We start from the raw sequence: 140,341 nt of genomic DNA on the forward strand, positions 1-140,341 counted from the left end.
CACAAATATTCCAAGACAAAACTTCCACGTTTAGTTTCCGAACAAATGAGCGTTGACCACTCCCCTAGTCTATAACATTAGCTGTTCCTGCGTCTGTCTGGATCTCCATGTCATCCTGCTGAGGTGGCTGTACCTGCTGATCTTGACGCGTGGTTGCTCGCCTGAATACTCGGGGTTGAACGTTATTGTCAAGCACAACTAAAGTACCATTCTTAAAGTAACCCTTTTACCAGACCTTTTAAGATCATCTAATTGTAACTTTTCAAAGCTTGTAAGATCGTTGGCTATTCTGACACCCTGCAGCCTTAATTTATCTCTAGACTTAAACAGTTCAAATTTGTTATTATGATTTTTAAACTTTACAAGAATCATTCTAGGGGAGTCCTGTGAATATATTCCAAAACGTTTGGCAAAAGTTAAAACATCATCAAAGTTTATATCATCAGGGAGGGAACCTTTCAACACAGAATTTATAACTTTGGACTTGGTATCATCAGATGATTCGTGTGGTTAAGCCTATATTACAGTTGATCAAAGCTGTACATCTTATACATGTAGATGTATATCTTTAGTGATATTTCTAAACCTTTAAAGACTCTAAGTAATATATGACTCGATTAATATAGATTTGTGTTTTATTTCATTCAGCTATGAATATTTTTAAAACCAGATGTGTATAAATATGTTCATATTGTCAAAGAAAACCTGTTTTAATATCTATAATGAATTTTTTTTTTTTTTGCCATCTAACAAAGATAGAGGACAACAAAAATTCTATGGCCATGATGATTCACCTCATTTTATTTGCTTTGAAAAAATCGTGCATGTGGAAAAACATAATTATTTGATAATACGGAAACAAAGAATGATCAGAGCTGTTTATGACTTACTGTTCATTACTAGTTGGCCATATTAGTGTCAGTTAATAATTTGTAGCCAATATCAGCTACAATTAGCCATGGAAATGAGTCAATGACTTCATATCGTGCAGACCCATCCCTTCCATATCACAGCCCTGGGTGTCATTAGTTTAAATGAGCAGATAAGGCTGCGTCATATGCCACAGATGTCACTTTTTGCTCCCATATTTCACCAGCGCAAGCACCAGCACACATGATTGTATCATTCCATTTCCCAACCCCACTCATCAGCTGTTTGGATTTTTTTTCTCGATGCTCATGCAGGTGAATTCTGCAAGAAGTGAGCCAACTTCATCAACTTGTTCCCGGGTTGAAGTGCTGGAAAGTCTTGTACACAACTCTTCCAGCTGGTCTGCCTCAGCCTCACTTCCAGTCAACCGCAGATATGTACCCATCATGTCTGAGATCTGCAGTAGGAAACCAGAGTCAAGTGGTTTATTGTACAGTAAATGAATTGTGCTTGTTGCATCTGTTTTCAACCTGAACTTTCAAGAGCACCTTCACAACATGAATTTATGATTTTCCAAAAGATTTTTTAGAAGAAGAATATCTATTTATTTTATTATTATTTATCATTACTATCATTTTGGGACAAGTATATGTAAAATAGAGGAAATGCCAATATCCATCTGTTCTTCTTTTCAGTCAAATAAGGGGCATAATTATTAAAGGTATTGCTATAGGCCTTTATTTTGTTATATATGTTCAAATTGTCAGTAGTATTATGTATGCAAAGGTACGTGTATTTGTTTTCCATGGTTCAAATTATGTCCAAGTCAAATAAAAGTTATTTGCATGACTACTTCCAACTATCAAGGGAAATAGATTGAAAATTATTAAAACCAGTGGTATGGGCTTACTACAATGTTTATAGTGTCATCACATGTGGTTACATGCGATCAAAGTATTTTGTGAATATTTTATTGGCAAGTTGATTTCTTGCACTTTATCCCCAAACTATCAATGGGCACAACTTGAAAATTAATACAGTCAGAGTTAGTGGCCTTGCTATGCATATGCATACTGTCATTAGTAGCATGTGTATACAATAGTTTATGTAAATATCTCACAGTTTTTAATTAATAGCAAAGTTTAATTTTTGCACTACTTTTTCAAACTATCAAAGTCCACAACTTGACAATTTTCAAAGCCAGAGTTATTCTGAAGACCCAAGAACACTCCCTGTAAATATTCATCCCTATATTTTGATCCTTCTGAATCATCATGATTAAATTAAAAGCATGTGGAATATGTTCTCAGATAATTAGACACATGAGGTAAATTGTCAAAATTATCAATTATTCAAGTAAACAACCAATACCTGTACAACTTCTGTTTTCATCTTGTCATTAGTGAAACTTTTATTTTCAGCAAGGAAGCTTAGCCGTGACTTTGCAAGGGTAAGTGGCGTTCGCCCATACTGGTCAACAGAGCTGAGATTTGTCCCTGGAAAAAAAAGCTCATGGAAACTAGAATTCAGCAGAACTGGATATGCTGCCTGTCTGGAGAGCCGAACGGAACCAATTATAATACAAATATAAATGTAAAACGAGCAAAGCATTGTAGTAATTTGAGTGACTGAGGTGATTTATCACTAGGTTAGAACTAATAAGTATGTCACAGCCTTAAATATTGCAGATATCATTTAGATTGCTTAGTCGTAAATATCTTCTTGAGCTTTTGTTAAATCTTTCTGCTTTACATTTCCAAAGAGTTAATTAATATGAACAAAAGCCCCCTCAAAATTAAATTAAGGAATTTGAAAACAAATGTGTTCTTCATTTCATGATATAAATTGTATTACATTCATATAAACCATGAAATAACTCACATCTGTCTGAAAGATAAATGTTTTACTATCGTGGTCCAATTCTCACTATTCATCTTATTTAGTAAGCTAGACCATATATTTCCTTCGGTTTTGATAAAAAAACACTTTCAAATTGGCTAGGTGTCATTTCAGTCCACCAGCAATGTGCAAAATCTGACTAGGTATATTAATTCTTTGTCACTTGTCAATAACTAAGTCAATATTCCAGAAATTTCACCCAGGCATTAAATGGATATCATCTTAACACAAAGCTGTTAGGATATATGATTTACAGTGACACCTTCCTATTAAGTGATATTCATATGTGACAAGGGTGTGTTATTATAGCAAACACCCAGTATGATGAAATATCAGGTTAGTTACCACTTACAACTGAATTCAAGGGCAAGGGCAATAAGGCATATAACCTATACAAGTACTTATTTTTTGTCATGATTATTTGATTCTTTTGTAAGTGCTCATTTGCAATACGGTAAGTTTCTTTTCACACTACAATTGGACTTGTTGAATGTGTATCCTTCCATGTGCATTTAGGTCTTTGAAGCAAGTATAGAGCTGAATTTATCAAAGAGACTATTGTGGAGTGAGACACTGAACATTTTGATTTGTGTGAAATGTAAATAATGTACTTTTCAGTTGTCACAGTGGTAAAATGCGATCAGAGTTTCAAAAGTAAACCATTTCCCAAAGTTGGCATCAAGTGATATACCAGTATCATCGGCGTCTCACAAGAACATCGATGATATCCATGAGCAGATTCCGAGATACATGACTACAAAACTTGTTCAATGTTCCGTAAGTCAATAAGACATGCACCCCTCGCAGATGCCAACGCCAGTCTGTTCTTATTACTGTCAGTCAAAAATGGTCAGGACAATCATTTAAGACAAGAGTTCGGAATTTGCGACAAATCGTGTTCCAAGTTTCATGTGAGAATCATGAAACATTCTTTTATTTATGCCCAAGGTAAAAAGTTTGGAACAAAGATGCCAACAAAACCAAGTCTATCACAATAACATAATATTTTTCCCTCTCCGAAACAAACTAGACATAACAATTATTTTTAATCAACTCAATCAAGAGTCACATAACTTAAATCTTAAATCTCTATGAGAATACTTGCCATATATAGGAATGGTTACTGAGGTATAAAGATGCTATAATCTGAAAATACAATTTTGAAAATATCAGCTTACCTGCCTTCAGGAGCAATGTTACTATGGGAACTTGACATGTGCATGCAGCTGAAAAGAAAACATAGATATAATAAAGACATAAACACATTAATAGACCAACTGAGATAATCATGTACAACCAAGAGGCTGGGACTCAGACTGAGATAATCATGTACAACCAAGAGACTGGGACTCAGACTGAGATAATCATGTACAACCAAGAGGCTGGGACTCAGACTGAGATATTCATGTACAACCAAGAGGCCGGGACTCAGACTGAGATAATCATGTACAACCAAGAGGCTGGGACTCAGACTGAGATAATCATGTACAACCAAGAGGCCGGGACTCAGAGTGAGATAATCATGTACAACCAAGAGGCTGGGACTCAGACTGAGATAATCATGTACAACCAAAAGACTGGGACTCAGACTGAGATAATCATGTACAACCAAGAGGCCGGGACTCAGACTGAGATAATCATGTACAACCAAGAGACTGGGACTCAGACTGAGATAATCATGTACAACCAAGAGACTGACCTATTGACTAAGATAATAATAAACAACCATGTGACTGGGACTATTGACTGAGATTAGCATGTACAGCAAAGAGGTTGGGACTCAGACTGAGATGATCACATACATCCAACAGGCACGAGCATAGACCCACAAAGGAGTTTTATTCCTAAGAATACCCCAAAATACTCTTATGCATTTTTTTACATATAAACAGTGACTGGGGAGCATAATGATGATGTATCAATCACCTCTAGTCTAGCTTTGACCCTAAATAGTTTTGTTACCGTAGCTGAAAGATTATTAGAATACCGCGGATAACAAATGTGTTCCAAACTTGACAGCTAACAATGATGACATAAATGTTTTATTGCTACAGCTGTCGTAAGACAGCGCGCTCGACTACACCGATTTGACTTAAAAGTGAATACAATAACGATGTAATATGTGCCTGTCAAAAGCAATAAAACAAAAGCAATAAAACAATCAAATTGAAAAGTGAACAAGAAACGCAATGGGACAAAACCAGGTTTTTAATGATTGGCAAAAGAGATTCAGTTTCAACTGTTTCTTCTATTTTTTGTAATAGTGACCTTGATTCTAAGGGCCCAAAACACAATCCCATGGAAGACCTCCATAAACTCTTCCTACATATCAATTTTGGTCACAGTATGTCAACCATAACTGAAACAGTAATCTATTTTTAGTAAAAGTGACCTTGACCCTAGGGGGCCAAAAGGCAATCCATGAAAGCTCTGCATAAACTTGTCCTATATACCAAGTTTGGTCACACTATGTCAACCCTTACTTGAGCTATTCAGTACTAACCATATTTCTGTTTTGACCTTAACCTAGACCATAACTCTCGGGGCCAAAAACACAATCTCAGGAAAGGTGCGGTATCTAAAAACTCTTCCTATATACCAAATTTGGTACCAATATGAAGACCCTTACTTAAGTTATTCAATACCAACCCTTTTTCTATTAATAGTAACCTTGACCTTGATCCTAGGGGCCTCAAATGCATCCCCATAAAAGGTCTACATAAACTCTTTGTATATACCAAGTTTGGTCTCTTTATGTCAAACCTAGCTAAAATTACTCAATACATAAGGCGACTTTGACGCTGCCCTTACACCAGCCCGCCCGAACAATGACTCAAGTCATTCAAATAACTTGTTTTCCCTTTATGAAAATGTGGTTAGGAGTATAAAAATGTGCCTTTCAAAAGAAATTAAAAGAAAAGTAATAAAGAAAAAAAACATTCAAGGGCAATAATTTGTATTTAGAGCTAAAATGGAGTTATGTTCCTTGTTGTAAGATGGACGTCAATAATTCTGCGAAGTATTAAGTGCATTGAATGAAGGGTATAGAAGTTTTTTATTAAAATCCCAACTTGCCCTAAAACTTTAACCTAAGTCAATCACTAAGTAACATAATTGTACCAAGGTGAAGCGGGGTGTTGCCGATGAAGTCCTTTCTGTTTGGGTCAGCTCCCTTGTCCAGCAAAAGTTTCACTGAAAATATGTGTAATCTCATCAGACAATGACATTTGTAGATATCGTTTCATATCATAAAATGTTAGATTGAACTAAAAATCTGGAATTTCCATCGCCGTTGTTGTCACCTCTATCAATCAAGAAAAAAACATTCATGACTAATTAAATGTCAAAAGTTAAACATGGAATACTAGTAGGACACATACCACACTACACTTAACAATACTTCTAAATACATTTGTCTGTGGTTTCTTAATGCATACCTAAAAAAATATTGATCATAATATCTCATATTTCTCAAGTGCAGTTATAATTTCACAAGTCATGACTGAATGTTTTCAATTTCTATACACAGGAGTATTTTTCCTAGATCTTAACAGGATTTGTGGTGATTTCCAACATGCAATCTTCATTATTTTGGAACATTGTTTTATGTAAACTGTTAAATAAGAAAATTATCTTATATTATCTCAATAAATAAATTAATATGTAAAAATAATTATAATGGTCTTATTTCTATCAAAGATGCAGCAAAAAGAGTACTGTTAAATTTGTTAGTTTTAAAAGTTTTTAACTCTTGTAATTCTTACAGTAGTCTTTTTATATAGATTATGATCGAAAAGGCAGCAATATACTCATTTATAGCCACGATATTGCTAAATTTATAAATCGTGTTCCAGGTTCAATGATAAGTGAACGTGCACCTGAAGTCAGTTATATCCTCCCTCTCTAACCACAGGAACATAAATCACACATACAGAATTTAAAAAAAAAACACAGAAAGCCATGGAATAATGAATGGATGGCATGGTGTTTGTGTTTATAAAATATTTAAAAACAAAGTTAATGGCCCCAGTAATGCTAAATGGGGTACAATCAGTGTATAAGACCTAACCTGCAGGTAATGATTCCTACCAATGACCTCATACTTGTGAGGTGGACAGGCCAAGCCGGGTTCAATACAACTTGTTTATGAGTAAACAAGTACATAAGGGTCTCCTACCTATGGCCATAATGCTCCTGTGAGGCTTACAGGTATAGCAGGGATTGAAACGGTGTATAAGAGTAAAATCAAGTACCATAGGAAAAGGTCTCCTACTTATTGCCTCATACCCCTGAGATGTAGACAGGTCAAACAGGGTGCAAAACAGTCTATAAGAGTAAAATCGAGTAGGTAAAGGTCTCCTACCTATGGTCTCATACCCCTGTGAGGCAGACAGGTGTAGCGGGGTTCGATTCTTCTCATCAGCACAGGATGGATCTGCACCACCCTCGAGCAGTTCCACAACTCATAGAAAGAAACAAATGTACCAAATTATTTTAAAAGACCAAATCATAAAATTCACATTTAATGCTTTCTCTTCTACAAAAGATCAAAAGTTTTTACTTACTTCTGATACAATAATACTACAGGCATGACTTTCAACTTAATATCCAGTAAATTTCAAATACTTTGTATTTTCAATCAGTTCTGCTAAATATATTCATATAATCATTGAACCCATTTTTCAAACCAATGGGATTTTTCAAAACATGTGACTTTTAAATTCGATGTTGGTTGATGTTTTACATGCCATACATGTGTACTTAATTGTGGAATTTGCCATTCCTTTATTGTTCAAACATAAGTTACCTGCAATACAATCATTATTTGAGCAGGCAAGTCTCAATCTTCTTTCATCTGAAAAGAAATAAACCAATTTACATAAAGTCTCAACTTCTAGTAAAAAGATTTTATTAAGCTGAGCTTACATTACAATTCAAACTAATATTATAACAGATTTGAAAGGAAAAATCTACATAAATTTTGTTTAATTTCACAACTAAATCACAGTTAGGAAATTTAGACCCTGAATCTCACACCCAGCAATTATAACTGTAACTTATATGTAATTGGCTGATTGGTTCAATTCAATTACCAACAACATTCCTGCAGGATGTCCGTCCAGTCTTGTAAGCTTTCATCCTCTGTTTTCGTTTGGTACGGGAACGACTTGACTTGCCTACAAGGCTTTCTGTACCCCCAGCCGGAAAGTTTCCCATGGGCACAAGGGACAGAAGATGGATACCAACATTGGCCCGTGGGTTCCATCCTGATATCTCAAACTGAGGAACTTGAAACCCTGAGGCCTGAAATCACAACAAACTGCTACATGACCCTTTTTACACTATTCTCCTTATCATGATTTGAATCTTGAAATGTTTCAATTATTCCAATCACTGAAGTATCAAAAACAATTCAATGGATATGACAAAGTGGAACCATTCAACAGTCAAGAAACTGAAACCATACTTTTACCTGAGAGTGCAACTGTGCCTGATCGCTTACATCGTCTGAATCAGATTCGGAACTATCGGTTTCCATGTCTGTTTTAAAAGCAGAAGGGAAAAATATAGATACTTAATGCGGAGACTGATAATTATATTCTTGCGGAAAAAAACAACAAATCATCATGTGTTTTCAGACGCTCTTTAAATTACAGAAGACATTTTAATGAGCGTCTAATAATCAAGCGCAATTGTGGGAAAGCGGAAGTGATTCGTTGACACTTGTCAGTTGTACTTTCAGTTTAGATATAGTTGTTTACTTCAGTATGTTTTATTTGTAGAGACTGGAACACAACTAATACTTAATATGTTGATAGTTGGCACAATATTTATGGCACTACCGCCAGTTGTTTTTCTGCTGTACGTGTGTTTTAACTACTATGTGGCGGGCAGAAGGAGTGTTTGCATTGTTGTTTTGGGAGACATAGGACGAAGCCCAAGGATGCAGTACCACGCTATATCTTTCCTCAAGTCAGGCTTCACTGTGGATATGGTGGGCTACTCTGGTATGTTTAAGTAAAATACATCAATGTATTTTCCTCAGGATGCAGTCAAAAAGTGCAAAGTATCTTATGCATATTTTGGAATTGCTTATAACAGATATTAAAACTTATCATTTTAGATGATAAAACAAATCACTAGCAGATCGAGGGGGTGGGGACCTGGAACCCAGTTATCTATGCACCAGTGAAATGTAACCACGGCCCCCATGGTCCAAGGGTATACTGTGGATAAACGGGAAATGGGCTGTGTTTTTACCTTCCAGGTGGCCCTGCAGTGCCGGGTGAATGCGGTGGTTTTGTCTTCCCCCCAAATATAGCGGGGAATGGGCCTTACCTAGGGTCCCTGGGATGCGGGGGCATTTGGTAGCGATTAAACCATCAGTTCTTCTCTGCAGGGCGGGAATATTACCTGGGCTTGGCACTGCCAAAAGTCAAAGTTCCCGCTATTCCCCAGACTTGGTGGGGGTGGGGGAGGGGGGGGGGAGGGCAGTAGCACTTAGTATTTTCCATTACAAAAGAGCTATCACACTGGTTGTTCTGGTGTGGTCCCTCTTCAGCCCTAAAAGACCTACGTGTAAGTAATGTATTAGTAGGTAGTAGTATTTGATAGTAGTATTTTTAAATGGTTTATCCTTATTCACAGGACTTTGTGGCTTTTTAACATGCCTATATAGTGTATTATTGCACCCATTTGGAGACTGTTGCTTGAGATTTTCAACAGTAAAGCGTACTCCCAAGTTGAACCATATATTTTATGCACCAGGAGAGCAAGTCAATTATGTATTATCAACATTTTAGATTAACATTTCAGGGTCGGAAGTCCAAGCTGAACTGAAGAATAATGATAATATGACTCTCCACTATATGAAAGAGCTTCCCTCTTGTTTGAAAGGTGAGTTTTAAAAAAGTCAATTATAAAGTCAGCTGAGCAGGTAGTTTTCAAGAGTAAGCTACAGTAACTGTGTTGGTTCACTGTCTGTTGTCAGTTATGGACATTTTCCTTTAAACAATATCTCCTTTTAAGCCACTTGGGGCTAATTTCAATCAAACTTTACAGGAATGATCATTGGTTTGAAAAAAATATTTTCTCAGAAATTCCTGGTCTGATTCCAATAAAATTCCACAGAAAAGTTCCTTAATAAGTGAAACTCTATCAAATTTCCTCAAGCCAAGTTGGTGCATTATAAACTTAGTTCATTTTTAGCTTGACTATTCAAAGAATAGGCTATACTACTCGCCCCGGCGTCGGCGTCCGGTTAAAGTTTTAGGGCAAGTTGGGATTTTCACTTATGAGTCCAATACCCTTCATTCAATTGACTTAATACTTCACACAGATGTTCAGGGCCATCACATGCTGAGGTTAGATAACTCCATATTATTCTTTACACAGATTATGGCCCCTGATTGACTATGGAACTTAGGTTAAAGTTTTAGGGCAGGTTGGGTTATTGATTAATAACTTCTATACCCTTTGTTCAATTGACTTTATACTTCACACAGTTGTTCAGGACCATCACACAATGAGGTTACATAACTCCATATTATCCTTAATACAAGTTATGGCCCCTGATTGACTTAGGTTAAAGTTTTAGGGCAGGTTAAAGTTTTAGGGCAAGTTGGGATTTTCACTTAAAACTCCAATACCATTCATACAATTGACTTAATTCTTCACACGGTTGTTCAGGACCATCACATAATGAGGTTACATAACTCCATATTATTCTTAATACAAGTTATGGCCCCTGATTGACTTAGGTTAAAGTTTTAGAGCAAGTTGGGATTTTAATAAAAAAAATGCTATACCCTTCATGCACTTAATACTTCGCAGAATTACTGACGACCATCTTACAACAAGGAACATAACTCCATTTTAGCCCTAAATACAAATTATTGCCCTTGAATGTTTGTTTTTTCTTTATTACTTTTCTTTTAATTTTCTGAAAGGCACATTTTTATATTCCTACCCACATTTTCATAAAGGGAAAACAAGTTATTTGAATGACTTGTGTCATTTTTCGGGCGGGCTGGTGTAAGGGCAGCGTCAAAGTCGCCTTATGTATTGAATAATTTTAACTAGGTTTGACATAAAGAGACCAAACTTGGTATATACGAAGAGTTTATGTAGACCTTTTATGAGGATGCGTTTGAGGATCAAGGTCAAGGTTACTATTAATAGAAAAAGGGTTGGTATTGAATAACTTAAGTAAGGGTCTTCATATTGGTACCAAATTTGGTATATAGGAAGAGTATATAGGAAGAGTTTATAGATACCTTTCCTGAGATTGTGTTTTTGGCCACAAGAGTTATGGTCTAGGTTAATGTCAAAACAGAAATATGGTTAGTACTGAATAGCTCAAGTAAGGGTTGACATAGTGTGACCAAACTTGCTATATAGGACAAGTTTATGTAGAGCTTTCATGGATTGCCTTTATAAAAATAGATTACTGTTTCAGTTATGGTTGACATACTGTGACCAAACTTGATATGTAGGAAGAGTTTATGGAGGTTCCTCATGGGATTGTGTTTTGGGCCCTTAGGATCAAGGTCACTATTACAAAAAATAAAAGAAACAGTTGAAACTGAATCTCTTTTGCCAATCATTAAAAACCTGGTTTTGTCACATTGCGATTCTTGTTCACTTTTTAATTTGATTGTTTTATTGCTTTTGACAGGCACATAATACATTGTTATTGTATTCACTTCTAAGTCAAAGCGACGTTGTCGAGCGCGCTGTCTTACAACAGCTCTAGCAATAAAACATTAATGTCATCATTGTTAGCTGTCAAGTTTGGAACACATTTGTTTTCCACGGTATTCTAATAATCTTTCAGCTAACCGGTAACTGTTTCAGCTGTAAGCCTGTAATTGTTTTATTTAAACATATTTTATAAGCACATTATAAATTATTTCCATATTTAAAGTTAACAAAATTCTGAACAGTTGGCCCAATATATACTTTTAAGGTCACAGAATTTTGATGTCAAATGATAATTTACAATAGTATTTCAATGGTATTTTCTGTGTGTTGTGTTTGGCAGGCTGTCCACGGCTGGTCAGTTACATGGTGAAGGTGGTGTGGCAGTGTGTCACCATGGCAGCAGCTCTACTCCTCATGCCCAAGTGTGGACACATTCTCGTACAGGTATCACGGCATAATCCCACTTCATATCTGGTGTTCAATTTTGGTGTTTATAATGCGCATTTTGGTTGTTAGTCATTCTGCGGTCACTCTGCCAACATGTAAGCTTACTCCATTTACGAAATCATTAAAAATGAGTATTCAAAAGGATGGGACTAAGCGGCAAGGCCTCATCCCAAATTCAATAATAGGACTCTTATTTTCTAAAATAAGTATTGAATCTTACAGCTCCACTGTCTGCTCTCTATCTATCTATGATTTTTTATATCACAGGTAACCTCTCCCTCAATTTTTTTCATAGTAGAGTCGCTTTGCAAGGAAATGACTGAATTACTTCCAGCAATTCTAACAAACTTAGAACAAGCCGGTAAACATGTGGAGTTTTGTCAGTTTCTTTGACTGATAGCCGTAAACAAGTTTCCGCTAAACAACATATCATTCTTACTTTTGCTTAAAAAAATTGAGAGAGAGGTTACCTGTGATGTAAAAAATCAATAGCAAAGAGGTTACCCGTGCCCCTGTGAAACTGAAAGTAGGGTGTTTTATTGAATTTTACATATGTTTTTGACAAATTATATGCAATTTGTATGAATATGATATATAAATAAATACATGTAATATGTATGGTGTATACATAATCAAACCAGTGATTCATTTAAGCCCGCAGAATATGAAGAGGCAGTGGGCGAGTGAAGACATATTGATATTGTGTAGCTTAGTGTGGAGTTGCAATAATTGAAAAATGGGCACATTACAAAAAAAGACATAGCTATAACATTCTAGTGTTCCGTGGTTTACTTCTTTTGCACATGACATACCTCCTTTCATCAGTAGAATGAACATTAACTGGATTGTTGTCCATTGCCGATTTTTTTCCAGCAGAGAATGACCGGTGCATGTGCAAAAAGGGTACCATTTCAGTAGATTTCACCGTGTGATTGTGTGGTACTAGGCTATCTCTTGCATATGTAGGAATCACTATGGCCCTTCAAAAGTGTTTTGCCAATAAAAAGAAATTTAGTTTTGAATAAATATTACTCATTCTTAAATAATGTGAAGGTTATATTTTTAATTGGGAATCACACAGCCACACTCATTATAACTTGATTCTTATTTCTACTGATAGCATATTCCATAAGAAAAAAACATGATCTTAATCTTTGCTGCTTTTATGCTGATGTTGGCACACAAAAGTTTCCATAAAGCCAAACAAATTGAAGGTGAACATAGGCACAAAACTAAGGGAAATATTTATTGTATAGGATGGGGCCATAATTTGCGCCCTGAAATCACCTGGAAAGTTGTTAATTAAATATTTACATTTTGAAAGAAGACAGATGTATATAGGCCATACAGACATCAGACCCACAATAAGATACTCATTTATATACACAGAATACACCAAATGTTTTCATTCAAGAATATTATTTGATTATAAAAAAAATGATTGACTTCAGGATAATTTTCTAGTTATTTCTCTAATTAAATTCATTATGATGTTTTTCATTCTTTGATATAAAGACATGTTATTTACTCCAGAGAAAAAATAAGCTCTTTACATCTATCTAAATTTGTGACCGTAAGTTTGTTGTCCAGGAGAGGACCAAATACTAACCTTTTGTTGACCTCTATGTAAGGGCACTGGTTGAGTTCATTTTTTTTCTGTTAATGACAATAATGGACTCTACAACCAAAAAGGTCATTACCCAAACACCAGGTCAACAAGAGTATAACCCCTGTAGTGAATGTCAGGCCGAATGTCAGCAGTACTGTACAAATATTAGCAGTACAGTATGAAGAGTTGAAGCAGAGGTGAAAGGATGGAGGGAATTAGGTTCACAAAGGTCACCGAAGGTCATGGGATTGAGGTCACTGGCACAGCTAGTGTTGTTGAACCATTTAGGGTCATTAAGTGTTCTTCTTTCGGACTGTTCATGTAAGCTGCTGATTGTATTGGTGACTTGTAAAAGTTGTCTCACAGTGGCCCTTTGGTTGTCTAAGGCAAAGAACATTTCTGACTTTGTTTAAATAAATCATAATGCTTGTTATTCTATATAAAATGTTTTTCAAGGAAGAAATATGTTGTGATCGTGACAAAGAAACAGTCATAAAAGGTTAATGAATTGTATAAGAACGTAATTGGAATATCTGATACCGCTGATAAAATATCAGGTTTTGTTCATTAATTTTCTTTTTCAAGATTTTGATGCCTTTTGCTTCATTACGATTATATATAGTATCATTTATAGTTCAAAACTGTCATGTTGTTCGTCATCATAAGACTGGAAATAGGTATTGTCTTCTAAGAAGGCAGCTCAGTGAGTGAGTGTGTTAATTTAATGTTTATTTTCAACTTAACATTTTGAAACATAGCTACAAACAATATGAACAAACGATAGAAAAACATTTATGATTTAAGGGAATATAAAAATAACCAAAGAAGGATGTTAAAAAGATGAATTCTTCTTTTGAAAAATAAAAATAAATTCATTTTAAAAAGTAAAACATAAAAAACCCTGTAGATTTTAACCTTTATACATATTTTGCTGCTGGAACTGGCTTCCAATGCCCTAGGTCAAACATCACGTAAAACATGGGAATATAGGCTTAAGTTTTCCTTGCAAACACCTTAAATCCGAGGTGCTTAGATAAGGAAGATAAACATAAAAATGAAATAGTTTGGCCTAATGTATAATACTAATGTTGTGATTTTCAGAATCCTCCCTGTATCCCAACATTTCTGGTTGCTGTAGTTACATGCTGGCTGCGAGGGGCACGGTTGGTGATTGACTGGCACAATTATGGATACACCATTATGGGGCTTAGTCTTGGTTACACACAACCAATAGTTAGACTTGCAAAGTGGTGGGTTAGCTATCAATGATTTCCATTTCCAGCCAATCATGAATGAAATCACCAATTAGTCTTGAATAAGCAACACATCAATTATCATTAAGAATTGCAGTTTCACAACTTTATATCATTATTAAAAGGTTCAGAGTCTGCTGAAAATATCAAATTTATGTCAATTAGATCGTATCATGTAAATGGCAGACATATGGGGTTCACTTTGTCATCCGGCATTGTTGTTCACATCTGCACAGTCACTTTCATTTCTGTTATTTGACTTTTGTATTTGGTATCCAAACTTTACCAAACTTGGTCACAATGTCACAACTCAAGTGTTATGGTCATTTAATCTTCAAAATTTGACCAAATAAGTTTGTCTGCCCTTTTACTTGAATATTTCTGTTCCAATCTTCACCAAACTTGGTTACAATGTTTATGATCAATACATCTCGATGGTAATCAAAAAACAGTCACAATAAAATATTACCTCTTGAGGTGTGGTCCTTCAATTGCCCAAATTTGACCAAATTCACTTTGAGTGATTTTCTATTTGAGCATTTGTTACCCAGCTTTTAGTACAGTGACAAATCAACACTAAGTTCACAATATTGCCTCTACAGTTATGGCCCTTCAATTTTCCAAATTTGAAAATATTCATTTTGACTTTCCTATTACCCAAGCCTTTCTTATCTAATCCTTCTTATCAAGTGGATTGACCATGATTATGGGGATAATATCTCATTATTAATTTCAGTAGGCAACACAATGCAATCAGAACCATGATTTGATTACATCCATTGACCAAGCAATGCTTGGTTTGCACATATGATCAAGGCATAAAAACAATATTTCATGTTTTACTTTTTCAGTCTTCTATTCTTTTCTCAAAAAATGCGAGGAAAAGATACAGGCATTGATTTGTAATGATATCTTACAATCTTTACTCTGTCTGATAAAAAGATATTGTTCTTCAAAAAATATATTATTATTATTATTATATCTGCATTGGCTATGGTATTCAAATTATTACTTCTAATTTTGCTACAACAATGATGGTCGATTCCAACAGGCAACATATTCAATTCAAGCAATGCTAGTTATTCATTCAAACCTAGCTACAATAATGGGTGATCAGAGAAGCTTTTTTATCATCTGGAATTTATTATGTTTGAAACTCCCTCGTCTTTTTAAATGAAATACTTCCAATTCCCGATATTTAACATGTTATGCGCTTTCCAACTAAGAATACCTACATGTATGTGCATCATGAAATACCCTCAATCAATCCCTGTTAACAGGAAACTTAAACAGTTGACTATTCTGCTCTTGAAAGTTTGAACAATGATTGAAATGTTACAGGTATGAGAGGCTATTTGGTCGTTTTTCTTCGGAAAACATCTGTGTAACCCGGGCAATGCAGGAAGACTTGCAAACCAACTGGGGCATCAGGTGACCAAAATCTTTTTAACATATATATAATATAGTGAATGTGAAAAAAAGAAATTACTTTGAAATAGCATGGTATTTACACTTTGTTACGCAAATCAATGATCAGGACCATCACACTATCAGGTTCCATAACTCCATTTCATCCTTAATACAAATTATAGCCCCTGTTTGACTTAGGAACATAGGTCAAAGTTTTAGGACCCATTCTGTCTGGTAAAATTTTAAGGGCAAGTTTTTCACTTATAACTTCTATGCCCTTCATTCAATTGACTTCACCTGACAATCCGACAGCCATCAAACAATTAGATTACATACCTCCATGTTATCCAAAATACAAATGATGGCCCTTGATCAAGTTACACAGTTTGGTGAAAGTTAAAGTGCAACTTTGGGCATTAACTCAGATCTCCATTACCTTTCATTCAAAGGTCAGGATGTCATAATTCACACTGTTTTTCAAGGCCATCACACAATTAGTTTACATAAGTCAATATTTTATTAACAGAAATACAATTATGGCCCTTGAATGCAAATGATGGCCCTTGATCAAGTTACACAGTTTGGTGAAAGTTAATGTGCAACTTTGGGCTTTAACTCAGATCTCCATTACCTTTCATTCAAAGGATGTCATAATTCACACAGTTTTTCAAGGCCATCACACAATTAGTTTACATAAGTCAATATTTAATATAACAGAAATATTTTTTTTATTTCCAGGTCACTGTTATGTTATGTGTGTTTGATATCCATGTCGGATAATAGGTCATTGAGCTAATGTTTCTTGTTATCATATACCCGTCTTTAAATCAAGATTCTAGTATCCTGCATCTTGCTATACTACCCTAGCATTTGTGTCCACATCACACCTTGGTTAAGGTTTTCAAGTAAGCAGCTTAAAGTCATTAAATCAGCAGATACATCATGTATTGCATTAAATCTTCAGATATGTTGTCCCAACTATACAACCCAAAAATTCTTGAATATAGATGACAATATTTTAAATATACCGGGTAATGCCAATTATGGGCCTTTATTATTCATCATAGAAATTATGTTAAGGTTTTGCACTTAAGCACACAAAGGTTAATATCTCAGTAACTACCTGATGTATTGCTTTGAGACGTGTAAAGTCTTTACACAGTGGTACTCAAACATCCAACCTACTCAAATAACTCTAGTTAGATAACTCTATTTTGCATATAATGCCAATTATGGCCCTTCATTATTTGACGTCAATTTTTTTGTGAAGGTTTAGCATGTTATCTTATTTTACAGTGATCCATGCATGGTTCACCAATCTTTGCAATCCCTAAACTTAAAAGCAGCGTTTTAGTCGAGCAGGCTGCACTGTCCATGTGACAGCTCTTGTTATTTTTATTTTTTGTTTTCAACAACCACATATTACATCATTAATGCATTCATTTCTAAGACATGGTGGCCTATACTTGCGCTTGCTGTCATAAGACAGCTCTTGTTTATGCTCTTGTAACATTGTGTCCATTTATGAATGTACAAATAATTTAAGCTTTTAAAGCCTATAATATCTACCTAATAAATGTTGAAAATAATCATGATCTCTCTGATACCTGTTATTCAACAGAATATTACTTGTACATGATTTACTTGAGAAAACTGGCACTTAACTGCTGAAATAGGGCTGAGGTGCTATTTACATCTGATATTCTGTTATGTTTAGAATTGGATAGTCTTCTAGCCTTTGTATTGATATTAACAATATATTTTGTTTTGCTAAGTGTTGAAATTATTTCTCTGAAGCTGGGGAAATCTCATATTACTATCAGTTTTTCCGTTGATATACGTGTGTGTTAGAGACATGAATATGGCAAGGTTTTATTCCTGTTTCAGATCTAGTGTGATGTATGATAGACCTCCCGAGATGTTTCACACCACGCCTCTCAATGACAGACATCAACTTTTTGTTTGTCTATCTCAACAGTATCCGGCATTCAGACCCTTGTAATATTATATGTTATTAGTGATAATTTATTTTCTTACATAACGTACATCATTGAGTGTTTATGCACATCATTTGTTGTTGTTTCTTGCTTTTCTGAATAGTATAAAAACCTCACAATCATTTAATGCTATACTGAACTGTTTATTTGTTTTTTTATTGTATTTTAGAATACATTAAGACATCTTATACATACAACACCTGCAGCCAAGTGTATAAAACCTTGATCAGATGTCCACATGTAATATTTTGGCTTGTTTGCACATTTGAATGATTTGATTGGTTAGTAGCAATTAGTGGATATTGTATTGTCCAATAAATAAACATTTTGGCCAACGTTGATCTAAGAATTAGCCAGTGTTATGTTATACAAATGATCAAAGGTGACAATATTTTCAGCTATACTGCTTTGACAATCTTTATAAACATTCAGATAAAAATTGAGATCAATTGTTCATGATCTTATTTTAAATTGTTTTCATCTTTACAGGTCAGGGGAGATAAGCAATGATGAAACAGCCTTTACTGTTGCTAATGGTAACGGAGACAGTGGTTCAGACTCATATTATATTCAGACACGGCCAGCACTTCTCGTCAGTAGCACAAGCTGGACAGGTAAGGTTACATACATATATTTCTAACATAGTAACTGAATTACTTCTGGGGTCAGTTAGTCAAACGCCGGCAAGTGCAAGGGGGGGGGACCATCAAGGATAGTGGGTCTCTCCTTCCCTAATTCTAATTCACAGATTATGACTATTACGGCTGTCAGTAAGGACATACAATGATGATATATATTTTCAGAGGATGAAGACTTCGGTGTTCTGCTATCGGCCTTAGAAGGTAAATGTTGCAGTGTCATGTGTTTTTTGAAATATCCATACACTTATTACAATCATTGCAGTTCTCATTCCAAAAATTATTTTACTATTACATTTGTATTATGTTGCAATAAATTGATCTCATAACAATCATATAACGTCATATAGTAAACATAAACAAAAAAAAGACTATTTGCAACAGGTCATAGCTTCCTAAAGCATGTGCAGGTCACAACTTTTTTCAGCAGAAAGGTGCCAAAATGAGTGATAACTATTTGTTCGTAAAAGAAATTTAAATTGAAAGAATGTAAGGATATTGATGTCTTAGTTTAATATAGAACAATACGAAATATACGCCCAAACTCATCAAGGACATGCAGTCATCCCCTTCTAAAACTAGGCCTACACACTATTTTCACCCCCAAATATCACAACAATACCCAACCAAATCTCAATCTCAACTCATTTGACCACATAATATCACAATGTGCTTTTGGCTCTTTTTAAAGTGCATTTGTTGTTAAAATCATTTTTTGGTTCGACTATTCGAAGAATAAGGAGAGCTATACTACTCACCCAAGGGTCGGCGTCGGTGTCACCCCTTGGTTAAGGTTTTGCGTGCAAGCACACATTAAATATTAGGTTAATATCTCAGCAACTACTTGAGGTATTGCATTGAGACTTGATACAATGGTACTCAACCATCCAACCTACTCAATTAACCAAGTTAGATAACTCTAGTTTGCATTTAATGCAAATAATAGGCCTTTATTATTTGACTTAGAAATTCTGGTTAAGGTTTTGCGTGCAAGCACACATAGGTTAATATCTCAGCAACTACTTGAGGTATTGCATTGAGACTTGATACAATGGTACTCAACCATCCAACCTACTTAATGAACCAAGTAAGATAACTCTAGTGTGCATTTAATGCAAATAATAGGCCTTTATTATTTGACTTAGAAATTCTGGTTAAGGTTTTGCGTGCAAGAACACATAGGTTAGGTTAATATCTCAGCAACTGCTGGAGGTATTGCATTGAGACTTGATACAATGGTACTCAACCATCCAACCTACTTAACTTACCAAGTTAGATAACTCTAGTTTGAATTTAATTCAAATAATTGCCCTTTATTATTCAACTCAGAAATTCTGTTTAAGGTTTTGCATGTAAGCACACATAGGTTAATACCTCAGCAACTACTAGATGAATTGCATTGAGACTTTATAAAATGGTACTCAACCATCCAATCTACTTAAATAACCAAGTAAGATAACTCTAGTTTGCATTAAATTAAAAAAATGGCCCCTTTTTTATTCAACATAGAAATTCTGGTTAAGTATTTGCATGTAACCACTGTTAAGTCAATGCTTCAGCAAATACATCATGTATTGCATTGAAACTTTACACACAGGCTACCAACCATTTAACCTTTTTGTTTAATCAAGTAAGATAACTCTATCTTTCATATTATATAATTTTTGTCCCTTTATTATGCGACTTAAAAATTCTGGTTAAGGTCTTGCATGTTAGCACACATAGGATAATATCTCAGCAACTACTTGATGTATTGCATTGAGACTTTATACAACAGTATATTGCATTGAAATCTAATCTAACAGTGATCCATGCATGTTTCGCCAAAACTTTTCAATCCTTACACTGAAAAGCGGCGGAATAGTCGAGCGCGCTGTCTCTGTGACAGCTCTTTCTCTTTGGAATCTTGACCAAAGATTTCAATCAACATGTTCTATGAGAGAGTGCGCTTTTAAAAAGAGTAACATTAACACATACAATTTTCAATAACTGGATGTTCCGTTTTAAAATAAAGTAAGATTGATATTAACTTAAAAGTACTAGATACTAGATGATTGGAAAATCGGCAAATAATGTATCGTCTCAAAACAAGCCTAGTATTTTCAATACAAACTAACGGTAGGTCGATAATACATGATTAAAATATATGGTAGCTGTCTCGGTGGAGTTTTAAAAATAGCACATGAAGGTTTTCCAGTTTATTGTGTGTAATATCAATACAATAATTTAAAAAGATCACTTGAATGAATGATTCATTTTTTTAAAAATATTTAAAACTAATATTTCTATATGAAATAGTTTTTGTACCAGACATTTGTCAGGCAATATCAAAGGATCAGACCAGCACTAGTCCCTAGCTGTCAGGATGACTTTAAAACAGTTGCCACACAAAGGATTGACATGGGGCAACAGTTAATATATGAATTTGTCAAGGGTGTTAGATTGCCTGTTTCACACAACACCCATGATCTGACTGGGTTGTTTTTCAAACAAATTTTCAGTAGTTAATTATAAATGAAACTTCAACCTTTTATTTGCTGAGGTAAAATTTTCTAAAACTGATTTATATCTGTTACATCTACTCCTAAATAATTTTTCACAATTTACTTACAGATTATGAAGCAACTTTATCTGATGGCCAATCACCTGACCTACCAAAACTTGTGTGTGTTATTACAGGTATGACCTACCAAAACTTGTGTGTGTAATATTACAGGTATGACCTACCAAAACTTGTGTGTGTTATTACAGGTATGTTAAGTGATTTAACCGTAGAGGTTAGGAATAACTGTTCTGACTTGGTTAGCACCAACATAAGGTTGTTCTGTTTAAACAATCATAAAGCTACTTGTTCACTGTTTAAAGCATTTATTGATGTATTTGTGCTGTTTCGTTTGACTTTTAAAATCTCATTAAATCACAAAATGCATGCAATTTACAAAGCAATCCGGTAATGCTGTATATAGAAGTCAGTGAGTAATGTGTTGCCTTTCAAATGAATTGTGGTGTTGATGGTGGTATTAGAAGTCTATTGATTGGCTGCGTTTAGACTTCTAAATAAGAATTAGGGAATTTTCCTTGATTAATGTAATTGGTGTAAAACTGAAGAGAAAAATCATTTAGGACTCAAAATAGAGGTTGTGTAATTTGATGAATGACATCTCAAGTTATAGAACCACAATAAGGGGCCTCCATTGAGAGCCAACCTTTTATGAAACATGCTGAATTGTGGTTCACTGGCATTAATAGGATGAGTGAAGTCATTTACCCTTAATTAGTAAGTAGATTATGTGTGGTTTTCACATTACAGGCAAAGGACCATTGAAAGAGTTCTACAGGGAGGCAATCGAATCTCGGAGCTGGAAACACATCGCTTTTTGTCTCCCTTGGTTGACGCCTGAAGACTATCCTCTACTATTGGGTAAGTCAAAATCTGTGTAGTTAGTGTTTTACTTTTATGCATAAGTTAGTAACTGTGTTGATAAGTGCCAACCTAAAAGTTATTGAGTCAGTATACAGTAGATGGGGGAAGACTTGATGCTGACTAATTCTTTAGTAAAAGAAAATGTCAAATAAATACTCACTTTGTGATGGGTAAATTTGAACAACTAAGCCTTTGACTAACCCACATGATCAAATCCATTAATAACTAAATGGATAATATTGAGATTGAACTACAAAATAAAACAAAACAATGAAAACCACATTTTCTCCAAATTAAAGTGTTTTTGTGCCTTAATAACTGAGGTGATTATAGAAGGATTAAACCAGTTAAAGTAAAGCACATGTTCAGCTTTAAAAGTTAAAGGTTATATTTCAGGGTCGGCAGACCTGGGCATCTGTCTGCACAAGTCTTCCAGTGGCCTTGACCTTCCCATGAAGGTCGTCGACATGTTTGGTTGTGGCCTGCCTGTGTGTGCTATACATTTCAACTGGTACACATACATCCATTTATTCATATCAAATAACATTGTAGTAAATAATATTAGTTGATATTTATTGGTATTAATGTTTGGTACTACCCACAATTCATCCTAAATGAATGATTTTCTTTTTATATATGTTGACAAAGAGTGATGCATATAATTTTTAGATGTTGTGTCATTTTCACTTTATTTCAAAGATTTCTAATTGTGTTTTTATTTATTTCAGTTTAAATGAACTAGTCCAACACAATGAAAATGGCTTGGTTTTCAAGGACAGCTCAGATCTCTCAAAATGTTTCAAGGTAAGGATGTGTAAGAATTCAAAACTAAACATCTTCAGTTTATAGTATACAATTGGATAATTTAACCAAATGTTAGCTTTTGGCTAGTTTGCAGTTAACATAATATGATTGGTCAAATGTTAGTATCGGATTAATACTGACCAATCAATAAACATTTGGCTTACTTAAACCAAACCAAAATCTTCATTAGCAAACAATTGTATACAGATGGATAGCTCTTTGGTTTGTTCAAAGGAAGCTGAAATGTTTAATAATTGGTCAAAACTTATCCAATGATAACTATCTCCCAATCAAATAATTTAAAAATGCAAGCTAGCCTAAAGGTAACCTGTGGACAAGGTTTTATACATTATACTGCAGGTTAACTTTTCCTGCTTAAAGCATTTTCAATGTGTTATTGCACTCAAATTTTGAAACATTTTGTACAAATATATTGGATGACTTCAGTTCTAAACCATATTATCTCAAAAAAGACTTGTTATATTTTCATCTGATTTGCTACAACTTCTGCACAAAATGATCTGTACATGTAAATGATTTACATGGTGATATTAGCGGCACTGTTTGTTAAACAATAGTATTCATTCTTAGATGCACAAGTTTCATGATCATAATTTCTACGTATTTTAAGGCCCCAATAAAAGTATTTTTTGATACATGGTAAACTCATTTCAACAACAAAGTATTAATTGCATTTATCCATTGGCAATTAGAATAATTCTGGATAAGACAAATCATAGGGCCACAAATGTGAATGTCAGTGAATGGAAAAATGCAGCTTATCCATGAGGACAATCAAACATAATTGTAAAACATGCAGTTTGTCTTTATGAAGAAAACATAAGTCTTCACATCATGCTTAATTGCTGGTATTAAAAGGTTTGTTTGGCCATTTAGTTCAGCCATCTTTTCCAGGATTTATTGCACGGTTTTCCCAACCATTGCAAACAGCTGGACAAGTTTCGTGAGAATCTCGCCACCTTCAAATCCTCACGCTGGCATGAGAACTGGTCACGGACGGTCCTGCCATTGTTTGATGATACCGTCACACACAAGAGGGACTGACTTTGTTTGACAATACCGTCACACACAGGAGCGACTGACATTGTAATACCATCACACACAAGAGAGACTGACATTGTAATACCATCACACACAAGAGCGACTGACATTGTAATACCATCACACACAAGAGCGACTGACATTGTAATACCATCACACACAAGAGCGACTGACATTGTAATACCATCACACACAGGAGCGACTGACATTGTAATACCGTCACACACAATAGAGACAACATTGTTTGATGATACCATATCACACAAGAGAGCCTGCCATGATCTGATATATCGCTCACATCAACACAAGTCTATGCATTTAGGATTTAACCTTGGAATAACACAAATATATGATGTGATATTTGTGGTAGATATAATGTGATATTCAACATTCATTTACAATAATGTATGACAAAGAGCTATGCCATTCTTTCTAAAGCTGAAAAGGATGTATTTATTACATTTTTGTGACCTAAATAAATTTATTTTAGTTAAGAAGACAGGACAAAATACATTTTTTGTTTATATATTTTAATAAATATTATTTAATAGTTCAATATAATTGTGGACTGGCTACAATAAGATAAGAATACACTTGGCATATGCTATACTCAGTTTTTTATATGACTGTGCAATTTTAGTCGATTCATTGGCATGTCATTTGTTTTAATGCTTACCGGTTCTGACAAATATACTGGAATACTAGTAGTTTTTTTTTAATGTTTACATTATGCTTTTGTTGAAATTTTTACAGTGATTTCTGAATAAATGACATTATGACTAAGACTTATATCTTTTGTGGAACACCTATAGTTTATTTCAGTTGATCAAGAATATTTTCTAATTTATTGAGATTTAGGTACTTGTAATAATGGAAGGCATATCATATGAATGGTTTACCTAGTCAACACTTTCTCCTCCTCTGAAAATGTGGTCTTACTTTTGCAGATATTTTAGGTTAAGTCGATATGTATTGAGTACACACTTCTATATTTGGGAGTAAAGAGAGTATAAACTTATGAATAAGTTATGATTGTTTGCAGTGCTTTTTTAAAAACGATCAGTGTATGTTGCAAATGAAACATTTCAATGTGATGGCCTTGTTCATTGTAATGGATGGCCTTGTTCATTGTAATGGATGGCCTTGTTCATTGTAATGGATGGCCTTGTTCATTGTAATGGATGGCCTTGTTCATTGTAATGGATGGCCTTGTTCATTGTAATGGATGGCCTTGTTCATTGTAATGGATGGCCTTGTTCATTGTAATGGATGGCCTTGTTCATTGTAATGGATGGCCTTGTTCATTGTAATGGATGGCCTTGTTCATTGTAATGGACAATTTTCAATTGATTGATACTACTCAAAATTATAAGTTTGTGTCATATTTATTTTTTTCAGACAAAAATCAATTTATATTTGTAAAACAATGCTAAACTAAAAATTCGAAAAGTTCATCGGAAGCTAGGTAAACACAAAGGCTGTTTCTGCAATATATCACCGATATAATTCACGTTTGCTGAGACTTGATTATATAATTTCTGCTATCGTGTTGTCCCACATTTGGTCACTTTTCATGATGTTATATTCATTGGCCTGCCACTTCTTGAATCGTTCTACCTAATTCAATATTTAACAAGGTAGAAATATGATAATTGATAGGCCAATGAATATGTTGAAGGTTATGGACATACAGTCACCACGAGTTGGATTGTCTGTCCATGATCAATTGTGACTTGTCAGCCAAAAACATTCTTGTAGTGTCGAAAGTCTGTCTAAAAATCTGCTTTTTCCTTGTTGATTTCAAGTTTGCCATTTTCTATAAAGACCTCTCATGAACAAAAAATAAAAATAAATTATGATTTTCCGAAATACATTTATACACTTTGGTAAAAAGTGGGCTAAAATATAGAGCACAATTTGCGAGAGCAAAAAAAAAGCAGATAACAATGCTATTTTTGTTTTGCATACCTTATACGACCGCAAGCTGGCGTCGAACAATGGTTTCCACCCAATGACAAGCATTGATGGATATTAATGAAAGTTTGTGTGTATGTAGCTTATGTGAAGGGCTACATGTAGCTTGGGACTGCTTTTGAGATAGGTGAGGTCAAGGTCACTGTAACTTAAAATACAAAAATGGTTTCCGCGCAAGAACTTAAGAAAGAAATGATGGATAGTGATGAAAGTTTATTTGTAGACTTGGTAGCTTATGTGAAGAGCTAATGTGAAGTGCAAGCTTGGGATCGCTTTTGAGGAGTGTTGGTCAAGGTTACTGTAACTTTGGACCAATAAAAAACCCTAATACAAATCTCAAATTTAATCTTACTCCTTCTCATAACCGAAAATAGAAAAAAATGTTTCAGCACAAAAAAGGTTTCAGCACAATAACTTAAGTAAGAATTTATGGACAGTGATAAAAGTTGGTGTGTAGGTAGCCGATGTAAAGAGCCAGCTTGGGATAACTTTTTGAGGGGTGAAAACATTTGAAAAAATTGTTTACACCGAATAACTTAAGTTCCAATTGATGGATAGTAATGGAAGTTTGTGTGTAGGTATTTTATGTGAAGAACTAGCTTAGGTTTGCTTTTAAGTGGGGGTGGGGTGGGGGTTAAATTACGGTCAAGGTTACTAATAAGCCTGACAAAATAATGATGGGTTATTGTTGAATTTGATTTAAAATATGTTGAGGCGTTTTCTCAAATATTGCTCAACAAACAGTGAATTTGTATTAAAAATTAAATTTGCATTGTATGAAAGTGTTTATATTCAAATTAAACAGTCTGCTTTGTAAAAAAATGTTTCATTGGCATTCAAGTCATGTCGTAATGCAAGAAGTGTAACTTTTGTTATATGCCAACAATATTCACATGAGACTTAGTTGAATGTTGCAGCGAAACTAAACGAGTTATTTGGGAATAAGATAATTTTCAGTTACGTCTTTTTTGACCCGCAGGACACCGTGAATAAACCTGACCCATATCAAGACGATTTTTAAACCAATGATGACATGATATTCAATATTTTGCATTGTAAACAAAGATATATAAAGGTATATTCACGACGGTACCGTCGGACCACCCATCGTCAAGCCGCTGTCTGGGGCCTATTCGTGCCGCTTAACAACACGCCGGTGAACGACGAGACCTAAGGTAGGTTGAGTGACATGGTCCTTCTGGAACGGGTCGTTGGGCCGTTCAGTGTGCGGGTATGGAGGACCATGACGTTGGCCTTCTGATTTCGGCGTTTACCGGCGAATGAGAGCGCGATTTCTCGACGTTATAGCGTACAGACCTGCTAACGGAGTCGACCAGGCAACGACACACAGGATTTCCATGGAGGTTTTACCCATGAAGAAGTTTGAGCATGCATTAAAGATTGGATAATTAATAAAAAAAGGAAGTTTAGGCAGTCTTAACTCGCGAGGCCATACCCATACGCTTAGCTAGATAATTCACGGTAATAGCATGGCGAAAACCGGTCGAGTAGGGATATGTTTGAATGTCGTTAACACACTATCGTTTTCCATGTCTTACACACATTTGTTATCCCATCTTCATAAATCATTGTACGAATAATTGTCAGCATGATAGCGTGAATATGGGCCATATCAGAAACCAGGTCAGTATGTCGAATATTTTGTGTTAACATTTTATTCAATTCCGTTCACAAACTCAGAAGTGTTAATCCCATCATAAAGAGACCCTGTCAAACTAGTTTTCACCATCACATTTAGGACCCGAGTAAATCTGGGTCATCTCGGGTTCTTAACTAGATCGAGACAGTGTAAATGTGGGTCATCTCGGGTTCTAAACTCGGTCGAGACAGTGTAAATATGGGTCATCTCGGGTTCTAAACTCGGTCGAGACAGTGTAAATATGGGTCATCTCGGGTTCTTAACTAGGTCGAGACAGTGTAAATGAGGGTCATCTCGGGTTCTAAACTCGGTCGAGAAAGTGTAAATGTGGGTCATCTCGGGTTCTAAACTCGGTCGAGACAGTGTAAATATGGGTCATCTCGGGTTCTTAACTAGATCGAGACAGTGTAAATGTGGGTCATCTCGGGTTCTAAACTCGGTCGAGAAAGTGTAAATGTGGGTCATCTCGGGTTCTAAACTCGGTCGAGACAGTGTAAATATGGGTCATCTCGGGTTCTAAACTCGGTCGAGAAAGTGTAAATGTGGGTCATCTCGGGTTCTTAACTAGGTCGAGACAGTGTAAATGAGGGTCATCTCGGGTTCTAAACTCGGTCGAGACAGTGTAAATGTGGGTCATCTCGGGTTCTTAACTAGGTCGAGACAGTGTAAATGAGGGTCATCTCGGGTTCTAAACTAGGTGGAGACAGTGTCAATGTGGGTCATCTCGGGTTCTAAACTAAGTGGAGACAGTGTGAATGTGGGTCATCTCGGGTTCTTAACTAGGTGGAGACAGTTTAAATGTGGGTCATCTCGGGTTCTAAACTAGGTAGAGACAGTGTGAATGTGGGTCATCTCGGGTTCTAAATTAGGTGGAGACAGTGTAAATGTGAGTCAGCAGCATTGCCACTGTAAACAGTCATCCTGCTGCAGTCACATTTGTCAAAGTTAGTAATGTCCGTATTAACCCTTGCATGCCCTAGTTTCTTGAAGTATTCGATTAATTTAGATGTACTTTAAAAACTATAATTTGTTCCTGTTACGTTGTAGGCAAATGTTCATGTGTGTTCTTGATCTAACGACTTTACGCAATGCGCTAGTGGGTAAGATGTTTATCATGAACTAGCGGATTAAGAGGGGGGGGGGGGGGGGGGGCACGACGGGCGCGCGCATCTCTAAATCATCCAAGCTTACTTTTTATGTTAATATAGGCCAAAAAAGTAATAAAATACGCCCATAATGCATCATTTCCGACTTCAAATTATTTGCAAGGAAATCGGACCTGCGGTTTGGAAGTTATGGCCGTTTAAATGTTTGTAGTCTGAATTGAACACGCGTTGTGTTTATTTCTCCTGCAGCTTCACGCCCTGGCGTTTTCAATGAATCGTTATGAAACTTTAAATATGTATACAAAACAAAGCTAAGCAATAATGCTTATTGTTTTTGCAAGTTATATAGTCATGTTTGAAGTTATAACTCAGATCGTTGGTGTCGGCCTAGTCAACCAATTGTAAACTGCATATCGAAAAAAAAATCGTGTTCAAAGCCGAATAGTTTTATAAAACAAGAGGGCCAAGATGGACAAAGGGTTCTTAAGTTATTGATCGGACAATATATACTGGACACCGCCCGCCCGTACAACACAGGTGAAGATATAATACGTCCCGTTTTTGAACGGCCATATAAAACATGAATAATATGTGTTTGTTTTAAAAGATACGAAGGGCCATAACTCTTACAGCACATTGTTACTGTGAATACATTTATGAAGTTTGCGTTTGAAAGCTTCAATGTGTGTAAAACTATAATATAATTATTTAAAAAAATGAATAAGAAATGTTTTGGTAAAAGGTTCATCTAAGGAACATTCCTGTTAAATATTTTGAAATTCTGTTTAATGGTTAGACGTTTTCCATACAGATATATAGTGAAGAGTAGCCCGTCCCTGACATCCATGTTTTTTATAATCAACAAGGTAAAGCAATGTGATGAGGCTCACATTAGGAACAATTTCGTGAAATTATTTTAATTAGAGAAGATTTTCAAAGTTTTCCATATAGACATTTAGTAAAATTTAGCCCACCCCTGGCGACAAAGTTTTTTATGAATCAACATGGGGTGAATTAATTTCGTAGAGGGTCACTATAGGAATATTTCTGTGATTATGTTTTGAAATCGGGCCAATAGTTTTGGAAGAGAAGGTTTTCAAAGTTTTCCATACAGACATTTCTGTTGGAGGCAAGCTCACCCGCGAATTAGGTGCATTTCCCACTTTATTTTGGATCTATTGCAATGCTTGACTTACTCTGGAGCGTACTCGTTACATGCAAATACAACTATAGTTTAAAGCTAATCAAATCCATGATTTCTCTCATGAATTATTTAATAAAGGCATCCACGGTCTGGGCGGTAGCGAAGTGCTCGAGGATTTGATTCCACAACCTATTTAGTGCTAGCAGGCAAGGAGTATCGGTACATAGGCGGCCCCAGCCGGCTAGTTCCAGCCGCGGAGGTGATTGCATTTATATCTATAGAGCTTTATGTATCAAACTGCTTTTTCTTTGAAATCATGAAAACTAGAAGACAGTAAGCAACACATAAGCACAATTCCGTGTTTGTAAAACTATCATACATGCTCTTGGACCATTGACAATTAATAATTGAAAAACGATCCCGCATTTCTGTAAAGCCATTTATGATTTCGTTGATTGGACGCTTGATTTATCGCTGACACTTTAAACAATACATCGTCAACAGCATTCAACTTCTTCTAAATGTTGGAAAAATATCGAATGCTTTTGTATTCCAGTTGACAATGGGAATGTTTGTATTTAATTGCTTTACATGAAGAAGATTCATTATTAATGATGCGTCGTTCCGCTAGTGGCGTCGGTTTTTGAAATTCCAATATTCATTTTGTACCCGGGGATTTATTTCATGTCAAGCGTTTATGGTGTAAATATTGAAAACTGCTGCCATCCTTTATAGTTCGGCATTTGCGTAGGACAGCCTTGATGCACGTAGGACTTCTTATGGCGATAGTTTGAGAGGTACGATTAATCTTTCTTTCTTTGCTATACTGGCAACTACTCCATGTCATTCTAACTCCTCATCCTCTACTTTTCAAACATTCATGGTCATGTGTCCAATTATCGTGGTATCTTGTCACTACGTTTTACTAGCTTGTCAAACTATTTTGTTGTCTTTTAAGTTAAGCAGTTTTGTCGAATCATCGTGCTTTATTGTCTTATAAGTTTGTAAGTAAAAAAAAAACTTTTTTAGCTTCATTTCGCGTGATATACTGCCACTTTGCAATATTATCCTTCTCAAATTTAGTGCATGCCAAATGACGCAACGCAATCTATTTAAAATGACATAAACTATCACGAAAACATCGTTTAAGAATCTTGACAACACAACATAGCAATGAATCGAGACAGAACATGACACACCATTGTTGGACAACAAAGAACGACAGAGTGTGCATGAAAATGTCACGGGCAGGTTCACGTGACACACCATTGTTGGACAAGAAAGAATGACAGAGTGTGCATGAAAATATCACGGGCAGGTTCACGTGACAGACCATTGTTTGGACAAGAAAGAATGACAGAATGTGCATGAACATGTCACGGGCAGGTTCACGTGATACACCATTGTTTGGACAAGAAAGAATGACAGAATGTGCATGAAAATGTCACGGGCAGGTTCACGTGACACACCATTGTTTGGACAAGAAAGAATGACAGAATGTGCATGAAAATATCACGGGCAGGTTCACATGACACACCATTGTTTGGACAAGAAAGAACGACATATTGAGCATGAACATATCGCGGGCAGGTTCACATGACACACATTGGCATAAAAACATGTTTATTGGACACCATAACATTGATATTTTGACATTCGATCATTTCAATATTTAACTCAATACTCTTTATTTCCACCAGAAGCTGATGAACACAAACTGCAAGAAAAAATAAATAAAAGAAAATACAGACAAACATAAACTATGGATTAAGCATCTAGCTCTCTAAACATTCAGAAATATGAATAAATATTTAAATATTGCTTTGTATTAACATTAATGGATATTTACACGCCTGCATTCAATTGTAAAAGACCGGTAAAGTTTTTGGTTAGGCCTTAGTTATCCGCAATGTCAATATTTATCAACTGATAACTACTAACCAATTAAATCGTTTTAATGAGTCAACTAGCTAAAAGATAACCTGTGGGCAACTTATAAAAGCTTTGTACAATTCGCTGCTGCAAGTGACAAACACGCTCTCCGAAATCAGCTAATGTGCATATTGATTACAATATATTAATATAGATATACGAGTTCTGAGGAATGTTGATGCATGGCATCAAAGACACAGCGGAATGGGTTTCATTGAATATTAATAAATGCATTTATTGATGTTCACATGCGGGTACTCACGAGTTGAATAAATAACGGTAAAGCCTTTGTAAATTTGTTACATAGCAACCTTATTTTGTTGACATTCCGAATAAACACGAAAATATCCGAACTATGGCGGAATTATATCATGACAAAATAGCGATACTTTATTGGTGCTGACAAATATTTCACAGCGTCCTCATTCATTTCCGGCATGGACTCTTAAATATATAATTATATATAATAGTACCTTTAATCATTGATAAAATTCAGTGGTGTAGCAGGCTGGACTATTTTTGTATTTCAGAAAGTATTGTTAATAGTGTAAGTAAATGTACAATTACCTCTGGTTTTAGAACCGACCATTCAGCAGTTGTGATGTACGGAAATTTTAACAAACTACAAAAGGGACCTGGCTATTTCAAATTCAACAATAAGCTTTTAATAGAGACCTGTAAGTTTATTAAACGTTGATTACAAAATAGCCACAAAGGCAATTGCAAACAGACTTAAAAAAGTTCTCCCAAACATAATACCAAATACTCAATCCGTTTTTTTAAAACCCCCAGATATATTGGTGAAAATATCAGACTTATCCATGAGGTCATAAATTTCTTGAACGTAAAAAATAACCCTGGCTTGTTATTTTTTGCCGATTTCGAAAAGGCGTTTGATAGTATTAATCATGAGTTCATGGTACACTGTTTAAAACACTTGAATTTTGGTCCAACTGTTATAAAATGGGTTACAACTTTTTATTTTGGTGTAACAAGCTTGATACTAAACAACGGTTACCTATCACCACCTGCTATTATTCAACGAGGTGTAAGACAGGGCTGTCCTTTGTCGTCGTATCTCTTCATAATATGCATACAATTATTAGCAAACTATATTGATCATAATCCAGACATCAAGGGACTAACAATCAACGGCAAAGAGATAAAGCAGACACTGTTTGCTGATGACGCAACATATATACAGAATGGGTCAAAGGAATTATTTACATATTTAGTCAATTCTTTAATACGTTTTTTTCAGAAATATCAGGTCTAAATCTTAATATTGCTAAATCCATTGTTCTAAGAGTTGGCAGTCTAAAACGCACAACTTTGACACACTGCGATGAACTTCGTTTCCAATGGACATCTGCAAATGCAAAAACTTTAGGAACAGTATTCTCTAACTACAACTCATATATGTTTAACCTCAATTTCCTACCAAAGTTACAATCATTTAAAAACTGTCTAAAGCAATGGGAACATAGAAAACTAACACTCCTAGGAAAAGTGACTGTGATAAACACATTTGCACTACTAAAACTGATTATGCCTTTATCTCTTCTGCCAAATCCACCAAATGAAATATTACAAGAAATTAAAAAGGAAATATTTAATTTTATATGGGATAAGAAACCAGAAAAAATCAAAAGAGATACATTAATTCAACCTATAATAAAAGGCGGTATAAAAGTTCCAAACATAGAGAGTTTGTCCTACTCACTAAAATCTTGCTGGATAAGGCGTTATATTGACGAATCAAACACAAGTCTTTGGAAAGAATTATATAGAAAAAGGTTCATAAAAAATGGAGGGAGTTTAATTTTTGAATGCAACTTGGACAACACTTTAATAAAAAGAATTTCAAAAAATAACACTTTTTTATTCGATATATTAAATGCATGGAAGCAAATTACAAAAACTGATCAGGAATCTATAGAACGAAATGTCATAATCTGGAATAACGAGTCCATTAAACTTAATAATGAAAGCCTATTTTATGAAGCTTGGTATGAAAGAGGGATTCAATTTATATGGCAACTATTTGATTTTCGGTCAAAAACATGGTATGATTTTGAAACATTTCAATCAATATATCAAGTAAATCAACACGACTATCTAAAATATTTGTCCCTAATACATAGCATTCCAAATGAAATAAAGATATACTTATCTACAGACAATTATCAAATCCATACCAATGACTCAAAATCAATATTGTACAAATTAAAGTGTTGTAATATACCTCATAAGTTTCTATATGCAAAGACTATCCCATCAACTGACACATGTATATTAATTAAACAGAAGTGGGTACAAAAACTAGGTTGAAATGAAATAACAGATAAAGAGTGGGAAAATATAAATATGAACACGTACAGATGTTCCAATGACACAAACATAAGAAGTTTTCAATATAAGTATTTACACAGAATCGTTCCTTGTAATGACTTCCTTTATAAATGCAAAATAAATGAAACAAGTGTGTGCGACTTTTGTCAATCCAATATTGAAACACTGGAACACCTTTAATGGGAGTGCCTGAAAATACAACCGCTATGGAGTAGACTAAACCAATTCTTAAAAGATAATCATATTAATATAAATTTAACATTAAAAAATATCAGCTTCGGAATAGTCAGCGATGAAAAACACACAGCGATTACTAATTTCTTAATTGTGCTGATGAAATTTTACATCTTTGGTTCAAAGTATAGAAAAACAACGCCTCAATTCACTCAGTACAGGAAATACATGATAATAAGACATAATATAGAGAAAGAAGTTGTCTTGATAAATGATAAAATGAAGCAACATGATAATAAATGGTTTTACGTCCGTTCTAATATTAATCAGTCTTAATCATCACCTGCCCAAATCCCCCTTTTTTGTGTTCATAATTCTCTTTTTTTATATAAAAAAAAATAAAAAATATAATAAACTATGATAAACTATGTTTTACATATTACATATTTTTTCATATTATTTAGTTATCCAATCATTATGAAAAAATTTATTGTGAAATGCTCAAATGCCCTTTTTTGATAAATGTATAGCTAATAAGTTTTCGAATATCCACCTAATCAATTATCTTTTTCTTCAAGAAATGTACATATTGATGTTCTTCTACACAACATATTACTGTAATATAAATTTGAATAAAAACAAAAGGAAAAAACAAAACAAAAAAAACACACAATATTTTCCGCCTTTTAACAGATGGCATTTACAAATGACCGTGGTGATTCTCAATCTGTCATCAGTTCACTTTCGTGTACCTCATATCATGCGTGTAACATGATCTAGATGACAAAACCTTAGAACGTCTTGTTGACAGTTTCAAAAGATACAGGAATAGGAAGTTGTAAATCAAGAATCTACAAAGCTGTTATCTGTAACTCTTTGCATTTAATAAATATGCAACTATCAAAAAAAAAAAAAAAAAAAAAAAAATCAGTGGTGTACTGTATTGTCGATTCTGCCTTGTTATCATTTCAGCCTGGTCATTTCGGGCTTTTTTTTAAATCATTTATGTTGTTGTGTTTTTAAATCGTGTGAACTAAGCTTTGAATTTTCATTTAAAAAAGCTAAATTTAAATTTGTAAATTATTTTCGCGATTTTGGCACTTCTTTCTAACGTATTAAAACTCATAACCGGCGACCAGCCCAACTGAAAACACAGGGAATAGTTTGATTTAATTTCTCGTTTGAAAAGTTGAAAAGCGAATTCATGTTATAGGCTGTTTTTCGAAGTTTTTACACACATCCACACGGTTCTTGGCCACAAAGCAGAAGTAAAGTTGAACGAGAGGTGTTGTAATTAAGAAATATTTTTTCTAGCATTAATAAAATGTATACATGAACATCTCCCCTTTGATAATTGCAAACATGTTTCTCCCATCTCAGATAAGTAGATCAAAAAATTAACCATGCTGGAAATTATTTTCTCCCACCTCAGATAAGTAGATCCAAATATTTAACCATGCTAGAAATTCTTATCTTGCCCACGGGCGAAGATAAAATGCCCGTATGGAACTGTTGTCTTTTTAATGGTCACCACATTGTAATTACCTCCCTTGTTGAAGACTGTCGTCTGTAGCATCATGGAAACCAAGTCTTGTAGCAATATTTAGAATGCTAATTAACTATTTCTCGCTTCAAATGTCGCCATAAAAAAGTTTTCACACACCTTTCAAGAAATAATGCTCCACTCCGATCAGGACTATTTTAAGACCGAGTTGACTATTAACATAATCCGAATCAATGCGCGCATATCCATGACAACCACGAATTATCAAATATCCATACGCATTATTTTTACTACGCAGAAAAGAGTTCCAGCAAAAAATACATTTTTAATTAATTCTGTTTAACTGAGGTGGGAGAAAAAACATCTACCATAGCCGCTCGTGTAAGATAGGTTCATCCCGACCCTCGCACAGTGTGTTTTGCGGAAACTCAGTAAACACCCTACGCTCGGGTCGGGATGAACCTATCTTACACTATCGGCCATGGAAGATACTTATAATCTTGTCTACGGGCAAAGATAAAACCCGTACCCGTATGGAACTCCTTTTAATGTTCATCACATTGTAATTACCTCCCTTGTTTAAGACTGTCACGTGTAGCATCATGGAAACATTGTCTTGTGGTATTATTTAGAATGCTTATTAATTATTTCTCGCTTCAAATGTCACCATAAAATAGTTTTCACACACCTTTCAAGAAAAAATGCTGCACTCTCCTCAGAACTATTTAAAGACCGAATTGACTAGCTGCACTCTCACAGATTTACCATTTTTACAACTTGTTTTATTTTGTCTTGGAAAGAGCAAATTTTTGCGTAAATATCTTCAAACCAATGATATAAGATTGCTGACTAAAAATCAGATCGTAAATTTTCATATTTCCGTTCGAAAATTATTGTTTTTTGGCCTAAACCGTTTTAAGAAAATGCATAAAACATCATTTTTTGAACTTAAATACAAATACCTGCGATCTAATTTTTGTCAGCAGTCGAGTTTAACTGGTTTCCATGGATTTTCGCAAAAACTCGTTCCAAGACAAAAAATAAAAAAGTTGTCAAAACGTTCAATCTGTGAGAGTGCAGCTTTAACATAATCTGAATCACTGTGCGCATACCCGTGACAACCACGAATTATCACATATCCATACACATTTATTTTCTCTTCGCACAAAAGAGTTCCAGCAAAAATACAATTTTACTTAATTTTGTTTAACCGAGGTGGGAGCAAAAGCATCTACCATAGCCGCTTGTGTAAGAAAAAGGTTCATCATAACCCTCGCGCATGATGTTTTGCGGAAACGCGGTAAACCTCGTTTCCGCAAAACACCCTACGCTCGGGATGAACCTATCTATCTTACACTCTCGGCCATGAAAAATACTTATAATCTCCGGGCCGCGTCTAGTGCTACACATGTCAGCGTAAATGTGTCCTGTAGAGGAACCAGTGGCATTTTTCATTATTGAGCCACATAAGCAGTTAATCGTTTTTAGTTTATAATATTTAAAAAAAAAAACACACACATTTTTAACACATTATTTAAAGACATTTCTTGAAAGATGCGTAAGGTTAGTTAAAAAAAAGGAAAGAACGATTGAAACTAAGGTATAAGAATATGTAATCAACTTTAACTCATATATCTACCCTTGAATACTCTTTAACCGGGATATATAGAGAACAGTTATATTTCAAAATGTTGGCTTGTTTGGGTGAAGCCAATGTTTGTTGTATATTTATTTGCATTTAAACAAAGAAGTATGAAAGGAACATATGATTCACTGAACATGCCGAAATTCAAGCATGGCATTTGAAGTTTTTTGCTTCCGGGGACTTAATCTCCCGCATAAAGTGTAATTCAATTCGTGTGTAATTTCAATTACTCGGGTTGTTGATGCGGTTACTATTTTTTCTTATATTCTAAACAAATTAAAGTTTTGCATTTCTATTTTCAGCTGCTGCAAAATGATTTTGTTGTGGAGTTGCCTCTTGTCATCTTTCACCGTGTTGAGTAAGTAAAACCAGGGATATTATTATTGTTATACAATGTGGATTATTACCGGCACAACTACTGCAGACGTTAAACAAATCTTTCATTCAGTCATCTTTTCCCCCTGTTTTTGATTGCTTTCAGATTTGCGGGTTGTAAGAATAAGCATGTTGCATAACATTCGAATAAAAACGGCTAGTCTTGGTCGCAATCAATCAATCAATCAATCAATCAATCAATCAATCAATCAATCAATCAATCAATCAATCAATCAATCAATAAATCAATAAATAAATAAAATAATTAATTAATAAATTAATCAATCAATCAATCAATCAAATCTTCATTTCCTTCTAAAAAAGATATGCAATACATCCAAACAGCAAGGAAATGGGTTCTATATAAGCTTTTCCTCAATCCATTACTTGTATAATTATGTTCTATAATTAGTTTGTGTTACAAAATGATATCTGTTTAAAACAAAGAGCAGGTTTATAAGTTTCACACACAACCGTAAGATAATATGCATTTATGTTTATATTTTCGTAATATATATATATATATATATATATATATATATATATATATATATATATATATATATATATATATAGACAACAGTTACAAAACAATGAAAAACATGACGTCTTTATGTACATAATTGGTTATTTGAGTGTGTTCATGTATTGTGTTATGTCTTAGGTCATCGTCGGATACCACCGAAACATTGCTGCTGTGCTTCGTTGTATACCGTTGGGGATTTTGCTATGAAAACGTCGTAATCATGATTAAGCATTGGTTCCGCAAGGAAATCTGTCCTGAAATTTTCATATGCACAGATACTCGTATTTATGTTTTCCTGTAGAAAAAGTATTCAGGCCAACGCTCGAATTTAACTTTGTCCACCTGATCACTTCAAATTTTAAACCAGCAACTTAGACCACTCACCTGCGAGGAGAACTGATATTATACTTTACATGATTATTGAAGAGTATTTAATTGTAAAATGCAATTTCACAGGAAGATGAGTTGTCTCCCCTGCCTCATGCATATTCATATACACGAGAATTCCCACGAAATGTATGAAGTGTATTTGAAGAAAGTACCGTGGTTGCCGACGATGGTCTCAAAATATGTTTAACCAATATTATAAACAATGCGATCGATAATGAATTTAAATGTACTGGAAAATGATAATATATCGTACTATTATGTAGTTTTAGAACTGTATCATAAAACAATTTAGATATTTTACTCTTTTTTTCGTTCACAGTCTTGTTCCAGTAACATAAAACTTTTAATTTAATTTGTATAGCTATGGGTTTATTCCAAGAACACCATTTATCATGTAGGAGTGGATGCTTTGAGATTGAGTATTCATTTGCAATATCTCAGTTGATGGGAATATTAAGTTTTCGTGAACTTAATTAACTGAAAACAAAGCTCTTATAGCTTGCTGAAATTGTATCTTCTTTTCTTTACAAAAAAATTAATAAGAGAATTCTTCAACACACTTAAGTATTCTATTGTTATAGAAAAAAACTACAATATTTTTTAATTTTTGATTTATCTTTGTCTTATCCTCATTGACTTGCAAGTCCCATAACGTACAATAATCACACATGGCAAGTATGTCATAATTACTTTCCGCAAATTATAGCGTGTCGTCTGCATACAACAATATAAACATTCTAAGGTAAACTTCAACATCATCATCGCTAATGCATTCAAAAGTAGCCTTAGACATAGTGGCTAATCTTTCAAACTTTTTACTCATGAATCTGGATAAATCATTCAAAAATAAAGAGAACACAGTTGGAGTAACATTCTCACCTTGACGTACTCCAGAGTAGTAAAAAATTGACAAGTTTTGTTCACCTCAACATTGATTTTGCCTTAGCATACACATCATGTATGATTCTGATACATTTACCATCAATATTATGTGACAGAACTTTTTTTGTCACAAATGTATGCGATTATCAGAATCGAAGCCGCGCGAGGAAAACTGAATATAAGTCAAAACACATGTTCTAAACTTTACATAATTGATGTATGTCGCCATTATTTCCTGTTTCCAGGCGGTCAACAGACATATCACGTGACGTTCCTACACTCGCCGGGCACTGCATCCATCACTGACGTCAACTTAGGCAATATAAAATTGTCGAAGCAAAACTACTTGAATGCAAATGACGGTACATACACTTTATCTGCAAATGCATGTGAAGTAAACGCAACTGTCTCAGTTGGGTCAAGTTTGCATACCAAAGTACTGACAATGATGGCTCCAAATTGCAGTGGAGTGATTCCTGCGGCAGTGGGTGTCAGCCCGAGCGGAATGAGGCTGACCGTGGAAGACAACGTTGTGGTTCACGTAAACCAGTACTCACATGATGATTCCGACTGGGAGACCTACCTTGCCATCCCGGACAAGCACCTGGGCTCCGAGTACTACGTGCTCACCTACTGTGCGATGGGCGGTTTTTGCCAAATGGCTATCACGCCGGTGGAGGACCAGACCTCTGTCACCATCTTCTTCCGTAATGGCGTCGAAAACATGCCAAACTGCGCCAGCGGCTCGACTGTCTTGGATCCCGTTCACGGCACCGGCATTCCTCTAACTCTTAACGAAGGGGAAGTGTTTCACCTTGAATCCACTGTAGACCTCAGTGGTACATACATTGTTTCCGACAAAAACATCACTGTCATTGTTGGGGGAAGAAAAATACCAGCAAAAGTAAATGGTGACAATGGAATTATGACGACACAGTTGCCGCCTGTAAACAGGTGGGGAACTGACTTCATTGTTATTCCAAACACCATGAACAACGCCGGAGACCTCGTAAAAATCATAACACAGGCAAACCATACGGAGGTTTATATTTCAGGGTTCTCACCTTTCGTAATTCCCAAGGCTGGTTCCGCCATAGTGCGGCGGCTTGATTGGGGAATGTCTAGTGTGATTCAGACCAGTAGCCCCGTCATGATCCTTCAGGTGATGTCAATTGACCTGTACAACGATTCAACGGCCGTGGTTGGATCCCCGTCTATGTTGATCATACCCTCAAGAAAGCACTGGAAACCGGCATCGAGCTTGATTTTCCCATGTAACAGTGGAACTGAGCTTGATTCCTTTGTGTTAACTGTAACGAAAGGAAATATAACTCCAGGCTCAACAACGACGATACAGGAGTATCAAATGTTGGATTTCAATATACAAAACAATATGCGAGTCTCCTCCGATCCAGAAGGGCCGTATCAGCTTATTTCCAACGATTCAGTCCTGGCGTATGGATATTGCCGCCATACTTCCGCTTATCTCCTGGATGTCGACTGGACACACGTAACACAGGTTAAGTGTTAATATGTTATTTTATATCATGATTAGTGATTGATTTATATTATACGAGCATATTCTAAATAACTTTTTTTCATGCTCAACAAGTTAAAATCGAGATTTGACAGTTTTGCTTAATAAATTAAGGAGTTCAGTCCCGTTGCTAATAAATACACAGAAATAGAGCTCTCAGCAGATAAGCTGAAGGTGCAAAACTAACAGTCTTTTTACAATTTATTTCCAAAAACATGAAGACAAAAATGCCCATGCGTATACATAATATATTTAAGAAACACGTTTCTAAATATAGTCAAGGTACAATACATTCATATAAGCAACTGACCAAAATTATGAATGATAACGGGTAAGTAGGAGAAAAGATATTCTGAGGTAACTGGTAAAGTGGGGAAAAAACGCAAATTAAGTATTAGTAGCAGAAACGATAATCGAAATAACTGGTAAAAGAGTAGAAACAATAAATTTGGGTGACTGGTGAAGTAGAGAAACGATAAATGGGGGTGACAGGTAATGTAGAAACAATAATTGCAGATGACTGGTAAAGTAGTTGAAACGATAATTGCAGATGACTGGTAAAGTAGTGGAAACGATAAAAGGAGGTGACTGGTAATGTAGAAACAATAATTGCAGATGACTGGTAAATTAGTAGAAACAATAATTGCAGATGACTGGTAAAGAAGTAGAAACGATAATTGCAGATGACTGGTAAAGTAGTAGAAACGATAATTGCAGATGACTGGTAAAGTAGTAGAAGCGATAATTGCAGATGACTGGTAAAGTGGTAGAAACGATAATTGCAGATGACTGGTAAAGTGGTAGAAACGATAATTGCAGATGACTGGTAAAGTAGTAGAAACGATAATTGCAGATGACTGGTAAAGTAGTAGAAACGATAATTGCAGATGACTGGTAAAGTAGTAGAAACGATAATTGTAGATGACTGTTAAAGTATTAGAAACGATAATTGCAGATGACTGGTAAAGTATTTGAAACGATTAATATAGGTGACTTGCAGTATAGTAGTAAACTGATAATTGCAGGTAAAGTAGTGAAAAACGAGAAATGGAGGTGACTGGTAAAGTAGTAGATACGAGAAATGAAGATGACTAATAAAGCAGTAGAAACGATTATTGCAGATGACTGGTAAAGTAGAAGCAGCGAGAAATGAATGCGACTGGTAAAGTAGTAGAAACGATATAGCAAGGTGACTGGTAAAGCAGTAGAAACGATACTTGCATATGACTGGTAAAGTAGTAGAAACGGGAAATCAAGGTGACTGGTAAAGTAGAAGAAACGAGAAATGAATGTGACTGGTAAAGTAGTAGAAACGGGAAATGAAGTTGACTGGTAAAGCAGTAGAAACGATAATTGCATGTGGCTGGTAAAGTAGTAGAATAGATAATTGCATATGAATGGCAAAGTGGTAGAAACGGGAAATGAAGGTGATTGGTAAAGTAGTAGAAACGATTATGCAGATATTTGGTACAGAAGTAGCAACGATAGAACACTATTAGCAAGATAATTGTAGTACATTGTATACATCACGGGTCAATATGAACTACAGAAAAGAAGCAGAGCATATATCTGGATATGAAATAACCATGAAGAAAGGGTGTATAGCGGGTATCATTTAAATAGGCAAACAAAAGAAGTGCAACAATACTCAGCATGCGAGTTGTTATGAACCTCTCCTATATTTCAGAACTGCAAGAGGAGCAGGTCGTTGCCAGGCGACCAGGTGGACAACGATTGTGACGGCGCGGTGGACGAGGACACGTGTACACCTGATGACCTTTGTAAGATTATACTCGTTGTAACTAACCTCTTGCATGTGTAATCTCATCGGATTCGTAGATTTCTTTCAGGATCATTTCTTGGAATTACCCAAACTGACCCAAGATGGTGCACTATAAAACAAACTGACCCAAGATGGTGCACTATAAAACAAACTGACCCAAGATGGTGCACTATAAAACAAACTGACCCAAGATGGTGCACTATAAAACAAACTGACCCAAGATGGTGCACTATAAAACAAACTGACCCAACGTTGGTGCGCTTTAAGGCCTTACCAAATTTTTTTTTATTTCAAGCGTCAACCCTAAGGACGAAAATTTATCAAGCTATCATGAAATAACGAACCGAAAAAAATCCGTATACTAAAAGAGTGACAACCTATGTAGATCATAGACACCAGAGTCTTCTTGGTCCATCCTGGGGCATTCCAAATTGTTTAGATTTCCACTGAAAGATGACTTCAAAAATAACTTGTCTTCGAGTGTGTTGATCACGGGAATCACACAGAATGCATCATTTCTGATATCAAATGCTAAGAATTCAAGTACAAAGTATAAAATACTTGCGATCTGAGGTTGGGAATTTTAGTAAAAGGAAATAAAAAATAATCGGCAAGATTTTTGGTCACCTAAAATGCGTTATTGTTTTCGATCGGGAAGCCCAAAAATTATCCGTCTTGGGACGTAAAACATAGAAACGATTTGGTAAAGGCTAATACTAACTGACCCAAGATGCTTCGCAAAGAATCAAATTGACCCAAGATGGTGCGCTTTAATACAAAACGACCCAAGATAGTGCGCTTTAATACAAAATGACCCAAGATGGTGCACTATAATACAAAATGACCCTAGATGGTCCACTATAATACAAAAGGACCCTATATGGTAGGCAAAACTACAAACTGACACACGATGGTGGGTCCAGGGCTGTGCGAAAGTGTGCAATATTACTAACCTACCTAAAAGTGTGCTCAAAAATACATACTGACCCAAGATTGTGCGCAGTAATACAAACTGACCCAAGATTGTGCCCAATAATACTTGCTGACCCAAGATGATGCGCTACAATACAAACTGACCCAAGATTGTACGCAATAATACAAACTGACCCAATATTGTGCGCAATAATACTAGCTGACCAAAGATTATGCGCTATAATACAAACTGACCAAAGCTTGTGCGCCATAATACAAACTGACCCAAGATTGTGCGCCATAATTTAAAACTGACCCAAGATTGTGCGCTATAATACAAACTGACCCATGGTTATGCGCAGTAATACAAACTGACCCAAGATAGTGCGCAATAATACTAGGTGGCCAAAGATAATGCGCTATAATGCAAACTGACCCAAGCTTGTGCGCAATAATACAAACTGACCCATGATTGTGCGCAATAATACAAACTGACCCAAGGTTGTGCGCAATAATACATGCTGATCCAAGATTGTGCGCAATAATACATGCTGATCCAAGATTGTGCGCAATAATATATACTGACCCAAGATTGTGCGCAATAATACAAACTGACCGAAGATTGTGCGCAATAATACATGCTGATCCAAGATTGTGCGCAATAATACATACTGACCCAAGATAGTGCGCAATAATACAAACTGACCCAAGATTGTGCGCAATAATACATGCTGATCCAAGATTGTGCGCAATAATACATACTGACCCATGATAGTGCGCAATAATACAAACTGACCCATACTTGTGCGCAATAATACAAACTGACCCAAGACTGTGCGCAATAATACATACTGACCTATCACAGTGCACAGTGATACAAACTGGCAAAAGTGGGTGCATAATCATACAAACCGACTAAACATGGTGCGCAATAAAACAATTTGACCAATGTTGGTGCGCCTTAAAACAAACCGAAGTTTGAGCGCAATGATACAAAGCTGGTGCGCTAATGTTCAAAGTAACACAAGATGGTGCGCAAAAACACTAGCTGAACCAAGGTGAAACACAATAAGACTAGCTGAACCCAGGTGGAGCACAATAATACTAGCTGAACCAAGGTGGAACACAATAATACTATCTGAACCAAGGTGAAACACAATAAGACTAGCTGAACCAAGGTGAAACACAATAATACTAGCTGACCCAAGGTGGAGCACAATAATACTAGCTGAACCAAGGTGAAACACAATAATACTAGCTGACCCAAGATGAAGCACAATAATACTAGCTGACCCAAGATGAAGCACAATAATACTAGCTGACCCAAGGTGAAACACAATAATACTAGCTGAACCAAGGTGAAACACAATAAGATTAGCTGAACCAAGGTGGAGCACAATAATACTAGCTGAACCAAGATGAAGCACAACCATACTAGCTGACCCAAGGTGGAACACAATAATACTAGCTGACCCAAGATGGAGCACAATAAGACTAGCTGACCCAAGGTGGAACACAATAATACTAGCTGACCCAAGATGGAGCACATTAATACTAGCTGACACAAGGTGAAGCACAATAATACTAGCTGACCCAAGGTGGAACACAATAATACTAGCTGAACCAAGGTGAAGCTCAATAATACTAGCTGACCCAAGGTGGAGCACAATAATACTAGCTGAACCAAGGTGAAACACAATAATACTAGCTGAACCAAGATGAAGCACAATAATACTAGCTGACCCAAGGTAAAACACAATAAGACTAGCTGAACCAAGGTGGAGCACAATAATACTAGCTGAACCAAGGTGGAGCACAATAATACAAGCTGAAACAAGGTGGAGCACAATATTACTAGCTGAACCAAGGTGAAACACAATAATACTAGCTGAACCAAGGTGGAGCACAATAATACTAGCTGAACCAAGATGAAGCACAATAATACTAGCTGAACCAAGATGAAGCACAATAATACTAGCTGACCGGAAGTAAAACACAATAAGACTAGCTGAACCAAGGTGGAGCACAATAATACTAACTGAACCAAGGTGGAGCACAATAATACTAGCTGAACCAAGGTGGAGCACAATAATACTAGCTGAACCAAGGTGAAACACAATAATACTAGCTGAACCAAGATGGAGCACAATAATACTAGCTGAACCAAGATGAAACACAATAAGACTAGCTAACCCAAGGTGGAACACAATAATACTAGCTGACCCAAGGTGAAACACAATAATACTAGCTGAACAAAGGTGAAGCACAATAATACTAGCTGAACCAAGGTGGAGAACCATAATACTAGCTGAACCAAGATGGAGCACAATACTACTAGCTGAACCAAGGAGAAACACAATAAGACAAGCTGAACCAAGTTGGAGCTCAATAATACTAGCTGACCCAAGATGGAGCACAATAATACTAGCTGACCCAAGGTGGAGCAAAATAATACTAGCTGATCCAAGGTGAAACACAATAAGACTAGCTGAACCAAGGTGGAGCACAATAATACTAACTGAACCAAGGTGGAGCACAATAATACTAGCTGAACCAAGGTGGAGCACAATAATACTAGCTGAACCAAGGTGAAACACAATAATACTAGCTGAACCAAGATGGAGCACAATAATACTAGCTGAACCAAGATGAAACACAATAAGACTAGCTAACCCAAGGTGGAACACAATAATACTAGCTGACCCAAGGTGAAACACAATAATACTAGCTGAACAAAGGTGAAGCACAATAATACTAGCTGAACCAAGGTGGAGCACAATAATACTAGCTGAACCAAGATGGAGCACAATACTACTAGCTGAACCAAGGAGAAACACAATAAGACTAGCTGAACCAAGTTGGAGCACAATAATACTAGCTGACCCAAGATGGAGCACAATAATACTAGCTGACCCAAGGTGGAGCAAAATAATACTAGCTGACCCAAGGTGAAACACAATAAGACTAGCTGAACCAAGGTGGTGCGCAATAATACTAGCTGACCCAAGGTGGAGCACAATAATACTTGCTGACCCAAGGTGGAACACAATAATACTAGCTGAACCAAGATGGAGCACCATAATACTAGCTGACCCAAGGTGGAGCCCAATAATACTAGCTGACCCAAGGTGGAGCACAATAATACTAGCTGACCCAAGGTGGAGCGCAATAATACTAGCTGAACCAAGGTGGAGCACAATAGTACTAGCTGACCCAAAATGGAGCACAATAAGACTAGCTGACCCAAGGTGGAGCACAATAATACTAGCTGAACCAAGGTGGAGCACCATAATACTAGCTGACCCAAGGTGGAGCACCATAATACTAGCTGACCCAAGGTGGAACACCATAATACTAGCTGACCCAAGGTGGAACACTATAATACTAGCTGACCCAAGTTGAAGCACAATAATACTTGCTGACCCAAGGTGGAACACAATAATACTAGCTGACCCGAGATGGAGCACATTAATACTAGCTGACACAAGGTGGAGCACAATAATACTAGCTGACCCAAGGTGGAACACAATAATACTAGCTGAACCAAGGTGAAGCTCAATAATACTAGCTGACCCAAGATGGAGCACAATAATACTAGCTGAACCAAGGTGAAACACAATAATACTAGCTGAACCAAGATGGGGCACAATAAGACTAGCTGACCCAAGGTGGAGCGCATTAATACTAGCTGAACCAAGATGAAGCACCATAATACTAGCTGAACCAAGACGAAACACAATAATACTAGCTGAACCAAGGTGAAACACAATAAGATTAGCTGAACCAAGATGGAGCACCATAATACTAGCTGAACCAAGATGAAGCACCATACTACTAGCTGACCCAAGGTGAAACACAATAATACTAGCTGAACCAAGGTGAAACACAATAAGACTAGCTGAACCAAGATGGAGCACAATAAGACTAGCTGACCCAAGGTGGAACACAATAATACTAGCTGAACCAAATTGGAGCACAATAATACTAGCTGAACCAAGATGGAACACCATAATACTAGCTGACCCAAGGTGGAACACAATAAGACTAGCTGAACCAAGGTGGAGCACAATTATACTAGCTGACCCAAGGTGAAACACAATAATACTAGCTGAACCAATGTGAAACACAATAAGACTAGCTGAACCAAGGTGGAGCACAATAAGACTAACTGACCCAAGATGGAGTACAATAAGACCAGCTGACCCAAGATGGTAAGCAATAATACTAGCTGACCCAAGGTGAAACACAATAAGACTAGCTGAACCAAGGTGGAGCACCATAATACTAGCTGACCCAAGATGGAGCACAATAATACTAGCTGACCCAAGGTGGAGCACAATAAGACTAGCTGACCCCAGGTGGAGCACAATAAAACTAGCTGAACCAAGGTGAAACACAATAATTCTAGCTGACCCAAGGTGGAGCACAATAATACTAGCTGACCCAAGGTCGAGCACAATAATACTAGCTGAACCAAGGTGAAACACAATAAGACTAGCTGAACCAAGGTGAAACCCAATATTTCTAGCTGACCCAAGGTGGAGCACAATAATACTAACTGAACCAAGGTGAAACACAATAATTCTAGCTGACCCAAGATGAAGCACAATAATACTAGCTGAACCAAGGTGAAACACAATAATTCTAGCTGACCCAAGGTGGAGCACAATAATACTAGCTGACCCAAGGTCGAGCACAATAATACTAGCTGAACCAAGGTGAAACACAATAAGACTAGCTGACCCAAGGTGGAGCACCATAATACTAGCTGAACCAAGGTGGAGCACCATAATACTAGCTGACCCAAGGTCGAGCACAATAATACAAGCTGAACCAAGGCGGAGTACAATAAGACTAGCTGACCCAAGGTGGAGCACAATAAGACTACCTGACCCAAGATGGAGCACAATAATACTAGCTGACCCAAGGTGGAGCACAATAATACTAGCTGACCCAAGGTGGAGCACAATAAGACTAGCTGACCCAAGATGGAGCACAATAAGACTAGCTAAACCAAGGTGAAACACAATAAGACTAGCTGAACCAAGGTGAAGCACAATAAGAGTAGCTGAACCAAGGTGAAACACAATAAGACTAGGTGACCCAAGGTGGAGCACAATAAGACTAGCTGACCCAAGATGGTGCGCAATAATACTAGCTGACCCAAGGTGGAGCGCAATAATACTAGCTGACTCTAGGTGAAACAAAATAAGACTAGCTGAACCAAGGTGGAGCACAATCATACTAGCTGACCCAAGATGGTGCGCAATAATACTAGCTGACCCAAGGTGAAACAAAATAAGACTAGCTGAACCAAGGTGGAGCACAATCATACTAGCTGACCCAAGATGGTGCGCAATAATACTAGCTGACCCAAGGTGAAACACAATAGGACTAGCTGAACCAAGGTGGGGCACAATCATACTAGCTGATCCAAGATGGAGCACAATAAGACTAGCTGAACCAAGGTGAAACACAATTCGACTAGCTGACCCAAGATGGAGCACAATGATACTAGCTGAACCAAGGTGAAACACAATAAGACTAGCTGACCCAAGGTGAAACACAATAAGACTAGCTGACCCAAAATGGAGCACAATAAGACTAGCTGAACCAAGGTGAAACACGATAAGACTAGCTGACCCAAGGTTAAACACAAAAATACTATCTGACCCAAGGTGAAACACAATAATACTAGCTGACCCAAGGTGAAACACAATAATACTAGCTGAACCAAGGTGGAACACAATAAGACTAGCTGACCCAAGGTGAAACACAATAATACTAGCTGACCCAAGGTGAAACACAATAATACTAGCTGACCCAAGGTGAAACACAATAATACTAGCTGAACCAAGGTGAAACACAATAATACTAGCTGAACCAAGGTGAAACACAATAAGACTAGCTGACCCAAGATGAAACACAATAATACTAGCTGACCCAAGGTGAAACACAATAAGAATAGCTGACTCAATGTGAAACACAATAATACTAGCTGACCCAAGGTGAAAAACAATAATACTAGCTGACCCAAGGTGAAACACAATAATACTAGCTGAACCAAGGTTAAACACAATAATACCAGCTGAGCCAAGGTGAAACACAATAATACTAGCTGAACCAAGGTGGAACACAATAAGACTATGTGACCCAATGTGGTGCACAATAAGACTAGCTGACCCAAGGTGGTGCACAATAAGACTAGCTGACCCAAGGTGGAGCACAATAATATTAGCTGGCCCAAGGTGGAACACAATAAGACTAGCTGACCCAATGTGGAACACAATAATATTAGCTGACCCAAGGTGGAGGGCAATATTACTAGCTGGCCCAAGGTGGTGCACATTAAGACTAGCTGACCCAAGGTGGTGCACAATAAGACTAGCTGACCCAAGGTGGAGCACAATAATATTAGCTGGCCCAAGGTGGAACACAATAAGACTAGCTGACCCAATGTGGAACACAATAATATTAGCTGACCCAAGGTGGAGGGCAATAATACTAGCTGGCCCAAGGTGGTATTTCCTGACTCATGGTGGAGCACAATAATATTAGCTGACCCAAGGTGGAGCGCAATAATACTAGCTGACCCAAGATGGAGCGCAATACTACTAGCTGACTTTAGGTGGAGCGCAATAATACTAGCTGACCATAGATGGAACGCTACTATACTAGCTGACCCAAGGTGAAACACAATAATACTAGCTGACTCAAAATGGAGGGCTTCCTTATTAGCTGACCCAAGGTGGAGCGCTTCCTTATTAGCTGACCCAAGGTTTAGCGCTTCCTTATTAGCTGACCCAAGATGGAGCGCTTTCTTATTAGCTGACCCAAGGTGGAGCGCAATAATACTAGCTAATCCAAGGTCGAGCCCAAAAATATTAACTGACCCAAGGTGGAGCACAATAATACTAGCTGACCCAAGATGGAGCGCAATTATACTAGCTGACCCAAGATGGAGCGCAATAATACTAGCTGACCAAAGGTGGAGCGCACTAATACTAGCTGACCCAAGGTGGAGCGCACAAATATTTACTGACCCTAGGTGGAGCGCAATAATACTTGCTAACGCAATGTCGAGCGCAATAATACTGACTCAAGATTGAGCGCAATTCTATTTCTAGACTCTTGATATGGCGCAATTATACTAGCTGACTGAAGGTTGAGCGCATAGAAACTAACCTATGTTAGGACGCTGTTATACTTTCTCAAGTTTTAGCGCTGTGATGCAAACTGACCTAAGGTGGTTTGCAATTATACGAACTGACCCAAAATAGCGCGCACAGAACTAGATCTGGCTTTTCTTTTTCTTTATATTGTTTGGTTTATATAACGCAACTTGTTATATATCTTTCATCGGTGTTTCCCGAACACTTGTTTTTGAATCATCCCATGGAACACACACAATAAGACATGTTCGTCATGACTGAAATTGTAGTCAACTTTTATTTAGTCAAGAGAAAGCAGCTTCAGATCGATTGTTCCGTGCAGTGTTGTCACATGTTTTATTAATTAAAACCATCAGTCAACCGACAGAAATAATTAACATTTCAAAAGAATATGTCTGTTGCCTTGTATCCAGCACTTAGCTATCTCAGACGTAACATGGCCTTCATTCAGTGTGATTTGCATAATATGTTTTTGTCGTCATGTAAACACTTTACAATTGCGTTGACTTTATTATCGGTTACATAAAAACGTCAGTCAAACAACCAAACGTGAGCAACTATTTCATTGAGACGAAATAGTCTCTGTAAATTAACTGCATTATATACTGTTTAAATAGGGGTCAAATACGTTACCATGTCTAAGAAAATTAATGAAAAAACAAAACAAAAACAAAACTACTACAAACGATCGACTAAATAAACATTATAACGGCTATTCTGAAATTCCAGATGCAATGTCCACGTTAAAATGACGCTGTTCTTATTCATATTTAATTTATATGATACTTTGACAGTACCGTTTGTGTATAATGTTCTAATGTTCTAATGTTTAATTACTTTTTCCCTATAACATAAAAATGAAGCTTCAAGGATTTTAGGGGGTGGGATGCCGGGTGCCCCCCCCCCCCCCCCACACGCCGATGAACCCGCTAGTGGTGTGGTAATCACGTGATGCTGACCTCATTCGGGGTATTAGATGTTTTGTTCTTCATATGTTGTAAAACGGTCCTTAAACCGGATGTGGACTTAAACGTTAAAGCTAGAGTAGTTCAAAAGGAAGTCGCGTCTGATTATGAATAGTACCAACATCACCTTTGTTTATGTTTGAACGTGTGTTAATCTGCAGACCAGAGGTTTACCGTGGCGAGGAGCGATAACACCAATAACTTCTATGTCGTTGGAGTGGAGGGTTGGACCACCATCCCCTTCCACGTTCAACTGAATCCGGGAAGTATCGTCTCACTCAGCGTCGTTGGCGATGAAGACAATGGCGTCCCCTTGGCGTCCATTATAGTGAGATATCTATTGCGATATTTTAGAAGTAGATCGCCATAGCATTTCTGCCAGATTTCGGCCAAACAAAATCAAAATGATATCATTTTCCTCACATTTTAGTTTTTGTTTTGAGTGAGATGCTGATTGTCGTATCAATACCAATATGAAAGCCAAGAATGATTTAAGACAAACTTTGGCCGATGCAAAGGAAAGAAAATATCATACTTAGTATTAAAACCCCGTTAAATAACGTACATAACGATTGCATATCCGAATAAAAACATTTAAAATAATTGTCTTGGTTCGTTATTTGAATATCTTCAACAATAGACACAGTTATCAATACGATGTGATGGACAATAGTTCTGCTCTCTATGAAACCATATTATTTTCAAAATAGCGATGGTTTCTTTTCTATTGATAACAATGTAGAAAAATCTTGTTTGACATGTATTTGACAGATCACAGAAACCTCGGTGTGGACGGAAACATGCTCAAGCCCGCCATGCAATACGGAGACAATCACTCCGAACGACATGATTTTTACTATTGTGGTTGACCAAACCGCCTCAGACACGACACTGGTAAGCACCCCTTTCTATCAAACTTCGTCTATAGTAGGCACTTGATCACAATACAAATGAAATTATTCCACTATTTTCGATCAGTGGAGAAAGTATGCATTACAAATATCTCATGTGATGGTGTTATATTCACCGGTATGGTGAAGGTATGTGTTATCTCACGTGAAGGCTATAAATTCAGCGGTATGTTGAAGAATGTGTTTTCTCCCACCTAGGATTATAAGTATCTTCCATGGCCGAGAGTGTAAGATAGATTCATTCCGACCCGAGCGTAGGGTGTTTTGCGTAAACGAGGTTTACCGAGTTTCCGCTAAACACCCTGCGCGAGGGTCGGGATGAACCTATCTTATACGAGCGGCTATGGTAGATGCTTTTTCTCCCACCTCAGTTAAACAAAATTAATTAAAAATGTATTTTTTGCTGGAACTCTTTTGTGCTTAGTGAAAATAATTGCGTATGGATATGCGATAGCACGTGGTTGTCATGGATATGCGCGCAGTGATCCAGTTAATGTTAATAGTCAAATCGGTCTTTTAAAATAGTAATAAGGAAAATGAAGCATTATTTCTTAAATGGTGCGTGAAAACTTTTATGGTGACATTTGAAGCGAGAAATAATTAATTAGCGTTCTAAATATTACCATAAGACAAGATTTCCTTGATGCTACTGACGGTCCAGTCTTCAACAAGGGAGGTTTTTACAATGTGGTGACCTTTAAAAAGGAGTTCCATACGGGCATTTTATCTTCGCCCGTGGGCAAGATAAGAATATCTAGCATGGTTAAATAATTGGATCTACTTATCTGAGGTGGGAGAATGAACCTATCTTACACTCTCGGCCATGGAAGATACTTATAATCTCACGTGATGGTGTTAGATTCAGCAGTATGGTGAAGGCATGTGTTATCTCACGTGGTGGTGTTAGATTCAGGGGTATGGTGAAGGTATATATTATCTAAAGTGAAAACTATAGATTCAGCGGTATGGTGAAGGTATGTGTTATCTCATGTGATGGTGTTAGATTCACCGGTATGGTGAAGGCATGGGTTATCTCACGTGATGGTGTTAGATTCAGCGGTATGGTGAAGGCATGTGTTATTTCAAGTGATGGTGTTAGATTCAGCGGTGTGGTGAAGGCATGTGTTATCTCAAGTGATGGTGTTAGATTTACCGGTATGGTGAAGGTATGTATTATCTGAAGTAAAGGCTATAGATTCACCGGTATGTTGAGATATATGTTTTCTCAAGCGATGGTGTTAGATTCACCGGTATGGTGAAGGTATGTGTTATCTCACGTGATGGTGTTAGTTCAGCGGTATGGTGAAGGTATGTGATATCTCATGTGATGGTGTTAGATTCACCGGTATGGTGAAAGCATGTGTTATCTCAAGTGATGGTGTTAGATTCAGCGGTATGGTGAAGGTATGTGTTATCTCATGTGATGGTGTTAGATTAAGCGGTATGGCGAAGATATGCGTTATCTCACGTGATAGTGCTAGATTCAACGGTATAGTGAAGGTATGTGTTATCTCACGTGATGGCGTTAGATTCAGCGGTATGGTGAAGGTATGTGTTATCTCACGTGATAGTGCTAGATTCAACGGAATGGTGAAGGTATGTGTTATTTCATGTGATGGTGTTTGATTCAGCGGTATGGTGAAGGTATATGTTATCTCACGTGATTTTGTAGGATTTACCGGTATGGTGAATGTATGTGTTACCTTACGTCATGGCGTTAGATTCACCGGTATGGTGAGGGTATGCTTTATCTCACGTGATGGCGATAGATTCAGCGGTATGGTGAAGGTATATGTTGTCTTCTGTGATGGTGTTTTATTCAGCGGTATGGTGAAGGTATATGTTGTCTCCAGTGATGGTGTTAGATTCAGAGGTATGGTGAAGGTATATGTTGTCTCCAGTGATGGTGTTAGGTTCAACGGTATGGTGAAGGTATGGGTTATCTCATGTGATGGTGTTTGATTCAGCGGTATGGTGAAGGTATATGTTGTCTCCAGTGATGGTGTTAGGTTCAGCGGTATGGTGAGGGTATGCTTTATCTCACGTCATGGTCTTTGATTCAGCGGTATGGTGAAGGTATGTGTTATCTCATGTGATGGTGTTGGATTCAGCGTTATGGTGAAGGTATGTGATATCTCAAGAAATGGTGTTAGATTTACCGGTATGGTGAAGGCATGGGTTATCTCAAGTAAAGGCTATTTATTCACCGGTATGGTGAAGGTATGTGTTCTCTCCCGCGATGATGTTAGATTCAGCGGTATGGTGAAGGTATGTGTTATCTCAAGTAAAGGCTATATATTCACCGGTATGGTGAAGGTATGTGTTCTCTCCCGCGATGATGTTAGATTCAGCGGTATGGTGAAGGTATGTGTTGTCTCAAGTGATGGTGTTTGATTCACCGGTATGGTGAAGGTATATGTTGTCTCCAGTGATGGTGTTAGATTCAGCGGTATGGTGAAGGTATGTGTTATCTTACGTCATGGTGTTAGATTCAGCGGTATGGTGAAGGCATGTGTTATCTCACGTGATGGTGTTAGATTCAGCGGTATGGTGAAGGCATGTGTTATTTCCAGTGATGGTGTTAGGTTTAGCGGTATGGTGAAGGTATATGTTGTCTCCAGTGATGGTGTTAGATTCAGCGGTATGGTGAAGGTATGTGTTATCTTACGTCATGGTGTTAGATTCAGCGGTATGGTGAAGGCATGTGTTATCTCACGTGATGGTGTTAGATTCAGCGGTATGGTGAAGGCATGTGTTATTTCAAGTGATGGTGTTAGGTTTAGCGGTATGGTGAAGGTATATGTTGTCTCCAGTGATGGTGTTAGATTTAGCGGTATGGTGAAGGTATATGTTATCTCACATGATGGTGTTAGGTTCAGCGGTTTGGTGAAGGCATGTGTTATCTCACATGATGGTGTTAGATTTAGCGGTATGGTGAAGGCATGTGTTATCTCAAGTGATGGTGTTAGGTTCAGCGGTTTGGTGAAGGTATGTGTTATCTCACGTGATGGTGTTAGATTCAGCGGTTTGGTGAAGGCATGTGTTATTTCAAGTGATGGTGTTAGATTCAGCGGTGTGGTGAAGGCATGTGTTATCTCAAGTGATGGTGTTAGGTTCAACGGTATGGTGAAGGTATGTGTTATCTTACGTCATGGTGTTAGATTCAGCGGTATGGTGAAGGTATGTGATATCTCACGTGATGGTGTTAGATTCAGCGGTATGGTGAAGGCATGTGTTATCTCACATGATGGTGTTAGGTTCAGCGGTGTGGTGAAGGCATGTGTTATTTCAAGTGATGGTGTTAGGTTCAGCGGTGTGGTGAAGGTATGTGTTATCTTACGTCATGGTGTTAGATTCAGCGGTATGGTGAAGGCATGTGTTATTTCAAGTGATGGTGTTAGATTCAGCGGTTTGGTGAAGGCATGTGTTATTTCAAGTGATGGTGTTAGATTCAGCGGTGTGGTGAAGGTATGTGTTATCTCAAGTGATGGTGTTAGGTTCAACGGTATGGTGAAGGTATGTGTTATCTTACGTCATGGTGTTAGATTCAGCGGTATGGTGAAGGCATGTGTTATCTCACATGATGGTGTTAGGTTCAGCGGTGTGGTGAAGGCATGTGTTATTTCAAGTGATGGTGTTAGGTTCAGCGGTGTGGTGAAGGCATGTGTTATCTTACGTGATGGTGTTAGATTCAGCGGTATGGTGAAGGTATGTGTTATCTCATGTGATGGTGTTAGGTTCAGCGGTATGGTGAAGGTATGTGTTATCTTACGTCATGGTGTTAGATTCAGCGGTATGGTGAAGGCATGTGTTATCTCACATGATGGTGTTAGGTTCAGCGGTGTGGTGAAGGCATGTGTTATTTCACGTGATGGTGTTAGGTTCAGCGGTATGGTGAAGGTATGTGTTATTTCACGTGATGGTGTTAGGTTCAGCGGTATGGTGAAGGCATGTGTTATCTCACGTGATGGTGTTAGGTTCAGCGGTATGGTGAAGGTATGTGTTATCTCACGTGATGGTGTTAGGTTCACCGGTATGGTGAAGGCATGTGTTATCTCACGTGATGGTGTTAGATTCACCGGTATGGTGAAGGTATGTGTTATCTCAAGTGATGGTGTTAGGTTCAGCGGTATGGTGAAGGTATGTGTTATCTCACGTGATGGTGTTAGATTCAGCGGTATGGTGAAGGTATGTGTTATCTCACGTGATGGTGTTAGGTTCAGCGGTATGGTGAAGGTATATGTTGTCTCCAGTGATGGTGTTAGATTCAGCGGTTTGGTGAAGGTATGTGTTGTCTCCAGTGATGGTGTTAGATTCAGCGGTATGGTGAAGGTATGTGTTTTCTCACGTGATGGTGTTAGGTTCAGCGGTTTGGTGAAGGTATATGTTGTCTCCAGTGATGGTGTTAGATTCAGCGGTATGGTGAAGGTATGTGTTATCTCACGTGATGGTGTTAGGTTCAGCGGTATGGTGAAGGTATATGTTGTCTCAAGTGATGGTGTTAGGTTCAGCGGTTTGGTGAAGGTATATGTTGTCTCAAGTGATGGTGTTAGATTCAGCGGTTTGGTGAAGGTATGTGTTGTCTCCAGTGATGGTGTTAGGTTCAGCGGTGTGGTGAAGGTATGTGTTATTTCACGTGATGGTGTTAGGTTCAGCGGTATGGTGAAGGCATGTGTTATCTCACGTGATGGTGTTAGGTTCAGCGGTATGGTGAAGGCATGTGTTATCTCACGTGATGGTGTTAGATTCACAGGTATGGTGAAAGCATGTGTTATCTCACGTGATGGTGTTAGATTCACCGGTATGGTGAAGGCATGTGTTATTTCAAGTGATGGTGTTAGATTCACAGGTATGGTGAAAGCATGTGTTATCTCACGTGATGGTGTTAGATTCACCGGTATGGTGAAGGTATGTGTTATCTCATGTGATGGTGTTAGATTCACCGGTATGGTGAAAGCATGTGTTATCTCACGTGATGGTGTTAGATTCACCGGTATGGTGAAGGCATGTGTTATCTCACGTGATGGTGTTAGATTCACAGGTATGGTGAAAGCATGTGTTATCTCACGTGATGGTGTTAGATTCACCGGTATGGTGAAGGTATGTGTTATCTCATGTGATGGTGTTAGATTCACCGGTATGGTGAAGGCATGTTTATCTCACGTGTTGGTGTTAGATTCACAGGTATGGTGAAGGCATGTGTTATCTCAAGTGATGGTGTTAGATTCAGCGGTATGGTGAAGGTATGTGTTATCTCAGGCGATGGTGTAAGATTCAGCGGTATGGTGATCCAACGTAAATCCAATCATATTCAAACGTAACTCCAACCATTTTCCAACGTAAATCCAACCGTGATCCAATGTAAATCCAACCATATTCCAACGTAAATCCAACCATATTCTCACGTAAATCCAACCATATTCCAACGTAATTACAACCATTTTCCAACGTAAATCCAACCATTTTCCATGGTAAATCCAACCATAATCCAACCGTTTCCCGACGCTAATCCAACTATAATGCGACGTTACTCCAACCACTGCCTAGTGTTAATCCGACTACTACCCAGCGTTAATCCAACCACCTACAAGTGTTAATCCGACTACTACCCAGCGTTAATCTGACCACTATCCGACGTTAATCAAACCATAACTAGTACTACTTTGTGCTAACCCATTACCCCATCGTTTTACTAGGTATGTTCAGAGAATCTGAATATGGTCAATAAATGACATAACTAGACATGTCATAAACAATAAAACATCTGTATTTAATCTTTATTTCTATGGCATGAAGAGTCAACACACGAGTTTTAAGTTTCCCCAAACAATACAATGGCATTATTATGCACTAGAGTACAAATTTTCATAAAAAATAAAATAATTATTATGGTATACAACAATTTTATACATAACTAGAGCTATCACTGCACCATTGAAACATATTTTAACAACACCATGACATTGCCTGCATTAATAAATGAGACATTACAAAAAGTAAACAGCCAGATAATTTATACTAAAATCATCTTTTTAAATATTTACACATAATAACAATATAAAGGGCCATAGCTTTGCAGTTATTTGGCCCAGCGAAACATAAACCCTTGAAGCACAATTGCACTTGATCATATATAAATATTTTCCTGGAAAGTGTATTGATTCTTAGCTCAAACACTTTTAGAGACATGTGCGACACGGGATTGAACACACCATATGCTTCTTTCAGTGGATAAGGTCTGCCGTTTTATGCTCCAACTCTTTCTTTCAGATCATGTTTGTACATGCAGGATCTCCCTCGCCATGGCATATTAAAGCAATTTACAAATAGGATAAAAAGGAAAACATGTACAGGAAAAACAACAACATTATTTAAATTCATTTAACACTGTCAGACTTGTCACTTAAAGTTTCAAAAGAAATTTAAATACTTTAATGTTTGTTATTCTATGTGATGCATATGCATTTATAGGGCTTTATAATACACTCAATTTAAACATTGCCCTTTCCATCTACATTGTAAAAATATGACGATATTTTCAATACAAGTCCAATCTGACCTTGTTTATTAAGTGTTACCTTCAAACCACGAGAGATACTGATAATATCCAGCAAAACAAAATTAAGGAATCACCAGAAGGTTAATCACCATGGCTGTGTTTACATCAAGAAAACCGCCTGAAGATTTGCAATCCACAGATCTCATTGGCTACTGAGCCTCGATTCTCTGCATACTCACTGAAATGTTCTGCCTGACCGATAATAAGCTGATCATCCAGGGCAATTAATTCTTACAGAAATAGCCTGGTCAATAAACTATCAGACAACACTGATAGAAGACTTGTATTTCTGATTTATTATGAATAAAGAACTGACTTCATGTCCATGTTTTGCTTTAGAAATGTGTAAAGTGTATAAAGAGGAACAATAAACCAATTGTTTTTGGCCTTTCCGTCGGTCCGTCAGTCCCTACGTTACACAGTGTTTCCGCTCAATAACTTTAGTCGGTCCGTCAGTCCCTACGTCACACATTGTTTCCGCTCAATAACTATCCGTCGGTCCGTCAGTCCCTGCGCCACACATTGTTTCCACTGAATAACTATCCGTCGGTCCGTCAGTCCTTACGACACACATTGTTTCCGCTCAATAACTATCCGTTGGTCCGTCAGTCCCTACGCCACACATTGTTTTCACTGAATAACTATCCGTCGGTCCGTCAGTCCCTACGTCATACAGTGTTTCCGCTCAATAACTATAGTCGGTCCGTCAGTCCCTACGTCACACATTGTTTCCGCTCAATAACTATCCGTCGGTCCGTCAGTCCCTACGCCACACATTGTTTCCACTGAATAACTATCCGTCGGTCCGTCAGTCCATACGTCACACAGTGTTTCCGCTCAATAACTATAGTCGGTCCGTCAGTCCCTACGTCACACATTGTTTCCGCTCAATAACTATAGAACGCTTGCACCAAGAAATTTTATGATTGAAATGCAGGTAAGATGACCTCTATTGATATTGAGATCAGAAGGTCAAAGGTCCGAGGCGTCGACATTGACGTAAATTAACACACAACAGTTTCCCCTCAATGACTGAAGATTCTTTGGTTCCAAAAACTTCATAACTGGTATGCGAGTCGTCACGACCAGTTAATGCATCCTGTTGATTTTCAGATCAGTAGGCCAAGGTAGCGATAACTTTCAGGAGAAAAACGATATGTTGGAGGTGACCTTAAGCTGGTAAATGGTTTCCGTTCAATAACCACAAAACGCTTGCACCCTGGAACTCAATTGGTATGCCAGTTGGTTATGACTAGTAGATGTCCCTATTCTACCCTATAACTAAAGAAAACCAAGGAACTTAAAACTCGGTATGCCAGTTGGTCATGATTCGCAAATTGCCCCTGTCTGGATCAGTACTTAAAAGGTCAAGGTAGCAGTGACCTTGAGGTGAAACATTTGTTTCCGCTCAATAACTGAAGAACACTTGCACCCATGATTTTCATACTTAGTATGACAGTTGTTCATTACTAGTAGATGGCTCCTAATAATTTTGAGGCCAGAAGGTCAAAGGTAAAGGTCGCGATGACCTTAAGGTACACATATGATGTCACTCAATAAAAAAACAACTTTTTGGCACAGAAAAGTGGACACAGGAACTTCTTACTTAATATGATTAGTTATCTACGACTACACAATTTCGTAAAAGTAATCTCAGATTTCGTATTGGTTACAGGACTTCTCGGCTAGCAGTAGCAATACGTTCACATTCAAAACACTACCAGCAGCGCAGCCACCCAAGTACATTGTAGTGTCAAGCTTGGAAGGAAAAGCTGATTTCAAATTTGGTAAGCTGCTTTACGCATGTCTTATGTTTATAAGTTTCATTTTGTAATTTTAAGTGCCTTACTTCCATTATTTTGCCAAACAATTTTAAAATGATTAAGTAGCAATTTTAGTCATGTTAGTATTTAACTTGTATTTTCTTTTTTCCAGATATTCATGATAAAGACTGCAGTAAAGTATATTCAGGTATGAATAACGAACTTGTCTGTTTTACAATAACAATAAATAAGATATTTTACACTTCTTAAGAGGTCAAGACCCTACAAAATGGCAGCTAGAAATGTGTCCATAGGACACGGGTGCACACATGACGCGTTTGTCACAAAAGCGGGGGCTATTGGTGTGTCCGTTCTCCATATATGTGCATCAAACTATAAGTTTCACAACTTAATGACACCAAATTATAGTAACCTTCTCATGCCTGTGTGACTTATAATATTGAAATTATGAGCGACACAAGCTCAACAAGTCCAAAAATGTCAAATTTTGCTTATTGAAGTACCAATAACTCATATATGCTATGTGCATCTAGAAAAGAAACGTCAGGTGCACACTTTCATCACTTGAAGAGCATTACCATTAGTTTTTTATGACTTTTTGTCATATTGATTTGTAGTTTTTAGCGACCCAAGGCCAGATTTTGCTAATTAACTGTCACAACTCTGGGTTTACTTTGTATAGTGGGGCCGGGGGACCCCAGGTGCACAACTTCACCACCTAAATAATAGTATGCACACAGCTGCGTTGGCCCGGGCGCATGCAATGACGCACGGACATCTGTATGCCCCCTTTTTTGTTGGGACATATACATGTGCTCCTGACTATGATTGCGTGTTGATATATATACGGGTATATATGTTTTGTTTTTTTTAGTTTTGATATTCGATAAACTAACTGAGTTTAATTATGTGACGCGGATTTCAAGTTCCATATTGAAACTTTTTGTATTTAAGTCCAAATTGATTGGTGTAAATTTTGCCAGATGCATCTTCATCATTTCGTCAATAAAATTTGTGACATCATGGGTTTTGTTCAGCAAAATTGTCAAAATGTCGAAGATAGTGTCTCATTTTAATATTATTATGTTTTCTCTTTTGAAATAAATAATGTTTGGTTTAAACAATTCAAGCAATATATTGTTTATGTCATGAATATAAATATATATATGTATATATTTTTTTTATTTTAGAAATTACTTGTATTTTGCCGTGTACAATGTATCCGAAAAAAATAAGTTAAAATTAACAAATCGAAAGTAAAAGCCTGTCGCATACACTTCTCAGTGATCGTCTACCTGAAATCAACAATTTATAACAAGTACTTACTTAGAACACAAGTGACTCTTCGCTAGTGGACACTCCATGCTAGTGACTTTATGCTTGTGGCCACTTCAAGCTAGTCTAGTGGACACTCTATGCTATGCTATTGGTCACTCTAGGCTAGACTAGTTGTCACACTAGGCTAGTAGTCACTTTAAGCTAGTCTAGTGGCCACTCAAGGCTAATGGTCACTATAGGTTATGCTAGTACTCACTTTAAGCTAGTCTAGTGGACACTCTAGGCTAGTGGTCACTGCAAGTATAGGCAAGTGGCCACTCTAGGCTAGTGGTCACAATAGGCAAGGCTAGTGGTCACTATAGGCTAGACAGGTGTACACTGTAGGCTAATGGTCACTTTAAGCTAGTCTAGTGGCCACTCAAGGCTAATGGTCACTATAGGTTCTGCTAGTACTCACTTTAAGCTAGTCTAGTGGACACTCTAGGCTAGTGGTCACTGCAAGTATAGGCAAGTGGACACAATAGGCTAGTGGTCACAATAGGCAAGGCTAGTGGTCACTATAGGCTAGACAGGTGTACACTGTAGGCTAATGGTCACTTTAAGCTAGTCTAGTGGACAGTCTAGGCTAGTGGTCACTATAGGCTATGCAAGTTGACACTGTAGGCTAATGGTCACTTTAAGCTAGTCTAGTGGACAGTCTAGGCTAGTGGTCACAATAGGCTAGGCTAGTGGTCACTATAGGCTATGCAAGTTGACACTGTAGGCTAATGGTCACTTTAAGCTAGTATAGTGGACACTCTAGGCTAGTGGTCACAATAGGCTAGGCTAGTGGTCATTCTAGGCTAGTGGTCACTTTAAGCTGGTCTAGTGGACACTCTAGGCTAGTGGTCACAATAGGCTAGGCTAGTGGTCACTTTAGGCTAAGCTAGTTGACACTTGAGGCTAGTGACTCTAGGCTAGTGGTTACTCAATGCTAGTAGAGACTCTAGGCTAGTGACTCTAGAATAGTGGTCACTCTAGGCTAGGCTAGTACATACAATATGCTAGTGACTCTAGAATAGTGGTCACTCTAGGCTAGGCTAGTAGACACTTTAGGTGAGTCGGTCTGTTCATCGTACAGAAACCTTTTTTGTATCGTTTATTTTCTAACCCCATATGCGGAAAATGTGTAAACTTTATTCGAAACGGTTTTAAAGTAACTAATTAGTTAATTTAAATTAATTAATAATCATACTTATGGTTGCTAGGCGACGCAGACGGCCTTGGACAAATGTTCGTGGTTCCCTGTAATAGTGGTAACAAATGCGAGATATACGTCAACACGGCGGACACGAATGCCATTAACCTGACGAAACCCGATGGTACCCAGTTGCCTGTAACTTGCGAAACAGACGGCTCCTGGATAAGAGCAACGCTTCAATCAGATATTCCTACAGATACGACTATGGTAAGTAATGAAGGCGTTGTCGCCAGAAAGAAAATCTTATCGAATACGTAGTTATTACAAATCCATATCCAACTTCTTCCGTCTTTTGGTAAACAGTTGATGAAATCAATTAAAAAGTCATAGGTGTTTTCCATCAAATATCATCTATAGCCTTCCAGTAAGAAAACATTTAGAAAACTTTCAGATAACTGTAAGACTTGAAAATAGGTATAGTCAATTAAAGATGTTTTGATCTTTTTATTTCAGTTGTTACTGCAGGCAACAGTCGAAGTGTCTGTGTTTGCACTCATTAATGACACCTCGGGGCAAAATGGGGTGAAACTTATACCCGTGGACGTGGCAGGACCCGCGTACCATATACGTAAGTCTCATGTGACTTCAGAGTGTTGTAGACATTTACATGAGTTAAAAAGGCATGGTTTTAGACCCAGTTGTTTAAAGGGCTAATTACGCCCCGAATAGGTGTTATTACTCAACGTTACATGTTGTATTCTTTATAAAGATCTGTGTCATCCTGGCATTATATAGACAGATATCTTGTCCGTGTCATGTGGCGAATGACAGAACTATTGAAACAACTTAGAGCAAGTATTTGGACTCATTTTCACAATATTTTATGCGCATTGCTGCAAGAACGCATTCTTGGTGTAAGACGGTGAGTGCTTTTGGTACAGAACGAACTTTTTTCCAGAAAAAGCCTGCCGACATTCTATATATAGTGTCGGAGGCTATGAAAATGTAAAGTTACATAGCCTAAGCCAGTGGTTAACAATTTGATGGTTTGCTTAAAGTTTCCTTGTACAATGTTATGGAAAACAAACGCATCCTTCCATCAGTTTTTATTTTTGTCATTGCCAGACGCATACTTTTATATAATCTATATTTTTGTGTTACAGTCAAGTCAAGTCAAGATTTTAAATTCACTCATCTCGGTGCATGAACGGACTGACGAAATGAGACCAAATGATAAATATCAAATAGATGTCAATGAGTCAAATTCCAACATAGAGCCTCGGTAGGTAGGAATTCATCCAAAAATGCGCTATATATGATTATAAATAATTTTTGAGAGTCAACACAATGCCATATCATTTGAAGAATTTTTAAATTATTCAACACTATAATTTGAATGATCAGTATCTGAGTTACTTAACATGTCACAAAATAATACACTCAACAATTAAGAATAAAAAATCGGAATCAGACTCACTTTTATAATAGATTGTAAATATCACGTTTGAGTAATTGACAGTTGGAATATGTTCTGAATATATATATTGAAAACAAGACTGTCATACAATTATCTTGTTTTGAATGGAATTGCTTAAACAAACAATAGTAAGTTAAACATCTTGGGCCGTACTCATAAAACCTCTTAAGTAATATCTTATTGCAAGTCTATTTCCTAAATGTTTTTATGTCATATTATAAAAAAGTATAAGAGTTTTTAACATAATTGTTTGTATGTTCAATAAAATCAATAAACATAAATTATTTCAGGTTTTATAAGTTTATGATAGAATTAATATGTTATTATAGAATGTTATTTAATGTCGAATGTCGGTGAGATACTTAACTTAAGCAATTGACTAATAAAAGAAATGGCTTAAGATGTGTTATGAATACCGACCGTGTACTCTATTATCCGTATTTATAAGTTTCTTAAAGTTTAAATTAGGGATGCAAACGAATATTCGAATATTTGATCAAACGTTTGGTATTTGAATGTCAAAATCGGCATTCGAGTATTCGATGTTTTGTTGTTGAATAAAAATAATAAACCTTTTGCCTACAACTCTGTTGTTGTGTTTTAAGTCCGTTTGGCATGATTTTACAACGATTGACCAAAACTGCCAGAGGTGTGAATGTGATGACTATACACTAATCAATTATATTTTTTTTGTTGGGTGGTGGGGGGTGGGGGGTGGACATGCCTTTGCCAATTAAGGAATAAACTGAGTTGGTTTGGCTTTTCCATAGTTTTATTTAGTACAGGTCAATCCCAGAACGAGGCTGTTCGTCCTACGGAAAGACCTTCCATTGGCGTATACCGCCATTTGACCAGAAATCCATTTGAATTCACGTTGTTTACAAATATGAAGGCACAGGAATATAAATGAAAGCTTTTTTTCTTTGTTCATAATGTACTACTTTTTGTCATTCTCAAATGAGGAATTACAGCGGCTCATTTGGTGAAATTCAGGTTCCGCCGCGCGTAGTAATTTTACAAAGTAGGGCTAAAATGCCCCAGCAATCACTTGAGCGAATATTATAATAGTTTCCTACAACTGTATATGTATTTTCGTAATCGAATATTCGAATATTCGTTTAAAAGAATTACCGAATATTCGAATGTCAATTTTGCCATTCGTTTGCATACACCAAACTTATGGCTTATACCAAGTGCACGAGAACTTAAACTCAGTATGCTATTTAAGTGACAAATACCAATTGCGAGAGAACGTAACTCAGTATGTTATTTGAGTGGCATATATCAATTGCGAGAGAACATAACTCAGTATGTTATTTAAGTGGCATATACCAATTGCGCGAGAACGTCACTCAGTATGTTATTTAAGTGGCATATACCAAGTGCACGAGAACGTAACTCAATATGTTATTTAAGTGGCATATATCAAGTGCACGAAAACTTAACTCAGTATGTTATTTAAGTGGCATATACCAAGTGCGCGAGAACGTTACTCAGTATGTTATTTAAGTGGCATATATCAAGTGCAGGAGAGCGTAACTCAGTATGTTATTTAAGTTGCATATACCAATTGCGAGAGAACGTAACTCAGTATGTTATTTAAGTGGCATATACCAATTGCGAGAGAACGTAACTCAGTATGTTATTTAAGTGGCATATATCAAGTGCGAGAGAACGTTACTCAGAATGTTATTTGAGTGGCATATATCAATTGCAGGAGAACGTCACTATGTATTTTATTTGAGTGGCATATACCAAGTGCACAAGAACGTAAAACATAGTGTTATTTAAGTGGCATATACCAAGTGCACAAGAACGTAAAACATAGTGTTATTTAAGTGGCATATACCAAGTGCACAAGAACGTAAAACATAGTGTTATTTAAGTGGCATATACCAAGTGCACAAGAACGTAAAACATAGTGTTATTTAAGTTGCATATACCAAGTGCACGAGAACTAAACACAAGGTAATATTAAAGTGGCATATACCAAGTGCACGCGACATTAAAACCGAGTGTTATTAACGGGCCAGTTACCAAGTGCACGCGAACTTAACATAAAATGTTATTTAAGTGGCATTTATAATGAGTACGTATTTTAACGGACCAGAGCATAACATAACAAATGGTGGCAGATGCTAGGTGCACGAATAATTAATACTCTATGTTTTAAGTGGCAGATCTCAAGTGCACGGGGATTAAACACTGTATATTCTTTCAGTTGCATATGCTTGTAGATAAGGATATGATTATATGACACTGTATCAGATATACCAGGTGTACGAGGATTAACACTGAATGCTCATTAAGATATTAACGCATATTTAACACTGTATGCCATTTTCGTGGAAGATACAAAGTGCACGAGAATTTATCACGAGATATTAATAATTCAGGAATGACTAACGCAAGACGTATGCATATTGCCACCTGTTTATGTTTAGAGATTCAGTGAACCTATTCAAGTGCCTGATACAATGTTCGCGGTGATTAAACTATGTATTCTTTTTCAGTGCCTAATACAATGTTCGCGGTGATTAAACTATGTATTCTTTTTCAGTGCCTGATACAATGTTCGCGGTGATTAAACTATGTATTCTTTTTCAGTGCCTGATACAATGTTCGCGGTGATTAAACTATGTATTCTTTTTCAGTGCCTGATACAATGTTCGCGGTGATTAAACTATGTATTCTTTTTCAGTGCCTGATACAATGTTCGCGGTGATTAAACTATGTATTCTTTTTCAGTGCCTGATACAATGTTCGCGGTGATTAAACTATGTATTCTTTTTCAGTGCCTAATACAATGTTCGCGGTGATTAAACTATGTATTCTTTTTCAGTGCCTAATACAATGTTCGCGGTGATTAAACTATGTATTCTTTTTCAGTGCCTGATACAATGTTCGCGGTGATTAAACTATGTATTCTTTTTCAGTGCCTGATACAATGTTCGCGGTGATTAAACTATGTATTCTTTTTCAGTGCCTAATACAATGTTCGCGGTGATTAAACTATGTATTCTTTTTCAGTGCCTAATACAATGTTCGCGGTGATTAAACTATGCATTCTTTTTCAGTGCCTAATACAACGTGCACGGTATATGCCCACCAGACTGAACTCCATTGGAGGCCCGGGGATCAAGCACAAGTGGATGTTCAAACCTACAGTACCAAATCAGGATCTACGGCCGATCCTTCCACAGGTTACTTTGTCTGATGCAAATTAATTCACATTCGTTATGCCCCTGACACACTGGTTCGACTATAGCTATGAGTACCTACAAGTTCATAACGCCTCTCTTGTTAGTCCTCTGCACCCACCGTATTCATAACATACATGACACCCTGGGCGAATCGGCTGTAAAAAATATCGTTCTCATGAATAATTGATAAGGTAAAATCCAGCTGCTTTATTGGTAGCACGAGACACACCTCATGCGGTACAGAATAGAACAAGATTTTCGGAAAAATGATTTAATGAGATCGCGGCTTTCAAAGCGTTTTAGGCAGGACATCAACTATTTTGTCAAATTTCATTACCTTTTTGTTATCGGCAATTGGATCGGAAAGTGCTATATGAATATTCTAGCATTATGAAGTTTAGCTCGCTAATTTGCCGAGGGTGTCTATTATGTTATGAATACACTGGGATGCCGAGGATGCTCTTTGGAACATGTCGTTTGATCCAGTGCATTCGAACTATTTCGTCGTTTCTTGAATATTGCATGGAAGTGCGTTCGTAAAATTTAAAATGGTAAAAACTTACCTCGCAAATCGCGCGTACATCGTCGTACATTTGCCGCTCAAACTACCGCTGTTACAAAGTATATCGCGCAATGTCAAAGTAAGACATCATGCGGATAACATAACACCCTATCACGACTTGGATCCTGTCACACTATCACGACTTTGACCCTGTCACACTGTCATGACTTGGACCCCGTCTCACTGTCACGACTTAGACCCTGTCACACTGTCACGACTTAGACCCTGTCACACTGTCACGACTTGGATGCTGTCACACTGTCACGACTTGGACCCTGCCACACTGTCACGACTTAGACCCTGCCACACTGTCACGACTTGGATCCTGTCACACTGTCACGACTTGGACCCTGCCACACTGTCACGACTTGGACCCTGCCACACTGTCACGACTTGGACCCGCGATTTACAACGAGTGCTGGTGAATTATAACTCGCCACAAGATGTTCGCGAACTCTGATGCTAGGTACATCAGCTTGAGACCTGCTCGAGTTGTCTTGCTTGTAAAACCAAGAGTAGTACGAGATTCTTCGAGTTTAAGCAACATCGGTACGATCTGTGCACGACACTCTTTCGACAACCACAGAGATTTCTACGAGTTCTGCTGATATGTGCACGATATCATCACGAGTTTTTTAGAGTGAGCTACGAGAGTGTACGAGATAGGACGATACATGGCGAACTGGGTATACATACAGATGATGCTGCACATCAGGACCAAATCCCAGTTGATCAGCGTAGGTGACGCTTCGTAGCAATGGCAGATATACTTAGAAACCTTGAACTTCTTGCCCAGATGGAAGAAGGTGATACAGAAGATGAGTTTGCGATTGCTCAGCTTTTACAATACAGGCAAACAGAAGAAGGAGAGCCCGCAAAAGATATTGGGTGAGGCCATAGATTATGACTAAGCATGACTAGTCTAACAATGGTTCACCCTTGTTAAACAGTGATTTTTACTAGTTGAAACCTTCAGGAAAAATGATGCAGTGCTTTGTATTGATATGGTCACTCATATATATGAACTCACCGGAAACCGCAACAGTCTCGAGAACATGTCGAAGGGGTACATACAAACTCACAACAACTCGAACGAATCTCGAACAGAGACCGTAATAATGCCCTTCTGAACTCGTAGATTGTCGAGCGACTTCTTGACGCGACGAGAAGCGGCGACAAGTGAAGACATGTCTACCACAAGTGTTCGAGTTTGTTCGACACCCCTTCTACATGTATTCGATATGTGCACGAGATGAAAACTCGTACGACAATTATAGACCGTTTAAAGTTCTCGCCACTGCTTGCTGAATGCTTTCTTTATGAGAAGACATGTCTTCGATATGTAACAACAAGGGTTCGAGTCCAAAACGACTCCTGAAGAGTTTAGGCGAGTTGAATCTCGCAATAACTCGTAGCCGGAACTTGCTGCAGTGTGACAGGGGCTATACGACTTATTACGACATAGTTAAAGGAAATATACGTATCACGCCATATCTTGGAGTGTGTTCGACATCTCTCCGAAACTGTGCGAGTGTTCTACGACAATTTACGAAACTGTGCGAGTGTTCTACGACAATCTACGAAACTGTGCGAGTGTTCGGCGACAATTTACGAAACTGTGCGAGTGTTCTACGACAATCTACGAAACTGTGCGAGTGTTCGGCGACAATTTACGAAACTGTGCGATTGTTCTGCGACAATCTACGAAACTGTGCGAGTGTTCGGCGACAATTTACGAAACTGTGCGAGTGTTCTACGACAATCTACGAAACTGTGCGAGTGTTCGGCGACAATTTACGAAACTGTGCGAGTGTTCTACGAAAATCTAAGAAACTGTGCGAGTGTTCTGCGATAATCTAAGAAACTGTGCGAGTGTTCTGCGAGTGTTCTGCGACAATCTAAGAAACTGTGCGAGTGTTCTACGACAATCGTTCTAGCTTTAGTGAGATGAGATGGTCTTTTGATACTCTTCAGATGAACTGCATTGTGTTGATAAATACCTAATCTTGCATGTGCCCAAGGAAGATGACCCCCCCCCCCCCCCACACACACACACACTCACTGATCTCATTAGCGGACTAACTCGTACCAATAATCGCACAATTCCTTGTCATCTTGTAATCGCTCTCTGTAAGTTTTCTAATCCGAGGCAGGGCTTGAACAGGGGAACCTTATTTTTATATAGTTTATATTTTTATACGCTGGAAAAAAACACAACTGTAATTCAGACAACTTTGGGTGTTATTGTAAACTCTCTTATTCAATATACAATAACAATAGGTAGGAAGCGTTCAATCTTATAAATATATGTAATGACATAATTTAAGAGTGTTTCGAGTTATACGGCACCACAAATTGTATGCACGAAATCACGATCGCTTGATTGATGTATATTCATTATACTTACCGTCGCCACTAAAGATTGGTAATACTGGTTTGTATTATGAATATGAAACGTGCGAAATATAAAAATAAAACTCCACAAAGCATCAAGGTATCAATTTAACATCGGCATCACTTATGTTTTATAATGATTTGTTCAGTTTGGTATATAGGGATCTACAACTACCATAATGTTTAACAATTGTAGCCTTTCCGCTCATCATCCGGGCATACGAGCCGATGCTTGTGTTCTGTGGAACGCCAGAAACCATAGGTGTATCCGCGCCGAGTGTGCAAATCCCGCCACGAGACACGCTTGGAAAGCATCATTTCATCCCCAGGCTATCGGTCGTTGTTTGGGCTAAGTTGAGCATCATCACCAGCGCTGATAGCACCGTTGTGACCATCAAAGGAGACTATCATAAACTGGACACTTTCAATGCCGCTCCTGGCATACATACTCGTGTCATGGTCCTGGATATGGTAGGTTTTCCAAGGCAGGCAGAAACGCCCGTTGTTTTTATATATATATATATTCAATAATTATTATTTTCACAATATCTAACACAAAGGTCTTGACTTCCAAAGACCTGAAGTGTTGCAGTAATCAGTCTTGGAATCGTTCGGTATGATACAAAAAATAAAGACTTCCATGTAAATCTCCATACGTGTTTGTTCAAGTCCTTGGAGACAAGTGTTGGTATGTTTACCCTAGAGCATGTGCGTGTTCCGGAGAATGATTCAATATGTTATTTGAACTTTTAAACTCCCAATTTGTGAAAATTGACGTTTTATGAATGAAAACTGTAATTTGTATATTTTAGCTGTATGAAATCGAGGCCAGCAAGCCTGTCCAGGTACATTTACATTTGCAAACTCCTGCCGCGAGATACCACGAGATCATAGTTCCTGCCACGGACAAATACAACCCTATCACTTCCAGTCAGCTCCCGGGGTCAGCAAGCTCCGTGTTAAGGTGAGTAGCCTTTGCTATAAATAGGTCAGTGCGCATTCGGAACACATTCAGGCATTTTCCATCGAAAACAACCTCGGATGTATGTTGGTACATCGGCCGAAGTATTTCCTAAGATTATAATTAATAGTTTTGATTAATTGTAGCGTTTAACGTGCATTTTGTTTTACTAAGTTAAAATTGATTGTCGGTGAAGTGTATTATTGCATAAATAAGATTCCCAAGAGTAAAGTAATTAAGTTTAACTGCTAAATTGATATTGCTTCGCAATCTACTTGCAGCGTAGTTATATATCAAAGTGCTGAAAGCACTGATGGACTAGGGCTTCGTTCAGGGGAATGTTGACAACCATATTCTAAGCATTGAAAAAATCGGCTCACATCACAAGGGGTCACTGTTTAATGGGCTAGCTTAAACTTTAGACTAAAACTGCTTGCAAGCTGCAAAGGAAATTTGAAAAATCTAGTTAAGTGTGTGTAGAGTGAGGGGGGGGGGGGTGGGGGGGGGGGCACATATACTTCTTTAATTTGATCAAATCCTTTTATATCAAAGGTCTGTGAAGATTTTCAATGATGTAATTATATACTATATAGAAAACCTGTCACCTCTTTTTCAGGGGAGCTTTAAACCACAGGGCCATACTTTGAACAATCTTTGTAAAAGACATCTACATTGTACACCTATGTCAGACTGCATACACAGTGCTATTAGGAAGTAGTTTTTATTTAAAAAGAGAAAAAAATATTTTCTCCCTCTTAATTTGTGCTTGGTATTCAATTCATATAACATGTTACCATGATAACTTAGTGCTGTTGATACATATTAGGCACTGCCTTCTGTCTAATGCTATTCATATTACTGCTGCAGACTTTTGTACATAGCAAAGCATGTTGAGCAGACTAAGATGAGATGAATATCATTTTTAAAGTATGAAATATTGAAATGTCTTTTAAATACTTTGACCATCAAATTTCATAACATGGTGTCAGCAGTTCATCACACTGCTAGTGAGAATGGAATACCAAACATAATTGTATTCTTTATTATATACCCATCATCAATCCACATGCAATACATATCACAAAATACTTTAACCCATATTCCGCTCCAGTGCAATACGGCCATATACCACTCTTGCGACGTCACGTCATAACAAGTATGTTGCGCAATATTAAATTGACGTCATTAAACCAATGAGTGCATCCTTAAAATGAAATTTATTATGCAAAGATGTGGTTTCTAAGTGATCTAATCAGTAATGTATATAATAAAAGGGTTATTAGTACTGCGTTTTGATCCGGATATGGCGGAAGGTCATATTTGATTCTGGTAGTTTTTTGTAGATTTGATTTTACTCAGCTTGTGCCTTGTGAAATCCGAATCTGCAAAAATCTACTTGAGTTAAATACAACCCCCTGGATCAAAACGCAGGAACAACAAAACCTGTTACCCCGTGGACAGAGCATCTTTAACCCACAGGGCCATTGTAACTTTGAACAATCATTATAAAAGACAACTACATACAAGATGCTAAAGGAAGTAGTTTGGAAAAATTAAAAATTATTTTCTCCATCTTAATTTGTATGCATTAGATAACTCAATAATTGCAGCAGTTGGCCATTCTTGTATTGTTATCTGTCACTGTCCTGATAGCTCCCTATCTCAATAGATGCAAAAGGTTGTAGGTTCATGATTCTCCTGGTCCAATATGTCATACAGAAAGAAGATGTTGAATGTAGAATCAAGAATCTTTCTTTTCAGGCACTCAAAATTAAATAGTACTGTAACATTTGGAGTGCCAAGAATTTGTTGGATTCCTAGGCAACAGGTATCAGGTGTTGCAGTTCATTTGGCAAATACTTTTCACCCGTCCTTGTAAATCTAAAAAAGCTTTCATTTCGCAAAAGTAGTTCATATAACTATATTAAGGTTGCTAAATCAGAGTTTGAATAATTCTGCAAACTAGATGTGCCTTAAATTGCAGCAATTTGAACTCCAACTCATAATGTTAATTATGACATTAAGCTGGTTAAGCAATACTGCAGTTCCTTGGTGTGGGGATTGCTTTATTTACTTTAATAAACAAACAGTTCTTGCGTTGGAAAGTACAATTTATTAATATGCATTTTTCTTGCCCTGACTCCATCCAAGCCTTAAATCTTAGATCAACATGTACTTGGGGCTATGTGTAATATCAATGAGAACTATAAATTATGTTCAATTTAGTACCACTAATGATATTTCATTTCACATACAATAACACTAACATGTTCTTTAAAACCAATATCCCATGTTATGATAAAACCATTGCCAAGTTGGTAATTTGAAAAGACAAGAAATTATTTCTGGTCAGGGTTTGACATAGTGTTTCTAGACAGCGTGCTGGACTTGTTTTGCAGTTACTTTGAAAATCTTCAAAAGCTAAACTGTACAAGACTGAAGCAAAAAAATCACAATACCAAAAGGGTTTTTAAAGACTTGCAAGATCATTCTCACATGACCTATACCATTAGTTTTTATCTACAAACTTAAGTCAACATAATAATTAATATTTTACATAAATATTGCAATGAATAAAACATATTGCAATAAGTGCCAATAACATAGCAATCAAGTATGATCACTATAGGCCTAAACATGAGATTTCAACATTTCCAGATAAACAATAAATAATTTTACTTAACAATTTTCTCATTATTTACACAAGCTGAAAAAATGGTCTCTTTTTGAATACTTCACATATTTCATGGCTTTCATTATTCAAACTAACATTTCGCTTGTTATTTCAATATTCAATGATTTTGTAAACATTCATAAATGATGGTTAAAATTAACATTCATGCTAATCATGCTTACCAAAAGCACCTGACTGACCAATCAGTATCCAATTTTGGCAGGGCTTATTGGTGGTTCATTGAAATCAACCATGACCTCCCACAATCTGCACTGATAAACAGTAGTTAATGAGTTGTTTCAATTGTTCTTATTTGCATAAACTTAGAAAACAACTGCAGTGAATAAAATTTATTCCACATCACTGAGAGAAAGTTTAGAAAAATGAACGAGTTACATCTAGTAGGATATCAAATCCTACAAATGTATTCATCATTTTATATAACCGTATTTAGTAAATGTTAAATTTTTGAAAGTCTAAAAAGTTTCGTTTTTTGTATATCAAAGAACATTTGTGTGTATAACTTTGATGATATTTTGTGATTCATTTAATTTCATTCTTGTTTCATTTAGTGTTCAATCCCAAGCTTTCTTGTTCACATTTAAGTACAAGAAAGTCACATAATAATGATCTGAATAATTTCATTATAATGTAAGGTCACATAAAGGATATATTGTGCTTTTTAAAAATAACATTTGTTCATCTGTTTAAAATTATGTCAAATGTTGTGCATTGAAATTTTATTATGAGTTTAAAGCTGCACTCTCATTTTGACAACTTTTTTATATTTTTTGTCTTGGAACGAGTTTTGCGAACATCCATGGAAACCAGTTATATAAGACTGCTGAAAAAAATTTGGATGGCAGATTTTTATATTAAAGTTAAAAAAATGATGTTTTAAGCATTATTCTTAAACTGTTAGTAATGGTTTAAGCCATAAAACATTAATTTTTGAACGGAAATATGACAAACTATGAGCTGATTATTTGTCAGCAATCTGATATCATTGGTTTGAAGATATTTACGCAAAAAATTTGCTCTTTCCAAGACAAAAAAGTTGTAAAAACAGTAAATATGTGACAGTGCAGCTTTAAACTATGACAGGAATAATTCAAGGGAATGATTTTTTTGTGATTTCTAGCATTAAAATTGTCTGAATCGCATGCAAATTTATAATTTATGTAACATTGGTCAAACTTTTTGAACTTTGTGCTGTCTTCTTTTTGTTTGTCTCAAATTAATACAGCACTGGCTTCACTTGTTGTTTATGCAAGGGACTGTACACCAGATTGGCAACAAAAACAGTTTTTTTTTCCTGTAACGAATCTAAGGACACTTTTTAATAAAATATTTTACTGTTTGATATCGTTATTGTAAATAAAATACCAAAAAAACAAACAAACAATGCAGTGAAGTGTCATATCCACTATGCTATGAAGACTTACTTTAACTGGGTGGAATTTTCCAGATGTATACCTAACTCGCTAATATCATGTAATAACATCAACGGCAGATCACGCATAAGGAATGAATTCTACTCGGTAGACATACCTAGTAATCTTTTTTTAATGGAAAAACTTGAAATAACTGCTATTAATAAATCATTTGTAAACTATGGGGATCATCAGTTAGTAAGTTTGCATTAATTGTAAACATCGATATCAAGTTTATGTCAATTTTCTACAATTTTCTTTAAAATTTTGCTTTTTCATCATTAACTGAGTACAGCCCCTTTAAACTGTACCTTATAGTACCTTATCAAATATTTAAGAGAAATGGTCTACAACCAAGATTTGTCTAAATTATCCAGATTTCAAACTGCATTGTGTATGCGATTGGAAAGGTAATCTTGAAAGCTCACTAAAGTATAATTTTTACAAATAACATTCACCCTGCAAGGTACTCATATGTGGATGATACATAAAGATTTGCAAAGTCATTTATGTATACTTGCATTTATTGATACAGGTTACCTTTTTCTAATCTTTGATTTAGATTGCAAAGTATAACTTATATAAATAAATATATATATTCTTAACTTTATCTGAATACACAAGCTAATGCATCAGTCAATTGTAACCATGCCTCCTCCCGGTCCCAGAATAGCGGGGACTTTTACTTTCGGTCCAGCCAACCCCAGCTAAAATCCCCGCCCTGCGGAGATAATCTGATGGTCAAGTCCCCACCAAATGCCCCGCACCCAAGGGACATTATGTTAAGCCCCATCCACACTGTATTTTCCGGGAAGACCTGGCACTGCGGGGCCACCTGAAAGGTAAAAACATGGCCCATTTCGCCGGCTATTCCCCGGTATACCCCCGGATGTGGGAGCCGTGGTTACAATTGACTGGTGCATAATGATCCATGTAGCGATCCAATCTCATGCCAAAATGATTTTTGGTCTGACATCGCGAGGTTTGTTATTCTTAAGCATAAAAAAGCCTGGACAGCATTTGAGAAAGACTGTTGTGAGGTTAAATCTTCATTACTTCACTATTCCACAACATTTGGTGATAAGGGAACTTTATTGAATATTTTGATTTTAATTTCGTTCCCTAAACGCCACAAGTCAACTGATTAATTAATACAAATTCAATTCTATATCCACAATATTCGGCACTGCATTGTTAAATAAAACTCAAAAGTTACACTTGTAAATTATTTAACCAAATACATTTCCCTCAAATATTTCACAAATTTATATTGATCTATCAACAACAATGCATCACCATACAGTATCTCCGACTGATTTTGATTTTCATTCTTGGCTAGAAAACAAAAAGTGAGCACAAAGCGTCTTCAGAAAAAGAACTTGTAAAGTATGCACCAGTCAATTATACCCCCCCCCACCCCAGGGAACAGCAGGTACTTTGACTTTCGGTCCAGCCAATCCCCGGTAAAATCCCTGCCCTGTGAGAACGAACTGGTGGTAAAATCCCGTGAATACCCCCCAGCACCCTGTGGATCTAAGGTAAGAGCAATTCCCCGATATATTTTGAGGGAAGACAAAACCACCGCAATCACCCGGCATTGCGAGGACACTAGTTCTGGCTTCCATAACTTTAATGTTGATATTTATTTTTGACTTGTGCATTTCACAGGGGCAGGTTGTGTTGTTTTGACACACCACGCCTCTGTCCGTTTTGTTGTTTTTGTTGTTGCTTTTTTATCAATTTTTAGTAAGAATATGGTGTGGTTACTGTAACTTGTGATAATTGGCAAACTATATATTTTTTTTTAATTTTTATTTTATTATCTTTGTAAAGGGTGACGACTCGACCCTGAATTTCCATATATTTGCCGACATGACCCTGTTTAAGGAGCCATAACTTTATCAAAACTTTTGTGTCAAAACAACGCAACCTGCCCCTGTGGTAAGAGAGGAAATCAAAATTGAGCATGCAAGATTGTTTTATCAATGGCGATGGTTTATCACAATGTCATGTATTTACACTGAGAGTGGCTCCAAGACCTTTTATGCACATAGGTAAACAATCATCTTATTCACAAATGCTGTGCACATATTCATACATTTGGCTTCATTTAGAATGAAACTTCATAAATAAGTATGCGCATATTTGATATTTTTTTATCTCCATTTTGCAAAATTGAAATCACATGATTTTTTTCAAACGAACTTGGTATTGCTTGAAAATTGCGTGTCAAATTAAAAATGCTACCCACGGTAATATGAAAATAAATCCGTTTGATGGTGGTAATCATTCAATGGCGGCTTTATTGATAAATTTCCACAATAAAACACTATGAAATTCACATCATCAGCATCCGGAAGTAGTGATAACATACATGTATGTCTGAATCATTCGGCCGCTCTGATCAGAGTAAATTTTGAGGTCAATAAGTAGACTGCTACCCTGATTTACTTTTCCTCAAAAATATAAAGTTATACAGGTACGCGACATATGGTTTTTAGTTAACATTAATAGTATGAACAATAAATACCAAAAATCATGTTGCATTTAAAAATGTGCTAAGTGCCATGCGATGATTAGTTAAAAAACTTTGTATCGAAAAGAAAATAGCACGGAAACATGCAAATTATGTCGAAAAAAAGAACAGGGACCGACTTCGGAATACCAACATTGTATGCAAAGGATAACGATACTTTTTTTTAAACCAACTTTCCTGGTTGTTTTTCTACTTAGACCGCACGCTTTATTCGCTTTACGTATGAATTCACAAGACATTTCGAATGCGCGACGGGCACCGCGGTTAGCTGATACTGGTTTCTTTTCGGATAAAAGAGAAAGAGGGTACCAGTCTATCAATACAGAGCATTGAACGGAAAAATTTCGATGCGTACTTTTCCAATATGTTCATATTCTTATTGCATATAATCAGACCGTATGCAAGAATATTCATGTAGTTAACCCGATTAACTCACTCGCTACGTATGAATTTCTTGTGTTTCATTAAAAGAACATACAGTTAGCTTGAATTGTTAGGAGAACTATTTTTATTGGATGTTTTCATTGTAATCAGTTCTGGTACTACTTTGATTATTCAAATTCGCTAACGGCAATCCAATCAAAATACAGCGTATGAATACATTACGTCAGTGAACCCCCAGATGCGGCTTGAGAATGCAGATAGCGCGTTTATGGCTATGAACTAGGCCACAAGTGCCCTAGTCCAATAACTATTTCTGACATTGTGAACCGTCATATACTAGTACACAACATATACACCGTATACACCATTTCGATGGATTAGACAATGCGGGCAAGTCTTAAAACGGCTCTTTTATTAAATGCAAAGTATATTTGCGATGACATGCATATTGGGAAGATGTGAACGATCACTTACTATTAAGCCAATACTGACACAAACTCTCTCTCTCTCTCTCTCTCTCTCTCTCTCTCTCTCTCTCTCTCTCTCTCTCTCTCTCACTCTCACTCTCAAGTTAGAGACCTTATATGTCTTTATAAACTATTTTTCAATTCAGTGTTGGTGTGGATGCAAACGGAACACATTACAGCAATTCTACGCCGACAGCACCCGTGTTTTGGCTCTATATGTTTGATTTAAACAACCAAAGATACGTCTTACAGAATGACCAGAAATACCACACCACCAATGATGTGAGACCTTTTGTTTATAATTTTGTTTGTACGAAGAATTAAAAGACACATATGACATGCTGATTATTTATAGTTCCGATGTACGAGTATACACAATGTATGTGACTTTTAGAGCGAAGATAATACACAATAGCCTAGTAATATGTCCGGATATACACGACATTGTACGCGTAATATATATATATATGCATACTAACGCTATACAGCGTTAACGTTCATCTTAAACTAATCATTTTCGCTATGCATATCACGTGATGATGATCATTGTCGTCACGCATATCACGTGATGATGATCATTATCGCCACGCATATCACGTGATGATGATCATTGTCGCCACGCTTATCACGTGATGATGATCATTGTCGCCACGCATATCACGTGATCACGAAATAACGTGACATTTTTTTAAATAAGAGTTTCCCTTTAACTTTGAAAATAACGTTTTTAATTTTAATGGAAATTAAGTAACGTATTGCATGAATACGCGGAAAAAAACTTGACTAAAACATATAACGAGAACGTGTGTTAATCACACAGTCGTTGGTATACATTGTCTTTCCCTCTATCGACTCTCAATTAAAAGAAGAGTAATCGAAATTAAAAAACCCAAACTAACAATATCTATAATATAACTAAAATGAAACTGATATCTTTGAAATCTAAATTAATGAGGAATAAGAAGCACATGTCACATATGAATCCATGTGTTCACATATGCAGATAAAGAATGTATAGCTACCGACTATGTTTATGATTCATTTTTTAAGTTATAAATGCAATTATCAATGAATGTTGAGGCAAGTGTGAGGTTGAGTGCTTCTAAACTAGTTTCAGCTCTTAGTGAATCCATTGAGTGTTACCATTGACAGTTTCATAGCAGTTCCCCAATCTCTTTTAGACAACCAAATATCTTAAAGAGTTGAGTTGACACCTTGCTAACAATAATAAGTGAGGTTGCGTAATCAAAAAAGGGTTTACCCCCAGTGACCTCCTGTATCACTGGCCGTTCCAATGGGGCAATCGGCTATTTAAACTGTTTTGATGTATGTGCGGTATGTCTGTGGTGATTTGTATGTGCTATATGTCTGTGGTGTTTGTTATTTGCTATATGTCTGTTGTGTTTTGTATGTGTTGTATGTCTGTTGTGTTTTGTATATGCTATATGTCTGTTGTGTTTTGTATGTGCTATATGTCTGTACTGTTCTGTATGTGTTGTATGTCTGTGGTGTTTTGTATGTGCTATATGTGTTTGTTATTTGCTATATGTCTGTTGTGTTTTGTATGTGCTATATGTTTGTGGTGTTTGCATGTGTTATATATATGTGGTTTTTTATATGTGCTATATGTCTGTGGTGTTTGTATGTGTTATATGTCTGTGGTGTTTTGTATGTGCTATATGTCTGTGGTGTTTGTATGTGCTATATATCTTTGGTGTTTTGTATGTGTTGTATGTCTGTGGTGTTTGAATGTGCTATATGTCTGTGGTGTTTGTTTGTGTTATATATATATATGTATGTATTCTTCTGTATGTGTTGTATGTCTGTGGTGTTTGTATGCGCTATATGTCTGTGGTGTTTTTTAATGTGTTATATGTCTGTGGTGTTTTTTAATGTGTTATATGTCTGTGGTGTTTTTTAATGTGTTATATGTCTGTGGTGTTTTTTTAATGTGTTATATGTCTGTGGTGTTTTTTTAATGTGTTATATGTCTGTGGTGTTTGTATGTGCTATATGTCTTTGGTGTTTTGTATGTGTTGTATGTCTGTGGTGTTTTATATGCGCTATATGTCTGTGGTGTTTTGTATGTGTTATATGTCTGTGGTGTTTTTTTAATGTGTTATATGTCTGTGGTGTTTTTTAATGTGTTATATGTCTGTGGTGTTTTTTAATGTGTTATATGTCTGTGGTGTTTTTTTAATGTGTTATATGTCTGTGGTGTTTTTTAATGTGTTATATGTCTGTGGTGTTTTTTAATGTGTTATATGTCTGTGGTGTTTTTTTAATGTGTTATATGTCTGTGGTGTTTTTTAATGTGTTAAATGTCTGTGGTGTTTTTTTAATGTGTTATATGTCTGTGGTGTTTTTTAATGTGTTATATGTCTGTGGTGTTTGTATGTGCTTTATATCTTTGGTGTTTTGTATGTGTTGTATGTATGTGGTGTTTTATATGCGCTATATGTCAGTGGTGTTTTTTATGTCTTATATGTCTGTGGTGTTTGTATGTGCTATATATCTTTGGTGTTTTGTATATGTTGTATGTCTGTGGTGTTTTGTTTGTGTTACATGTCTATGGTGTTTTATTTTTGTGTTTTATATCTGTGTTATTTTGTATGTGCTATCTGTCTGGTGTGTTTCGTATGTGCTATATGTATGTGGTGTTTGTATGTGCTATATGTCTCTGGTGTTTGTATGTGCTATATGTCTCTGGTGTTTGTATGTGCTTTATGTATATGGTGTTTGTATGTGTCATTTGTCTGTGTTGTTTTGTAAGACAAGTCAAGGTTTCTTTATTTCACTCATTCCAATACATACATGGATAAATGAGGTATTTTATAAGGTAAATATCACATAGAGGCGAACTAGCGAAACGCATACATTTATATATTTGATTTCTTGCATTACATATTTTATTTACAATATATTTTAAATGTAGTAAATTGCCAGCGCAATGATTTGTTCACTCCTTGAAACATTAATTTAAATGGACATTCTGTGCATCTCGTTAAGTGTAAGTTTGGCTTGACCTTGTGCCTTTTAACGATGTCATTGTTATTTGTTTGACTACTGGGCCTGTCCCGACAGTTTCCATCGTATTGTTGATTAAATACGTTACTTGGAAATATTCTCAACCCAACTTTTTTATCCAAATGTTAAACAGAAAAATACTGTTTACCTCGTTCTAATAGAATAAGAAGTAGAAAGAGGAATTGTTTGAATATATTCAGAGCGTTTCTCGTCTAAACAAATAATTCTTACACAGACTTTATGCATATAGTTAATACAAAACAAACATAGTCAAACTAAACATGCAAATATATGTAAACAGTAGCATTCATAATCGACCTTAAGCAATACAAATGTATATGACTACGTGTTACCTCGTTCAAATTCATATAAATACAATCTCATGTGCAGGTGTGCGAGCTATCGGACCAGCTTCTGTCTGGTGACGGGAAGGATAACGACTGTGATGGACTCGCGGACGAGGAGGGAGCCTGCGCCATGTCCACTGCCCCCGGCAGTGTTGGTCAGTAGCTTCAAAATACAATATCGCTGATAACTGTTTACTAATTGTCGGTAAGCCACTACAAAAAACATATATCGCCGATAACTGTCCACTAATTGTCGGTAAGCCACTACAAACTGCAAGATCGCCGATAACTGTCCACTTATTGTCGGTTAGCCGCTACAAACTGCAATATTGCCGATAACTGTGCACTTCATGTCAGTAAGAAGCTACAAACTGCAATATCGCCGATTACTGTCCACTTATTGTCGGTTAGCCGCTACAAACTGCAATATTGCCGATAACTGTGCACTTCTTGTCAGTAAGAAGCTACAAACTACATTATCGCCGATTACTGTCCACTTATTGTCGGTTAGCAGCTACAGATTACAATAATGCCGATACCTATCCACTTATTGTCGGTTAGCAGCTACAGATACAATATTTCAAATAAACCGTCCACTTAGTTTTGGCTATAAGCTACACATTACAATATTGCCGATTTCTGTCCACTTATTGTCGGTTAGCAGCTACAGATTACAATAATGCCGATACCTATCCACTTATTGTCGGTTTGCAGCTACAAATACAATATTTCAAATAAACCGTCCACTTAGTTTTGGCTATAAGCTACACATTACAATATTGCCGATTTCTGTCCACTTATTGTCGGTTAGCAGCAACAGATTACAATAATGCCGATACCTATCCACTTATCGTCGGTTCGCAGCTACAAATACAATATTTTAAATAAACCGTCCACTTAGTTTTGGCTATAAGCTACACATTACAATAATGCCGACAACTGTCTACTTATTGTCGGTTAGCATTACAAAATACAAAATTGCCGATAACCGTCCACTTATTGTCGGTTAGCAGCTACACATTACAATAGTGGCGATAACTGTCCACTTATTGTCGGTTATCATTACAAAATACAATATTGCCGATAACCGTCCACTTATTGTCGGTTAGCAGCTACACATTACAATAGTGCCGATAACTGTCTACTTATTGTCGGTTAGCATTACAAAATACAAAATTGCCGATAACCGTCCACTTATTGTCGGTTAGCAGCTACACACTACACTATTACCGATACCTGTCCACTTATTGTCGATTAGCAGCTACAAAATACAATATTGCCGATAACCGTCCACTTATTGTCGGTTAGCAGCTACACATTACAATAGTGCCGATAACTGTCTACTTATTGTCGATTAGCATTACAAAATACAAAATTGCCGATAACCGTCCACTTATTGTCGGTTAGCAGCTACACACTACACTATTACCGATACCTGTCCACTTATTGTCGATTAGCATTACAAAATACAATATTGACGATAACTGTCCACTTATTGTCGGTTAGCAGCTACACATTACAATAGTGCCGATAACCGTCCACATATTGTCGGTATGCAGCTACACTTTACAATATTGCCGATAAACGTCCACATATTGTCGGTGAGTATCTTCAAAAACAATTTTGCCAATTACTGTCCACATAACGTCGGTTAGCAGCTACACACTACACTATTACCGATACCTGTCCACTTATTGTCGATTAGCAGCTACAAAATACAATATTGACGGTAACTGTCCACTTATTGTCGGTTAGCAGCTACACATTACAATAGTGCCGATAACTGTCCACTTATTGTCGGTATGCAGCTACACTTTACAATATTGCCGATAAACGTCCACATATTGTCGGTGAGTATCTTCAAAAACAATTTTGCCAATTACTGTCCACATAACGTCGGTTAGTAGCTTCAAAATACAATATTGCCGATAAATGTCCACTTTTTGTCGGTTAGTAGCTACAAAAATATACTGAAGCCGGCACCTGTCTCTTCACTTTCGGTTAATGAAATCAGTAAATAGCGTTGCTGATTAATATCCCGTGGTCTGTGGGTTAGTGATCACAAAAACAGCATTTCCTCACTATAGCACGGTCGATAAATGTTCCGTGAACTAAACTTATAACTTTCTCAAAATAACACCGCTGGTAAATGTCACATGCCTTGTTGGTAAGTGACTACAGACATAACTTTCACAATAACCGTGACTGCTGATAAATGTGCCATGCACTGTCGAATTAATACTCGTACGGTATAACAATTCAAACAATTATCCCTTGCACTGTCGCATTATTATTCCTACGGTATAAAACTGCTTATAAATGTCCTCCTGCCATGTCGGCTAGTGACTACAAAACTATGGCTACCACGGTTTAACACTGCTGAAAAACTACCCATGTCCTCTCGGTTAGCGACTACACAAATATAACGATTTTAATTTAATCACTGTTAATAAATGTCCATAACATGTCGCTTAATGGTTACACACTATAATTTTCTCAATTTGATATTGATAAATGGCCCAAGCTTCTTCGGTTTTCAAAGAACTAACCTAATAACACTTGCTAAAAAATTCCATGCACTGTCGGTAATTGACTCATAAGTTACAACTACCTCAATTTAACGCTGCTAATAATGGCCCACGCCCTCAAGGTTAGCGACTTTATCAATTTTAAAGTGTGTATAACTATATTTAATAAGGATATTTTAAAACTGTACAAACAAAGTCCGATCATATTAAAAGGTGTTTGAGGAAACAAAATACAAACTCATTTAAACTACGTAAAAGTGCGATGTTTTTAGAAATAATTTTACGTCAAACTGCGCGTCATGACTTCAATAAACAAAGACGCACTGTGTCTTGATTAAATGTTCTTTCTTTGAAATCTGAAGTTAAATTTGATCTAAAAGTTAAGGTCTGAATGTATCAATCACATGTGTCCTGTTTAAATTGAAAACGCCGACCATTGGATACGTTGCGCAGATTGTACGTCGACTTCCTTACGTGCCCAAGGGTCGTTTTGTCGCATCCAAATCGGAAACACATTAAGAAAACGTAGTGTTTACAGAAAAATGACTGCCTTAAACTATACAGCTGACCGCATAAAACATGCATGTGTCGTTTGTAATCACTGACAGTGTTCAGAATGCACAAGTCATAATTAATTACTGACCTGTTAAGCATGCATGTGTCGTTTCTAATCACTGACCGTGATAAACATAAATATGCCGTTGCTGATAACTGACCGTACTAAACATGCATGTGCATTTTCTTTCAAGACCCAGACATAGACGGGGCGCTGTATGAGGATTGCTTGACTGGAACAGGTAGCATATGATATGATGTCATGATATGCATAGAACCCATGCAGACAGAAAATCTTTTTTAATGTTCATTTCATCACATGCATTGTATTTATTTCGTAAATGTTTGTCATGCAATACGTTATAATGTGTGCACGCATCACCATCATTATAACTAGTGACATCACCATTAACAGTGACATCACCATCACCAGTGTCATCACCATCACCAGTGACATCACTATTACTAGTGACATGACCATCACCAGTGGCATCACCGTCATCAGTGACATCACCATCACTAGTGTTATCACCATCACCAGTGTCATCACCAATGGCATCACCATCACAAGTGATATCACCAGTTACATAACAATCTGCAATGTAGTAGGAAATCACCAGTGTTATCAAAATCACTTTCATTAATGGTGGCATTACCATCAACATTGTGTCATCACCATCACCAGTGACATCAATATCACTAGTGACATGACCATCACCAGTGACATGACCATCACCAGTGGCATCACCGTCACCAGTGGCATCACCATCACCATCACTAGTGACATCACCATCACCAGTGACATCACCATCACCAGTGCCCTCACCATCACCAGTGACATCACCATCACCAGTAACATCACCATCACCAGTGACATCACCATCACCAGTGAAATCACCATCACCAGTGACATTACCATCACCAGTGACATCACCATCACCAGCGACATCACCATTACCAGTGAAATCACCATCACCAGTGGCATCACCATCACCATTACCAGTGACATCACCATCACCAGTGGCATCACCTTACCAGTGACATCACCGTCACCAGTGGCATCACCGTCACCAGTGGTATCACCATCACCGATGACATCACCATTACCAGTGGCATCACCTTCACCAGTGGCATTACCATCACCAGTGGTTTCACCATCACCATCACCAGTCACATCAGCATCACCAGTGGCAACACCATCACCAGTGACATCACCATCACCAGTAACATCACTATCACCATCACTAGTGACATCACCATCACCAGTGAAATCACCATCACCAGTGACATCACCATCACCAGTGACATCACCATCTTTAGTGACATCACCATCACCAGTGGCATCACCATCACAAGTGGCATCACCATCACCATCACCAGTGACATCACCATCACCAGTTGCATCACCATTACCAGTGAAATCACCATCACCAGTGACATCACTATCACCAGTAACATCACCATCACTAGTGACATCACCATCACCAGTGACATCACCATTACCAGTAATATCACCATCACTAGTGACATCACCATCACTATTGACATCACCATCACTAGTGACATCACCATCACTAGTGACATCACCATCACCAGTGGCATCACCATCACCAGTGGCATCACCATCACCAGTGACATCACCATCACCAGTGGCATCACCGTCACCAGTGGTATCACCATCACCGGTGACATCACCATTACCAGTGGCATAACCGTCACCAGTGGCATTACCATCACCAGTGGTTTCACCATCACCATTACCAGTGACATCACCATCACCAGTGGCAACACCATCACCAGTGACATCACCATCACCAGTAACATCACTATCACAATCACTAGTGACATCACCATCACCAGTGACATCACCATCACCAGTGACATCACCATCACTAGTGACATCACCATCACCAGTGACATCACCATCTTTAGTGACATAACTATCATCAGTGGCATCACCATCACCAGTGGTATCACCAATCACATCGCCATCACCAGTGGCTTCACCATCACAAGTGGCATTACCATCACCATCAACAGTGGCGTCACCATCACCAGTGGCATCACCATCACCAGTGACATCACCATCACCAGTGACATCACTATCACCAGTAACATCACCATCACTAGTGACATCACCATCACCAGTGACATCACCAACACCAGTCATATCACCATCACCAGTGACATCACCATCACTAGTGACATCACCATCACCAGTGGCTTCACCATCTTCAGTGACATCACCATCATCTGTGGCATCACCATCACCAGTGGCATCACCGTCACCAGTGGTATCACCATCACCAGTGACATCACCATCACCAGTGGCATCACCATCACCATCACCAGTGACATCACCATCACCAGTGGAATCACCATTACCAGTGACATCACCATCACCAGTGACATCACTATCATCAGTAGCATCATTATCACCAGGGAAATCACCATCACCAGTGAAATCACCATCACCAGTGACATCACCATCACCAGTGGCATTACCATCAACATCACCATCACCAGTGACATCATCATCGCCAGTGGCATCTCCATCATCAGTGACATTACCATCACCAGTGACATCATTATCACCAGTAACATCACCATCACAAGTGACATCACCATCACCAGTGGTATCACTATCATCAGTGACATCAACATCACCAGTGACATCACCATCACTAGTGACCTCACCATCACCAGTGACATCACAATCACCAGTGGCATCACCATCTTCAGTGACATCACCATCATCAGTGGCATCAAAATCACCAGTGGCATCACCGTCACCAGTGGTATCACCATCACCAGTGACATCACCATCACGAGTGGCATCTCCATCATCAGTGACATTACCATCACCAGTGACATCACTATCACCAGTAACATCACCATCACAAGTGACATCACCATCACCAGTGGTATCACCATCATCAGTGACATCAACATCACCAGTGACATCACCATCACTAGTGACCTCACCATCACCAGTGACATCACCATCACCAGTGGCATCACCATCTTCAGTGACATCACCATCATCAGTGGCATCATAATCACCAGTGGCACTACCGTCACCAGTGGTAACACCATCACCAGTGACATCACCATCACCAGTGGCATCACCATCACCAACACCAGTGACATCACCATCACCAGTGACATCACCATCACCCTCACCAGTGACATCACCCTCACCAGTGACATCACCATCATCAGTGACATCACCATCACCAGTGACATCACTATCACCAGTAACATCACCATCACTAGTGACATCAACATCACCAGTGAAATCACCATCACCAGTGACATCACCATCAACAGTGACATCACCATCACTAGTGACATCACCATCACCAGTGACATCACCATCACCAGTGGCATCACCATCGTCAGTGACATCACCATCACCAGTGACATCACCATCACGAATTGCATCACCTTCACAATCATCAATGGCATTACCATCACCAGCGGCATCACTATCATCAGTGGCATTACCATCACCAGTGGCGTCACCATCATCAGTGGCATCACAATCACCAGTGGTATCACCATCACCAGTGACATTATCATCACCAGTGGCATCACCAGCGGCATCACCACCATTTCCAGTGGCATCAACATCACCAATGGCATCTTCATAACCACTGTCATTACCATCACCAGTGACATCACCGTCACCAGTGGCATTACCGTTACCAGTGACATCACCATAATCAGTGGCTTCATTTTAATCAGTGACATCACCATCAGCAGTGGCATCACCATCACCAGTAACACATTAATCACCGGTGGCATCACCGTCACCAGTGACATCACCATCACCAGTGACATCACCATCACCCGTGGCATCACTATCACCAATGACAACACCACCACCAGTGACATCACCATCACCAGTGACATCACCAACACCAGTGATATCACCATCACCAGTGACATCACCATCACTAGTGACATCACCATCACCAGTGGCTTCACCATCTTCAGTGACATCACCATCATCTGTGGCATCACCATCACCAGTGGCATCACCGTCACCAGTGGTATCACCATCACCAGTGACATCACCATCACCAGTGGCATCACCATCACCATCACCAGTGACATCACCATCACCAGTGGAATCACCATTACCAGTGACATCACCATCACCAGTGACATCACTATCATCAGTAGCATCATTATCACCAGGGAAATCACCATCACCAGTGAAATCACCATCACCAGTGACATCACCATCACCAGTGGCATTACCATCAACATCACCATCACCAGTGACATCATCATCGCCAGTGGCATCTCCATCATCAGTGACATTACCATCACCAGTGACATCATTATCACCAGTAACATCACCATCACAAGTGACATCACCATCACCAGTGGTATCACCATCATCAGTGACATCAACATCACCAGTGACATCACCATCACTAGTGACCTCACCATCACCAGTGACATCACAATCACCAGTGGCATCACCATCTTCAGTGACATCACCATCATCAGTGGCATCAGAATCACCAGTGGCATCACCGTCACCAGTGGTATCACCATCACCAGTGACATCACCATCACCAGTGGCATCTCCATCATCAGTGACATTACCATCACCAGTGACATCACTATCACCAGTAACATCACCATCACAAGTGACATCACCATCACCAGTGGTATCACCATCATCAGTGACATCAACATCACCAGTGACATCACCATCACTAGTGACCTCACCATCACCAGTGACATCACCATCACCAGTGGCATCACCATCTTCAGTGACATCACCATCATCAGTGGCATCATAATCACCAGTGGCATCACCGTCACCAGTGGTAACACCATCACCAGTGACATCACCATCACCAGTGGCATCACCATCACCAGTGGCATCACCATCACCAGTGACATCACCATCACCCTCACCAGTGACATCACCCTCACCAGTGACATCACCATCATCAGTGACATCACCATCACCAGTGACATCACTATCACCAGTAACATCACCATCACTAGTGACATCAACATCACCAGTGAAATCACCATCACCAGTGACATCACCATCAACAGTGACATCACCATCACTAGTGACATCACCATCACCAGTGACATCACCATCACCAGTGGCATCACCATCGTCAGTGACATCACCATCACCAGTGACATCACCATCACGAATTGCATCACCTTCACAATCATCAATGGCATTACCATCACCAGCGGCATCACTATCATCAGTGGCATTACCATCACCAGTGGCGTCACCATCATCAGTGACATCACAATCACCAGTGGTATCACCATCACCAGTGACATTATCATCACCAGTGGCATCACCAGCGGCATCACCACCATTTCCAGTGGCATCAACATCACCAATGGCATCTTCATAACCACTGTCATTACCATCACCAGTGACATCACCGTCACCAGTGGCATTACCGTTACCAGTGACATCACCATTATCAGTGGCTTCATTTTAATCAGTGACATCACCATCAGCAGTGGCATCACCATCACCAGTAACACATTAATCACCGGTGGCATCACCGTCACCAGTGACATCACCATCACCAGTGACATCACCATCACCCGTGGCATCACTATCACCAATGACAACACCACCACCAGTGAAATCACCGTCACCCGTGGCATCACCATCACCAATGACATTACCACCACCATTGGAATCACCATCACCTGTGGTTACATCACCATAACCAGTGGCATCACCAACACCAGAGACATCTTCATTACCAGTGACATCACCATCACCAGTGACATCACCATCACCAGTGGCATCACCGTCACCAGTGGTGTCACCATCACCAATGACATCACCACCACCATTGGAATCACCATCACCTGTGGTTAAATCACCATAACCAGTGGCATCACCAACACCAGAGACATCACCATCACCAGTGGCATCATCATCACAAGTTACATCACCATCACCATTGACATCACTATCACCAGTGGCATCACCAGTTACATTATCATCTGCAATGTAGTACGAAATTGCCACTGACATCAACATCACTATCATTTATGGTGGCATTACCATCAACATTGGCATTGCCATCACCAATGGAATCACTATCACAGGCGATATCAACATCAGCAGTGACATTAATTTCACTAGTGGCATCACCATTACCAGTGACATTACTATCACTAGTGGCATCACCATTACCAGTGACATTACTATCACTAGTAGCATCACCATCACCAGTGACATCACTATCACTAGTGGCATCACCATTACCAGTGACATTACTTTCACTAGTGGCATCACCATTACCAGTGACATTACTATCACTAGTGGCATCACCATTACCAGTGAAATTACTATCACTAGTGGCATCACCATTTATATTGTCATCACCACCACTAGTGGCACCGCTATCAACATTGTCATAGATGTCAACAGTGACATCACCATCACCCAAGGCATTACCAGTATATCATTAATATCATCGTCACCACCCATTGCATCACTATCATCAATATCATTACCATCACCATTTGCATCACTATCATCAATATCATTACCATCACCATTTGCATCACTATCATCAACCATCAGTCAATAACACCTTTGTAAAGAATTATTTAATTGAAACTTGAAATTTCTGGGATCAGTTTTAATAGAATATTGCTTGCTCTTTGATATGAAGAAATGGAAACCGGATCACTTTTTTTATACAGTGCCCACATCAACAATATCGCTGGGAGTCGATTCTACCGACGTTCAATGCTCTACTGGTGGCGGCGTTGGGGGAGAGTTCATAGACAACTTCCTGCCCGTTTCAGTCAACTCGAGCACTCTTCCTGTCACTGAAACCTCCACACCCGCGTCCCCACCCCCTATCTTGGAGGACACATATCCAGAACTGCCCATCCCTACTACAAACGCGGGAGCCTCCGCCATGTTCTCCACGTCCACCTCAAGCAGCAGTAGAGACACATCCGCAAATGCCACTACGGCTGGTAAATATTTCACTGAGTGACTGTCATCACTTTCACGTAACGTATATTATATTCGTAAATCAAGTTGCGACTACTGCCGACAAATAAGTGCATTAAAGACACAAAATAAACACAATTAACAGTAATTTAGACACTTGTTATATGATCAACGAAACAGCTGTTTTGGCTTAGAAATAAGTCATAGAATTAGATCATAAAACATAAACTTACCACTGTAAACTCCTTCTACAATAAATACTGTTATTCAATAAAGATATTAAAGTCAAAAACGGAAGACAAAGATTCAAAGACGGAAAACACTGCATATACTACACTACAAGCACAAAAGAGCATGCGAGTTTAAAATAAGATCAGTTTGTCTCCGAACAGTTAAACGAGAGTCTTGCAATTGATAAGTTCCCTGTATTTCCGTTGTTGCAGAAGAGTGCATGCAACCCTGTTACTGCCCGTGTGGCTGGGTCGAGCCCAAGAACTACACCACCGCCGAGATACAGCAAAAGGTCGCAGAAATACAGGCGAAACTCAAGGTTCCGGTCAAGGATCTTAGCGCTACGGTAAGCAGGGACTCAAAGGATATAAAGAACAAATTAAACTATATGAATAACTCTTTGGGTCAGTTTTGTTAGAATGATATTGTGGTTAATTTCAAGTTAAGTGTAAAACGCAGAATATGAGGATTTAGTTGTATCGTTGTTCGCCCCTCATGCAAGATGAGCGTTTTTGGAGCACCATTAAGGGCAAGCGCGCATTTAAATGGTCATTCATAAATAATTTAACAGCAGACACACTACTAATAAACTTTTAATTAAAATATTTTTGTTCGGCATATCCTGCTCGAAGAATGTCAAACTTGCTTCAAATGATTACTAATACAATAAAAAGTTTAAAAACCTTTTATACAATATCCTTTTCGAAAATATAGTCCAAGAGGTTCTGGGTTTTATCAAATGAACGAACTCAAGCTTGTGGCCAGCAGTGTCACAGTCGCAATAACGATACATGCGTGAACAAAATATGTAGTTTAAATGTATAAGCCATGTAAATGTTACATAATTGTTACATAATTGTTTAAGAAGCGGAAGTTGATCAGCGCACCTGACTACCGCACGGCAGCCAAGGCTATCGGGTATGTGGGCGTGGCCTTTCTCGTGGTCTCCCTTGGCTCCATCTTTCTGCTTGACGTTCCCACTCTATTGAACGACGCTAAGATGCTTGTGGAGAACATGCGCAACGTGTTTCCGCGCTGACTACCCGCAAAGTACTTGTTACGGATACTGTGACCGAGCGTGTTTTTTTCCTCTTTGTTGTTTATCTCTTATCCGTCCATTGTTTTATTATATATAATAATGTCAAGATATGCAATGCCGACGCGGCGTCGACGATGTCTGCAGGATCGCCTTCATTCTTGTGTGAATAATAACTTTTTGACTAGTTGAAAACATTCAACGTAAATTGGGTGTTTTAGAACAGATTTTACGGCAAGTTTGATAGTCAGCATTGTTTGGAAATACGTACGTACAATGAAACAATGTTTCCTTATCACATTACGGCTCAGCCTGCGTTGTTTTGGTATTAATGTTTCGTTTCAATTTGCTAAACCTTCGTGATTGATGTATTTTATTATGCTTATATTATGCTTATTGCTGGTTATACCATATCTCAAGTGCCTATGACTATGGTCACCGTGGACCATTCCTTAACTATTCAAGGGCCTATGGTCACCGTGGACCATTCCTTAACTATTCAAGAGCCTATGGTCACCGTGGGCCATTCCTTAACTATTCAAGGGCCTATGGTCACCGTGGGCCATTCCTTAACTATTCAAGAGCCTATGGTCACCGTGGGCCATTCCTTAACTATTCAAGAGCCTATGGTCACCGTGGGCCATTCCTTAACTATTCAAGAGCCTATGGTCACCGTGGACAATTCCTTAACTATTCAAGAGCCTATGGTCACCGTGGGCCATTCCTTAACTATTCAGGGGCCTATGGTCAACGTGGGCCATTCCTTAACTATTCAAGAGCCTATGGCCACCGTGGACCATTCCTTAACTATTCAGGGGCCTATGGTCACCATGGGGCATTCCTTAACTATTCAAGGACCTATGGCCACCGTGGACAATTCCTTAACTATTCAAGGGCCTATGGCCACCGTGGACCATTCCTTAACTATTCAAGGGCCTATGGCCGCCGTGGACCATTCCTTAACTATTCAAGGGCCTATGGCCACCGTGGACCATTCCTTAACTATTCAAGGGCCTATGGCCACCGTGGACCATTCCTTAACTATTCAACGGCCTATGGCCACCGTGGACCATTCCTTAACTATTCAAAAGCCTATGGCCACCGTGGACCATTCCTTAACTATTCAAGGGCCTATGGCCACCGTGGACCATTCCTTAACTATTCAAGGGCCTATGGCCACCGTGGACCATTCCTTAACTATTCAAGGGCCTATGGCCACCGTGGACCATTCCTTAGCTATTCAAAAGCCTATGGCCACCGTGGACCATTCCTTAACTATTCAAGAGCCTATCGCCACCGTGGACCATTCCTTAACTATTCAAGTGCCTATGGCCACCGTGGGCCATTCCTTAACTATTCAAGTGCCTATGGCCACCGTGGACCATTCCTTAACTATTCAAGAGCCTATGGTCACCGTGGGCCATTCCTTAACTATTCAAGGGCCTATGGTCACCGTCGGCCATTCCTTAACTATTCAAGGGCCTATGGTCACCGTCGGCCATTCCTTAACTATTCAAGGGCCTATGGTCACCGTGGGCCATCTATTCAAGAGCCTATGGTCACCGTGGGCCATTCCTTAACTATTCAAGGGCCTATGGTCACCGTGGGTCATTCCTTAACTATTCAAGGGCCTATGGTCACCGTGGACCATTCCTTAACTATTCAAGGGGCCTATGGTCACCGTGGGTCATTCCTTAACTATTCAAGGGCCTATGGTCACCGTGGACCATTCCTTAACTATTCAAGGGCCTATGGTCACCGTGGGCCATTCCTTAACTATTCAAGGGCCTATGGCCACCGTGGGCCATTCCTTAACTATTCAAGGGCCTATGGTCACCGTGGACCATTCCTTAGCTATTCAATGGCCTATGGTCACCTTGGGCCATTCCTTAACTATTCAAGAGCCCATGGCTATGGTCAGCGTGTGCCATTCCTTAACTATTCAAGGGCCTATGGTCACCATGGGCCATTCATTGACTATTTTTATGCATTTGATTTAGTTTTGAAAAACGAAATAAACCTTCTGAATCTGATCTGTTTCGAAGCACCGCCTGAATGTATACAAATGTACAACTTAAATCTACTTTATTGGTGGCCCTAAATAGTGGAAATGGCGGACTACCGATTAAGTGTTATAAAGATGATACACAACCAACTAAATGTTACAGAAATTGTAAACTACCGACTTAAAGTTATATGTTAATGTTGCATAAAAAACAGACCACAAGTATATTCTTTAATATAATACACGTATAAACAAACTATTTTCTTGCATAGAAGATGGGCCTTGTTTTGCTCCACCAGTCTGATCCTCATTTCAGTGCGTACTAAAGTATTTAACAGAGATAGAAGTGTCTTTAGATGTGTTGCATTTGCAAAATAAAAAAAATAAAGCAAAATTATGTTTATTTCGTTATTTGCCACTAAAACATACAGTAACACGGGTTTTCAAAGACTTACATCCATAAAATCAACAATACGTCTGTGCTTTATATTTCTTGAAACGTTAAACGAGACAGTAATATGGGTAGGAGGTAGTTTGAATTCATTAAACATGGATTTGTTTAGACTAATTCATGAACAAAACGTTTGTTCTGATTGTAATGTTCCTGGTACTATCTGCGATTTATTTCCTTATATATATTTTGTTGTTGTTTTATGTTCCAACACATCTGTTTCAGCTTCTAAGCTTAGAGATTAACAAACCAAATTTTTAGAAATTTAATCATTTTGTTTAACATTGTCTATTTACACTTTTAAATACAGGAACATTTAGCACAGATGAATTGTCTCTTTAGCACCTTAACGCTTATTATTTTAACCTTTAAACCTGATAAGAAATGTGCATTTCTTTTCATAAACTGGAAAATAAAAATTAAAATCTTCACTTACTTTTTTCGTCAATGTGTTTTATTAAAAAAATGTCTCCAAAATGCGTGACATGTATTGAAATTCATATGTATTAAACTCGAAAAATATAGAACCTTAAAAAAACTTAGATAATTCTGTATGTTGTACCTCCTAACCAGAACTCTGCGCTGTGGATCTTCCCCACTACGATTGTTACCGACTGCACTGAGGGCAACCAGGACAAATCAATGATTGAGTTTTCCGGCAGAGTATATTGAACTTTTTTGTTTTGTTTGTTATACGTGGGCACGAAGAAAGGAACAACAAAAACAGCCGCAAAACGCCTGGCCACCCCCGTGGTTATACTGTATTCAATCTGGCATGGCTTAACTATTTCAAACAGGCCATGTGGAATTCACTTGCCTAAGTATAACCTTGCTATTATTTGAAAAATGTTTAAAGAATTTTCAGCATCGATAAGAAGGACCTTCATTGGTGAAGCGTCTTTAAAAATCTAAATGGACGAAATGTTTTTAAACTGGGCCTATTTTCTATCTCATGAAGTACTAGTTCATATGCGAAAAGCATGCCTTAAGAAAAGAAGACCACTAGACTTCTCGGCATTTAAAACAGTTTTGTGACGTCGTCCATTACTATTTTTTTATACATTATTCAGGTTATTGTTTTCATCTATTTGTACAATCAACAGTCATCAAATGTCAGATATTCAAATAGATGATGACTTAAGTCTGGCCCTTAAAAACAAATGTGCAGAGCACCTAATGGTGCAATGCATTTCCTTTCCTGACTTAATGCTTTTCAATTCTGAGGCTTCAAGAACAGCAATACTATAATATCATTAATTAGGTGATTTCATAATGGCCCAGTTATTTGTCCGACGTCAGCTGTATTGGCCCGACCGCGAAGAGCGAAGGCCAATACTGTTGACTGAGGACAAATAACTCAGCTAGCAATTCTAAATATGTTTTTAAAAACAAGGCACACAATTTTCCAAACAGCCGGTAAAACGGAAAACAAAATGGCTGCCTTTCAAAATAATTTACAGCATTCTCATATAAGGGCGAGTTTCGACAGACAATGAAATTGTTCAATTCTCTGATCCCGTATTTGGCAAGTTAAGTAGCCATTAAAAACTGAAGAAACTCGTATAAACCGACTTTGGGTGATACTGGGCGAGTTTTGGCATATGTTGTCGTCAATTGTCTAGTAATAGTATTACTTTTGTTCCGGTATCGCGTCGAATACGTTATAGTTGATCAATAATGTTTTGTATACCTGGCGGGAAAATATATACAGTGGACAGACGCCTGTTGGTTTCGGTGTAAGATCGTCATAAATAATTGTGAAGAAAACTGATGAGTTCTGCAGTGCTTTCAGTAAGGCGAACGTTTACAAAACGCTTGCAAACGTTTTGATTTGTATCCCTGTTGCAACACAGCGCATACACTGCAAGCGGGGAACCAAACAGCAAACGTTCGCGGCAGACATGTTTACTGAAAGCATGGCTGGTCTTTGCAATCACTTATCACTATCTTATTGATTTTTATCCCGTGGTAAAGGGCGAAATTATCGCATGCTACTGTACCTTTGCATCGCTTACATGTTTGCAACAACATATACCTTGAAAGTATCAATACAATCTATTTCGTGTTTTTCATTTTTTCTGTTTAAAAAAATACGTAAAATGATTGTGACTAAATAACCAGAAATAGTTTTAAGCTGTGACAAATAATCCTACTCCCAGATTTCAGAGTCAGTAGTAAAAGGAACAAATCTGTGGACGATTGGTATTGCGCAAGCACTCTCTGGATCCATCTCTCGCTCAAATCGAGGTCACATTGGTAATGCGCAAGCACTCTCTGGATCCATCTCCCACTCAAATCGAGGTCACATTGTTAATGCGCAAGCACTCTCTGGATCCATCTCCAGCTCAAATCGAGGTCACATTGGTAATGCGCAAGCACTCTCTGGATCCATCTCCCACTCAAATCGAGGTCACATTGGTAATGCGCAAGCACTCTCTGGATCCATCTCCCGCTCAAATCGAGGTCACATTGGTAATGCGCAAGCACTCTCTGGATCCATCTCCCGCTCATATCGAGGTCACATTGGTACTCAATAACATTGATGTTTGTATTTGTGAATGCTCCAATGACAATCGAGTATTTGTTGTCATTAAGATTCTGACGAGTGCACAAAAAAGTTTCATAGAGTATATATCAGTCAGTATACTTTTCCAGCAAGGCTTACTTGCTAAACTAGCGTCACTCAGTAGTTAAAAGTAGCCTATACTTGGTGTTTGCATGTTTGTGTTGGCCAATGACAATCGAGAATTTTACATATTTTTCTGATGTGGAGATATGAAATTAACTTGGGTCCTTTTTTAAACGTTAAATATTATATCTTGCTCAGCATAAATACATTGCGATAGCGTACTCAAAATTATTCCATGAGAACTACTCAATTTTGCAAATATTCTTCTGAACAGAAGCACCACTAGACATACAGAAGATACTTGACATAATGTACTCTGTGTTCGATACCGAAGGCCAGGTTTTCTCCCACCTCAGATAAGTAGATCCAATAATTTAACCATGCTAGATATTCTTATCTTGCCCACGGGCGAAGATAAAATGCCCTTATGGAACTCCTTTTTAATGGTCACCACATTGTAATTACCTCCCTTGTTGAAGACTTTCGTCAGTAGCATCAAGGAAATCTTGTCTTATGGTAATATTTAGAACGCTTATTAATTATTTCTCGCTTCAAATGTCACCATAAAACAGTTTTCACGCACCATTTAAGAAATAATGCTTCATTCTCATTGGAACTATTTAAATAGACCGATTTGACTATTAACATTAACTGGATCACTGCGCGCATATCCATGACAACCACGTGCTATCGCATATCCATACGCAATTATTTCACTAAGCACAAAAGAGTTCCAGCAAAAAATACATTTCTACTAAATTTTGTTTACCGAGGTGGGAGAAAAAGCATCTACCATAGCCGCTCGTGTAAGATAGGTTCATCCCGACCCTCGCGCAGGGTGTTTTGCGGTAACTCGGTAAACCCATAAGTATCTTCCATGGTCGAGAGTGTAAGAGATACTTATATTCAACTTCGAGTCGAACATCGACATCGTAGACAATGTTGTACACTTTTTTATCTTTAGTTGGTATACGTCAAATTGTTGTTGATGAGTTGATAAAGGTCTGCCCGTGTACAATAATGTATGTATTATGGCTTGACCCCTTCACATCCCAAAATGTGACTTTAACCAAACAAAACCACTGCTCATTACCGCATGTATTCGCATGTATACGCATGTTGCCGACTCTATCGACTACTGGATGTAGACGAGTTTGACCGACACTGCCCATTACCGCATGTATTCGCATGTTGCCGACTCTATCGACTACTGGATGTAGACGAGTTTGACCGACACTGCCCATTACCGCATGTATGCGCATGTTGCCGACTCTATCGACTACTGGATGTAGACGAGTTTGACCGACACTGCCCATTACCGCATGTATGCGCATGTTGCCGACTCTATCGACTACTGGATGTAGACGAGTTTGACCGTATTTCAAATTGGTCATTTTAATATTTCTATTTTCTTTTTGTAAACAATATCCCGGATGATTATAAATGTAAAGTTAATGTTTTTACCGATAGAAATATCGCCGAATAAAATTAGAAGGTTTTAATTTAAACTGTCAATCACAGGCGTAATTTTCCACTTTAGCGTAGGCCGAGAAGGCAATTCTCTTAAGCCATCGATGCGAATATCATTACCTCAGTTCACTTAAGATTACAAATTTATGAAGATAAAAATTATATAAGATTAAACTTATATATATTAAAAACAATAGACATGAGGCATTGCTGAGAATATAATGAATACATTTGGTATGAGGTTTCATATCCAGCATGGCGTAAATTTTCAACGGGGTCAAATTTATTGTTACACCGGTTTAGAGTAAATAAACACTTATGACAACTCTGCAAGCATCTGAATGACACAACATGACTACTATGGTTCGCTTTTATGAGGAGATCATAAAGTAAGACCAGGGACTCGATCAGTTTGCTGGATGAAACGGGATTTTTCAAATTAATGATACAAGTCTTTATTCAAAATGCATTTACAGATGAAATAAAATCATTTTATATTTTATCATTGACACCATTTATTCGATAAATTAATTATTTAAAAGTATATATATATTGACATACAAAAAAGATTTAGACACAATTATTGTGAGTAAAATTGATTTAATGGTCATACTGGTATATAGATTTACATTTTTCCAATATTTCTGAAAAAGGACCTATACAAATAAAGCGTGCTTATCTGACAGGAAGATCGTATCTGGCCACTTGTCTATATGCTAAATACATGTGAATATGGTTTTAAAGATGTTTCAGTTTATCGGACAAACACTCCATGTTTTCTTTATAGGTCCTGGTATCCATTTCACAAAGCTTTTGTATTTAAAGGATTACCACGTATTTCAAACTTGATGCGAATGATGTAGCAATTTGTTGTGTTTTGTTTCTTTTACAAAAAAAAACTGTATGCACATAATAGAACACAGTTAAAACCAAGATTTAAACATTTTAAGTGCATGATTTGCAACGCTTGTGGTACCCAAAATAATGCCAGCTGGTAATCATTGTAACCCTTTCCGCATCCGTATTCCGCATTCGTGCTACGCATCCGCAAGAAAATCGTATTTGTCGAAATATCATATGACAATCATAGTTATCATTTTTTTTTTTCAAAAATTGCAATTATTGTTTCCACTCTTAAAATTAAATGTTTTATATGCAGTCATAAATGGCTTTATTAACATGTTTCATTTTTATATAAATAACGTTCAAATTGAACGTAAACAGATGTAAAAACATGATTCTCCGTATTTCATTGAATATGTTTTGTTTTATGACAATGTGCTTTTCTACATTTTAATTTTAATCTCTCATCGCTCGATTCCGAGAGGATTCGAATCAGATACGGATATGGAATAGACCCAACGGTATTCAATATGTTAGTTTTTACGTATGCGGACATCGGATGCGGACAGTGTGCATATGAACAACAAGACTTAACATGATATAACATTTCCGTTAAAGTTGAGATGAAGAACTGTAGTTTTAATAGAACAATAACTACAAAAATAAAACCTGATAATTTAGCAGACTAATATGTGCCGCTAGCTAACAGAGGATAAAAAACAAGGCTAGTTATTTACTCCACCGCTTAGGATAAACAACAAGTGTACTTTTATGTACAGTTTTCTGGCAACGTTTTGGCTCTGCTGCATCTGCCTCGGAGGGACGACCACATATCGCTAAAGGCCTTTTTAACTGGAGCTGCTGCGGCGGCTATGGCGGCTTTGATGGCGACCAGGCTGGGGAACTTGCCTTTCTTGTACACATAGACGAGGAAGGTGGTAATAAGTGATGCGTATACCGTCACCAAGACTAGCAACGTTACCGACAGTCGCATTACCACGCACACGGACACTGAAACAAGAACCAATGACTAAATCAGGTAATCTATGTCAAAGCTTGGTGCAGGCTAGAAATGCCTTCATGTTATCACTTGATACGCTAAACGCGTGCTTTAGGCGTTCACAACTAAAATTTCATTAGTTTTGCTTTATTACATACTGAATTCGTTCGAAGAGCGACTGTATAGCTCGCTTTTTGAAGTTTCCCTCGAGTATTTTGGTTGGTCCAAAGTGGCATTAAACGTTTGAATAAACCTTTTTCGCATTTGTTAGTTTACTGAATTATTTGGTGGTAAATTATCATCTTATGTTAATCGTGGATAAAGTCATGTTATTATAATAACTTTTCCTCTTTCAGTTTTCGCCTTACTCTAGAATTTCTTTACTTACAAACTATTCCTGTTTAACGTGATTCGAATTACTGATTTAGCAATTGTCGAACGAAGCAAGCATAATGCAGCGCCATCTGTAACCATAATACCAGTGCCACACATACTGCCAATGCGTGGCGCTACACGTTTTCAATGCAAGTATTTTTCTTAATGGTTCTAAAAAAATAAGACGGTGATTGGCTGCATTCTACAAATTTATGTCCATTTGTTATTAATTTACATACCTTACATGCTTTTTCCGAGCATATGGGTATATGTGGATCTGCCAGTGTTTTATTTGTCGTTAGTAACATTTCGTTAAGTAATGCAAAGATGAAATTTAAATCAAGGTCCACCACATTGCCTTTGGCGGCTGTTTCAGAAATATTCTCGTAACCTGTCGAGAGATTCTGTCCGGTTCCTAAACTAGTTTCGCACTTGCGGAACGAAGCTGTTTGCGTGCTGCATGTTACCCGCTACCAAGTTCTTGTGTAGATGTACAATTAGTTTTCACGAATTTAATAAAAACTTATTCAATTCGGTAATTGGAAGATATTAAACGAATCTACACATGATATAACAGCATGCAGCGAAAATCGACACTAATCTGGCAACTAATTTGGAAATAAACTGAATTAAATATTACATCAAACAGCAAATACCTAAATTGTACATTTAACTCAATTTTTGCAGCATGAATATCGAATGTATTGATAATAAAACACAAAATTTAGGCGCACTCGTACCGTTTGTGATTGGGTCCGTAATTATCACATCCCAAGATCCAAACGAACATCTACTTTGGTTGAGAAATGGCCTTCCATTAAGCGGATCGGTTTTGCCGTCAGACACCGTGGTCATCACCGTGGTCAACGTGTCCACACAACCAGGAAACAGTATTGTGCCTGTTGCCCCATTGTTCTCTGGAATAGCAGTGGTTCTCTGCAAACATTGCTTTTCACAATCCGCCTCTTCGCGTACATCAGCTAGAGTCGCATTACACGCAAGATAGCATTCGCTCGTGTTTGTTTTCAAGGCCTCTGCGCAGCAAATGCCACTTAATCGAAAAGCAGGCAGGGTTAGGCCAGTCTTCAGGGAACTTACGCACGAGCAATTCCATGGCAACCAATTACTTATTTCACACAATTCGAGCGTTTGATTTGTCGGAGTAAAACTACAATTATTTGCGTTACCATTCTGAATGTAGCCGACAATTAAGACAAACGTTATCTTCAGAGTCGATACATTCAAAGTCGCCCTGGTAATCATTATTGCTTTTATCTGAAATAGTTTGTACTAATTAAATACTGAACTTCCTTTAAATATATGTCTCATGTTGAGTGGAGTTAGCGACCACTGACTTTTGTTCTATATCTAACTATTTATGCAAAGGAAAATATATTGTTTCTGACAGCGTATTTCCAAAACTTGTTTCCGAAGAGCCCGATTATTACCTACAACTCCAATTAAGAAGCAGCCGTTATATATATAAAGATACGAGCCAGCCGGATTAGATGACATCGCCATTAACCATCGTCCTATTATTCTATAAGACAACGAGGATTAGGGTCTTTTGGGACTTATCAGAAGGTCAAATACGGGCACTTTGAATACGTTCCTTTGATAAGTAACTGTCATTCTCAAGCACATACTATCAATCGTATCTTTCGTTCGCGACCTTTGAAACATTATTCAAACTATTTTAACAAACAAATATTTCAGTTCCCTTAATAAAGCTCAATGATAAAAAAACTAATTTGATCAAAGGTTAATTTCATTACATGTCGTTGCTCTTCAAAATTGATGAACATATTTATTGTAAATCGTAACATTCATTTATATCTAATGCAACTAGTGTTTACGTTTGTTTTGTAATTTTTAAATTTGGTGCATAAGTCCGGGTATGTTTAGGTTTTATTTTATTTTTTATATGCTTTCCCGTGGTTTATAGAGATATATCAGTGGAAAAAAGAAACTTCACTGTATCAAACAGTGAAATGACATCTTGATTTATCACTGTTTTGAAATTTTAGCTCGCTTTCAATACCAAATCAAACGTCAGCCCGCACAAGGTTTGGATCGAATTCAACGACGTCATTTCCGAAATGACGTTACGTTTGTGTTCAATTTGGCGAGGTTTTCTAAAAATCTACAATAAAACGCCATTTAAAATCGTTTTATGCATATATGTAAAGAAAAAAATGTTTGTTTCAATGTAAGATCGCAATATACTTCACCTCGTGAACACCATACGATAATAGTTCACTCGTGGCTATGCCACTCGTGAATTACAGCTTTTCGTGCTCACTCTTTGAAATATATTTCGATCTTACACATGACAAATAATTATCTTTTATATATTATGCTCCATATTCTGTAACATGGATCATACGTACTTTATTCATGGATATACTAAAATTTAAACTAGTGTCAAACGACGAGCATTCAAATATTATGAGACAATACAACAACAAAAAATACTTTTGCGTGTCACCAATGGGTTAAAGTACAACAAAAGTACAAAATGTTGTTATTTAACTAAATGTCCCTTCAAGTTCACATAAGACGTTAGCCTGACATGACAATTAACTTGAGGCTTTATCACTTTGACAGAAGTCAACGCATTTATATAATTAATCCCTTTTATCCTTTGGATTTAACAAGTAATGAAAGTTATGCGAAATTTAAGTAAATAAAACCGAGGAATAAACATTTATTGCTCTAGACTTATTTAACTCCTCTTGGGTGTTTATTAAAACATAGTTTGCTTACACGATGGCTAAAACTGAATCAATGTTATTCAATACTCTCACGTTCTACATAAGTGGATTTTGAAATATTTAACGACAAGAAAATTGTACTTTAATCATGTAGAGATGGCGTGATCCCGTGTACAATATCAAGCCTGGTCCGATGTTTAACCATATTGAAACTATATACGCCATGCAAGTATTCGGTGTGGCATTTTTAACTGTTCCGACGTATGACATGCAGGCTTCAGTGAGTCCGTGCGTTGAAAAAAAATGGTTACCCTAAAATGGAATGTGCTTAACTCCCGAAATTAAGAAGACAAATTGAAGGCTAAGCGTTGGTACACCGGAACACTTCTGCAAGGCACTTATTACTCTTATTTGTTTATTATTAATTTCCCATCGGCCAAATTAATAAAAAACATTGGCTATGCAAATTGTATTTACAAAAATCGGTTATGTATTAGTGAGAAAATGAGATTATCTTCTTTGAAAGTGTCAACTCAAAATGGCCCTGTGCCAATAAACAAATACACATAAAATTGTCCTCTACTGTGACCGCAGTGCAATAAACAAGGGATTTTCGTTTTATTGACGGATTTCTTTGTCACTGCGGTGTTGTGTAATTTTCTGTATAACGTAAGGCTTGTTTGCCGCCTTCTAAATCGGGCCATGGTGAAGTGCAACTCCGTTCCTGAAGTGAAAAAGCTATTGACTTCAAATTATGATACACATCACATACCAAGCTGAAAGACTCGTGATCATTAGCAATTATCAGAACTAAAAATGTGTGTGAAGTTGGCTCAGCCATCGGCAATCGACAACCGTCATTCGATATTATATAGCAAATCTTCAATGTCGAGCTGCAATGTCGAGCTGTACGAAATTCTAGCTCGACATTCGATATTATATAGCAAATCTTCAATGTCGAGCTGGAATGTCGAGCTGGACGGAATTCTAGCTCGACATTCGATATTATATAGCAAATCTTTAATGTCGAGCTGGAATGTCGAGCTTGACGGAATTCTAGCTCGACATAAAATATTATATAGGAAATATTCAATGTCGAGAAGGATTGTCGAGCTGGACAAAATTCTAGCTCGACATTCGATATTATATAGGAAATATTCAATGTGAAGCTGGAATGTCGAGCTGGTGGGAATTCTAGCTCGACATTCGAAATTATTCGGAAATATTCAATGTCGAGATGGAATGTCGAGCTGGACGGAATTCTAGCTCGACATTCGCTGTTATATAGCAAATTTTCAATTTGGAGCTGCAATATCGAGCTGGACGAAATTCTAGCTTGACATTCGATATTATATAGGTAATATTTAATGTCGAGCTGCAATGTCGAGCTGGACGGAATTTTAGCTCGACATTCGATATTATATAGGAAATATTCAATGTGGAGCTGCAATGTCGAGCTGGACGGAATTCTAGCTTAAAGAAAAATACTTTCATTGCAGCTCGACATTCGGGTTTTGTCGAAAGTGTTTGATTTACCATTCGTAACTGGTATTAACATACATGTGGAATGCGTGTGTCTTCCATGAAAGTATTTTTCATTAAGCTAACATTTTCGGAATGATGACTGCAAACTTGCATAATCAAAACACGTGTTAAACACAACAAAAGATCTTTACTTAATTAGATCATATGATTATTTTTGTTATGTCTAACACTATAGTAATAATGCGTATTTATTTTACGTGTTTATTGTCGACATTTGCGATATTTATGCAATTTCGTAACCGCAAATTGATTATCGTTCTAAGATCTTTATACAAACTTAAACTACTTAATTAATTATCGGATAACAAAACAACCATGTAAACTTACACACACTATCTTTCATCGGAGTATTCATTGTCTGCAAGAGAGCCGCACGAGGTGGTTGTTTACATCCATCTATCGACAAGAATATCGACAGGAATCGACAATTCCGTCCAGCTCGCTATTCCAGCTCGACATTGAAAAACCCCTATATATCATCGAATGTCGAGATAGGATTGCATCTAGCTCGCCATTCCAGCTCGACATTTAAAATTTCCTATATGACATCGAATGTCGAGCTAGAATTCCTTCCAGCTCGACATTGCAGCTCGACATTTAAAAAATTATTTCGGGAATAATTAAAACAAATGATATGAATATATATTTTATTTTGGCCGAAAAAAGGCTGCTTAATTATCACACACATATGATACAGAACAAAAGCAGCCAAATCACCCAAAACAAAAACTCGGCCAAAAAATAAATAAATTGACAGAGCTACATGTCCAGCGGCCTTAATCAAACATTCGTTAGAAAATGTAAATAACGTAAATAGCAGTCCGACTTCCAGTTGCCAAATAAATGAACAAGTTCACCTGGAACTTCACACTTAACGAAAAAAGATTCACCTCCTCTTCTAAAAGAATGTAAAGTATACTCAGAGGCTCCATATACAGAAGTGAGTTTCATGATGCATTTAAAAGTTCTGTCAAGCTTACTTGCATTCAGAAGAACCAAAGAATGAGACTCTTCGACACTTAACCGAAGATCTAATGAGTTTGCTGGATTAGATTACACAAATTACTTTATGCGACAACTGGACATAGCGGAGATGAGTCATTCTTTTACATCGGTAAAACAACATTATTGTCTCCACATTGATTTGTCAAAGCGTATTTAAGGTTATCAAAAAAACCAAAATCGGACAAGGTCACATCATTGCGACATAAAAATTTAGTGTCATCAAAAGACAATTTCGTAGGAGGCACAATAGTTGATTTTCTACACATTATATACAAAGCAAATACAAGAACATACCAAACAGTGCCGTAAAAAGGAATTTCTATATCAATAACGTCTCTGATATTTAGCAATATACCAGGCGTAATCGGAGGTTCCTGGAGAGGAGAATGACACAAAACCTTAGCTAGACTTCTAAAAGTCATCTGTAAAGAAATATTAGAAAAGACGGGAAATACAAATCCCCTGAAAATATGATATAAACGTACACCATTGATATAGTTATTGATAGATTGAACAGACTTCATACTTCTACTGAGCGTACAAACACAATGTTACTACAGAAACAGTACGGTCTTTTTGGTCGTAATATTCACAAAATAATAAAAAAGAACAAATTTGCGTCTCAAGATATTTGTTACATGTGTATATGTATATGTATATAAGTTACAAGAGCAAAGGCTGATTTCTGAATAAATTATAACTGACAACGGAGACAATAAAGCCCACTACAATCTTCGTTAGCAACATCTGATAGTGAAATAAAACACACAAAAATACTTTTAATGAAACTGTGTGGTATTCACACGGAACAAAATAAAACAAACAATTTTTTTTAATTATACGTAGAAAACTAGAAGCGAGAAATAAATTAAGTCTATCAAAAGAAATACAGCTCATATTGACAAATATAAGTTTTCAAATAGAAATAAGCATTACTGAAAATGTAAACAGACTAAAATCAATAGTTGCCTCAAACACCTGTACAAGTGAAAAGTGTCTAAAAATGAAGATACGCGCATCACCATCTATTCTTAAACATGAAAAATGATTCATCCACGTTAATCTCCTTTGTATTCAATGTTGAAGATTCTTAAAGAAACTCTTATAATGTGCATCATTGTGCCAACGGGTTAGTAGATCCGCGAGTCTGTTGTCCGCGGAAGTCAGGTGGATAGCGCGAATCTCGAACTCGCGGGTACACGCGAGAAAAACCACCTCGCAAACATTGAAGTAACACTACATCTTTGGTTTGAGCAAAAGTTAGCCCACAACACACTGCTTCATTACCACAAAAGATAGAAATCTTTCTACCTTTCAAATTACCCGACCACAATTAAAGCAATTTATCCAACACACTATTTCCTTTCTGAATTCCGAATTTAATCTCACTTTATGATTTTCCATGTTGAGACTACGTCTCAAAAAGCATCAAAATACGTAAAATAAACACAAGACTAGGCTTGACACTTTTATCGACGAATAGTAATTATCCTAACAAAGATTGTAGTTGGCACTTAGAGACGTATTTAAGTTGCATCCAAACCGGAAGTAGGTTGCGGATCTCGTATATCCTTTCTTGGGTGATGCGAAGCTCCATGAGCTCAGAATACAGCAAGATTCCAAGAAAAAAACATGCCTTCTTGATGTTCTCCTGGGCATCGACGCGTTCCAATGTCTCCGACAAAACGTTATGCAATAGCCGATAGGGTATCCATATTTCAGCAAATTACATATAGCATAATCGTCATACCCAAATAAAACTTCACGTAAATAAGAAATATTCCAACCAGTTTTAAAAGAAATCCTTGCACCTTTCAAATTTGGCACACCTGATTTGTACACAATGTCATGTATCTGTACGATCTTTAATGCCTTACCGTCATGTGTGTACGGCGTGACGTAAGACAACGTAGATGCCTCCGATTCAGGACAACGATCAACGGAATCAGAGGCGTCAACAGTCTTGTACACTGTTTTCAACAGATGAGTTTCCCATGATATTTACTACAGCTGACTTCTTAAAACGATGAAAAAAGTTCAGCTCGGGGCCGGCGACGAACTAGAGACCTCGGAATAGTAAACATCTGACGATAGCAAATGATTAATAGACGAATCAGACGAAAATACAATGGAAACTCAGACGTAAGACACAAGTTATCTAGTCAGTCCTGCTTGTGCGTACAGCAACTGGAACATTTCGGGTTTTCCCGCAGTTCACGATCCTTCATGTAGCAAATAGCACACACATGTTTTACCATTCGTAAATCCGACCCAATACGAGCTGCGTACGGTGAAGAATTCTTGCACTCACCCTTCTGATACAAGGAGCAGAACCACGATCGCTTTCCTGACGATCCAAGTGACGAATCAGACTGACCGTAAGCGCGCGTCGCGGGAACAGCAGGTTCCCGGTCAAGTAGCAGATTCAGGCTTTCAATATCTGCAAAACTATCCTTCCATGTACGATTGCCTCTTTCAATGTCCAGCAATATTTCTTGGTGAATGTTTAAAAAGCTCTTCCATTTATAAACATGTGCAAAGCACATCATAGATCGTAAATGTGTAATCCTGCGGTCTATTTCATCCAAAGAAATCCTCGAGCCTTCATGAAATAAATGGATTAAAATTGAACAATACCCCGCAATAAATTGAGTCATGGATAAGTCATTGTACTCGATCTCGGACTGTTTACATAACTGGCTAGGTACAAATGCATGAGGCCACAATTGGGGTCGTTTAACTTGTATATCAGTACATTTCGAAGATTTTCCTGATTTAATTTTCTTTGGTTTGACATTACCTGCCACACTGTTCAATACCTCAAGCGGCATTTTTGAATCCACGTTGCGGTTGAGCGATTCTGAAGCACGCAGCAGCTGAATATTTTCTGCAACCCTATGTCCAAACATGGGTCGGGATGGGGAGATGGGGTCACGCGTATCTGAAATTTCCAACGCTGAAAGTTGACCTTTTAGTTCTTCAATGTCACGCCTTAATCGCCAGGCCTCAGAAGATTTACGACGCTCCTCAACCAAACGTTGGAGGGTAGCCCTTTCTTCCTTCAGAGCTTCAATGTCTTGCGGAATAGGCTTCTGTCTGGGGCTCAACAATTCCAAGTCCCTTTCTAAAATATCCTCCACACGTTCCATCTCCGAAATTTGTTCGTCCAGCGACGATGGCCTCTTCGAACGCGAAGCTTTCGGCCGAGCTCCCGAATCAGTCATGGATAATCAATTAGACAAAAATAATCGACGACCGTTCCCGCGACTTAAATTCTAACAATGAATGTGAGCGCCAAATTAAGGAAATCAAGCGAAGAATTACCGAAAAGGAATTAAAGGTACTAGAGGTACAAGAGTTATCTCCCTTATGATTAAGATTTTTGATGCAAAAATTGCATTTGCTATATAATATCGAATGTCGAGCTAGAATTCCGTCCAGCTCGACATTGCATCTCCACATTGAATATTTCCTATATAATATCGAATGTCGAGCTAGAATTCCGTCCAGCTCGACATTGCAGCTCGACATTAAATATTACCTATATAATATCGAAAATCGAGCTAGAATTTCGTCCAGCTCGATATTGCAGCTCCAAATTGAAAATTTGCTATATAATAGCGAATGTCGAGCTAGAATTCCGTCCAGCTCGACATTCCATCTCGACATTGAATATTTCCGAATAATTTCGAATGTCGAGCTAGAATTCCGTCCAGCTCGACATTCCAGCTCCACATTGAATATTTCCTATATAATATCGAATGTCGAGCTAGAATTTTGTCCAGCTCGACAATCCTTCTCGATATTAAATATTTCCTATATAATATTTTATGTCGAGCTAGAATTCCGTCAAACTCGACATTCCAGCTCGACATTAAAGATTTGCTATATAATATCGAATGTCGAGCTAGAATTCCGTCCAGCTCGACAATCCAGCTCGACATTGAAGATTGGCTATATAATATCGAATTTCGAGCTAGAATTTCGTCCAGCTCGACATTGCAGCTCGACATTGAAGATTTGCTATATAATATCGAATGTCGATTGTCGATTGCCGATGGCTGAGCCAACTTCACACACATGACCTAAAGACGTATCCTTTCAAGGCTAAACAATTGTGCAGAAGTTTGTTTGCATTTCACCAAAAAGTGGGTAATGTGCTTGCAATAAACATAATGGGGGGTTAAGGTACAAAAAATCCGCGTGGAAACATGTACAGTTGAGTAATACCCATGAAGTTTGGAAAATAGGAATATATACATGCAAGCACAGTTACAACATGCACAGATATGCCATATTTGCCGAGAAAGTACGAAAAATTGCCACAATCTGTTCAATCACTTTTTCATCTTTAAAGTTATGATACCAAACTAAGATGTCGATCGAAGAATAAGTGTTTCGCCACATACTTGACGCATTAATTTTTCAAAATTTAAAGAAAAAAACCACTTACCTGGCCAAAATTGGTACCAAAATCGGTACTTTTCATTCTAAATCCGCCATTTTGTTTGCCATGAAACATTTTTCTCACTTAATGTTTGTATGAAACGAAATAACGCCCCTACCCCCCTTGCCACTTGCTATGTCATTTGTATATGTTAAAACGTGTATTTTGTTTTTCTCACGGGCCATATGGCTTATTGAACCATTATTCAAAAACAATTTTCTTTATTTGTATTATAGAGAGTTTCGCAAATTAATAAAATATTATAAAAAATGGCTTCAACGTATTTCGTTACTTATTTAAGTAGAGCAAAACATGCAAGATTTTCATATATGGATGTACCGTACCGTAAGTGTTGGTTCGACCACAAGTGCTGGTTGGACTGCGATTAATGGATGGAATTCTAGTTGTGTCTGTTTTGACCGCAAGTGATGGTTGAACCCTACATATATATAGGATCTGACACGAGTTGTCATTTAATACAAGATTTTATTAAACGATTCATGAAATTTGTTAGTAAGCGAGCCTCTGGCGAGCTTACTAACAACTTTCATGGACGAGTTTAATAAAATTCTTGAATTAAATGACAACGAGTGTCAGATCTGTTTTATCACATGCTTACAACAGTGTTTTTATTACCAATTAAGTTCCACTTTCTGAACCGATTGTTTGACAGCCAAAGTACTCAGAGTAGAATGTCAACGATGCGCCATATAAATAGTTCCAAATTAAAATGACAAAAGTAACTAGCAGTTATCAAGTTTTAAAATCTGATAAAGCGCTTAACAAGTCACAAATATAAAAATGTGTAGTAAAATATCCAACAACATGAATAACGAACGATTTTAACCAAAAAAACCCAATAAGTACACAATTTGGTGACGTCACACTCAGAGTACATGCATTTACGCGGTTTATGTGACCTACATCGGTCTGTCAAGTTTTACTGTGTGCACGGATTTAAAAGTTATTCGCTGTCGCTTTCTACGATGATTTTGTAGCGTTTTCTTGGTGTACATGGTGTTTCACAACATGCAGATGATAACGGCGAAGCCTTACTCTGTACTGCATGGATGTTGATGTTGAAAAAGTTCATTTCCACCAGGAATGTTTCCAGAGAACATGATGTTCTAGCCGCCATGGGATGTGTCATGAGATGCCTGTGCTGCGGAATTCGTATTTTTGTTTTCGGTAACCGACAGCTAATTAAATCGGCAAGCAAATGGCATTGATTGCATATTGCTTGTGTTGGTCAAGATGGAGATGTTTGAAATGTTCTTGTGGTGTTTGTCACTATTGTGGCTGTATTTGTTGACTGACTGGATATTTCTTAGTTCTGGCTTCCATAACTTTAATGTTGATATTTATTTTTTTGATGTTTACAACGCATTAAAGTTATGGCGTAACCCCCATAGTAAAGTCAACCAGAATCAATTGAGTGTGATGATGCAATGCAATCACATGACCATGATGACGTCGATGGATTCTATTTATAGCATCGGATTCACATTGTTCATTTAGTTGAATCCAATTGCAGTAAGGCTGTAAATACCTTTTGATAAGTAAAAACAATTTATTTATTCCAAATTTGTTATTAGTTATTTATTAATTATTCGAAATAGAAAAAATAACAGCAAAATAAACACTAGGTCACATGGGTATTTTCTGAAAATCTTGGTGTCACGTGATTAAATTTGAACACAACCATGACCTAGATAAGGAATGCTTGTAATAGGATTTATTAAAAAGCTAAATCAACTATCTTTAAAGTGTTTTTTTGGTTTTGAAAATGAGTTTGTGAACTACATTTTACTTCATTAACCTAAGGATACAGCTATTTTGTCTGTACAATGCATACAAGTGAAATAACAGCGTGACATAAAAATGTCACGAATTCTGGTAGGGTTTGGATACGGCGTTCTCTTCAGCGAACACATCCAAAAAGGTAATATATAACGTGTTCGCTGAAGTTCTTTAGCTAGATATTTCTGTGACTAGTAATCTGCATTATCTGGTTGGCGGAACATTGTTATCAGAAAGTTTTTGTACAAGATGCTTTCTGGCACTATGATTCGTTAGCCATTTCTCTCCCGGAAGTTTTACAGCTTCATTATTACGGTAAGTATTTGTTGGCATTTAAACCATTTTGTTTACAAACTTGCGGAGCGATATCTAGGTTACGTGTGATTAGTCTGACCAATAGAAATGTCTGATAGGTTATCTTACACATGTGTAAGATAAAAATATTCGTAATGGGTATATTACACGGAAAACCAAGGTAAGCATGTGATAAATATATATAATAGCACTTAAATGAATAATAAACTCATTAGAATGACAAATCTTATAAAAATAAATAAATTATAACAAACCTGGAACGATTATCAGTCAGAGTTTATCGTTGTTATTAAGTTTCGTTACAACCCGGAAATAAACCGGAAGACACTCTGCCGCAAAGGGCTATGGGAACTGGCCGACTTTGGTCAATATTGGGCGAGTTTTGGCATATACTTTTGTCAATTGTCAAGTATTAGTACAACGAGTGTCCCAGTAACGCGTCGAATACGTACTACATTTAGTTCATGTTTAATATATTATACCTTGACTACAATTACAGGTCATACACAAGATAAGCACGTTGGGTATATGTCCCGTCTTCTTTGATTCGTTGGCGCCTGCACGTCGCGAAAAGGGCACGGGACTCCCTTGGATGGCGACTAAAATTTAAACTTAGCAGTTAATGGAGCCTCGACGAAGACCAGCGGCATGGTCCTAGAAAGAGCAGCCTCTTAAAATGTCAACGCCGTAGGACCATTCTATATGTCATTAATGGCGGATCTCACAGCATTTGGCTTCAAAATTATTTCTTTGCCATACACCCCACAATCCGGTGGGGATATTTCCCCTTTCAGCTTCAAAAGTTAAAGTCACACCGGGAATGTGATGGGGTCAAGCCATAATGCAGCCATTACAAAGCACGGACAGACCATTATAAACTCAAAAGAAGAAGATACATGCCCAGTACAATTCGATAAATGAGTCATGGACGCAGTTGTGGTCTGTCATACAGTTAATCACTTATTCACTTGTGTGTAATCAAAGTCCCTTAAAATAGAAAGTGTGCCGCAGCTAGGAATATGTTTATTAAATTCATCAGCTTTGTAGGTCGCTAACGAGTATGATTTATTGTAGTAATAATAGAACAAATAAATCAGACCCATTGTTTAGATTATTTGCTTGGGATATGCAAGATACGTATACAAAATATATTTAGCATGGTTACCATGAGAATGTTTTGTGTTTTGATTGGCTGGCAGCTGCGAGGGCTCTGGGCGAAAGTAAATTTGGTCAGTAAGTGAGGTGCGAGTGAAAAGACATGAACGAATGTTTGGGCTTTGGTTAAATAAATCGGAATACGTACCAATGTTTAGTAAGTTATATTTTGTAACATTTTTGTTTTTTATAAATGAAGTTAATCTACAATATATAACGGAAAGGTTAGTTAAGGCAATTTTTGATAGCTACAAAACTTCAGAGCATTTTCGTAACTTTAAGTATTTTTGAATGTCCTGAAAATACTCTGTGAACATCTATTTGCTATGTTAATTGCATTATTTGGATTATTATTGTGTATATGATGTATGTGTCTTGATCATTGTGTTTGGGTTATTTCAGATAACCGTTCATACGTTCATACGTTCCTTAGCGTTCATTTACGTTCCTATACGTACAATAGCGTTAAGATGAGTTCCATTACGTACTGTTATGCTGACTGATTGACTGTTTGATTGTATGGAATAAATGTGAACGAGTATATTACAACGAGTTCCGGTTTATTATGTGAAAAAGCAGATCCCGCGGTTTAGTGAATTTGAAACCGCGACAATTATTAAACATTGAAGTTTGCAATGTGCAAAGTGGATTAAGTGCTTAATTGGATTACGATGTCATCTGGTTCGATACGTGACGTCGACGTCTCTGAAGAAGGCAGTAAAAGAGCGGCGATCGACGGTGAACAGCTAAATCATGATCTAGCTAGGAATTCGGCTTTGTTAGCCAGGCAGTACAAAACTGCAGAGCTACTTATGGTGAGCGAGAGCGTGTCAAATTACACCTCGCTAATTGGCATACAGAAAGAAATACGAGAACAATACGAGGTTCTGGCTGTAACCTATGAGAGGCTTATCAGCTCGTTAAGTGGGCAGGGCAGAGATGAAATGGGAGAGTCGTTTAAAAGGTTACAAATGGAATTTGTTGAAAAGAATAACATGATTATAGACTGGTGCAGGAGCGTTAGACAAGAACATGAGACTGGCTCATCGGTGTCGTCCAAAAGTAAAAGAGATATTTCTATGCAGAGAAAACTGTCTGAACTTAAACTTTCACAATTAAAGGAAAGACAAAGACTTGAGTTACAACAAAAGGAGTTAAACATGAAAATAGAAGAACAAGAATTAATCAATGAAATAGAACGTTCAAAACTTGAAGAATCTTTATGTGACGAAGATGACTTGCCCAGTTTGGCAGACATCAAACCTGTTGTTCAATTGCCAATATTCACGGAGCAACACGATGACACAGATGATAAGAACAACTCTGTTGCAGCATTACCTCTCACTGAACAACCATCGAGGGGGATAACGTTTGGTGACGTTGTAGGGCAGCAGAACGGCGGTGCTGACGAACTGACGGCTAGGTGTGGAAGCGGGAACGCACCTCGAGGAGACGGCGGAGATGGAAGCATTTTTCAGGGGTTACAAGCGATGGCCAATACCATCCAGGAGAGTTTTAATTTACCGAGACCTGACATTTTAACTTTTAGTGGTAATCCGGCAGATTATTGCAAATTTATGAGAACTTTTGAAACAAACATTGAGAGTAGAGTTACTGATTCTAGGTCACGTCTGTCTTATCTCATTCAATATTGTCAAGGTGAGGCTAAGCGATCTATTGAGGACTGCGTTGTACTTTCACCTGAAAATGGGTTTTCAAGAGCAAAGGCAATTTTAGCTTCACGGTATGGTAAGCCGCATCTTATCGCGCGGTCTCATGTAGATCGTTTAGTTAATGGTCAGCCGTTAAAAGCAAATGATGTTCAGGGTCTCATGAGATTATCCCTAGAAATGGAAAAATGTGAGATTACACTATCTCAGTTAGGTTTTATGTCAGATGTTAATAGCTCTGAAAATTTGAGGAAAATAGTAAAACGCCTACCTATGCACATTAAAACAAAATGGGTTGATAAGGCTAGTTCAATTATTGACGAAGGCCGAGAACCAAACTTTAATGATTTGATGAAGTTTGTTGAGAAGCGGGCTACCGTTGCAAATACTATGTATGGGCAAGATTTAGCTGGTGATGGGGTCAGTAAAGGGAGAGATAGATCTGGTGTGAATGGGCCGAAAAGTGAGAGAGTTACAACTTTAGCCACATCAGTAAGTAATAATGACATTGTGCCAGCAGCGCGTATCTTGTCATGTGTATTCTGTAAGGGTCGGCATAAACTGATAGACTGCAATGAATTTAAACAAAAGGATGTTGAATACAAAAAAGCATTTGTAAGGAAGCACAAAATGTGCGACAATTGTTTAAACTTCAAGCATATTGCAAAGTTTTGTAGGAAGCAGAGCGGATGTGACGTACCGGGATGCAGAATGAAACATCATGCCATGCTGCATCGAGGTAACCAGAGTATAGCGACGGGCAGTTGTACATCGACGAATGTGAGTGGTTATGGCACAAAGGTATGTCTACGAATCGTTCCGGTAGCCGTGCATCGGGGATCGAAGACAGTGCAAACCTATGCTTTGTTGGATGCGGGGTCTGACGTCACACTTTGTAGCGATTCCCTAGTTAAAAATCTAGACGCCAAAGGTAAGTCCTTAGAGTTTTCTATAACAACTGTTAATGGAAGTAAGGAGAAGAAAACGGGCATAGAGTTTAATGCAGAGGTAAGTTCTATTGACGGACATGAGCATTTGACACCTCCAAGAGTGTGGTCTGTAGAACGTTTGCCTGTGTCTCTGGATTCACTCCCGAGGAGATCGGAATTGGCTAAGTGGGATCACTTAGCTGGCATTGAGTTGCCTAATATAGACGCAAATGAAGTTGGGCTATTGATTGGCAGTGACACACCGGAAGCCTTCTGGGTGGAAGAAGAAAGAAGAGGTAAGCGCAGCGAACCATATGCTATAAGATCGATTTTAGGTTGGACGATCATTGGGCCTACAGGTAAGGTGTCCACAAATTTAAATGTCAATGTGCATTATCAACAAGCCGATGGATTACAGCAAATGCACAAACTTTGGTCTACAGACTTTCCGGAGTACGTAGCTGACGCTAAACGAGAGATGTCACAAGACGACCGACGAGCGTTAGGCATAATGATGCAGACAATAACTCAAGAGGATGGACATTACAAAATTGGACTACCTTGGCGCGATGACCAATGTTTTCCACATAACAAACACATGGCACTTACACGTCTAGCAGGCCTGAAAAGGAAATTGCAAGGAAATGATTATTTGCATAAAATGTATAGTGATACAATGGAAGGATATATATTGAAAGGTCATGCAAAACGAGTATGCGAAAGTGAGACAGAGAGTAAAAGTGACAGGATTTGGTACCTCTGTGAACATCTATTTGCTATGTTAATTGCATTATTTGGATTATTATTGTGTATATGATGTATGTGTCTTGATTATTGTGTTTGGGTTATTTCAGATAACCGTTCATACGTTCATACGTTCCTTAGCGTTCATTTACGTTCCTATACGTACAATAGCGTTAAGATGAGTTCCATTACGTACTGTTATGCTGACTGATTGACTGTTTGATTGTATGGAATAAATGTGAACGAGTATATTACAACGAGTTCCGGTTTATTATGTGAAAAAGCAGATCCCGCGGTTTAGTGAATTTGAAACCGCGACAATTATTAAACATTGAAGTTTGCAATGTGCAAAGTGGATTAAGTGCTTAATTGGATTACGATGTCATCTGGTTCGATACGTGACGTCGACGTCTCTGAAGAAGGCAGTAAAAGAGCGGCGATCGACGGTGAACAGCTAAATCATGATCTAGCTAGGAATTCGGCTTTGTTAGCCAGGCAGTACAAAACTGCAGAGCTACTTATGGTGAGCGAGAGCGTGTCAAATTACACCTCGCTAATTGGCATACAGAAAGAAATACGAGAACAATACGAGGTTCTGGCTGTTACCTATGAGAGGCTTATCAGCTCGTTAAGTGGGCAGGGCAGAGATGAAATGGGAGAGTCGTTTAAAAGGTTACAAATGGAATTTGTTGAAAAGAATAACATGATTATAGACTGGTGCAGGAGCGTTAGACAAGAACATGAGACTGGCTCATCGGTGTCGTCCAAAAGTAAAAGAGATATTTCTATGCAGAGAAAACTGTCTGAACTTAAACTTTCACAATTAAAGGAAAGACAAAGACTTGAGTTACAACAAAAGGAGTTAAACATGAAAATAGAAGAACAAGAATTAATCAATGAAATAGAACGTTCAAAACTTGAAGAATCTTTATGTGACGAAGATGACTTGCCCAGTTTGGCAGACATCAAACCTGTTGTTCAATTGCCAATATTCACGGAGCAACACGATGACACAGATGATAAGAACAACTCTGTTGCAGCATTACCTCTCACTGAACAACCATCGAGGGGGATAACGTTTGGTGACGTTGTAGGGCAGCAGAACGGCGGTGCTGACGAACTGACGGCTAGGTGTGGAAGCGGGAACGCACCTCGAGGAGACGGCGGAGATGGAAGCATTTTTCAGGGGTTACAAGCGATGGCCAATACCATCCAGGAGAGTTTTAATTTACCGAGACCTGACATTTTAACTTTTAGTGGTAATCCGGCAGATTATTGCAAATTTATGAGAACTTTTGAAACAAACATTGAGAGTAGAGTTACTGATTCTAGGTCACGTCTGTCTTATCTCATTCAATATTGTCAAGGTGAGGCTAAGCGATCTATTGAGGACTGCGTTGTACTTTCACCTGAAAATGGGTTTTCAAGAGCAAAGGCAATTTTAGCTTCACGGTATGGTAAGCCGCATCTTATCGCGCGGTCTCATGTAGATCGTTTAGTTAATGGTCAGCCGTTAAAAGCAAATGATGTTCAGGGTCTCATGAGATTATCCCTAGAAATGGAAAAATGTGAGATTACACTATCTCAGTTAGGTTTTATGTCAGATGTTAATAGCTCTGAAAATTTGAGGAAAATAGTAAAACGCCTACCTATGCACATTAAAACAAAATGGGTTGATAAGGCTAGTTCAATTATTGACGAAGGCCGAGAACCAAACTTTAATGATTTGATGAAGTTTGTTGAGAAGCGGGCTACCGTTGCAAATACTATGTATGGGCAAGATTTAGCTGGTGATGGGGTCAGTAAAGGGAGAGATAGATCTGGTGTGAATGGGCCGAAAAGTGAGAGAGTTACAACTTTAGCCACATCAGTAAGTAATAATGACATTGTGCCAGCAGCGCGTATCTTGTCATGTGTATTCTGTAAGGGTCGGCATAAACTGATAGACTGCAATGAATTTAAACAAAAGGATGTTGAATACAAAAAAGCATTTGTAAGGAAGCACAAAATGTGCGACAATTGTTTAAACTTCAAGCATATTGCAAAGTTTTGTAGGAAGCAGAGCGGATGTGACGTACCGGGATGCAGAATGAAACATCATGCCATGCTGCATCGAGGTAACCAGAGTATAGCGACGGGCAGTTGTACATCGACGAATGTGAGTGGTTATGGCACAAAGGTATGTCTACGAATCGTTCCGGTAGCCGTGCATCGGGGATCGAAGACAGTGCAAACCTATGCTTTGTTGGATGCGGGGTCTGACGTCACACTTTGTAGCGATTCCCTAGTTAAAAATCTAGACGCCAAAGGTAAGTCCTTAGAGTTTTCTATAACAACTGTTAATGGAAGTAAGGAGAAGAAAACGGGCATAGAGTTTAATGCAGAGGTAAGTTCTATTGACGGACATGAGCATTTGACACCTCCAAGAGTGTGGTCTGTAGAACGTTTGCCTGTGTCTCTGGATTCACTCCCGAGGAGATCGGAATTGGCTAAGTGGGATCACTTAGCTGGCATTGAGTTGCCTAATATAGACGCAAATGAAGTTGGGCTATTGATTGGCAGTGACACACCGGAAGCCTTCTGGGTGGAAGAAGAAAGAAGAGGTAAGCGCAGCGAACCATATGCTATAAGATCGATTTTAGGTTGGACGATCATTGGGCCTACAGGTAAGGTGTCCACAAATTTAAATGTCAATGTGCATTATCAACAAGCCGATGGATTACAGCAAATGCACAAACTTTGGTCTACAGACTTTCCGGAGTACGTAGCTGACGCTAAACGAGAGATGTCACAAGACGACCGACGAGCGTTAGGCATAATGATGCAGACAATAACTCAAGAGGATGGACATTACAAAATTGGACTACCTTGGCGCGATGACCAATGTTTTCCACATAACAAACACATGGCACTTACACGTCTAGCAGGCCTGAAAAGGAAATTGCAAGGAAATGATTATTTGCATAAAATGTATAGTGATACAATGGAAGGATATATATTGAAAGGTCATGCAAAACGAGTATGCGAAAGTGAGACAGAGAGTAAAAGTGACAGGATTTGGTACCTCTGTGAACATCTATTTGCTATGTTAATTGCATTATTTGGATTATTATTGTGTATATGATGTATGTGTCTTGATTATTGTGTTTGGGTTATTTCAGATAACCGTTCATACGTTCATACGTTCCTTAGCGTTCATTTACGTTCCTATACGTACAATAGCGTTAAGATGAGTTCCATTACGTACTGTTATGCTGACTGATTGACTGTTTGATTGTATGGAATAAATGTGAACGAGTATATTACAACGAGTTCCGGTTTATTATGTGAAAAAGCAGATCCCGCGGTTTAGTGAATTTGAAACCGCGACAATTATTAAACATTGAAGTTTGCAATGTGCAAAGTGGATTAAGTGCTTAATTGGATTACGATGTCATCTGGTTCGATACGTGACGTCGACGTCTCTGAAGAAGGCAGTAAAAGAGCGGCGATCGACGGTGAACAGCTAAATCATGATCTAGCTAGGAATTCGGCTTTGTTAGCCAGGCAGTACAAAACTGCAGAGCTACTTATGGTGAGCGAGAGCGTGTCAAATTACACCTCGCTAATTGGCATACAGAAAGAAATACGAGAACAATACGAGGTTCTGGCTGTTACCTATGAGAGGCTTATCAGCTCGTTAAGTGGGCAGGGCAGAGATGAAATGGGAGAGTCGTTTAAAAGGTTACAAATGGAATTTGTTGAAAAGAATAACATGATTATAGACTGGTGCAGGAGCGTTAGACAAGAACATGAGACTGGCTCATCGGTGTCGTCCAAAAGTAAAAGAGATATTTCTATGCAGAGAAAACTGTCTGAACTTAAACTTTCACAATTAAAGGAAAGACAAAGACTTGAGTTACAACAAAAGGAGTTAAACATGAAAATAGAAGAACAAGAATTAATCAATGAAATAGAACGTTCAAAACTTGAAGAATCTTTATGTGACGAAGATGACTTGCCCAGTTTGGCAGACATCAAACCTGTTGTTCAATTGCCAATATTCACGGAGCAACACGATGACACAGATGATAAGAACAACTCTGTTGCAGCGTTACCTCTCACTGAACAACCATCGAGGGGGATAACGTTTGGTGACGTTGTAGGGCAGCAGAACGGCGGTGCTGACGAACTGACGGCTAGGTGTGGAAGCGGGAACGCACCTCGAGGAGACGGCGGAGATGGAAGCATTTTCCAGGGGTTACAAGCGATGGCCAATACCATCCAGGAGAGTTTTAATTTACCGAGACCTGACATTTTAACTTTTAGTGGTAATCCGGCAGATTATTGCAAATTTATGAGAACTTTTGAAACAAACATTGAGAGTAGAGTTACTGATTCTAGGTCACGTCTGTCTTATCTCATTCAATATTGTCAAGGTGAGGCTAAGCGATCTATTGAGGACTGCGTTGTACTTTCACCTGAAAATGGGTTTTCAAGAGCAAAGGCAATTTTAGCTTCACGGTATGGTAAGCCGCATCTTATCGCGCGGTCTCATGTAGATCGTTTAGTTAATGGTCAGCCGTTAAAAGCAAATGATGTTCAGGGTCTCATGAGATTATCCCTAGAAATGGAAAAATGTGAGATTACACTATCTCAGTTAGGTTTTATGTCAGATGTTAATAGCTCTGAAAATTTGAGGAAAATAGTAAAACGCCTACCTATGCACATTAAAACAAAATGGGTTGATAAGGCTAGTTCAATTATTGACGAAGGCCGAGAACCAAACTTTAATGATTTGATGAAGTTTGTTGAGAAGCGGGCTACCGTTGCAAATACTATGTATGGGCAAGATTTAGCTGGTGATGGGGTCAGTAAAGGGAGAGATAGATCTGGTGTGAATGGGCCGAAAAGTGAGAGAGTTACAACTTTAGCCACATCAGTAAGTAATAATGACATTGCGCCAGCAGCGCGTATCTTGTCATGTGTATTCTGTAAGGGTCGGCATAAACTGATAGACTGCAATGAATTTAAACAAAAGGATGTTGAATACAAAAAAGCATTTGTAAGGAAGCACAAAATGTGCGACAATTGTTTAAACTTCAAGCATATTGCAAAGTTTTGTAGGAAGCAGAGCGGATGTGACGTACCGGGATGCAGAATGAAACATCATGCCATGCTGCATCGAGGTAACCAGAGTATAGCGACGGGCAGTTGTACATCGACGAATGTGAGTGGTTATGGTACAAAGGTATGTCTACGAATCGTTCCGGTAGCCGTGCATCGGGGATCGAAGACAGTGCAAACCTATGCTTTGTTGGATGCGGGGTCTGACGTCACACTTTGTAGCGATTCCCTAGTTAAAAATCTAGACGCCAAAGGTAAGTCCTTAGAGTTTTCTATAACAACTGTTAATGGAAGTAAGGAGAAGAAAACGGGCATAGAGTTTAATGCAGAGGTAAGTTCTATTGACGGACATGGGCATTTGACACCTCCAAGAGTGTGGTCTGTAGAACGTTTGCCTGTGTCTCTGGATTCACTCCCGAGGAGATCGGAATTGGCTAAGTGGGATCACTTAGCTGGCATTGAGTTGCCTAATATAGACGCAAATGAAGTTGGGCTATTGATTGGCAGTGACACACCGGAAGCCTTCTGGGTGGAAGAAGAAAGAAGAGGTAAGCGCAGCGAACCATATGCTATAAGATCGATTTTAGGTTGGACGATCATTGGGCCTACAGGTAAGGTGTCCACAAATTTAAATGTCAATGTGCATTATCAACAAGCCGATGGATTACAGCAAATGCACAAACTTTGGTCTACAGACTTTCCGGAGTACGTAGCTGACGCTAAACGAGAGATGTCACAAGACGACCGACGAGCGTTAGGCATAATGATGCAGACAATAACTCAAGAGGATGGACATTACAAAATTGGACTACCTTGGCGCGATGACCAATGTTTTCCACATAACAAACACATGGCACTTACACGTCTAGCAGGCCTGAAAAGGAAATTGCAAGGAAATGATTATTTGCATAAAATGTATAGTGATACAATGGAAGGATATATTGAAAGGCCATGCAAAACGAGTATGCGAAAGTGAGACAGAGAGTAAAAGTGACAGGATTTGGTACCTCTGTGAACATCTATTTGCTATGTTAATTGCATTATTTGGATTATTATTGTATATATGATGTATGTGTCTTGATTATTGTGTTTGGGTTATTTCAGATAACCGTTCATACGTTCATACGTTCCTTAGCGTTCATTTACGTTCCTATACGTACAATAGCGTTAAGATGAGTTCCATTACGTACTGTTATGCTGACTGATTGACTGTTTGATTGTATGGAATAAATGTGAACGAGTATATTACAACGAGTTCCGGTTTATTATGTGAAAAAGCAGATCCCGCGGTTTAGTGAATTTGAAATCGCGACAGAAAGAATAAAACAATTATAACGATCTTTAGTTGAAAATTACAATCTGTTTCGTTTCTTCGAATTCACAAACTTTACATTAATTTCAAGTGTGAGTGTACTTTTGCTATAATGAAAATGTACTTGTAAACTGTCCACCGTTATGCGCTGTAGACCATGCATATCTATGCAACGAACCGTCGGCAGTTCAATTAAATGAAGTTCATATTGCATACACCTTGAACATTTACTCGACTCTAAGTCCATTGTTTTAAATGCAATCAATAGCTTGCTTTACAAATGATACAAAAGAAATTTAACCACCGAATACATACTAATAAAAACATGTCGGTCGATGTAACTTGAGCGGACCAGTAACTTAAATAACACACACATTATTGGATTTAGCTTTCTTAAGACTTTATTAATGGAATATAAGAAAACTGACTAAAGATAAACGCCTTTAAGTGTAACGAAAAATGCCGCCGAAGTCAGCAGCATCGAATAAAATCAGCCGGTCAAAACCCGAGCGGCGCCCGGTCGAAACGGGTATTCCTCCAAGTTCTACCAGGGACCCGAACAAGCCACAAGTGAACAAAGAATTAGAACAGAGAAACAAGAAGGAACTCATTTCAGTCTTCCAGAGTGAACTGGACAAAAAACAGGCGGCTAATGACAGGGAAGCAAAAGAGACACTTGGTCAGATTCATTATCTACGGAAAGAGAATGACCGCATACAACGGAAACAAATTGCGGAATACGGGGTGACCCTAGACACGCTAGATGAGCTTGCCAGTAACTATGAGCATGTGAAAATGCAGAATGACAAATTGTATGAAAATATGGCGCAGTCCAAGACACTGTACGATAAATTAGAACAGGAGCTCAGGGAAACGAAACAGCGCTACAAGGAGACTGTTAACAAAATCGAAGTGTACACCAAAGACTCTAAAATGTGGGAAACTACGAATGAGCGCTATTTGAGAGCTGAAGCGAGGTGTAGCGACTTGAGACAGAATAATAAGAAGCTTAAGTATATTCTTTTAAAGCACCATATTGATCCGACAACTGACGTGCGCGAATTCAGCAGGGAGTTTGACAAGGATTCGGTTACAACCATGAGAACATACAAATCGGAGCCTCTTCCGAAACGTAAGCTGACAGTGAAGAGCCGTTATCACAGTATTGGAAACGTTGATGAAATGCGGGAAATGAATCGACAAGAGAGAACGCGAGGTTTGGGCGTCAACGACAAAGTGTTTGACCAAGTGAGCCCGGCTTACCTCGGCTACTATGTGCGAAAGAGGGAGGCGCGTCGTGAACTGGAATACTATCGCCCGGGTGAAATGCTACCACGGGTTATGACTAACAACGTCAGATAGGAATACACACGCTTACAATGGATGTATATGTTGACTGTTTCTTAAATTATCGTGCACCAGCACAGATGTTACTCTATAGTGAGGAAATTGGTGATGTGTATTATAATAATGTTACAACTTTTGAAATACCTCAAGAGCTCGAGTTCACAACATGACATTGGTAGAGAAAGTGACAATATAAGTGAGGTGTTACATGAAGAGTTATTTACGCAAGCAAATTAGTAAACATAACTATCCGAATGGCCTCCCCCGAAATAAGGCCGCACCAATTTATTTACCAATATATATGTAATGTAATAAATATATAATAAAATATAATCTCGCCTCATATATCTTTTTTTTCATATGGCAATTACCATATTGCAATGGTTGATGACAAAGTCGTACAATACATTAACTAAATGCATGTATTGTTTACAAAACTACTTTTAGTAATATGTGGTTGCGTTGCTGGGATTATTTCTTTTTTAAATATGAAGCATGCAGAAAGCATGAATAAATCTATATCATTAGAACTTTCATACGGAAGATTAGGATAATGTTACTTTCACACATTTATGTTAATGATAAACGCACCTTTGTGGTTGCACATTAATTGTCTTTTGCCTGTACTGCACTGTGTACATATCATTTAATTGCATTTCGTTTTTTTTCCAGTTTCACAACAAATGAGGTTGTCAAAAAAGATTATAAGAAACAAGTATAAGATTTTTGGTTGTTGTTTACAATGGAATACTAAACAATCATGTTTTCGTTCAGTTCCTTCAGCAGAAAGTATTATGATTGTAAATCAGTTAAGTAATTAGAACAATAAAAGCTGTATAGGAGTGGCTTAGCGCCGTTCAGTTTATTCCAACGATACAATGGTATACTATCGTACACCAACAGATTTCTATTTTTGCACGTTTTATTACACAATAAAAAAGAAAAGAAAATGTCATCGCCTTATTTATTGATTTAGAAAGCATCTGATAAAACAAGCGAACAATTTTCATCTATTCTTCAATTGGTTTTATTAAGTGAATTATTTACAACCTCGCGCATGCGCACTTGGTAGTAAAGAGGCTTTCGCGAAGCATTTCGCGCTTACCACTTAGCAAGTAAGCATTTATTTTTGGTCTTCTAAAACTAAGTCGGCACCGAGTTGTCGTCTTAATTGTTAAGACGACCAAAATAAACACTTACTATTACTAATGTGCCATCTATCACTTCCTACGTACAATTATTCAATAGAAATGATCCAGTGTGATAATCTCTCAAGTTAAAACAAGAAGTCTTCGTTGCTAGACCGGATGACGAAACAGAAATAAAATGCCAAAATAGACATGAAGAAATGAAAAACAACAACTGGAAAACAGTACCTTTCGAATCTTATAGCTGTAATCATCTCTGGGGAAGTCAAACAACACAGCTTATTTCTTGCATACCGGACATGTGCTTCTGGGCATGTGACCAGTGCTGGAAAAAAACACCGTCCCAAGTAAGACGAGTTTATCGCAACAAAGAGCCACTTCTTATTTCTTTTATTGTATGTTTTATGATATGATCATTTTACCATATCAATAGAGCGCAATCAAATATAATAGTATGCAAGACTTTTTAATTAAAGTCGGAAAAAAAATAATAATCAAAAACGCGATTTTTAGAGAAACTATTTGACGTAAATAGACTGAATAGTGATCTAAAATTGCTAAGCTTCTTGGCGACCGCAAATAACGTCGCGCGCGCTTTTTTATGTCATGTACAAAAACACGTCAATTTTCCCACAAATTGATAATTTTTGGTGTACAAGCCTCGTTACCGGATTCCGCGCGTGCACTTGGGTCGGATTTTGCTTTCGAGGCCGGAAACACATGGTAGATTTACTTTTAGATATATTAGAACGTCAATGTTAACGTTCACGGCATTCATGTCACAGTGCATCATTCCTTCTGTAAAACTGTTGGAGCTTGAATCTCAAGTGAATAATTATAACTATGAACACAATTACACGGTTATGTGTGCTGCAACATCTGTGTAATCCACGTCTACTAAGGAAAACGTCGTCGTTACAATGTGACTCTGAGAGGTTCATTCCTTCGTAACGTTGTCAAACCGAAAATGAAAACTCCTGGAAGGAATACGAACAACAGAAAATCGTTTCATTCAAAATATAAGAAATGTTCATAATATTAATAATAACATTTCGTTTGTTTAGATTTATAGTCTGTATGAAAAACAATTGACAAAAATGATTTAATACGAATAAGAATATAACGGTGTTTTAACTGCGTGTGCCATCAAAATGTTATCATGATCAAAGTTTCCTTATGTTAAAGGTATCATTATATAAATAGGGGTTTTCAGGTAGTAAGTATAGCCCAGTGCATATAAAAGTGAAGTAGCTATTCAGAGATATGTTGACCAGTAGCAGTAGATGTAAGTGCACAGTAAAGGGCTGTCGATTTTGAGGTCAGGTAAATAATAGCTAACAAAATGCCAACTATATTAGAAGCTTTTTAATACCTGCTTTGTGGATATGCTCGTGAATAAAGTGTGAAGTGAGTAGACACAGGATTTGATTACGTTTTAAAGTGTCCGATTGTTTTATTTTACTTGCATGGTGGCATCGAGATTACAAAACGACACTAAATAGTTCCGACTTACTCAGACATGAAAAAGGGAATGAAGAAACACGCAGCTTGAAAAGAGCTTCAAGATTTATATTGGTTATGGATTAAAAAAAATATGTATAATAATGATTAACTATGTAGGCTTAGCCTATATAATGCAATAACTAGGATAAGATCATATTCCTCTGTCTTGGTTTTGACTGTTATAAGGCAACTTCATCTACCCTAGATAAAAACTAAAACATTTGGGCCCACATAATGGCTCAAAAACGTCCAACGTAGACGTTTTACGTCAACAAATCAGAACAATATGTACACGGAGTGTTTCTACGCGGTTAAGCTATACAGTGTACTTTAACAACCTAACTTATGGATGTTAGAACAGTTTTCAATTCAATAGAAGAAAGTGTACATGGACTGTTATGAATCATTGAAGAATTTATTCAATGGTACCGAAATTACAGAAAACACACTTGAAGTATAAAAAAATCTGGTTTCAATTGGGAGAGAAACCACGCCGATTCAGCCAAGGAAAAATTCATACACACGCCTAAAGGACTCATATACACGCCTAAAGGACTCATACACACGCCTTAAGGACTCATACAGACGCCTAAAGGGACTCATACACACGCCTAAAGGACTCATACACACGCCTAAAGGACTCATACACACGCCTAAAGGGACTCATACACACGCCTAAAGGACTCATACACACGCATAAAGGACTCATACACACGCCTAAAGGACTCATACCCACGCCTAAAAGACTCATACACATGCCTAAAGGACTCATACACACGCCTAAAGGACTCATACACATGCCTAAAGGACTCATACACACGCCTAAAGGACTCATACACACGCCTAAAGGGACTCATACACATGCCTAAAGGACTCATACACACGCCTAAAGGGACTCATACACACGCCTAAAGGACTCATAATACACACGCCTAAAGGACTCATACACACGCCTAAAGGACTCATACACACGCCTAAAAGGACTCATACACACGCCTAAAAGGACTCATACACACGCCTAAAGGACTCATACACACGCCTAAAAGGACTCATACACACGCCTAAAGGACTCATATACACGCCTAAAGGACTCATACACATGCCTAAAGGACTCATACACACGCCTAAAGGACTCATACACACGCCTAAAGGGACTCATACACACGCCTAAAGGACTCATACCCATGCCTAAAAGACTCATACACACGCCTAAAGGACTCATACACACGCCTAAAGGACTCATACACACGCCTAAAGGACTCATACCCATGCCTAAAAGACTCATACACACGCCTAAAGGACTCATACCCATGCCTAAAGGACTCATACACACGCCTAAAGGACTCATATACACGCCTAAAGGACTCATACACACGCCTAAAGGACTCATACACATGCCTAAAGGACTCATACACATGCCTAAAAGACTCATACACACGCCTAAAGGACTCATACACATGCCTAAAGGACTCATACCCATGCCTAAAGGACTCATACACACGCCTAAAGGACTCATACCCATGCCTAAAGGACTCATACAAACGCATAAAGGACTCATACCCATGCCTAAAGGACTCATACACACGCCTAAAGGACTCATACACATGCCTAAAAGACTCATACACACGCCTAAAGGACTCATACCCATGCCTAAAAGACTCATACACACGCCTAAAGGACTCATACCCATGCCTAAAGGACTCATACACATGCCTAAAGGACTCATACACACGCCTAAAGGACTCATACACACGCCTAAAAGGACTCATACCCATGCCTAAAGGACTCATACACACGCCTAAAGGACACATACACACACCTAAAGGACTCATATACACGCCTAAAGGACTCATACACACGCCTAAAGGACTCATACACACGCCTAAAGGACTCATACCCATGCCTAAAAGACTCATACACACGCCTAAAGGACTCATACACACGCCTAAAGGGACTCATACACACGCCTAAAGGACTCATACCCATGCCTAAAAGACTCATACACATGCCTAAAGGACTCATATACACGCCTAAAGGACTCATACACATGCCTAAAGGACTCAAACACACGCCTAAAGGACTCATACACACGCCTAAAGGACTCATACCCACGCCTAAAGGACTCATACACACGCCTAAAGGACTCATACACACGCCTAAAGGACTCATACACACGCCTAAAGGACTCATACACACGCCTAAAGGACTCATACCCATGCCTAAAAGACTCATACACACGCCTAAAGGACTCATATACACGCCTAAAGGACTCATACACACGCCTAAAAGGACTCATACACACGCCTAAAAGGACTCATACACAAATATAAGGATAACTAAGCATTTTGATGAAAAGCCATACTAACGCCAATCTAAATCGAGGACTTCAAAGACAATAATACAGCATATATAAACATACGTTGTTTGAGGGGCCAGTATCTTAGTATAAACGCTCCTTTTGCAACACTTTATTTCGTCATACAGAAAGCGCATTTTACAAAAACAAGAGCGAGTCAAAATACCACGTAACTACGCAAAGGGCGGCACAGGGTGGGTCAACTTAGTCACTACGTCGGCCCTCACTCCATTTTCTGTAGATCGCCAAAATGAAGTCTAACATGTACATAAGCAATTCAATGGCTTCACTCTACCCAGTCCCCAAGCATTTATAGACCAAATTTCCGTAGCAATGATATATGGAAATAAAAATCCTTTATAATTTAATGTTCATTAAACTTTAAATCTTCATACGCAAAGGTGGATAATTTTTAAACTTGCGCCAAAATGCACAGCAATGCAGAGAAATATCACCCTAATTACCATGGATGTGGAGCAAGAACGATGATATACGACACTATGCTCGTCCGCGGTACATCATGCAGAAATGAGAAAACCGCATTGAATTTATCATGCATTATATTTATCTGAGTTCCCTCCCCTGTACTATCTTATTAGAATTTTACACATGAAGTAAAAACAAGCACTGCCAGCAGTGTTGAGTTTATAGGTGTTTTATATGTATGTCTTCTTGGATTCAGATTTAGTTAAAATCATTTTGTGGTATAAATATTAAGTATAATATGACATCCAGTTGCGATAAGCCATATAGCATCGGACACGTGACTATATAAGGGACTATATAAGGGACTCGGTTTATGTGAAATGCGTGCATTTCTTTGGTACATCCTTACTAAATCGGAACCGGTTTTGATAATTGCAAACCGTGTAACCATACCAAGTACTACGTGCAGTTGGTTATAAAGGCTCCAGCTTTCGTTAAATGCATTTTATAGGTAGATCACTACTAGAAAACTGCAAACTGTGCCGTACTAAATACTGTCTACAGTTGACTATTAGTGGTCCAGTTTTGGTTAATTGCATTTTATTGGTAGTGCACTACTCTTTATGATCTACTTTTGATAACTTCAAATCAAACCATTCTAAGTACTGTGTGTTGACTGTAAGGGGGTCTGTTTAAAGCTATTGTATTTTTATTTCAAGTATATATCTTTTGAGAATCATTTTTTTCTAAATTTGAAGCATGTGCAGCAGAGATTGTGACGTCATTTCTCGACGTTTTAATATGTAACTACGCTAACAACACGTAATAAGAAAATAGTCAGAGATGGTATCTCAATGACGGAGCAATTTTCATTTAGTTAACATTTTGCTTCAAGTGGAATGACACAAAAAAACATAACATCGATAGAGGTGGATCTGTCCAGTGTCAGGAGTGATACCAACAACAACCCAAAGCATGTTCGAAGAGTGGCTTTGTCGAATGCCTGGAACAACACGAATCCAATCCATAACATGTATGGAGAGTCAGCTATTAGGGACAACACCGACAGCAAGCCAAACCTCATGTCTGTACGGAGCCTGGTTTTGCGACGCACCGGGAATGAAACCAACACCATCCCATTACATGTACGGAGCCTGGTTTTGCGACGCACTGGGAATGAAACCAACACCATCCCATTACATGTACGGAGCCTGGTTTTGCGACGCACCGGGAATGAAACCAACACCATCCCATTACATGTACGGAGCCTGGTTTTGCGACGCACTGGGAATGAAACCAACACCAGCCCATTACATGTACGGAGCCTGGTTTTGCGTCGCACCGGGAATGAAACCAACACCATCCCATTACATGTACGGAGCCTGGTTTTGCGGCGCACCGGGAATGAAACCAACACCAGCCCATTACATGTACGGAGCCTGGTTTTGCGGCGCACCGGGAATGAAACCAACACCAGCCCATTACATGTACGGAGCCTGGTTTTGCGACGCACCGGGAATGAAACCAACACCATCCCATTACATGTACGGAGCCTGGTTTTGCGGCGCACCGGGAATGAAACCAACACCAGCCCATTACATGTACGGAGCCTGGTTTTGCGGCGCACCGGGAATGAAACCAACACCAGCCCATTACATGTACGGAGCCTGGTTTTGCGGCGCACCGGGAATGAAACCAACACCAGCCCATTACATGTACGGAGCCTGGTTTTGCGACGCACCGGGAATGAAACCAACACCAGCCCATTACATGTACGGAGCCTGGTTTTGCGTCGCACCGGGAATGAAACCAACACCAGCCCATTACATGTACGGAGCCTGGTTTTGCGTCGCACCGGGAATGAAACCAACACCATCCCATTACATGTACGGAGCCTGGTTTTGCGGCGCACCGGGAATGAAACCAACACCAGCCCATTACATGTACGGAGCCTGGTTTTGCGGCGCACCGGGAATGAAACCAACACCAGCCCATTACATGTACGGAGCCTGGTTTTGCGGCGCACCGGGAATGAAACCAACACCAGCCCATTACATGTACGGAGCCTGGTTTTGCGACGCACCGGGAATGAAACCAACACCAGCCCATTACATGTACGGAGCCTGGTTTTGCGTCGCACCGGGAATGAAACCAACACCAGCCCATTACATGTACGGAGCCTGGTTTTGCGGCGCACCGGGAATGAAACCAACACCAGCCCATTACATATACGGAGCCTGGTTCTGCGACGCACCGGGAATAAAACCAACACCAGCCAATTACATGTACGGAGCCTGGTTCTGCGACATACCGGGGAATGAAACCAACACCAGCCCATTACATGTACGGAGCCTGGTTTTGCGGCGCACCGGGAATGAAACCAACACCAGCCCATTACATGTACGGAGCCTGGTTTTGCGACGCACCGGGAATGAAACCAACACCATCCCATTACATGTACGGAGCCTGGTTTTGCGGCGCACCGGGAATGAAACCAACACCAGCCCATTACATGTACGGAGCCTGGTTTTGCGGCGCACCGGGAATGAAACCAACACCAGCCCATTACATGTACGGAGCCTGGTTTTGCGGCGCACCGGGAATGAAACCAACACCAGCCCATTACATGTACGGAGCCTGGTTTTGCGACGCACCGGGAATGAAACCAACACCAGCCCATTACATGTACGGAGCCTGGTTTTGCGTCGCACCGGGAATGAAACCAACACCAGCCCATTACATGTACGGAGCCTGGTTTTGCGACGCACCGGGAATGAAACCAACACCATCCCATTACATGTACGGAGCCTGGTTTTGCGGCGCACCGGGAATGAAACCAACACCAGCCCATTACATGTACGGAGCCTGGTTTTGCGGCGCACCGGGAATGAAACCAACACCAGCCCATTACATGTACGGAGCCTGGTTTTGCGGCGCACCGGGAATGAAACCAACACCAGCCCATTACATGTACGGAGCCTGGTTTTGCGACGCACCGGGAATGAAACCAACACCAGCCCATTACATGTACGGAGCCTGGTTTTGCGTCGCACCGGGAATGAAACCAACACCAGCCCATTACATGTACGGAGCCTGGTTTTGCGGCGCACCGGGAATGAAACCAACACCAGCCCATTACATATACGGAGCCTGGTTCTGCGACGCACCGGGAATAAAACCAACACCAGCCAATTACATGTACGGAGCCTGGTTCTGCGACATACCGGGGATAAAACCAACACCAGCCCATTACATGTACGGAGCCTGGTTTTGCGACGCACCGGGAATGAAACCAACACCATCCGATTACATGTACGGAGCCTGGTTTTGCGACGCACCGGGAATGAAACCAACACCAGCCCATTACATGTACGGAGCCTGGTTCTGTGACGTACCGGGGATAAAACCAACACCAGCCAATTACATGTACGGAGCCTGGTTCTGCGACGTACCGGGGATAAAACCAACACCAGCCAATTACATGTACGGATTGTGGCTCTGCGACGTACCGGGAATGAAACCAACACCGACCCATTACATGTACGGAGTCTGGTTCTTCGACATACCGGGGATAAAACCAACACCAGCCATTAACATGTACGGAGCCTGGTTCTGCGACATACCGGGGATAAAACCAACACCATCCATTAACATGTACGGAGCCTGGTTCTGCGACGTACCGGGGATAAAACCAACACCAACCCATTACATGTACGGAGCCTGGTTCTGCGACATACCGGGGATAAAACCAACACCAGCCATTAACATGTACGGAGCCTGGTTCTGCCACGTCCCGGGATAAAACAAACACCAGCCAATAACATGTACGGAGCCTTGTTCTGCCACTTACCGGGGATAAAACCAACACCAGCCCATTACATGTATGGATGATTAATCTGCGACGTAACGGGAATGAAACCAACACCAGCCAATAACATGTACGGAGCCTGGTTTTGCAACGTACCAGGGATAAAACCAACACCAGCCCATTACATGTACAGAGCGTGGCTCTGCCACCTACCAGGAATAACACCAACACCAAATTAACTAATCCATGTATATTTTATACATGGACGCTGCAGGCATGATCCTACAGCATCATTACCGGAAGGTGAAAATATTTATGCCGCCTATCACCAGAAGGTATTAACATATGTTTATTTTCTTCAAAGTAATTTATTTAGAAATAATGATCTATTTTTTTATATAATTAAAATAGTTTCAAAAATCAATAAATATACTTATTTAGAAGAAACGAGGGCTAAAACTTTACTGGTACATAAGCGTCTTTATGAACGCCTACCGGAAGAAGAGGCGGATATCCATAGCATAAGGCCAAATAAAAAATAGGTCCGTTTCAGGTTACCCGACCGACCCTATTTTTTTCCCGCCGACCCTAACCTATTTTCCCTGAAAATAAATGTGATTTGGGTACGAAAAGCATTTGTTACGAAACGTATACGAAATGTTGACAATATTAGAGTTGGATTTCTGATTGAATTTACCGTAATTCATCTTAGAGTTCGGACACCTTAAAAATAATATTTTTTTCGCTGTCCGAATTCATTGAAAATAACCATTTTTACATTTTATCTCCATGTATGTTAACCCTGCCTTTTTTCTTCATGTCTGCATTTTACCACTTATTAATTTATACATAGTTATCAATGGTTATAACGCCTTTAAGTGTAACTCCTTCATCAAGTTAATTAAAATCCCATTCAACACCATTTTATAGATTCAAGATTCAAGATTCAACACATGTATTAAGTAATTTGAACACAATCGTATTCCTCATTACATGATCAAAATATAATTCAATTATTGATATATACAATGACAACACAATAGGTTTGAATGTGAGACACGACAGATATAATATGATCACTATTAATAATCAGAATTTTGCACATTAGATGTGTACTAAATAGTGTTTAAATTGACATAGAGGATGGACAAACAAGCGTTAAGCAAAATATTTAAATTCTATTTGTCACGAAGAGTGGCATACCATATAACAATCATTTACTTTGTAAACAATCAAATTTTAGGAAGAAATATTATAAGCCTTACCTAGGTGATAGTGGTTACGAAACAATATTTACAATGTTATGACGTTGTTCGAATCCTTTAGAAATAAGTTTGCACAAATTAAGTTGGGTATGGTTCCTGTTTTGCATAAGTTCAATGAATTTCATCATGCTAGGCCTAACAAAGTATTTTCGTTTTAAATGTAGTCTACGTAAATCAGTAGATACCTTACAAACACAAACAAAGTGAAACTCATCTTCAATATCGCCACTATTACATATGGTGCAATAGCGTTGATTATGAGGAATTCTATTGTTGCCATAACGCCCAGTGTCAATACGTAACTGATGAGACGAAAGTCGCAATCTAGTAAAAGGAATTCGATATTTAGAAGCAAATCTATCGAGATACTCAGCACGTTCGAAAGATATTTTAAATTGTTTATAAGTACACATAACGGGGCTGTTACTAATAGCGTTGTACCAAGATTGTTTAAACTGATCAATAAGTCGTTCCCTATAAACTAAATAAAAATATTTCATATCGACACAGCTGGGATTAATCCAAACATTTGAAAAACCAGCTGAGTCCAGCAATATTTTTACATGACTAGCCCAATTGGACTTTCCTTTCAAAGAGTCTGCTACAAGGTCATTATACATTGTGCGAACTATGATATTATTGTTATTGAGTGTTTTACACCAAAATTTTATAATTCTTGTATACCTTGTTATATACAATGGAAATCTACCAAGTTCTCAATATACTGACATTGTTGATGTTGACTGTTTTACATGTAATAATAATTTACAAAACTTAAGATGAACCCTTTCAATCTCTTTGTTTTTTCCAAACCCCCAAATTTCACACCCATAATTTAAAACTGGTGATACATGCATTGAAATGAATAAACACTTTCTATCGGCTTCAGTTCAAACAGTCACACTGTGTGAGTTGAAATCCAACCATCATTGTCAAAGTATTTAACCAGACAAATAAAGATTGTTTCCTTTGAAGCATGGAACATGTTTAAAAACTGCTGATAAACCTGAAAATTGATGACTTTTATTTTTGGTACAGTCTGAGTCAACAGTTACTGAAATCGATATATCAAAAAAAATATAAAAAATAAAATAAAATAATATTCCGACCTACCTACCTTATTTTTTTGCCAGCGTTACCTGAAACGCACCTATTTTTTATTTGGCCTAATATATCACCACGACGACTGTCCTCTCCATCGAGCCATCGAAACATGAATATTAATGATAATGCCTGAATATTTGGCGCCATGCAGTCTCAAGTGTGCGGTTATGGGGCATTTAGATTGCCAACGATTTACTGATACAAAGGAACTGGGACTGGCCATTCTATCTACAGTTGCTACGAATGGCAAATGGAGGTACCTTGACATCTACCAGAAATGGGAAAATCATCACCAACGAAATAAATTGTCCTTGATAACTGTTGTTGTTTTGTAGCTAAGCATCATTATCAGATTTGATTGTTATCCACGATCTTTTAGAATAGTTCTCGTCGTTATTGATTAAAAATATTCCTTTATGATACTAATTATCACTATAACGGGAGTGGAGTATGCACACCGATAAAGCTTGTGTTCCTCGAATGCACATTTAAATATAAATCCGATTTATTCAACGACATATTTAGCACTTCCGTATTTTCACGAAACCCTACAAGTGAGAACTAGGTAAAGTTGAAAATCATACGTAAAATAATTATCTTAAAGACTGTAAAGAATCCTTTGGCGTATTTTTTGTATGGTCCCCGGTAACTCGATCGACCCTTAAAGTATAAGGGCGATTAGATTATTTCTTGCGAAAGAGATTTGAGCACGAATAAGAATTTAAGAAAGACTACTAAACGGGTTGCACTAAGCGGACGACGCCGTTAAAGCCTAATAAGAAGAACATCGTTCCCATAATACCATTCTATAACCTCCTAGCCTATAGAAACAACACAATCGATACTTTTTAATGGTGTTTTTTTGGAAGTCGTAGTGAAGCGATTTGGGAAATCGATTAACACATAAGCATACACCTACACAATGAGCAAAGTATGTCTAGTTAACAACGTGCTTGCAAAATATGGAGCTTACAGACGTGGTCGACTGGCCGAGGAAAAACTGAGATAAAACCGTCCTTCCGGGGAAACTTAGAAACCTCTGCCCGTTTGTCATCCCGATTTACAGGATTTGTCTCGTACTACTAGATATCGGGCCTCATCACCCGTAAGCTCCTTAGCAATAAGGTATAAAATACATATCATTTATATGATTTATGTAGACGTACTCTATCAAGTTATACAAGTGTCACTTACAACGCTATGTATAC

At 38.1% G+C, this 140,341-nt stretch overlaps 3 protein-coding genes across 4 annotated transcripts; 2 read left to right on the top strand and 1 right to left on the bottom strand.

The window, feature by feature from the left end:
• Positions 1-783: 783 nt before the first annotated feature.
• Positions 784-8,468, bottom strand: LOC128209118 (ankyrin repeat domain-containing protein 54-like). The gene is made up of 8 exons (XM_052912992.1): positions 8,243-8,468; positions 7,863-8,073; positions 7,577-7,624; positions 7,133-7,231; positions 5,890-5,961; positions 3,948-3,995; positions 2,242-2,366; positions 784-1,327 (listed from the first exon to the last, which is right to left on the bottom strand). The coding sequence occupies exons 1-8, from the start codon at positions 8,306-8,308 to the stop codon at positions 1,148-1,150; spliced, it is 849 nt and encodes a 282-aa protein (XP_052768952.1). The 5' UTR covers positions 8,309-8,468; the 3' UTR covers positions 784-1,147.
• Positions 8,469-8,470: 2 nt separating this feature from the next.
• On the top strand, positions 8,471-24,901 carry LOC128209109 (chitobiosyldiphosphodolichol beta-mannosyltransferase-like). Its single transcript, XM_052912983.1, has 13 exons — positions 8,471-8,777; positions 9,586-9,666; positions 11,813-11,916; positions 14,630-14,778; positions 16,123-16,212; positions 18,079-18,189; positions 18,678-18,802; positions 18,992-19,030; positions 21,440-21,505; positions 22,137-22,247; positions 22,647-22,761; positions 22,979-23,054; positions 23,970-24,901. Exons 1-13 carry the CDS (start codon positions 8,579-8,581, stop codon positions 24,117-24,119), a joined length of 1,416 nt encoding a protein of 471 aa, XP_052768943.1. The 5' UTR covers positions 8,471-8,578; the 3' UTR covers positions 24,120-24,901.
• A 5,800-nt stretch (positions 24,902-30,701) lies between these two features.
• Positions 30,702-94,675, top strand: LOC128242963 (uncharacterized). 2 transcript variants are annotated; one of them, XM_052960421.1, is made up of 19 exons: positions 30,702-30,797; positions 37,910-37,965; positions 40,026-41,299; positions 43,005-43,098; positions 52,311-52,477; positions 52,921-53,043; positions 61,295-61,406; positions 61,555-61,590; positions 63,929-64,128; positions 64,375-64,489; positions 68,416-68,541; positions 71,694-71,968; positions 72,310-72,461; positions 80,099-80,234; positions 83,370-83,481; positions 86,604-86,651; positions 93,136-93,417; positions 93,838-93,971; positions 94,491-94,675. In XM_052960421.1, exons 2-19 carry the CDS (start codon positions 37,920-37,922, stop codon positions 94,662-94,664), a joined length of 3,606 nt encoding a protein of 1,201 aa, XP_052816381.1. In that variant the 5' UTR covers positions 30,702-30,797; positions 37,910-37,919; the 3' UTR covers positions 94,665-94,675. The 2 variants fall into 2 exon arrangements, with proteins under 2 accessions (XP_052816381.1, XP_052816389.1); XM_052960429.1 differs by having other exon boundaries at positions 94,494-94,675.
• Positions 94,676-140,341: the final 45,666 nt, after the last annotated feature.

The sequence above is a fragment of the Mya arenaria genome, chromosome 2, assembly GCF_026914265.1.
Source record: "Mya arenaria isolate MELC-2E11 chromosome 2, ASM2691426v1".
NCBI lineage: Eukaryota > Metazoa > Mollusca > Bivalvia > Myida > Myidae > Mya > Mya arenaria.

Bases quoted from the DNA above. Each gene is read 5' to 3' on its own strand.
- LOC128242963 (XM_052960421.1), top strand. From the start codon at position 37,920: ATGATTTTGTTGTGGAGTTGCCTCTTGTCATCTTTCACCGTGTTGA. The intron at 53,044-61,294 runs GTAAGCACCCCT...TATTGGTTACAG, and splicing joins CCGCCTCAGACACGACACTG to GACTTCTCGGCTAGCAGTAG. The intron at 86,652-93,135 runs GTAGCATATGAT...TTTTTTATACAG, and splicing joins GGATTGCTTGACTGGAACAG to TGCCCACATCAACAATATCG.
- LOC128209109 (XM_052912983.1), top strand. From the start codon at position 8,579: ATGTTGATAGTTGGCACAATATTTATGGCACTACCGCCAGTTGTTTTT. The intron at 8,778-9,585 runs GTATGTTTAAGT...TTAACATTTCAG, and splicing joins GGATATGGTGGGCTACTCTG to GGTCGGAAGTCCAAGCTGAA. The intron at 18,190-18,677 runs GTAATATTATAT...TCATCTTTACAG, and splicing joins TATCCGGCATTCAGACCCTT to GTCAGGGGAGATAAGCAATG.
- LOC128209118 (XM_052912992.1), bottom strand. From the start codon at position 8,308: ATGGAAACCGATAGTTCCGAATCTGATTCAGACGATGTAAGCGATCAG. The intron at 7,232-7,576 runs GTAACTTATGTT...TCTTTCTATGAG, and splicing joins AAATAATGATTGTATTGCAG to TTGTGGAACTGCTCGAGGGT. The intron at 5,962-7,132 runs GTAGGAGACCTT...ACATATTTTCAG, and splicing joins ACAGGGGTATGAGACCATAG to TGAAACTTTTGCTGGACAAG.